Source organism: Anthonomus grandis, chromosome 2, assembly GCF_022605725.1.
Source record: "Anthonomus grandis grandis chromosome 2, icAntGran1.3, whole genome shotgun sequence".
NCBI classification, from domain to species: domain Eukaryota; kingdom Metazoa; phylum Arthropoda; class Insecta; order Coleoptera; family Curculionidae; genus Anthonomus; species Anthonomus grandis.
In genome coordinates, this window is record NC_065547.1 from 28509978 (window position 1) to 28636037 (window position 126060).

General features: G+C 33.5%; 1 protein-coding gene and 1 long non-coding RNA gene across 5 annotated transcripts; one reads left to right on the forward strand and one right to left on the reverse strand.

Moving 5' to 3' along the window:
* Positions 1–19459: 19459 nt before the first annotated feature.
* LOC126750368 (uncharacterized) lies at positions 19460–109830 on the forward strand. 4 transcript variants are annotated; one of them, XM_050459966.1, is made up of 19 exons: positions 19460–19695; positions 32327–32557; positions 42237–42481; positions 48529–48793; positions 48850–48976; positions 51058–51247; positions 51305–51753; positions 52066–52374; positions 57576–57977; positions 58490–58672; positions 64747–65118; positions 69906–70211; positions 72474–72755; positions 80121–80378; positions 83307–83962; positions 91389–91561; positions 91641–91905; positions 95372–95613; positions 100629–109830. In XM_050459966.1, exons 2-19 carry the CDS (start codon positions 32442–32444, stop codon positions 100661–100663), a joined length of 4875 nt encoding a protein of 1624 aa, XP_050315923.1. In that variant the 5' UTR covers positions 19460–19695; positions 32327–32441; the 3' UTR covers positions 100664–109830. The 4 variants fall into 4 exon arrangements, with proteins under 4 accessions (XP_050315923.1, XP_050315924.1, XP_050315922.1 ...); XM_050459967.1 differs by having other exon boundaries at positions 19460–19675; XM_050459965.1 differs by having other exon boundaries at positions 19460–19656.
* On the reverse strand, positions 65243–65801 carry LOC126750373 (uncharacterized). Its single transcript, XR_007665696.1, has 2 exons — positions 65689–65801; positions 65243–65610 (listed from the first exon to the last, which is right to left on the reverse strand). It is a non-coding gene; the product is annotated as an uncharacterized LOC126750373 (long non-coding RNA).
* Positions 109831–126060: the final 16230 nt, after the last annotated feature.

Genomic DNA, 126060 nt, shown 5'->3' on the forward strand with positions numbered 1-126060 from the left:
AGATTTGAGTGATGTAGTTGTTTATTAAAAAAAGCATCTTCCTTTTGCTGTTTTTGTTTTTTATCACTAGAAAGAGTGCTCATCTTTTAGTCTTTTAATTATTTCACCGCTCTTTGGCTTGCTCCTTAAGTGTGCGTCTGTAATTTGATTCCTCTATTGTCATATTAAACACATTGAGGCTACACTGAGAAGATTCTTAAGATCTTTTTATACATCTGAAGCTAATATTTTTCGTAATTATTATATCGACTATAATGCTATCAGTGTTAAAGTCGTTTAAATCAAAAATTGTTAATCTTAGACTTTAAACTACGTTCCTTGTATAATGTGAAGTTTTGAGCTTTGTTAATGATTGTTTGTTCTAATTTAGACTTTTATATTAATTCTAGTATTATATTTTTATTATTCTAGTATTTGTATTTATTTTAGGTATTTGTATTATCTAATATTATTTTTGTAAACTTGCTCTGCGGTATATTGAAATAAATATATAAAATGATGATTCTTTATCATGCGGGAGTTAAGTAGGATTACAAATTTTTCAGAAACTTAGTCATTATTATAAGGGGATAGATTTATTGAGACACTCCTGAAGGAAATAAAGGTGGTACCGTGTTTATTAAGTTCTTCAGGGTAGCACGAATAAAAAACCGAGGCAATGTAAACTTCATTGTGCATCCGAATCTGGCGGATCTAAATTAATAAATAATGCTGGTAATAAAAACACAGAGTATAAATATTACTTCAAAAGTGTTCAACATCGGACATTTCTCAGATCAGATGAGACATCTACTACTCGTCCTCCTACATTGTCAGTCAACGAAAAAATTGTTGTTTTAAATGTGCATGATTGTTCGCAATGCAAACTATGGAAGTGACATCAATATTGGAGGGTCACCCTTTTGCATACTTAATGAATCTTATATTTCTATATAAGATTCGATATTTTTCGTATTTTAAGCAATAACAAAGTTATTTGTCCTTTTTTTAATTTTGTAGGAACATTATAACAAATAAAGATTTTAACTCTCTGTAATAGTTTTTTTTTGTCAAAGAATTCAAGTCACCTCTTTTATGTACTAATATTCAAACCAAATCCGTATAGTTCTTTTTATTTCTTTCAGACATGCCAATTTATTTTCTCTCTTTTTTAGGCAGTTATCGAATTAATATAATTTAAAATTTTTTCCGAGCAGTTTAAGTAAAATATCAGTTCCTATATTATACACTCTTAAATTATTTAAAATAATTAAAGTTCTGGAACAATGAAAAGAATAAAAAAATAGATATGTTTACTAGGAATTTAAAGTTATTTTTAAATTCTTCATAGGGTTTGTATAATTGTTCTGTTTCTATTTCAGGTAGCCGATGTTATTATTTATTTCTTTCAGACAGTTAAGTAATTATCTATTTGTTTAAAGCACATTTTTGTTGAGAAAGTAAACTCTTTATTAACTTTCCATGGAGTTCTAGCATATTTCAGGCAGAAGCTTTTCTTTATAAATTACAGCTTCAATAGCCGATTTCAGTTACATATACCAAAAATCGAACAAGCCAAAAATACATTTACAAATTTACTACTGTAGTCCATTCAAAACAAAGAGGCCAGACGTAGACAAACAACGCCTACGCTCTCTCAGCTGCAGGCATTGAAATTTTACGCCCCGTCGACTGTTTAGGAGCGATGCAGGTGTGTTTACGTCGGCCTCTTGGTTGTTATTAGACCATAGGCTGATATTTTTGGAAAAAATAAAAAACGAAAATTATTTTCGGGAGTCAATAACCGAATAAAATCCGACCAGAAAATTCGAACCAAAATATAATTATTAATGCTCCCTGACATATTCCCTAAATGCTCTCTTGCAAATGCTTTTTAAACACATCCTGAGAACATTCCTTGATTATTGTGTTCAATTAAATCTAGATTTTCCAGGAATATTCCATAAGAATACTCATCCAAGAGAATATTATTTCATTACGGGAAAATCTTAAAGAAAAAACCTATTTGACACGCTCAGTAATAACCACCTACATATAAAGCGGACCCTCCATGTACAGTTCAAATATAAAAACCGATATCGTGAATAATTCACGAGTAGCATTAGTCGAAAAGAAACCGCTTTAGGAGTCGGTGTTTATTGGAAAAACCGTAAAAAAGTGAATTTAGTGGATATTTATCGACAATCTTGTTTTTTTTATATTGAAAACCGCGCAGCCAGGTGAGTTCTCAAATTTATCATTTAGTACGTATAATAGTTGATTAGATAAAAAAGCTTATACAGGGTGGTTAAATACACGAGGGTAAAAAATCCCCTAAGAGCTTCCGTCTTTCAAAGGAGCTTCGACCCTCTATGATTTGATATGAATATTTTTTTTCTTTGTATTGTCAGAAAGGAAATATTATATTTTAATATTATATAGGTATGCTGTGTAATTACGTAACTCGATACAGAGAATTTGTCAATTTTCGTTTAGGGAGTGGCCAAAAGGGTAAAAATATATAATAATATAAATATTTCCTAACGTTTTAATTTATTGCGGATTCTTTCATTTGCCCTTCGCTGTTAAAAAATGCCGACTCTAAGTAATAGATATGCTTAACTTAAGACGACGTTTTATTTAGACTTAAATTCATGCTCTTCCATATTGATGTAAAAAAAAATAGGGATCGATTCTGTGACTCCTGATTTATGTCCAAAAATGGAAAAATATCCGTTAATAAATAAAAAATGTATTTGTCTCTTGCACTTTAGTTGATAAAGTTGCCGTTAACTAAAAAGGTTTTTGAGGTACAAAAAACGTTCTCATATGAAATTATTGGGAAAGAACTGCTATTTATTGGTCCAACGCTCTTTCAAGAAAATTTTAATTATTTCATGGATATATTTTAGGATTAGGATAAGGAAAATTAAGAAAAAATATAGCTACCTAACTACTCCAGTCCTTTATTAAGTATTAATTATTTTTACCATTAAATTAACTTTTACTTATACCAATATTAAAAAAGTGTGAGAATATTTTAGGTGGCTTCCAGATGGTGTCTGTTTCTATTAGACAGTAAATGTAATTATTCATTCATGGCAGGAAGGTAATATAGCAAGTTAATATAGTAAGGTTTTTTTTATGTCTTTTAAAAGTTATATATGATACATTAACAGTTAATATATTATAAATTTTCCAGTCAGTGGGAGTTTTTATTTAGTCCTGGAAGAAGATATTTTTGAGAAAGTGCAGTTATTATTTTGCAAAACGTAAATTGCGTCTGTTCATTTGTGCTTAAAATCTTAGCTTAATAAATTGCTCTAAGTAATAAGAATTCTTAACTCAAGACCTCGTTTTTAAATTAATTTTTAGGAGCTGTTCCATACTGATTTGAAAATATTTTGTGGCTCCTGATTTAAAAATCTTTAAGTGGCAATATGTGTTTTGAACATTCAAATATTGCTGGATCTTGGTTGATGAATTTGCCTTCAAGTCAGAAAGTTTTTGAGGTACTAAAACCGTTCTCATATGAAACTGATGGCACGAATATTCCTATTATTTTATGACAAATAGTCCCAAGAAAAGGAGAATGAGGGGAAAAAAGCCAAACCGAAATAGCCCTAATTACTCAAGTACGTCCTTTACTCAGAATCATGTTTTTACCCTCGAATCCATATTGAGAAACTTCTCTATTTTTTAAGAAACTACAAGTTTTTTTCTTAGCAGGCGGACAAAATCATTTTTGAATTATTCCCTTTTCTGACGAATTGTCATTTGTTCTTTCTTGCAGAAAATGGATACATTTTTAATTTTTTTCTTCTGTTTCTTACAAACAGTTGTGGTCATTTTTTGTAAATTTGTTGAGAAAAAAAATTTTTTACCAGGCAGTTACTAATGTTTTTTAATCCGTGAGTTTTAACTCGCTCAAACGAAATATAGTCATTTTCTAATCCTTTCGGGCAGTTCATATAAATGTTAATTTTTCTTAGATAGTTATAACATCCGTGAATGTCAGGTCAAATGAATTATCAATTCCTAGATTAACTTAAAAAAGAAGAGAAATTGAGAAATGTCTTCTCTTGGCCTCAGAGCTTTTTTAGAATATTATACTGTTCCTAACAATCATGACAATATTCTCAAAAATCCTCCCAACCAAAACAGCCCTAACTGTTACCAAAGAATAACATTCCCTTAAGAGTGGGCCCTAGCTCCCTTGAAAAGGATTGCTAAAATTACACGAAATAAATCTTTTTCGAAATTAAAACATCGAAATAAAAACATTTTCAAAAAATCTTCGATAAACTGCATCATTTATGTATATGCAAATATGCATAAAAACTGTTTATCTGCGGTTACATAAGCGCGGCATATTTATTTTTTTAACTATTATTAGATTTTTACGCGATAATATTTCAGTCACGTAGGCATATGTAATAATAATCGATTTTTATTTGTTTTTCAGCATGTCCGAAGCCGGTGGAAAACTACCCAGACCTCCCCAATTAAGGAGACTCCTATATAGCTCGATTAAAAAGAATTTTATCGTGCTGGGAATTTCTCTTTCTTTGGTTGCCTCTTATATGAAATTCGTGCACAACGACGGCAAAAAAGCACTTTACGCTGAATTTTATAAGTAAGAAAGCAATTCGCTTAAATTTACCCACGTAAATGTGTGTTTTTTTTAGAAACTACGATATCAACAAGGAGTTTGAAATCATGAGGAAGAAAGGACTGTTTGACTCTTGCCCCAGCGATTAGAACCTTTCAAGGCTGCTTGAAGAGTGTGTTTATTGTGTATTGATGTCGTTGTAGTATTATATTTGTAATGTACTGATAAAATATTGTTTATCTGATGTATGATTATTTTCTGAATTGTCGGTATACAGGGTCTCCCAAAACATTAATTGGCGTTAATAAATTTAAGATTTTATTAACACCAATAGCATTTACAAAACTTCTTCTATGTATGTAATCCAATTCTCATTTGTTTTTGAATTATAGGGTCATTAAATGTTTTAAATTGTTTACCGCTCCTTATCACAAATGCTGTAGGTACCGATTGTTTAGTCCCTTTTGTTTTCTGTTGGTATTGATATGTATTAGTGTATTGGAGGCGTTTATTTTCGAGTTTGTAATATTTAAGTATAAAATGTCATATATATTTATTTAACTTCAGAATATGCAAATATGGTTTTTGTTTACGACTTTTGTAATGGGAATGCTACAGCTGCTTCACGAATACAGTCGACGATTTCCAAGGTGTGGTTGTGGATCAGCGCGATGGAACTTCCACACATTTTGCTTGTCAGGTCAAGCAATATTTGGATGAAGAGTGTCCAGGACTATAAATTGGTGGCCCTATTAGTTGGCCCCTAAGATATTCAGACTATTCCAGACCTCACACTACTGGACTATTTGTGGGGCTGGTTTAAAAATGACGTATACAAAGTCGACACTCGAGAGGCTCTAATTCGACGCAATAGACATGGGGCAGTGTTTGTCAAAGAAAGAAACAAATCACTTCGAAAAGTAACTAGGGTCCTTCGCAGACGAAGTAGAATATGTTTAGACGTTAATTATAGTTAAAAATATCGCAATAATTAAAACCATGCTTGTTGTATTGTCAATTCTTGTAAAACTGGGCCTGCGTGGGATTATCCAGCCAAGAGGTACCCAGAAATTGCGTTTTGGCTTTCTTTCCAATTGGTGTGGGTTTTCAGGTTAACAAGTTCAATTGCTCGAGGTTCGGATTCGACCTCATAGTTACCTCATGGCGACACTAGCCATGTGGTGTGAAAGATTACTTTGGTGCACTTTATGAAAGACTCTCCAACATCTTGAAGATCTTATGCCGGGTCCTAAGCCAAGTCTTAAGTGAGATCTTAGCGAAGTATTAAGTTTTAAGGGCCATCCCAAAACCATCCCGAGCCATCTCATGTGCTGTTCCCATTTTCCATCATAAATTAGAGCTTTATCAGGATTTATTGCTCCTTCATGACGTTATTGATCGCACCTTAGTCAGCTGCTGTCCTTGAATCTGCACAATGGGTTACCAGGTCAAGGAAGATAAAAGGAACGTGTAAGCAATGTCATGATTTCTGATTTGTTATTTTGATTTTAGGGCTAGTCATATTGGCTAATTTATATCATTTGATGGCTCCTTTATTTATTAATTATTGTCGAGTTTCTAACGTTCTTTCTTGGTAATTTACATATCTACCTAATTAATAATTTATTCAATACCTTTATTAATCTCACTATCCTGATTTTCATACAGTACTATAATTATGTAAGCAACCGCACTGAAAGATATGTTTATTTTTTATTTGATTTAGTACATGTCGTACAGTGTAATGTGTGGTAGGTGACTGACTTTAGCCAAAGGGTAGTTGCATACTAGCAAGATATTGATTTTTTCATGTTTTAGAACTTTGGTGCATTAAGTTTTGATTTCAGTGGTTTTACTTTTAACAATCTGTCTTATGATTTTTACAATAATGATTTATTTAATTGAAAGTTTAAACAATGAACATTGACCAGAAATAGCATATTTTGATAATATAATGTTAATAATTAAAGCTTATGTTGTGTTTTACTATGTGTTATATTTCTTAACATCCTTTTTGTTTATGTGAAAACTAATTTGTTTAAGGTTCTTACAACTGCACTTTAAATAAACACATTAAACTGGATGACGCTCACAATTCAAAAGGTAAGCATCTCTAAAATAAGTCATGCCAACTCACCACCAATTAATGTTCTCCAGACTGATAAGCTGCCATTAGCATATGTGCCACTTTATTAAAGACTTTCAATATCAGTCAATTTTAACAAATAAAAAAACAGAAATCTAAATAAAAGGTGGTTACAAAATACCAAAGCGTTCCTTCCCACTCACCTCATTGTATAACTTTAATTAGAAATAAAATAACATTTGATACAGAGCAAGATGGCGGACTTAAATTTCTTATCTTTGTGTAAATATTGCATAAAACCGTGCAGTAAAGCTATTATATAAAATCAATCCACAAGTTAAAGAGAAAGCAGACACGCAGATTAAATAATAGAGTTAAAGGAAATGTAAAACAAACGCCGAGTTTGGTATAGCAATATAAAATTCAGTATAAAACTTGTTTCAATCTATTAATTAAATCATAGAAGATTTCAATATAATTATTTTTATTACAGGATTTAACAAATTACACATTCTAGAAATTGGAGCATTAATTCCGTAGTTAGCTACGCGAAAATTAACATTAAAATGTAATTTATTTCTTGAGTTAACGAGCGATACCTGAAAACCAATAACTGCAAGCAGATCAAGGACAATCAACATATTAATGATCTTATAAGAAGTCTTAATATCTATATATCGCTTTATGCTCTTTAAAGATGATAAGTTTAAAAGTGATTTAATATCAAAACAATTTATATCATCATAGTCATAGGGAATATTCAACTTAAGACTAAATCTTCTCAAAGATTTTAGTGGACGCGTTCTTGCTGGTCAAATTCCCAAATCTTTACCAATACACTGACGTTCAAGCTGAAAACCATGCAATTGGTAATTGAAAGTAAATGGATTCTTCGTGACTCTAAACATTCTTATACCATTTGCAAAAATCAGAAATATGTAGCTAGATTCAATATCATTGAAGAAACAATCAAAAAGGAATTCAGAGAGATGTCCACCCTGACCAACAGCTAATGTAATCACATCTTCTAAAGACGCAAAATTTTAAGTTAAGATGCTTGTGTTCGACACCAGGAAAGTCACCAAACCACCCCCAAATTAAATTACCTCTTTCGGTGATCCAACAGATCATCAGAAATTCCTATCGCCGAAGGTTCATGTTACACCAATCAATACATACAGTGCGGCTCCTAATTGTCTCCTGACTAAAATTTGAAATTTGGCACACATCATTAGCAACCTAAATACTTTTTTTTTGGTCACTTGGCCATTGGCTATTTTAAAAAATAAAGTTAAATACAAAGGGCGGTCATGCGATACATCATTTGAAAGCTCCCACTAAATGCTTTATTCCTAGAATTTCAAGAAGTCATTACTTCTACCCATAGCCAAATGGCAGCCTTTAAAAATCTTATTTTTCGCATTTTTTATTTAATTTCTTTACTACACCTGCTCAGGTGTAACTTGTTCGTAGGTGTGTTGTTGTTTGTAGAGTTTCTATCTTTTGTCAAAATAAATGTCACATTATTATCATAAAAGTTACTATTCCACACAATAAAAACTTATTTGGTTTACCAATACCTTTAAAAGCGAATAATACCGAAAGAAGAGAATATGTTTGCTATTTCGTTCAGTCCCCTTGCTAAAAAAATTGAAATTATTTTCATTTACGGTGGAAGTCGTAATGTACAGGGTGGCCAACTAAGAATGCGAGGTACTGTATCTCGGAATGTACTCATCGCCGAGGCATGTTCTAAAAAATGACCGCTAGGACGTAATTGCGATCTTAAATCTAAAAAAGTAAAGTTTTTGTGAATTTCGGTATATCAACATAACAAAAAAATACTTCATCTTTAAACTAGAGGACATTCTGAAACTTTTTTGTTCGACAGTTTTTGCTGTATCTCTGAAATAAAGTGGTGGGGAGAGAGGTATTCAAAGGTTTCCGTAAAAAACACCCTGTATCTTAGAAATTGCTTAGTCGACTTTAACACCAATATGTTCTTTAAAAAGAGCCATTCTTGGGCTTTAAATGTTTCAGTGTTCGAAGTTTTTTAGATTCGCATGTCGCCACGAAGTTTGTTAGATTGGCATGTCGTCCCCAGAGGGCCTTTTTGAACATTCCGACAGATTTCCTCAAAAAAATTAAATACATTGGAATAATTTTATGAATTGTTGCTAAATGATGCCCAAATAGGCTCGCGAAAACCGCATCTCGATATCTTATTCCTAACCTAAGATTTAGGCCAAAAAAATTTTATATGAATGTTTAAATCCATTTTTCGCGAAAAGAGGTTTGTAATGCTTCTGTAGATGATCCAAATTGTTGACTATTATGCTCTATATATTTTTAAAGTCATAGGTAAACAGAACTGCATCTTCAATTTCGGCTCTGGGTATATTCCTAATTACATTGCGAATCCGGTTTTTCATACCTTTTCTGGTCAGCTTGGCTCTGAATCGCGATGTTCTTTATTCGACCCCATAAGTAAAAATCAAGACAAGTTAAATCTGGTGATTGAGGAGGCCATGGAAAGAGACTTCCATCAACTCACTGCTCTTTTAAATAATTGCGATGTATGCTCATCAGACATAAACCTGTAAGTCTTTATTCACCCATGGCGCTTCTAAGCCACGTTTTTACTCTTCGCAGCGTACTGAAGGACCGTTCTACAGTCGCCGCGGTGCATGGGATAGTGCTTAAAATAATCAATGCCTTTCTGACAGCAGGGTAAAAAATGTTGGCTTCATTGAACAGATCAACTACTTCTATGTCCCTTAATTGATCATCTGATAAAGCCTTCTTCACCCATAAATTATGCTAAAGGTTTAGTTCTCCGGTGATATCCAGGTTGTAAAATTCTTGGAATGATTCTGCGTTCTTATGTAAGTCTGTAATGATGGTTTTGGTCTTGGTCATATACAAGGCATGTAGCTTACTTAAAGCAAACGCCGAAGTATTTTCTTGGGAGAATCGAATATTCAATGATGAAATGAGTGAATCAATGTACCTATGGTATTATCAGGGAACGCCGCCAATATTCGTTATCATTGTCTGATGGTGGATTACTTCGGTGTTTGCTTGTGAGCAAGACGTGGAACCGAAATTTCTATGTTCAAATCTATTGCAACAGCTTGCGCTTTTTAAAGCATTTCATTACTGATTCTACCAGGAAACTCGCGGTCATTTCTGAGAATATCCTTGATATTTTTGATGTGTTCCCCCACCGAGATCATGTCGATCGATTTAGCTGGCAGTGCGCTAACTACTGGTTCTAAAACTTCTGAATATTTGGCTATTGTTTGTAGAGCAATAATAAATAAATTAATTATATAATATAAATATATTATTAAATTAATATAATATAAATTAATCATAAATACATTTTTCGGACGATCTCGTCTCACACAATCGTGATAGGTTTGGAGCGTAGTTTCGACGTGTAGTCGATTCTTTAAAAAACGTTATATGTACGTCTAACCTCGCCACATAAATTTATCAATTCATTTTGTATTTTTGGTGATGTGTAAACTGCATTGCGACGGCACTTTTCCAGGTGACTCTTTAATTTGTCGTCCTCTAAATTGATTGTCAACGTCTATAAATCTAATAAGATACCCTTATCTGTTTGTTTTTCCCTAAGAGGCATATCATGTGTACCGCAAAATACTATACAAGAAATAAGTGATGACAATATTTGTCTATTTTCATCGATTGCTTTTTGGTGTCCACTTTGCAGTTGGATGTCTACAGGAATATTTTCAAGAAAATATTTCGCAGCATTTGTCGCTGTTAGATGAATGTTGGTGGCATGCTTTTGACAGACTTCATGCATATTTTTGAACTTTATATATGGCCTGGCTATAAATGATCTCAAAATTCCTCTCCTAGTGCTGCTGGGTGGAGGGAACAAATACAATACTTCAATCAGTCCTATTGTGTCCCATATGTTTAGTCCCACAGGTTCAATTCTGTAGCTTCAAGGAAGTCCAGGATTGTTCCCAGTGGTAGATTTCTTATATCCTCTGGTGCGGGTTTCTCTTCCCCCAGGAATGTTGCCCTGGTTTGATTAAATGCTTCACAGAAGCACAGTATGTGAAGAGTTGTTTCGTCCTCCTCATTGCATCCCCTACATAGCGAGGTAACTGATTTCCCTAGCGTATGCAGGTGTTTCCTGCTGGGTGCATGGCCTGTAAGTAGCCCTGCGACCTTTCGCAGTTGTTGTCTGGAGAGGCCCAGTATGTTCTCACCCTTCTTGAAGGGTGGGCTGCCTATAAGTTGTTTGGATTGTTCCATCTTTGGCAGCTGCTCCCAGTAGAATTTATTCTGGTTTGTTAGCCAGTTGCCGATTTCCCTCTTCCAGGTCTTATCGCTGACATAACATGTTGGCTCAGGGCCTACCAGGCTGTTGCTGGCTCCCTGGGTTGCAAGTTGGATAGCTCTTCTTGCAGCCTTATTGTTGCCCATATTCTCTGCTAGGATTATCTCTGGCCTATTTTGCGCTTCGGCGAGGTTCCTGAGATCCTCCCAGCAGCTTTGCACAGTCCTTGACTTAGTCTCGAACTGTTGTAGTGCAAGTGTCGCAGCCTGGTCTCCTGTGAAAATTGCGAAGGTTTTGCCTCTTGGCAGCCCTTCTCTCATCAGTTGGACACAGGTTTGAATTCCTAATATGCTTGCCTGTAAATTTGTTGTTTCGAGGCCCAGGTTTAGCATAAGTTGTCTGCCCTGTTGTTCGTCCTCCACCATGCCCACAGCTACCCCGATCTTGGATCGTTTGGTTGCCGTGTGCCATACTGAGTAACCTCTTTGTCTGAGCCTGTTCGCTTCTGCGTCCAGTGGTCCCCTTTTTTCTTTGATGATAAAAGGTTTGTCTAGGTATGTGACCTTGGTTCTGTCTGTTCTTAGGGCCAGGCGCCCAAGGTCCTGTATCTTGTCAAATAGGGCATTGTGCCCATCTTTCGATAGGATTGTTGCGCCATTTGACAGCAGTCTTTTCGCCCCCGTTATAGCTTCAGCCCGTACCACTAAGTGTAGCGGGCTTAGTCCTTTCAGGTTCTCTAGGGCAGCAGTCGGCGTTGTTGACATCGCTCCTGTTATGCCCAGACATGCTATTCGTTGTGTTTTGTTGAGTATCTGTATTACAGTCCTATTTTCTGCCGCATGCCACCATATAGGTGCTGCGTATGTAATGATGGGTCTAACCATTGTCGTGTACATCCAATGTACCATTTTTGGTGACAGTCCCCATGATCTACCGAACATTCTCTTGCAGTACATAAGAGTTTTCGTGGCTTTATTTGTAGCTTGGATTACATGTTTCTTGAAGCTGAGTTTTTTATCCAGGGTTATACCTAGATATTTGACCTCGTCTTCAAGTCGCAGATTTTCTCCATAAAATTTTATGTTTCTAATGGGCTCTAGTTTCCTTCTTTTGGTAAAGGAAACCAGAGTAGTTTTTGTGGGGAAATACAATACTTACAAAGAGCACCTTTTAGTCGCTTGGAATATACCATGCATATAGCCATATCATATAGCCATGGTGCATATCGATCCATCCAAGCATGATTACATTTTCTTTTCAAATGGCCTGCATCACTTTGAAAATCGTAATTTGTGGGTGGGATCCAAGGATTTTGTAACAACTCGCTCTTCTTTTCCGCCGATAACTGGGTAGCCAATCCAACATAACGACTCAGATAATTTTCATGATAGCCATCGTCCACAATAATTTCATGATCGACGTTGATGTCATAAGTTTGTTAGGACGTCGATGAAGAAGAATAGTCGGCAACAGATATATTTAGAAGTTCTGCTGGAGAATGTGACGCTTGTCCAATGTTAGCATGCAATGATCTTGGCATTACATGAGTAGTTTTATCATGGTTGTCATTTTCATCGCTTCCGCTTCCACTGCTACTTTCCCGACCTTTTTTTCTTTTTTCGCGTGTTGTCCCTAAAAAATGGATACATAAAATTACTCTTACGGTGTTTAGGCATAGGATGAAAATACGTAAAATAAAGATGAAGATACTTATACATCACATTTAAATATCAATTACTTCGGACTTCCTATCAGTAAAAATAAAATTGCGATATTCAAAACTCGTTAACTTTGTGGTTTGAACAAAGAAATCAAATAATCATATTAGGTTTTGACTCACCTCTTTCAAAGAATTTCCTGATATCCATTTAACAGAGTAATATTTCCAGTCTTCAATTGTTCCGCAGTAAACGTAAATTAAATTCGCTCCGATTAAACTCTGAACTGAATTGAATTGTATTCGTTGTCTCGTTGAACTGAATTGCCTTGCTCTGCCTACTTTGAAACTCACATTTATTAAACTAGATTAAAATATACATTTTCATATCTACTTGACTAATTGTAACTTATTCTATATAACAATAGGTCTTAACAGCTAGGCGGACTAAAACTAATACTAATAAAATGTACAAAAACACAATACTAATAGTAAGTGGCTGCCGCATCTTGGGGGTCCTGGACTGGCGGACCTGGTGTGGGGATGGTTTGCAGACCTGGACGGAGGTGGAGGAATGGTCGGAGCAGGATATCAATCCTGTCGCAGCGTGTCGCCGGTGAGGTGGTACGGAGCGTTGGAAGGGGGACGTGCGCAACACTACCATCCTGCGAGAACTCCAAGCTCAACTCTTGGTAGATCATCTGGCGAAGTTGAAGGACAAGTACCTCACCACTGCTCTGGAGCACCGCAACCCCCTGATCCGGATCTTTCACTCCACCCAATCCCCCTTCCAACGCTCCGTACCACCTCGCCGGCGACACGCTGCGACAGGATTGATATCCTGCTCCGACCATCCCTCCACCTCCGTCCAGGTCTGCAAACCTGTTAAGACCTATTGTTATATAGAATATGTTACAATTAGTCAAGTAGATATGAAAATGTATATTTTAATCTAGTTTAATGAATGTGAGTTTCAAAGTAGGCAGAGCAAGGCAATTCAGTTCAACGAGACAACGAATACAATTCAATTCAGTTCGGAGTTTAATACGAGCGAATTTAATTTACGTTTACTGCGGAACAATTGGAGACTGGAAATATTACTCTGTCAAATGGATATCAGGAAATTCTTTGAAAGAGGTAAGTCAAAACCTAATATGATTATTTGATTTCTTTATTTCTTTATTTTGATTTTTTTTTTTTAAACCACAAAGTTAACGAATTTTGAATATCGCAATTTTATTTTTACTGATAGGAAGTCCGAAGTAAATGATATTTGAATGTGATGTTATTATAAGTATCTTCATCTTTTTTTGCCGTATTTTCATCCTATGCCTAAACACCGTAAGAGTAATTTTATGTATCCATTTTTTAGGGACAACACGCGAAAAAAGAAAAAAAAGGTCGGGAAAGTAGCAGTGGAAGCGGAAGCGGAAGCGATGAAAATGACAACCATGATAAAACTACTCATGTAATGCCAAGATCATTGCATGCTAACATTGGACAAGCGTCACATTCTCCAGCAGAACTTCTAAATATATCTGTTGCCGCGAGTAAGGGTTTTGTTTTGGGTCAACACCACCTCGAGTTTACGTTTTAAGTCCGAGATCTGCCCATTGAGAGAAGGGTTTTCTGAGATCAACTTTTTTATTTTATAGTCGTATAGTTCTGCTCTCTCGATAATCTGAGAGTTTTTAAGTTTAATCTCGTACATCTCGTTTGCATTACTCTCAATTTGCAAATCTTTTTCCCGAATTTTCTCCTCAAGTTTACGTACTCTTTCCTCACTTTGCCCAATTTCCGCGCTCTGGGGTGGCGCTTTGCCAGCTCCCAGGTCGGGGTTTGGAGTGGTTTTGGGTGTTTTGGATAGTCTGGGATCAGTACGGGATTTAGTTTGGGGTTTTAGGAACTTAGAGGAGTCGTCCGAAGTCTTACCCCGCTCTCTCTCTTGTCTGCTTGTTGTTCTCTTATGGTCTTCACTTTTGGTTGATCTATTCGTTGAGTACCCATCCGATATGTCAATTTTTTGCTTGTCCTCCGTTTTTTTCCGGCGATGGTTGTGCCCCCACTGACGATGGGGGGCGAGTCGACGTTTTTCTCCGTCGTTTTTGCTTTGGAGTCTTCTCTGCTTGATAAGTAAATTGGGTGTATCACGCTGTTTGGTGCAACTGCCAGCAACTGCTAACTGCTCAACTGCCAACTGGCGGCACTGTACGAACACACAAAAGTCATGACTTTTTATATAAGCCATATTTTAGCGAGTAAGCGTCTTTACTCAGTTGCCTTACAATGTCTTAAGCGTTAAGTCATCATATGAACCGATTCCAAGCGATCTATCGGTTTTAACCGCGGTTAAGCCCTTGATTCACCTTAAACAGTCCCTTTATAACATAATCAATCGTGTCCGCTTGGACGTGTTTGGTTGAAATAACTTCGTAATTTGTCAGCTGTTACTATCATTATTTTGTTAATTTTTAAGTAGCCCAGACGCCAGTAATATTATATGTAATTAGTTCTTAAACATAAATATTAAAAAAGAACACTTATTAGCCATAATAAATTTTGTGTCATTTTAAAAAGGAAATAATTTGTTGTTTGTTTTTATTTTTTCCCGCACTTATTTCAATATCTTTGACATTTGACGTTTAGAAAACAGCTCCGGATGTGGGTAATTACTGTTCCAAATTGATGACGTATAAAGGGCTAATTGGTGACGTCACGTATCTCAAGCGGTTATAACTATAACCGCTTGGACGTGTTTGGTTAATACCATTTAGGAACGGTAATCACCGATAGACTGCTTGGAATCGGTTATTGTTGCGCTCGAATGACATCATGTCTAACAGCTGTCAGAGGGTATGTACCGTTTTCAACTGTCAGTACAGTATTGTACTGTGCTGATTTTACTGTAAGTTGTCGTTCCGATTTTATACAGCGTGCTGTTTTGCTCCAAAAAAGGAACAGTTTTCAGCACTGTTTTCACAACCACGACATAACCTATAAAACCTAACCTTTAAAACTTTCGAACAAACATATTTCCTTTCCTGTGAGAAAGTAAAATACACATGTACTTTTGTGCCTTTTACTTTCTGCAGTGCAGCATGTGCACAATTACGATTTTTCTAAAAAATTTAAAGGGCTAAAGAGCGCAAATTTGTGGTCTTAGGAAAAATTGTGTATACCTACATTACTCATGAAAAAAGTAAATTTCATACACTCGTGTGAATTTCAAAAACATCAACACTTGAGTGAAAAATATCACTTTCTTCACTAGTAATGTAATATACTATATTATCTTTTGAATTTGTACCTAGGTACCTGAAATGCATCCTAAATTCCTCTTCGGAATATAGGTTTATCACGTTTTCCAAATAATTTGGAACGCGAATATGGGCCTGTTTTTAAGCCTGTAATTGGGCAATATAAAAGTCTTCTTGGTCCAGTTCGTCTTCCTCGTCATCAGTTAATAATAAAACGGAAACGGTGTTTGCCACTATCATGGCTGCTACATTATTGGGATTCATAGCCATAGCTTTTATTTTGAACAATTTAGCTTTGTTTTGGTTCCGATTTTGGGATAATTCTAGAACTGCGCAGAACTCGTTGCGCCGTAAAGTAAAATCCGGAATCGCCCCCGTTTCAATTCTGCATGGTATGGAACCCGAACGCTTGACGCGCTGACAGTAAACAGCTGATTCTGATTATTTATTTACTAAACACAACTTGTTTCGAAATTTTGAATATTGCTTATTGCTTTGGTTTTGGACCTTTATATTTTTTTAAACATTAGGACTGGAATAAAAATGTCAACAGATTAAAAAAAATCAATAGATAATTCTTAGGTTAAGTGAAATCTATCTACAAGAAAAACAATAAACATTAACAAAGCATAAAAAATACCTTATTTACTTCTTCTTCTTCTTCTTCTTCTTCTTCTTCTTCTTCTTCTTCTTCTTCTTCTTCTTCTTCTTCTTCTTCTTCTTCTTCTCAAATTTGGTGAAGTCGAGTAAAATTGTAAGGATATATTTTTTGCGCATGTGCGAACTGCCTGATTCTGAATTGATCCCTACTCTCGAGCAGGGATTTTTGGACGATTCTAGGACAATTCTGAACCGGTCCAAAAAAAAAACCAAAACACCAAACTTTCAATTCGGAATCAATTCTAATTTAACCAAAACGCATAAAACAATCTGCGCATGTGCAAAACAATTCTAGGACGATTCTAATAGGAACCAAAACAAAGCTTTTATGTTTTGAACTTGGAAAATAATTCTCACAACGTAAACAAGAAGATTCAAGAAATCAACAGCTTTGTTTTGGTTCCTGTTAGAATCGTCCTAGAATTGTTTTGCACATGCGCAGATTGTTTTATGCGTTTTGGTTAAATTAGAATTGACTCCGAATTGAAAGTTTGGTGTTTTGGTTTTTTTTGGACCGGTTCAGAATTGTCCTAGAATCGTCCAAAAATCCCTGCTCGAGAGTAGGGATCAATTCAGAATTAGGCAGTTCGCACATGCGCAAAAAATATATCCTTACAATTTTACTCGACTTCACCAAATTTGAGAAGAAGAAGTAAATAAGTTATTTTTTATGCTTTGTTAATGTGTATTGTTTTTCTTGTAGATAGATTTCACTTAACCTACGAACTATCTATTAATTTTTTTAAAATCTATTGACATTTTTATTCCAGTCCTAATGTTTAAAAAAGTTTTAAAAAGGTCCAAAACCAAAGCAATAAGCAATATTCAAAATTTCAAAACAAGTTGTGTTTAGTAAATAAACAATCAGAATCAGCTGTTTACTGTCAGTGCGTCAAGCGTTCGGGTTCCATACCATACAGAATTGAAACGGGAGCGATTCCGGATTTTACTTTATGGCGCAACGAGTTCTGCGCAGTTCTAGAATCATCCCAAAATCGGAACCAAAACAAAGCTAACATCAATAACACTTCTGACAGTTTTGACATTCCCCCACTATTTTACTGTACCTACAGTAGCTTTTATCCCCAGTCAATCCAGTAAAGATTAATGACGTCACTGACGCATTTATGACGTCATTCAGTACTGAATCAGTAAACTGAAATAAATATCGCAACGACGTCCAGTAAATTCAGTACTGACAGTTGATAACGGTACATACCGACAGTCTAAATATTAGTAAATATTACCTATACCTTTCATCGGTATTGCATTCGCTTTGGAGACTGACCTAAACCATGAAAACACCCATTTGTCTAAGTTTTCAAAACGTTTTGAGTCTAAATACTAAACTATTTAACTAAATCTGATCTCATACATTTTAAGGATCAGATCAAGAGGAAATACAATAAACAAAAAAGTTACTGGCTTAAACATAACCTCACTCATATTTTTTTTCACACAGAAATAAACCCAAACTAATCAAAAATCAATTTAAAAAAATATCCGCTCAACCGCACCTTTACGTTCTTCACTCTATTTTTTGCAAATCTATTCGGTCTTTTGATAATTTATTATTTTCTGCATTTTTATTTGGTTTGGATGTCTTAATTGTTAGCACGCTAACAAACGCTTAAAGCGCCTTATACGGTGACGTCATGACTTGATCGCTCGAATGAGATGTCTTAAAGCCGCTTAAAACCGCTTACTCGCTAAAATATGGCTATACACTAATGACGACCGTCATTAGTGTCATTGCCTCTCCTGTCGTTAATGTCAATGTCAGTACTGTAACCTCAGGGGACTACACAGGAAAGGAAAATACTCGAAGCATTTTCAAGAAAGTAAATCAATTTTCTGGATTCCCCAAGTAAGTTTTACCTGATTTCAAATATAAAAATGTACAGTAGCATTTATAAGTAAGTTAAAACTTTTAAACTGCTATGAAAAACCGACCGAAATATCAGATCCCTGTGTCATTAAAAATATAATCATTATCCGTTACGTAATTGCCTCAAATTTTCCCTATATCTATACCCTATACATTATACACACAGCCTCAAAAAGTAATTTGAAATTAATCCGCAGCTAATATGTCTGGAAAAGTAAGCACATTAGTCAAACCACAATTGCGGGGTCTCCTTGCCAGGCAGATCAAATTGAACTTGACTTCTGCTGTTGTCTTATGCACAGTAGTCGCCATCGGTATTAAAGTTGCTGTTAATGACAATAGGAAGGCTTTATATGCTGAGTTTTACAAGTAAGTTTTTTATTTATGCAAAAGTTATTCAAGCACTGAGCATTATTTCTTTTTCCAGAAACTATGACATCAACAAGGAGTTTGAGAAAATGAGGGCAAAGGGTTTGTTTGACTCTTGCTAGAAAATAAGGAGCCTTTAAGCAATTCCAGTATCGACTTTGCGTAGGAGTTACTTTTAAGTTAGAAATCTCTTGTAATCTGTGTCGAATATGTTTCGAATCTTTGAAAAGATTTGTTCTAATAAATTTATTTAAACTGTAGTACATTTGGAGTATTTATTTAATCTCAGAGAATGGCAGGTAAGACTTGCTTTCAGCAGTTTCTTTTTATTGAGGAGGAAACATTTTACTATGTTGTCACATAGTAAATGATCAGCAGGTAAACTACGCTTTTCTCCCCTTAATTGACTTAATTTATAACCACTTCAATGTATCTTGCGCCCGCTCATGTTTTCTTTTGCATTTTCAAGTATTTTTCTGCCTTATTGAGTAATAAGATTTTAATGGAAGAATAACATGACAACATGGAAGCAATCAGCTGTTTAGGGTTGTTTCGTTTTCTTATGTTGGTCACGTGGCTCGGATGCCACTTTCTCTGTCAAATACGTCAAAACTTTTCGTAATGGCCGTCCGCGACGCGCACCCTAGTCCGCGCAAGTTCTATGGCGTCGAGTTGTTATTGTTGAGAGCGTTTAATTATTTTTAACAATATTATGTGTGTTTTTACGGACTTTTTACACGAAATTCTAGTAATTAGTGAGTGTTAAGTTTAGTTAATACAGTGCCCCAAAGGATTTTATGCACGGTAGAGCGGTTACAGTGTGAAAAGTATGTCACTAAAAATGGGGTATATAATGTTTCTTTGCCGTAAGCAAATTGATTTGTCTGCGATATTTTAATTAATATGTGTAACGGGAGACGTGGAACCGCCACAAAATGATAGTTTATTAAAAAATATGTTGTTTAAATGCACGTTTCGGCGGTCTGCGCCTCCCTAAATAACGAAAATTCGGTCTCGAACACATGGAATAACACTCCCCCGTCAGGTTTACAAAATGGCTGCGATCAGATCCAGCTTTTTATTTCACAATAATCGGTTCGAATTTTATCGGTTTTCGTTGTAAAAACAGAGGGACGCGGCCCGATTCCGCGGTTTGCGGCTGATTTTCGGATTTTTACCGTCCCGCCAACAGAGAAAATTCCCATTTACGGAAAATGCATTGCTCCAAATGGGAGACCCATTGCTGCTGGTGTAGTGGCGGAAGTGCCGAAAATCCTCGTTTTGTTTGGTTCGAAATGCATTTTAAAAGGCTCCACATTCGTTGTTTTGTTACGGAACTCTTTGTTGGGGTAGTTTCAGTTAATTTACAATAAAATTTTTGCAAATTTATATCTTGTAAACCTTAAGGGAGACCTTGAATACCATGCAATTAATAGGCACCTAATTATCAACATTGCTTGAGGGCAGAAGAAATGATTTTTAATATCAGATCCACTATGTGGAAGTACTGTAAGTGTGACTTTGGCTTATTTTTTTTCTTTTTTAAGGGCTCAATTACCCTCTGAAAAAATTGCAAATGTATTAAATTGTATTGAAACATGTCATAACCTTAATAAGTTTTAGAATTGATTTTTGAATGTTTCCTTCTTGCAAAAACACTTTTTAGAAAACTCACCTAATATTATAAGAAATAAAACACAAAATGTGTGTAATTTTATTGCAAACAATATATAACAACAAATAATATAAAACTTAAGCTGAATGAAATATGTATTCAGATCAAAAGTATTTCTGGCTTTATATCTGTAAGATATAAGAATGAAGCTGGAATACCAGAATGCTAAAAATGATACAAATTTGTTTCCACAATATAGTTGTTTTGTTTTATCAAATAAAATAAGTAAATAGAAAAATCCGACCTTTATTAAACATTAAAAAAAATATCAAATCAAAAGTAATTTATTTGGCATAAAGAGTCAATACATTCCTCGAAACAAAATAAAGATAATATTTTAAATTACATCTTCTCTGGGCAAAGAGGTCTGTCCCATGATTTTCAACAACCAATACTCTTTAGCTACTGACAAAAGAAGCCAAGAGTGGGACAAACCCGTCAACTTAAAATTAATTAATAAGGAAACTAAAAAAAAAAACCACAAAAAAAAATCATCAAACTAAATAAATTATTACAGAATATGGCAAAGTCTAGCAAATTTTGCTATTCAAATCAAATCAAATACGCTTTATTTTCACAGAACATAGAAATAATAATATAGAATATAGAGTAAACAAACAGACATTAAAAGAAACAAATAGGAACACATAAAAAATAAATTGGTCAATAAAATTAAAATATCAGAATTTATAAAACGTTTAAATATCACATAACAAAGCATAATAAAAACATTTAAAATAGTAGTCATTACAATTGGTCAATATCTGTGTAGTAATTATTCATCCTGCAATACTGTAAAACCCACCTTAAATAATTTTTTTTTTTCACCAAATATGAACCTCCTATAGTAAATCAATAAAGTCAAATTCAAAATTTAAATATGGTTCAAGAAGTATTCTTGTATAGTGTAGTAGCCTTTTACAACTAACATCTTTGTTAGCTCTCTTATAAATAACTTAAATATAAGAAACTGTCTTATGAAGAGGCCATGGAAGATGGTTAAATATTTTTTTACTTTCATAAAAATTGATTTTTTGGTTAAAGAAGATGTAGGGATTGGTAAATTTATATTATATGTGGACCAAATATTATTTACATTTTCCGATTGGAGTCTTCAGTATAAATAAAGAAGGAAGAGTCAAGATTTTCTGGATAATAAACTGAGCTTTGCAAGATTCATGATACTTAAGAAGACATAAATGTTTTAGAGCACTCTTTTGCAGCACGATAAGTAGTTAAATAAATTTGCAAATGCATGTTCCTAAAAACAAATCCCAAAGCATAAGTGTGATTGTACCAATGATCTTACTTCTAACTGTTCTTATGGCAAAACATCAAGATGCTAACTTAGAATGGAGCTGCGCAATGTGATCTTCGAACTTTAATCTACTGTCAATAAGTATACCTAAGAATTTATTAAAATTATTAATAGTAACAATTTATGAACCCAAAGAAACATCTAAAATACATTTAAAATTTCTATCAAAATTAAATATTATTAAATCTATTTCAATCAAGTTAAATCAAATATTTATCAATATATTACACAGTTTGTGTTTGTACAAGTCAAAATGTAAGTCTAATGACTAGAAATAAATATAAAAAGAAGTATAAAACAGCAGAAATTTAAATCATTACACACCAAAATCTAAGCACAATTCATATAAAATATAACAAACAGAACAAGTAAAGAAAATAAACTTTCATACAGAATCATCAGATCAAACCCCGAAATCTAAAACATAAAAATAAACACCTGGATAAAGCTGCATCAATGATAATCCATACTCAAACACTTAAAAGAATAATTTACCACAACAAGAACATTATTTAGAATCATCAGTCAAACAAAATTAACATAGTTTCCAAGTAGGTATTCCTCAAAAGAATAAAAGGCACCATTTACCAGATATAATTTAATCTCCTTAAAAAATATCTTGGCTTTAAGATGTGTTATATGGACTGGAATAACATTAAAGAACTGGACACACTAGTAGTAGTCAGAACCTTGTCTGGTGGTAGAGAGTCTGTGATAATGTTTCTACTATGTCTGGTGTTGTAATGGTGTATATCTGAATAAGTTCTAACCTGTTATTAACAATGTTACTAACTAAACATTGATAGATGTAGATGCAAGGAAATGTACTGACATACTATTGTGTCAGGATGAGGTATTTCTTGGTAAAGCCATTTTTGCATATTGTCAATCTCTGTTTACAAACTTTAATCCATCCTTGTCTTGGTTGACAAGTAAGGTCAGTTAAATATTAATTAAAGGACAGGAATGAAGTGATAAATTTTTGACCTGTTAGTATTTTCAACAATTATGTCTAAGGTTTTTGAAATTATCTTGGTTGATCAATTTATGATCAAGAGGCATATAGCATAATATTTAAATATAAATTTGTTTTTAAGGAAGAAATCAACTGTAACTAACTTAATAACCCTTCACCAATATTTACACAATGCTTTTAATAAAAGTTCATGTAAATGTGACAAATATTTTAATTAAATTGCTTATCTCATATTTAAATAACACACATCAATATGTTGAAGTCAAGGGTTCTAATGTTTTTACTACCACCACTGGGCTTCCTCAAGGTTCCAATTTGGGACCTGTGCTGATTTTAGGATTTTCATAATTTACAAAGAAATTTAGAAATAATTGTAGGCTAGTGTGATTTAAATCATTTTAGTTTTAATGAAGAAAATGTTACACAATTTTGAATTTTTATTTATAATAATGCAATTTAGCTTAATGTTCTAAAAAACCCATAAAAGAGCACTTGTCATAGATGTGCTATTTTTGTTTCTATTTAGACATAATATCTGAATATCATAATATTCATATAACATGCAGTTTGATTCTTCACTGTGTTGAACTTTTTTATCTGAATTTTTTTCCAGATTGAATCATGAAAATAGAAGGTATAATTATCAACTTTACTTCAGGGTAGAAGACATATTGATGATTTTTAATGTCAGATGAACTAGGTGGAATAGTTTCAAATGTGTCTGATCTATTTAAGTCTTTTTTAGAGTTTTTTAACTTAGGTAGAGTGCAACAAAAATTTCTGGACATAATATAAAAGTGAATTTACAGGCTTTTCTTTATTTAAAACAAGCAACTTGTTGAACCATCTAGCTGCAATTCTTTGGGTATTTTCTGGCATTTTTCCAAGCAAGAATACATTGGGAGAAATTAGCATTTATTCTGTGTGATGTATTCATATATATCCTGATGTCTAAGAGAATTTGTTGTTATTAATTATGTTGTCTGACATAAGGAAGATTTTCTAGTATGTAAATAATGAAGGAAAAGTTAAGTATATCCAGCTTTAGCACTCAAGAGTCCTCCCTAGCACATACAAACGCAAATCAGTAAACCTTCCACTACACATGCACATCATAGGCCAAAATATTATAAAATATCCAAAAGTAAGCTGTCATGAGGGTGGCATCATAAACAAATCCACACAACTTTTGTAAAACCAACATACCACTTCAAGCCTCCTGCATACATTTTCCATAAGCAACTCACATTACAGTCTTATCTAAGAGATTACCAAGAAATTTGGCAGAAAAAACGATGTATGTGGTGATGTTCTTGCACTCACTATAGTATTCCTGAATGTAAATGCAATTTCATCAGCACAAAATTCACTATTTGGTTTTCAAAGGAGAGATCATTAACAAAAATCAAGAAGAGAACTGGTCCTAGTACAGAGGTCTGAGGAACATGCACTCTGATACTTTCTGGTCCCAGAGATTGTTCATTGACTTTAACCCTTGCGAGTGATCCTGTAGGTAATCTAAAAGGAACATTTTCTGTCCTTCCTGCTTTGTGAAAAACTCTATGAAAACAAATTAATATATGTAACTAATCATCTTGAGACTTTGTTAAAATCAATGTTTGATTTGTCGGAGTATACTCTCAGAATAGTTGCTGCTGGTTTTTTGGAAAAAAAAATTTTTTTACTGATATCTCTTTATCATCTTAAGTGCCACAGAAATTTCTTATTGATATTTGAGTAATGGAAAACACCTGTAGTAATAATATTTCAGTTTTCAGATAATTAAGCTCAACTTGAATGAGTTGGTAGGGTGGTGTCATTATAATGAAATAAAGCTTAATGCTTCTAAATGTAATCACATGATATATCAGTCAAGTTAAGAAATCAAACTTAGATTATTGAGTATTATGATAGTGCATAGATAAACATTATTTTTTTATTGATATTGAGCAATAGTTGTATTACAATTAGATAATGAAGTTTTGCTCATATACAGTGGACTTACTGAAATGTGCTTTAATACTTTGCTGGAGTGTTGCCAATCCATATTACATCAACCACCTTAAGGGGTGAAGTTGACAGGGTTCAAATGAAGCATCTATGTCCATTTTAACTTTTCCTTGATATAAATTTTAAAAGTACTCCCATAAAATTTATCTTTTTTATAAATCACATAATTACCTACCTGAAATACCTACTCATTTGAAAGATGCCAATGAAATGAGTGACGCTTTTGCAGATGTATACTGGTTGGCCACACTGATAGATAATTGAAGAGTGGTCAAGCTAAGTGATCTAAGTGCCAAAATTAAAAATTGCCAGAAATCAAAGAAAACTTGACAAATAAGGAAAACAAATGTAATTTTTTTATGGACAGTTGGCTTTATTAACAAACACAGAGATAAACTAAAACAAATGTTCTGTGGTAAGATATCAAAGAAACTTCGTAAAGCAAAATAAGTAAAGAAATAACAGAAATGATCTAAGTCCACAAAAATAACAAATTATTAAAAATCTAAAATAGTGATAAAAAATGCCCTATTGTCCTGATCAATGTACTTTAGCATTGCGCGAAGGTCTTTTTTCTTACTTTCCTTTAAGTCACTGAAATTTTTCTTGTACAATACTATGCTGGGCTCTTCTTTTGTCACACGTAACCAGGACGCTTGTGTAATGCCTAGTTTAGTTGTATTTATAAGTTTTGATGATAGTTTATCAAAATCAAAAAAAGTACATTCACCCATATCTAAGAGTCTGTATGGCCTGGAAGGTCTAGCAGCCGCAATTGCCGTTTTGACATCGTTTACTGTCTGAAGCTTAGAACGTTTTGCTTGTTTCTCGATAAGGGTAAAATCTCTATCTGAAGACGAAAAACTATGGCCGGAAACTAAAAATTTATGGTCGACGGTGTCAAAATGTCCATTGGCTACTAATAAAATGTATAAGAAAATGAACATTCAGTTTTTTAATTGCCCTGCGCAGTTGTCACGCCATATACATAGTTTTCGCTTATAAGTTGAAAGCTGACCTGTGTTCAAGGCTTGTAGAAGACATGAAACCATTTGGTTGCCACCTCGGCCCGACAGTCCTTCATGCCAGATGCACATTATCCCATCTGATGTATCTTGCACATGTATTCCAAAATTGTAGCATGACAACTGGCGGCTATAATACATACTACTATGCGTTAATTTTGGTAGGGAAAAAACTTTCTGTAGATCCATGGTAATGGTACAAGTATCGCTACCTGGAAGAGTACTACTCGCACTGTCTTCTTGAATGACCTTAAGAGCTTTATCTGTTTTTCTATGATGCAACTTCAGCTCGTTTTTAGCTTTTCTTGATACATTAAAGTCTATGTCCTTGCTTCTTAAAAAAAATAAATCACAAGTCTTGCACGTATCCACTCTAGGTCTTCTAAAAGAAAGATTTGGAACATCCTTTATAAAAACTCTTCTATAGAATTTGTATGTTATAGTGCAACCAGGATGTTTTATTTTAAAAGCATTGAATAGCTTATAGACATTAAGGTCAGGACTGAGATATTCTTTTTCACTTTTTGAACGGCTGTAGTCGTCCCTCGGAAAGCTGTTGATGTGGTCTTTTACCATCAGTCTATCATGAAGAGTGTACTTGAATTTTTTACAACCTCCTCTTTATCCTTGAGGGTTGTATGCCCCTCCTTTTTACGCCTAACAAGCGTGGTAATCTTTTGCGGACTGATAGCAAATATTTCCGAAAACGTTTTTTTACGTACCCTTTTTACGTTACCTTGCCCATTTGGAACAGCAAAAGCTATGGTACATTGTCGTCTGCTTTCTGCTGAATCATCGTAGGTACCATAGCGGCGTAGTTGGACTGGTAAAACTTGCAATAATCCCATGAGATAGCTGCCTTGCTCATTGAGTTTAAGGCCATGGTATAGATCGAAAAGCTTAACTTTCATATTAATCACATCAGTCACATTCCTACAGCTAAATTTACATTTACAGGTGAACTGAAATTAAAAAAATCTCAGGGTAATGTAACTATCGGCTGCAAAGATTTGACTATCGGGCCGCGCCGCGAGCGGTCTAAAATTTCAAGCGAAATATCGTTAAAAATCTCGTATAATAAAAATAAAACATCATTTTTGGGAACGGCTTTTCCATGTTTTTGCCAGCTTTGATTTTTGTGTAACATAAGATTTTCCACTCAATTTTCATCACTCTGTTTTTTTCTTCTTGATTTCGTATTTGTATTATCGCCAAACTCAATAGAGTTCATTGTAATTACTTTAACATATAAATACACAGACAATAACAATCGAATCTAACGACAAACCAACCAAGAATATCGACCTGCATACCGGCACTTAGCAAAGAATCCAGCCAGATCAATTAGCAAAGAATATGATACCGGACATAGAGGTGGCCCCATCTTTGGACTTCGTTTGCAAGCCCTAGGGTGAAATTGGCACTTAAATCTCATAGTAGGATATTGGCGGTGGCACATAGAATATATTGAGAGAAAAAAAACGAAAATTTATATTTTGGCACTTAGATCATTTAGCTCAACCACTCTTCAATTTGCTACTGAATTTCTATCGGGATGCAAGGCTGGAAAAGCTTAATAATGCTGAAATTGTTTTTAAGACATCTCAGAATATGATATATACATGCCATTTAAAAGAATAAAATCAAAAGGTATGGGTATTGACCAAATAAGTTATAATCTTGTTCTTTTTAACATTGAGCTTATTGCTCCATTTCTGACAAAGGTATTTAATTTATCTCTACACAAAGGGGAACTTCCACAAATATGAAAAACTTCTATTATCAAGCCCCTACCAAAGCAAAATAGAATTGAAAATCTTTCAGAGCTAAGACCAATTTCTCTTTTACCCATCTTTGCCAAAATGTTTGAATTAATAGTGTTGGATATGTTGCTTGAATTTGTAAATATGCATGAAATTATACCCTTAGTACAGTCTGGTTTTTCGGAAAAATCATGGAACAGCCACAGCCCTGACAAAAGTAGCTTCCGAGATATCAACCAATATGGACTCCTCTTGTGTTTCTTGCCTGGTACTGTTGATTTCAGTCAAGGCCTTTGACCTTATAAATCTTGAGATGCTGTTGGCTAAAATGAGCTTCTTTGGTTTTTCAGTGAGTGTTTGCAAATGGTTCCAAAGTTATCTTCAACTGAGGATACAGATTGTTGAACTGGATGGAGCAAGATCTGAACCTGTTGTCACTGGTTATGGAGTGCCCCAGAGTAGTATCCTCGGACCTTTATTATTTAGCTTCTACACTAGCAATCTTCCAGAGCAGATTTGGTTTTGTTCTGTAAATCTTTATGCAGATGACACACAGCTGCTATCCGGATTTCCTTCTCATAATGCATGTCAATGTATGCAGCAAATTAATGAGGACTCAAAGTCAATATTTAAATGGTCAAGACAGCATGGGATGATTTTGAATGCTAACAAGAGCACATACTTACTGATAGGTTCTAATACTTGTGCATAGAACTGAAGGTTTTAAAAACTCATTTGCCTATCAGGGTGGTGTATTTTTATTAAACTCTGAAGTATACAACTTAATAAGATCATGCTCACTTTTCACTTTCGAGAAGAAGTACAACACTTTTCTGTCTGTTAGATTCACATATACCTTTATTGTAATGTTAAGTAATTTTAAGAAACAAGTTTAGTATAAAGTAGTATCATATTGAAACTGCCCACTAATACTGAATTTTTCAGGTAGCATGGAAGAACACATTATGTGAATGTTACCTTTTATGTAATAATTTATTGTTTATTTATTTATTTATTGTTTATTCAATGATTGATGTTCAAGTCAGCTTGAAATGATTTCATGCACCTGCATAATTTACTCAAAACTAACAAATTTTTGGTATTTGATATCTTTAGGTTAGAAAAATATTTTATTATTTAATTAGATGTAACTTAACCTAACCATTCCTTTTTTTATAACTTGTAAATTCTAAATTAATTTATAAAAAGTCTTTACCCACTGTACAATAATTGAGTTAATTTAATATTTAAAAAAAGTTAAATATTCTTAAACTAATATTCATATTAAGTTTTTTTTTAATAAGTTCTTCTTGTAATTGTTCCTTCAAAATTAATAGATAAATTAAGTAAACTACTTGGTTATCAGGAGAAAACACATAAAAAACCTGAAAGGTATCTATAATCAGTATGAAGGTATACATCAATTTTGATGATTTAGTGTTGATTTAAATAAATTGCATAAAAAGGGTATGCTTTATTCAAATAAACCTTAAATTGGAATTGCAAATATAGCAATGTATAAACAACATACCCACCCAAAATAAAATTTATTCTTCAAACTTAACACTAACAACCAATTTTAAATTATTAAATTCAAAGCTTTTCTGAGCAAATGAAACAACATTGATAAATTAAATTAATCACAGTATAGTTTTTTTATTTAGAGAAAAAAATTACTTTACTATTTTTTATTACTTTATGAAGCATTATTTGTTTTTATTTAGGTTAACCTTACTTTTTTATAAACTCAAATTCAAACTCAAAAATGCTTTATTGTCAATATAAACATAGAAGTTGTAGACAAAGCCAATAGATTGTACATTAAAGGAATAAAAACGAGAAACTAATTTAAAATAAAATAAAATTATATATACAGTTATATATAATAATAATAATAATTATATATAATACAGGCATGTACAGTTAGTAGATATAAGATCTGTGTATAAGGATTTCATTATTTCTTATATATTTTTGTCATCTGAAAAAAAACATCATCATTTGAGGGGTAATCAGTTCTTCCAATTGTTATTTTGAAAATGAAATTGCACACTCTAGGAAATGTCAGAACAACACAATGGGTTTTATTTAATGTAATGACACTTTAATTCCTGATTTAAAAAAGCCTTAGGAGCTAAGTAATAAAAGTTGAAACACACTCTTCTGGTCCTTTATAGCAATTTTAAAATCAGAATGTTTTCATTCTCTCTTATCGGATAGAGAATAGGTGTGATTGGGATTCTCCTAATCAATTTTTAACATAACTCTCCTTGTCTAATGACCTATTGGATATTTGAAAAAAAATGGGTTTTCTAATGAATCTAGTAGAGACAGTCCATATGTGACTCGTTTTGCTGAATAACTGGTTATAGTGCCCTTACCTGTCTGCAATTATCTCCCAAATCAATGGAACCCTTTTAAGTCAGTAATTGCTCAAGAAGAAATATAGTACATATCCACCTCAACAGTTACCCAGAAGAAATAAGTAATTGCCTCTTTGCAATATACGTTGACTTTGAATTACTGACATAATAAAAAGAATTGTGGAGTCAAGAATATTTATTAAATTTCCCTTAAAGGTTGGAATTTAAATAAGACAGGGCTTTTGATGCCCAAATTTTATATGGGGTTCTTCATTCTTGTAAAATATTCTACTTATCTATGAGCAATAATCTGTCAAAACAATCTAATACTGAAGAAATGATTAATAAACTTTGTAGAAATGATTAATAAGAGTTGTAGTGTTTAAAAAACTTAGGGATGTAATAACAGGGAAAACAGCGTCATCCGTCCCCATGTGTTCTCGAAAGCCAAATTGATTTGAAATCAGTACATTGTTCCTATTTAAAAAACCAATGACTCTAACCTTGACGAGTTTTCCTATAAATTTAGCCAATGTCGGAAGAAGAGAAATTGGAGTTTGAAGAACCTGAAGCATCCCCACCTTTGTGTAAACAGTATGATTATAGCCTTTTTTAGGAAGTCTGGAAAATGTCCTCTAGAAAACGATTTATTTATAACAGTTCTTGAAATATGCAAAGATACATGCAGTCCTACCCCGCGGACTTTGTTATATTCTTTTGTTATTTAGTTCATACCTAGATCATAGAGAACAAATAGTTTGTGTGACATATTCTGGCTCACCAATGTTTTCCCACTCCCAAGTTATTGGAAGAGGCTCAATCTTGGGACCTGTGCTCTTCCTATTATAAGTCAATGGTTTGCCTGAGCTGTTCTCTTCTGATATGGTTTGTCAATTTTCGGACGGCACATCAGTTATAGTTTTGAGGAAGACAATGGTAGCTCTTTCACGGGGCTGCTCAACTGCAGTAGAGCACATGAGGACCTGGTGTCTGGACAGTAAGTTCTGTTTGAACTCTAGTAAAATAGGGTTGATTAATTTTTCGAAGACCACTGTTGAAGCTCTACCTGTGTGATTTGGAGGGCAGTCAATCCCTGTAGCCGATAGTATTAAATTCTTAGGAATACACATTGACCCCAATTTAAATTGGGAGAAACATATTATAAACCTTTATTCCAGATTATCTAGTTTGTGCAGATTAATTAGAAAATTAAGGGATGTAGTATTTAAGGTATCTCTTCACCTATTTGATTTCAGACAGGTACAGTTGATCTTACAATATGGTATCTGTTTCTAAGGATCAGCAAGAGGAGCTCTAGATATATTTAGAATGCAAAAACGTATCAGTCGTTGTTTATTGGCTCTGACCTACAGAACTTCCTGTAGACCTTACTTCAGCAGACTAAAAATACTCACCACTCCCTCCTTATACTTTTCTTCCTTGGGGTTATTTGTGAAAAAACACAATAATTTGTTTGTTGAGAATAGGGCAATATATGCTGAGGATGTGACTATGATTACACGACTTAGAAACGATCTGCATATTCCATTGGATAATTCAGCCTACTATGAAAGGGGTTCTCATTATATGGCCATTAGGGCTTATAGAATGGTACCTGCTGATATTAGAAGTGTTGAATCTATAGTCCAGTTTAAAAAAGCTGTTTACCACTGGTTGCAGATTAAATGTTTTTATAATTTTACTTTTAGATAATCATTGTAACTTATGTAAGATGTTTAGAATATTTATTTTAAATTTTGTTATTGGCTACTGCCTCTATGAATTCTAGATAAGAAAAATCAATGTATCCTATGGGAGCTAGATTCTCCTTTGTATGACGTTGCTTTGTCGTCCTGTATACGATTTTGTTGGCAAGTAAAGGATATTATTATTATTATAGAGGAGATGCATTTTAGGATACAGGTTTATAAGGAAAAAAAGTCTTATTTTGATTACAATAAATTCCTAAAATTCGCACCGAATGTTTTAAGTACTAGCAGTTAAGTGTAGTTTATAAGTAGCTTTGTTTATGACCTGCTGAATAATATAGCATTTTTAACTATGTCTTCGTATTTTAACTAGGTCTTTATGGTACTACCAGAGACCCTAGGGAATGACAAGGAGAAAATATTGTCATCCTATGGTAACATGGAAAAAAGCTGCTTGAGAACATTGTTTCTAGGAAGCAAGATATACATTGGATGTAGAGGATTAAGCTAATAAAAAATATCTTATTTATTTCTGTAATAAAGAATAGCAAAAGGCTTGTATAACAAATGCTGTAGTCTGACAGATGCAATCTGGATGGTTTAAATGTTTTTTTCTGATATATCTTCATTAATAAAACATTGAATTTCTTGTTTTTAGGCTAAATAACTTCAAACTCTGGATGGCTCTCCCCACTGTACCTTGTGTGAGCGCGCCCGCTCGAGGCGCCCCCGACTTTCGGCGCGACAAGGCGCCTTACTATTCGCGTAACTAAATGGCCCCCGATAGTGGCCATCACTCGTCCGAGTCAGACGTCTCAACTATAATCACTTGTGAGGGGACTCTTGGACACCCAGAGTTTCCCCGTCAATTTCAGAAAGTCGTTGATAGGTTAGTATCAGGAACTGGTATTGATTTTGATTGAACACATTTACACAGGGTATTACTAAAAATGACAAATTAACATTATGATAACTTGAAATGTCGTGTTGAATCTGTTACATACAGTGAGGACAGATTGCAGGAGCGCAGGTTGGCCAAATTCATTTAAAATTCAGAGATGTGTTCGAAAAAAACGCTCGGACACGGCGATTTTTATTTTTTGTCGCGATTTTTTTGATGATGCATTCATATATGGTAAACCAGAAATAAGCAATGACCATCAACTTCAATTTTTTAAATGGAAACACCTATTTTTTATTCCATTTTTGAATTCTGCATAGAATTTTAAGTATATTTTGTATACTATGTCTTATACCTAACACTAACATTATTAATAAATTTGCAACTGCTTGGGTCATTTGAGCATATTCAGACATGTTTTTTCATAGTTTTTTAACAGGTATATTTGATTGTTGTAACCATTTAATCGCATGGAAACAGTATGTATTACTTTACATAAATGTCAAGTGCAGTTGTAAAGTTTAAAAGTATGGGTTTAACTGAAAAACAAAGAATTGAAATTTTGACAAGACTCGAACACAGACCGAAGTTTGCGATCTGTTAAACAATTAATTATCAATCATAATTAAACAAGTACCCGGAGAGGCTTATTACACGTTCGGTAGTAAGCAAAATAAAAAAAAGTTTAGAGATTTTGGTCGTGTTAGAGACAAATATGACCTGGACCGTCCCACGCTTCCAGAAAACAGACAATTAGATATTTTGCTCAATTTACAAGAAAATCCACATAAATCAACTCCACAAGTTGCTGATCAGTCGGTTAGTAAATCATGTGTTCTAAAATATTTGCATAGGAATAAATGGAATTTAATTCAGGAGCTTATTGAAAATGATCACATCTGCAGAATAGAGTTTTGCGTGAGTTTTTTTTTGAATAAATGTAATGCAAACCCACAATTTTTATATAAATTAATTGTTTTTTTCGACGAGGCAAGTCGTTTTTTAAATGGTTTTGTAAATAGGTAAAATTTTTGTTATTGGGCACCAGAAAATCCACACTGGAGTATGGAAAGTCACAGACAATGTGTCCCTATTTTATTGAGGGCGCACTTACCTCTGAAAAATATTTAGAGTTGCTTCAAAATCAGTACCTAGTTTAATTGCACTTTATCCAAATGGTGAAAACCGATTTATACCGGCAAATTCGATTTGGTTCCAACAGGATGGCGCCGCTTTACTCTATTCGCGAATAGATGGATTGGAAGGGGAAGTTTTCTTGAACGGCCAGCAAGGTCGCCAGATTTAACCCCATTGGATTTTTATCTATGGGGTTGTCTAAAATCTAAAGTTTATTTTGATAAACCTGAAAGTTTTTTTTTTTTTTTTTTAAATACGGATCTGCGTTTCTTATAACTTAGTCTAAAAGCAATTTTTATTCCCTTTAAAATGATGTATCTCATTCATATGTTTTCCAACATTTTGATATTAATAACCATCATCAGAAATTTTTCATTAATGCAGGCAGACCTGATTTTTTTAAAATTGTAAATTAATTACTTATTTATACAGTAAAAATTTTATCTTTTTGGTTGTTATTTATAAACGCTGTAAATAATATAAAAGTTGTAATATTAATAATAATTCCATTTTAGACATAAAATGACTTGGTTTTTTAAATAACATTTAAAAAGTGTACAATTTGCTTACCTGTCATCAATTTATTTAATCAACAATAATTATGAACTAAATTGTTATTAATCTATATGTTCAAGATGACCACCATTATTTTGTAAGCATTGTCGCGCATTGGATACAATTTTCCTTTGAATGTTCCTTAACATATGCGGAAAAATTGCACGCTTCTATTTTTAAACTTAGGTCCTCTAAATTTTGAGGCGTATAGTTTGATAAACCTGGTCCTTAATAAAACCCCATATGTAAAAATCCATTGGTGTTCTATCAGGCGATCTTGCGAGCCAATTTATAGGATCGTTATTACGAATCCAAGGATGTGGTTTAAAATTGTTCAGAAACCTTGTACAACGCCGATTTCGATGTGCAAGTGCACCATCATGTTGAAAATATTCTAGGTTTCTTATCACATCAAGAGGGATATTATTCAAAAGATTAAGTTAAATGTTTACTGAAAAAAATGGTCCATCTAGTTGTGTGTCGAGTATTCCCAGCCAAACATTTATGCCTAACCTCTCTTGGAAATCCCTTTCTCGATTAAAATTTTGATTTCCCTGAGTCCAATGATAGAGGATATTTCTGTTAAACCAACCAAATTAAAAAATTCCAAATAACCATTACGCATAACCATTATTTCAAAATCGACTCTCGTCGCTCCACAAAATGTTTTTTAATAAGTTAGGGTCACGCCTTAGATTACCTAAAACCCAATATTTTTTTGGCGGAAATTTTTGAAATTCCAGTCTTTTTTTGCGTTTTCTTTGTGGGTTCTTAAAAGAAAAGTATATTGGCGCAAATTGCTTTCTAGCCTGGCAAATAGTCTAAAACTTGGGATTCGTCTTTCTGGATACAGATTTGTGTATATTTGAAGTACATCATTTACATTGTGAAATGCTCTTGCATAACAAAACTATACATCTAGCCGTTCTTTCTTTGAAAACTTCATTTTGACACAAAAATAAACCAAAGGAAATAAATCAAGAAAGTAACTTAACAAGTAAGAAAAGAGAGTAACTAACTATTTTCAAGGGAGCACAGCATCGCAAAGGGATGTGATTTCAGAGGAACATGTACCTCCAAGATTAACAATCTGGGTTCTACCTCTGATGAATCCCAAAATCCACTGAAGAAGAGGCCCCACAATACCTAAAGCCCTAAGCTTCTGCAAGAGTACCCCATGGTTAACCCTATCAAAAGCCTTGGAAAAATCTGTATATAGAGAGTCAACCTGAAGTCCCTTCTCCAAGCAGTGGTAGAGGTAGTTGACATACAGCACCAAATTAGCATCAGTAGATCTGCCTTTTATAAATCCAAATTGCTCAGGATTAAATAAAGATTTAAAACTCCAGGCAATCCTATCACTGACCAGGCAGTCAAGCAGCTTTGGCAACTCAGATTGGTTACACACAGCCCGATAATTGGAAATTTCATTACTACTACCAGATTTAAAATTGGGTTTTAGAAAACTTCTCTTCCAGAGAGTGGGATAAGTACCAGTACCTAGAGATTTGTTAAAAATGAACAGTATTGGTTGCTCTTAATTACTTAAGTTTCTCTTAATTACGTAAGTAGGCTTTTCTCTTAAGTATAGAAACATTCATGCTGTAACTATCACACCTTTCTGAGTTTTTTAACCCCATTATGGCATCACGAACTTGAATTTCTGAACTTGAGAAAAAAGAAAATAAAAACTGTGTGTTTATATTTTGTAAATGGGAAGAAAATTTTTTTTTAGCTGGTAGTAATTTTTATATAATGTTGTGTGCTCTTATCTAAAAAAAAATGTGTTGAAATCAGTAAGGCTTAAATTTCATAAGGATTCATTCCTGATTTCCCCCATGTGGCAGTTCACTATATCCCACATGGCTTTAGGTTTATTAGATTTGGATTGTATATATTTATTATTGGCCTGTTTTTGGCCTCTTCTATTTAATTTCGACATGGAAACCTATATTTATGGAAAGTATCTCTATTTTTATCTGTTGGATGTTGCATATAAAATGATCCAATAAATATATAGATACACAATCCGTTCTGTCCGTTTTTGGTTTATAAGCAATAAAACTCACAATAGGCATAGGGTTTATTATTGCTGTTAAATTTATTAATATGTAATATTTCTATGAAGTAAATTTCACAAGATCTAAGTGTACCTCTTAATAGTCATTTTAATTTTATAGGTCTAAAATAGACTTAAAATGTTATGCTTCTTTCAGGGGATATTCTAAAGATTCTCTGTAGTCTTACAATGAAACATTTAGGGCTTCATTATTTACATCTTTCTGTACATCCTTGATTTCACTGTGTAACATAAACCCTATAAATGTTGATGATTCTTCTGTTGTTTCTCTTACTAACTCTTCCTTGTAGGCAAGTTGTACCAGAATCCTTCCAGAATTGTCAACCCAACTTCACATCTCTTAAATCTGATATTATCACATTTAATGACAGCATTTTGTAGTCTTCGATCCAACATCCAAGGGAAATAACCAGTTCCGTCAAGTTCTGTATAGTCCTTTTTGTCATGTTGCCAACTAGAGTTATCTCTTAAATCTGATTTTGTCACTTTCATTGCCAATATTTATTGTCTTTAGGGTAAATATTCAAGGATTCTAGAATATTCAAATTTTTTATCAGTTTTTTTTGTGTAGTAGCTTCAAAATAATTAACATTCTCCAGGTTCAGTGTCACTATAAACTGTCCTTAAATATTCAGTTGATATCAATCAGGCAGTTGGTGGGTAATACCTACCCTGCCCTAAAAGACATTGGAATTGGAATAACACATTGATTGTTAAGTAATGAATAAGTATTAAAGTGACCAAGACATCTAAATATAAATGAATTAAATTATTAATTGTATATTAATTATGTATAAAGAAATCCCCATTGAACAGGATATGTTAAATGATATTGCATGTTTTTGTATATCTAGCTGTTTATCTTTCTAGGTACAGTGTAACTATATTTAATATTTTTGACTGATGTGGATTAATTGGAAGTAAACATGATAAATACATCATATATGTATGATTAATTCAATAGTGGAAATGTTTAAAAGGCAATAGTTTTAATAGGTAAATAAATCAATAAGAATTAGTTAATATCTCAGCCTTGAGCCTTATATGTGGCTTCACTGGCATTGACCTTCTGGAGCACTGCTGGGTGAACAACTTGACCTTTAAAAGAGTTCATAAGTCTTATATTTTACATAATATTTTATGTTTCTTGTCTTACCTAGGAGAACCATAAAATACCTAATTTTTTTATTTGTTCTGTTTTTTATAAATTAACAGCAAAAGCGATAAACCTATTAATCTTTACAGCCGTTATGTCAGTTTATTAAATCTTTTTAATAGAATACAAAATTTGATTTAATTGAGGTCCAGATGAGTTTTCTCCAATTTATAATTGGGGAAATCTCTGCTATTTTACTAAAGAGTTTTATTTTGTCATTGTCTTATGTGGTATGTTTCTGGAAGACTGAGACAGGCAGGAAAAGTTAAAGAAATAAAAATTGGCTTGCAATAAACAACAAACCATGCTCAAAAGTTCTCTGTTCACATGAGCCTGAGTGAATCTGTGATGGCAGATCTGATGTGTAAATAATATAAAGAAATGGACGAAGAATGGAACCCCATGTTCGTCAAAAAGCGATTGACAATCTGATCTGATGCATTTCATCCATCTCCACAACTTGGTTACTAAACATGAGATCTGTCAAAAACTACTTACAGACCCGAGCAGAGAACCCACAATAAGCAGCTTAGCAAACAGTATCTCATGATTTGTCTAGCAGTACAAGACAGGAAATAAGTGAGCCATCCCTGTTCTTCGAGATGTCTTTGGTAACCTTGCTAAGTGCTGTTGATGTACTATGGAAAGGTCTGAAACTGGACCGAATTGTAGGTAATATGTGTCTAGATGCAACAAAGTCATTAATCATGTCCAATACCAACAGCTCTGCCTTAGGAAACAGTCTAACCACTGCAATTTTCCATATGACTAAAAAAAAACATTAAATATTTATTCATTATTTTCCCAATTTAGTTGTAAGCAAAGGGTTCAAAACCTTTTTTTGAAGGCATATTACTTTTTATTACAGATTTTGAAGATTCTTTTTTACTGTTAGTGGCGTTTTGAAGATTTTCACTTAACAGCTGTAATATTACTGTCTAGTGCTTTTTTCTATTATTTTATTCTTTTTTTTGACTAATGCTACTACTCTTTGTATAATGTCGAGTCTAATTAGCATTTTGTTGCTAAACTGCACTTTAGTATTGTTTTTAACTTTTAAAGGCTCATTTTATTTGTTTGGACTGGATTTAAGTTTTAGTATTAGCTTTTTTCATGACAATTTTTTTTGTTATATAACAACAAAGCATATTCTGACTAAACTACTAAAATTGATAATAAATCTGTTATTGAAAACTACAGACTAGTTTAAGACATATCTACTTTAACAAAAAAAAAAATCAAAAACATATATTTTTTTTAAATATAATTGTTTTAGAATGGTTTTAATCATGTCACTGTTTCTTTAGTCACTTTTCATCAAACAGGACTGTAAAAACTGTTCTAAATGAGTATCATTGAAATTATAATGAATAAATTTTGAAAACAAGGGAGCAGCTGATGAACTATAACTATTACCCCATATCCCTTGTGCCCATTCTATCCGATATCAAATGGAGACTGATCTTGATTCATGTGCTTCTTTTTATGATTACCTGAAAGCTTTGATTTTGTCTCACAACACATATTAATTAAGAAACTAGGATACCACAATATTAACTCTAAGAGTACCATCTTGATACAATCTTAACTATTCAACAGAACTCAGTATGTTGCATTTTGTTCCTCAGAGATCCACTTCTCTTTTTGTGCCCATTCTATCCGATATCAAATGGAGACTGATCTTGATTCATGTGCTTCTTTTTATGATTACCTGAAAGCTTTGATTTTGTCTCAACACATATTAATTAAGAAACTAGGATACCACAATATTAACTCTAAGAGTACCATCTTGATACAATCTTAACTATTCAACAGAACTCAGTATGTTGCATTTTGTTCCTCAGAGATCCACTTCTCTTTTTAAGTATTAATGATCTGTGCAATTTTAAACCTGATACTATTCAGTTATTACAAGATTTCCAAGACACAAAACAGGAACTTTACTTTCAGATATGATGAGTACCCACTTAGATGTGACTTACAAGTAAAGTTTGTTGGGATATACTTGGACCTGGTCAGTTGAGCTGGAAAACTAATCTAAAATTTGTCTTTAAAATTTGTCTCTAAATTTGTTCACCTACTTTTGCTTATAACTGCATATCACTTATGCCATGCAGGCAAAATTTTTCAACTACAAAAGAGTTATGTATGTGTTGGGCTGGGGTATTGCTGTTGCCAGAACCTTAGGAATTTGTGGGTGCTCACATTTTTGGTGTCTATAATATGTATATTTCATTGCCTACAAGAAATTAAATCAACATTTTCATATTACACTGCTCTCCATGAACACCATACCTGACAATGTAGAATATAAGACTTGATTTCTACAGCTTGGCACAAACTAGGAGTGGTACTAATTATTTCATTATGTTAGATGTTGTAAAATCCTCCAGCAGATAAAATTAAATGTAATTAGATTTTTAAACAAGGAAATTCTTAGGGATCTGTGACTGCTGTGTTCATAAAATTTTGTTTATCAATAACTAATATCTAAAGATACATTTAAAAATGCCCTCCTGATTGGCCATTAATGTTCAAAATATTCAAGGATTGAACGAGAGAGGAACGAAATTGAACGAGTGGTGGTGGTGTCTTTATAGCAGTCAAAAATAACTTTAATCTAGGGGCTCTTAACAGTTTTGAGAGTGGTGCAGAGGATGTGTGGGTTCTCTTCACTATTAGTAAATTTAAACTTTATTTGTCTGGTGTTTAGTTACCGCGTAACGAGAATATTAACTATACTTATTTCTTAACGAAACGAAGCTCAAGTCTACAAAAAGATAATGACTGCCTAGTGATGATTTGGGGAGATTCAACTATTCAATTGTAAATTGGCTAACAGCTAATTTGAACCATTTAATCTTTTTCTGAAGCTGACCTTATGCAATTCAATAATGTGGTTAAAGCAAATTCTAAGTTGATGGATTTGGTGTTTTGTAACAAATTTGTTTAATGTATTTGAATGTTTCTCTTCTCACTTAAAAGAAAGTGGCTAAATAAAGCAATATTGAAACTTTAAATTTCTTTAATCATAAACTAGACAATGCATTAATACTGATTACCATTCATATATATCTAATCTAATATATAATCCACATAATAATAAAAAATGTTGGTCTCAAAACGAGGATTCAATGGTAGAAATCCAGGTGAGATGTGTGGGAAAATCAAAAGACAAATGATTTCGTGTTCGGCTGTACTTTCTTGATTAATCGGTCTTTTTTTACTGAAAATGCTATAATTCCAATACATATAAGTGAACTGAAAAATAATATTAAAAATTATAGACCTATTAGCAAACAGTGCACTTTGATAAAACTGTTATTCTCTCCACATATTTTCAATTTTAAAAATATTTGGCTGGAGCAGTGTGGTTCAGAAAAGAAATCTTTATTTTAATTTAATTTCTAAATTTAATTGAATGTTCGCAAATTATATATTAGTCTTTTTGACTAATTTCAGCAGGTATATTTAATTTAGCATAGCATTTAATTAGCAAGGCGTTGGACCTATTTTTCATACTATCATGATTGACTCATATGATTTAAGTCTTATTTACAAATCTATGCTTATTGCCCTACTGGGCTTTTGTTCTGAAGGATTGTTATCCTCTCCTGTATTCACTCAGGGTTCCCAACTTAATAATTTACATCAATAATATCAAAATCTTATTTGAGTCTTATTTTTCCTTTGCTGTGCTGATGATCTAAAAATATTTCTCAGAATCAGCTCTGTGCTGAATCATGAGTCTTATCAAGCTGTGGACTCCCTAATCTAGTTTGGTGATGAGAATCAACTTTGACAAATGTTCTGTACTATAATTTTGCTGTAAATATCAAATTACAGTATGCTGACTTTTATAATCATAAGACCATGATAACTCTCTATTATTTTTGTGTTTAGTAGACTCAAGCTTGACTCAATCATTTGGCTTCATAGATATGCGAATATTATCGATGGTTTAAAAAGATAGCCTCGTTTTTTGAGATTTATTTATTAGATTACTTACTTTCTCATTGAGAATCATAATAACTCTGATGCTCATTCACATTTTAAAATCCGAGAATTGGAAAGAGACGCACTATTTCGGATATTCAAGTTTGTAGATAGTCTCTCTAACTCTCCGGCTCTTCTCAGTAAGGTTTATTTTAGTGTACTGTTTCACTAACTTTCACTAAACAAAGAGTTGCTTCTATATTCCTTGTTGCAGAACTAATTATCATCAGAATGCTTCCTTAGTAAGGATTGTTTTTTTGGCAAAGATTTTAGTTACTAAAAATAATCTTAAATGGAAGTTGCTAGAATTGTTTGAGGTTGTGTGTTGTTTTGTAGATTATATAATAGTTTAAAGTTGTAAAATCAGGATACTATTTTTTGATTTTGTCATTCTGTTTGTATCCTAAAAACTGAAATAAATGTTCAGAATATTTCAGAAACATGTGTAAAATGTAAATACTATTCCTTTCTACATAAGTCTCTTAAAATGGAATAAGAGATAAAAGATTTTGCATACTTGTACTTATTCAATTTAATTTTATTGTTATTTGTGTAAACACAGGTTGTGTATTAATACCAAAAAAAAAACAACAAAATTTAATATACTAGATACTGTTAACTGTCCCGGATATAACAGTAAGTTGTCTGTAACTTGATTTGATGACAATTTTAAATTATGTTACTGTAACTGATATAACCATGAAGAAACTATTTATTTAAGATTAATAAATAATTCTTTATAGGTTGAATGGTTTGTTGGGCGTCCCGGTGAAAGTCCGCAAGCTGGAGCCGTGGAACTCGGTGCGCGTGACGCTGTCGGTGCCGCGCGAGGCGGCGTCGCGTCTCAGACAGCTCGCGCAGCAGGGGGCGCCACAATTGCGCGCCCTAGGCATACTCAGCGTTCAGTTGGACGGTGAGGGCGCCATCTCTCTCAGGCTACAGGGACCTAATGGCGAACCTCAAGAGGTCATACTTAGGACCACCCAAGGTAACTATTATCAGTGCTAAATTAGGTTAAAAAAAAACTACTAGGTTATTTTATACTGGGTGGTGCATCGCAAAGCTAGCCAAAGAAAAACCCATATATATAATGATTTTTTCAAAATATTGGCTGACCTGTATGTTTTACAGAAAAACTGTATCAGACTAAAGGTGAGATAAGCCACCATACCAAATTTCATTATTTTTATTAAGTAATTTTTTATACAGGGTGCCCGGAAAAAGGAGGCCAATCCGTCGGCCACATATAGAGTGGACCAAAATAATGCAACTTTTGTTATGCCATTTTTTAATTGGGCGCTCGGTATTCAATATACAGGGCGTCAAAATGAGAATGAATTCACGGATTCGCTATACCTTGCAGAGGGTCGCAACCTGCGGTATATTGCATGTGTTAAAAATACCAGAACTTTTTTGTACCCCTTTATGATAAAGTTCTAGTAAAAAATTCTAATTATCAATTCTTTTCTTGTAAAAAAAGTATTCTTAGTAAATGCCAGCCTAAGAATCCTTATCTTAATTTTAAAATCTAGATACAAGTTAACAAAATAAACGTAAATTATTTTTTCTAAATTAATGCTAAATTACTTATTATAAAAAAAAATCATAAAATAATAACCCTAAATTATTTGTTCTATGTGACCTCTATCTATTTGTATACACATACGAGCCCTCTTTATTAAAGAAAATCTAAGGCTCTGAAAAATGTTTGGTTTAAACCTGAAATACTCTCCAGCTGCAATGATTCTTTCCCTTAAATGGTCCTCGTTTAAAATCAGAACCATATACACAAAGTCTTTCATACATCCCCAGACTAAAAAATCCAAAGGTGTAAGGTCGGGCGAACGGGATGGCCACATAAATAGTTTCTAACATTTATAGCAAAATGAGCCGGAGCACCGTCAAGTTGAAACCAAAGATTTTGTCTTAAATTTAGAGGCAAATCATCGAGCAAATCGGGCAGTATTTCTTGTAGAAACAACAGAAATGAATCACCAGTCAAATTACTTGGTAAAATGACAGGTCCTAAAAGAAAGTTATCCACAACACCTGTCCACACATTAACTTTAAAATTTACTTGATGATGTGTCTTAACTATGGCCCTAGGATTCTCTTCAGCCCATATGTGTGCGTTATGGCTACTTGTCATGCCGTTTCTCGTGAACGTGGCTTCGTCAGTAAACAGAATCGCCCTTATAAAATCCACATTTTCATTATTAATTTCACATAACCATCTACACAAAGCAAGTCTTGCCTCAGGATCGTTGGGTAAAAGACCCTGTAATTTTTGAAGCTGAAATGGGTAAAGTTGTTGACTCCTTAAAATATTATGTGTCTCGGTTTGCCCAATATTTCTCACTCGTTCAGGCAAAACCCTAGTACTAATGTTTGGTGATTAATCGACAATTCTGCCGTCTTTCGCTGAAACTTCCAGTCTCCCTTAGGCGGTTAATCAAAATTAAAAAATATTTTCTTTTGGGATGAAATCGGTTTGGGAATGTCTGAGCATAGCGTCTAGCGGCTAAACTAGCATTGGACTAACATTTTCCTAGTTGAGAATTGAGAGGTATTACTGTTTACAATAATATTTAAAACTTACCAAACTTCCGCCATTTCGGAAAAGGGTACATTTCTTGGTCTATGAGCCATTATGGTTTTATAAGTTGTAAGAAAACACACAAATAATATGTAATTAAAAAATGTAGATTTATTTTAGGAGTAATTGAGAAGCTTGTTAAGAGCGTCAGAAGCGTTTAAATTTGTCACTTTGATAGTACGTAAAAAGTTACTGGTACCGAGGTCAGCCAATTTGTTTAGAAAGAAATATCTAGATTTTAAAATTAAGATATCTAATAAACGGATTCTCAGGCCGACATTTACTAAGAATACTTTTTTTACAAGAGAAGACTGGATAATTAGAATTTTTTACTAGAACTTTATCATACAGGGGCACAAAAAAGTTTTGGTATTTTTAACACATGCAATATATCGCAGGTTGAGTTCTCTGCAAGGTATAGTGAATCCGTGAATTCATTCTCATTAATTATCATTTTGACGCCCTGTATATTGAATACCGAGCGCCCAATTAAAAAATGGCATAATGAAAGTCGCATTATTTTGGTCCACCCTATATGTGGCCGTCGGATTGGCCTTTTTTTTCCGGACACCCTGTATAAATGCAACTACTTACAAACAACAAACAAGAAAAAGTATTAAAAATAAATACAAAATATTTTTTAAACTAACACTTTTAATGTGACAGGAAAAAGTCATTTGATGAAAGGTCCGTAGACCTCGCTGGCCAATTAATAACGTAATTTAGCCTAATTACGCGCCTATTATATACGTGTTATATACATCAATAATTTTATGACCAAAAATACAGCCCAAACATTTACCTTTTGAGGGTACTGAGCGCTTGTAACAACATAACTGTGTTCGTTTTCTTTACTCCAGTAACGAAAGTTTTAAACATTTGGCTCATTATTTAAGATAAAGCTGAATTTATCCGTGAAACAAACCTTTCATAAAAAATCCCTGTGGTTATTCGCCCTTTCGATAACTTTAAAATAGAAATCTGCTCTTCGGATTTTATAGCCTTTCCTTAGTTCTTGATGTTTTTGATATTTAAAAAAATGGTATTTGTATTTTTTTTGTGTGCACAATATTGTACTATGATCTTTTCCTACAACTTCTCCAAGCATTCTGCTGCTCTCCAAGAATTCCCTTATTTTCTTCAACATGAAGTAATATTTCAAAATCTGAATTATTTTCTGCAGCTTCGCCATCATTATTGTTTTGCTCTGAGCATTTGCATTTATTAATTACTGTAATCTTAGTCTCAAAGTTATTAACAATATTCTGCACTGAAGTTTTTTTTGGAAAATGCTTTTTGAAAACTATTCCCCATGTAGTACCACTTAATCATAGTTATTTTCTCTAAGTGTAAGAATTCATACTGACCACTAAATAAATAGATGACAAGACATAACATTTTGATAATTTGACTGGTAGTTTCATATTTTAGTTTTTAGGTTTTTTTCAAATAAATTTTAAATCTCTTGCACCTTTAAAAAAGTCAAAGCAGTTTTTCAGTAAAATGTACGAGGGAACCAATATTTGAAAGTACCATAATTTATGTGGCATTGCCTATGGCCAACTTAGTCATCACCAGTATATATGTTGCTTAAGAGGGCGAAGTGGCTGGATACTCTAAGGATCTTTCTAAGTTCATTAAGCATAAACCATCCCTTACTGAATATACATGTCTAATCATATATGGATCATATCTTTACAAATCTTAAAATATTTACTGTATTCAATCCTCATACGTCGGATCGCGCTGCTCAAGGCATATTTAAATTAGGCAATTATGAAAATGATAGTTATATTCAATAATACAAACTTTTATTTAAATTTAGATAATCAATGGGAACATTTTATGAATATTATTCACCCAAATTTTCTACATTGTTTTGCCTTAAAACCTTATATTAATAGATAAATTTAAAAAAATATATATTATTTTTCAGGTTTTTAAACATAGCCATAGTATTAGAGCATAGAGTATAAAGCTCTGTGCAGAGCAAAAAAATCCAATGATGCTTTGATAAAAAATCTGAAAAGAATAATTAGCAAAAAAATTAGGCTAATGGCAACAAGATTAAAGCATCTTGGCTGGTTGTGACAGATATTAGGGTTAGCTTCAAAAAACAGAACAATTTCGGTTTGCATGGATAAATATCCACAGATACTATAATGAAATATGATGTATTCATGTCAAATGTAGCTGCTATAAATATATGTTTCTTCATATACTTTTGCATCAGACAAGTATATACTTAATATAACAACAAACTTAAAAAATATTAGGTCTGGCTATGTTGAAATACTAACCAACGGTTTTTTACTTCTGAGTATCTCTGTCAAAAATGATAGTTTTGTTCAGAGCATAAATGAGAAATTAATAGAATTTGCAAGGATATTGTACAGAGTTTTACAGAATAAGATGCTGACCCTTAAGGATGTTAAGTTGCAATCCTTAGAATCAAATTTAGAAGACTCTGTATGACATTTTTAGGAAGTATTTAATATTAAAGTACTGCTAGATTTCTAGAATTAGAGTTATTAAAGTACATATGTTTATGTTTTTACATATGTTTATAAACTAAATATTTTTTTTTACTAATAATTTTATTTTATAATTTTATAAAAATTATTTTTACTAATTTTTTTTGCGGTAATCGCATGACGGACGAAAAAAAAGTCACGAAATCAAATTTGCACTAAAATGAATGGGGATTATACAAATAGTTTTTATTTTACGGAAAGGTAGTAGCATACATAATATTTTTTTAAAATATTTATTCTATATATATTCTTCGTTCCGGTACGGACGCTACTGGTAAAATCCTACCTCAAAAAATGCTGTTGGTACACAGAGAGTGTGTGCTAAATTTGAAAAACATCTAGGAAGTTAATAAAGTTATGATAAAAAAAAAACTATTTTTTTCTTAAGCTTTTAACACCCAGTAGGTCAAAAGGTAAGGGGTTTAGGACATAGCTTTATTTGAACTTTTCTTCTTAAAATCACCTAAGGATTAACAGTCTTAAGGATCAGCATCTTATTCTGTAACACACTGTATAAGCAACTTTAGTTAATAGCAAATTTATAATATCGTAATTAAAATATCATCCGAACCAAAGAATTCTTGTTTTTAATAGACATAATTGTTTTTTTTTTAAATTTCTTCTCTCTCAACAGTAGTAACGTAGGCGCTTTCAGGTACAGAAGTATTACTAAGCTAATCAATGGGATCTCTACAAACCATGTAAATGCCTTTAACTATTAATACTGAGAAGTGATAACAGTTAATTTTACTAGCACTTAAAGAAGAAGGTATGGGTGGCTCAGAATTGGAGCCCTTGAAATCACTAAGAATGCTTCAAATCTTTCTCTGCTTATTGGGGGATGACTCCATGCAATTATTATAAAAAAAAGTATTTAGTAACTTATATTGCGATAAATGAGCGATATCAGTTAAAGTAATCTATAAAAAAGATAATACTGCTGCACGATATTTATTATAATATAGTCCTAACGTTTCTTGAAGAGATTTTCAATCGTTGGTGATCCTTGACCCCTAGTTCTTTTAGAGAAAAGTTGTTAAGCATTTTACAATAAATCTTTTCTGACCTAGTTTAATTTTGTTAACTTTTAAGGATTAAGTTGGCTAAGGGGTCAATTAAAATCCAAGCACTTCAAAACTTTTTTTCCTTTTAATGCCAACGTTTCAGCCCATATTCTTAGGCCTTCTTCAGGGCGAATAGAAAAATCAAAGCTTTTCATTAGATTGTAAACAGTGCAACATAACTGTATGTTTTTGAGGATATCAATCTGCTGGTGTGTATGTAACAACAATAATGATTTTCATCATGACATCTTAACCCTTAAAAGTTAAAATAATTTGAATATTCAGTGAGAAAAGTTTCAAAAAATGGTAATAAAATCAATGTTAAAAAATAGATCTATTCTGTTTTATATGAGTAAAAGCAATACAAATGTTTGACTTTTTAAGTAGGAAGTGTTCATACAAGAAGTATAGATTTATTTTACATAATACAAATAAAAACTAATTTGTATATATCACTGGTAAGATTGTCAATGACCTTTAGCAAATTTTTTAGTTTACTTGACACATGTGTTTATAAGAAAAGTGTTGCAGCTTAATAGTTGATAATGAGTCTTCTTTTTATAACAGTATAATTTTTAAAATTTTCCTATAATGGAATAATAGTTAGCACTTACCAGCTTAGATAAATATTGGTCATTGTTGCTTTTTTGTTTATTTATTATTAGCTATAACATGCTGGCACAAATGTTGATGCAATAAATAATAACAGTAATGGTCATTTTCCATTAAAACAAAAGTAAATATATAAAATAGCTAACCTACACCTCGGTCTCTTAAGCATGTACTCTACTATTATTGAAAGTTTAATCCAGAAATTTCACTGATTGTTAATCGTTTTCAGATGGATCAAGTACAAACACGAGCACGCCCTTCAATTTGGGGTCATTGTTGCCGACCGCGAGCGGTACGGCGAGCGAGGTCGGCACCTCGGGCAGCTCGCAAGTGCAATTTAAGTCGCCGAACGTGGTTTGCCCCCCGGACACGGTCCTTCCACGGGTGGGGACCGCGATGGGGCCACCCCAAACCGCCACCAATACTCTTAACGTTAATAAGCCGCCGTATGCGGGACCGTTCCCTTTTGCCAGCATGAATCAGGCCATCCATAGGTAAGACTTCTACTGACTTTTTAATTAAATATATGATGGACTTGTTTTTATTTTAGCCAAAGTAATGCGAATCCCAGCGGGTCGTCGGGCGGTGCGTCTAGGAGCACCAATATGGAGCCACCGTCGTTTTTACCGCCCCCTTATCCTGGGATGAGGCAGGGGGGTACTTCCTCTGTGGCCCAGGTGAGATTACTATTGTTATTACATCAGATTAAGAATATCTAGGTGGTCAAGTTTGTCACACTCCATAACTTCCTTTGCGAGATTGAGAAATTGTTGTCCGACAATATAATAAAACTGGATGTTAACATTGAACAATATTAAAACTGCCAATAGGAGTACCATCTTCAAAATATAGTAATGAACTTTGAGAGAGCAGTATGCCTCTTCAGCAATTTTGTGTTTTTTTAAGCTGTAAACTGATTTACATTCTTTGACGTTGTGATAATCTAAAGAAATTCTGGTCTCATAAGTACTGACATCGCCACATTTTTGTATATTCGGGTTGTTCGATTTGGGATTATTTTGCCGGCCGAAAGTAACCGGTGTCTGCTCAAGTACGGTTTTATTTGCTGGGTGACTGCACTACTTTTGAAACAAAAGGTGTTATTTTCAATTGCCATTGCTGTTTATACTCCTTCTGAAAGCGTTTAAATAATAGATTGTCGTTAATTCAGACACGAAGTAAAAGAAGATTTATTTTTTGTGAAAAAACCATTTTAAATGTTTGAGAAATGTTTCTGCCTCAGTGAGTTAGGCATTTCAAATTCAACCGTTTCTAAAATTTGGGAGTAGATTTAGTTCTTAGAATAAAACTTATTTTATTTCAGAAGGGAAGCCTATGTTCCGGGTTATTTAGACAATCTTTAGGGATTTTCTTTACTTCTCTTTTGAATGATCAGATATGAAAACAGTATGAAGTGTTACATGTATGTTAACCAATTTCAAAAAAACACCACAATTCAAGAGTCGAAGAATCAAAACAAAACAGTTCTCCATTATGGAAAAAGACCTACTAAAAACCCGATTATTCCTGCATTTCTCCTTGACGTAGATTTGGAATTACTACACTTTCTGCAAGATGGCTGTCCTGCTCATAATGCGGTTAGAGTAAAAAGAACTTGATAAAAAATCTTTTTTATCAAGTGCTTACCTACATATACTGTTTAGCTGAAGACAATTTTAAAAACAAACAGAATTGAAGTTCTACACCCTATACGAAATTTCCTACGAAAGATCAGGCTCATTACTTGAACCCAAGTAAATCCTTTGTCATGTTCTTTGGTAGACCTATTGATGTAAAACATCTGATTGAAGATTGGAGATTCTTCCTTTGAAAACATAATGCAATAATTTGGGGCTTATTTTAGATAACGAATTAGGGTTTGAAAAACACATTTATACGTGCATTCAAAAATCTATAGGAAATCTATGTGCCTTATATAATTCAATTTTCTAAATCAAAAAATTTATGTGATTTAATGGTTCTTTCTGTTTTTAATCATTGTGATGTTCTTTCTATTCCTTGATTAACTGCAGAGTATTGTTAGAAAGTAGAACGAGTTAAAAAATATTATCTATGATTTATACATGGCATTGGCCGTAGGAAACCAGCAAGTCATAAACTGGAAGCTACCGGTTGCTAATTATGACACAGACGTTTTATTCATAAATATATATTGTATAATAAAGTTAAAGTCTCCTTAATATTTGTTTCATAAAAATCTTATTTAGGGCAAATCTTAATACCGTTAATTTGCGATTCAATGGGATCGTCTACCTAGACATCAATCCGCAAAATTCGAGATATCTTTTACATATGACCTGGCTAAAGTCTCATCCTTGCCCCAATATTCTTATTTTAATAGATAAATCCGCCAATAATCAAATATTGTCCTCACATAAGAAATGGGAATAGGTCGATAGTTTTCAATAAAACTGGAATCACCCTTCTTAAATACAGGGCATACTCTTGCAGTCTTCCACATTTCAGGAAATGTGCCAGTATGGATTATTAGATTGAATATATGACTTAGTGGTAATGATAGTACCTGCACATAGTCTTTAACAACAAAGCTAGGGAGCCCGTCGGGATCTGCTGTGATTTTATTTTTAAGGGATCTATCAGCACTAATAAGATATTTATGATAAGAATTTTATGATAGATTATAGAGAAAAAAATAATTTGTTTTTTCAAATTTGTTAGTTTTAGCATTTTTATCATTATTAAATTGAGAGATCGTTAATTAAATTAATGTTTATAGGCTAACCACCCAGCAGTGACAATATCAAGCCCACTATTGGTGAATTTGTTACAAAACGACTTACAAGGCAGCACCACCACGACGGTCGCCAATTCGACGACGGCTAATAAAGTGCCTGAGTTGCCTCCCCCGGCCACAACGGCGGTGGTTAGGCAGATGCGTCCTCCACCACCTCCTGCCGGAGTAAAAAGTAATAGATCCTCTCTCTCTGACTACACGGAAAATTTTAAACTATTTAATTTTCCAGATCAACTAACTCCGGTTTCTCCTGGCACGCCCCCGCTGATGCATCAACAGCAGCCGCCAATCAAACAGGTCGCGTCCGCGATCCTATCCAATCACGCGGTGTCGAGCAACAATAACCTTAATATTAGTAGTAATAGTAGTACTATGTCACAAAGCGCCTTATCAACACACACCTCGATCGCCTCCATGATGAGCGGAGGCGGCACCGTCTCCGCTAGTAATAATAATAATAATAATAAGAACGCGAGCAGTTCGGTAGTGACGAGCACACAGATGGCGATCAATAGTATCGCGAATTCGTTGGCGAACGCGGCGAACAATATCGCGAATAGTACGAGCGCGAACGCGTATAAGGGGCCTTATCAACAGCAACAATCTGCGTCGGTGCAGCAACAGCCGCAAACGGTCGTGCACCATTATCAGAGGACACCGCAGGGCAGTATCATTGCGGTAAGTTGAGAATAGTAATAACAACATTTTTTTTGTATTATACGGTATTTCATGTGAGGGCGTTAATTGACATGATAAATTCAAAGAGGAACATGTACATGTTGTTTTTAAGATGATGAAACGTTTCTCGAAAATGAAAACCTAAAAACCGTAATCATATACATTTTTCCTCTTCTTTCGAATTTGACAGATTTGGCCTAAAATTGCATTATGCAGAAAAGCTTTAAAATATATCATTAAGACAAATAAAACAAAGGAAGCTTTTATGGCCTATATGTAACATGTAAAATTTTTATGTTCATAATTTTTTAGGTTAACAAACCGCCTCCAGTACCAAACCAATCCATAGTGCAAAGCAACACCATTCCTATACACCATCAACAGCAACAACCGCAGCTACGCCCCTCGTTGTCCCAGGCGTTGCTCAGACAGCAAATATTGTCCAACGTGGCGCCGCAGAAATCTGCGCCGATTTTCGTACAAAATAACGTGCAATTGGTTCAGAATCAATCCAGGGGAAACATGATCTCCTCCCATAGGATTATTCAACATAATGTGCCGAATCAGGGACTTGGCGGTGGCGTTGTAGGGCTGAATCAGTGCGAAACGGTCGGGACTCAGGTAAGCATTTTATATAATAGACAATACATATACATATTGTAAAATTTGGTGTGTATCTCAACAGAATACATTTAATATCCGCTTATTTTAACTAAATTTTAATACTTTTGAGGGGAGTGATTATGCCTCAATCGGACAAGCTTGTATAGTAAGCAAGCTTTTGAATACTTTATTTTCGCTGTATAGATAGGCAGTTGATTATTGCCTCTCTCTATGACGTACATTATTTAAAACAGTTTTTGATGTTCAATTTCAATTTAGTTGAATTCAAAGTTAACAAACAAAACGTTTCTGATAAAGTCGACAATTGTAATAAATTAATGCAATCTTATGAGTTAAGAGGGCGGTCTACCTGCGTAAAACGGGGTTAGCTCCTGTACCAAGACAAAAAAAGTTAGAAAACTCAAATTTTGTGTAGGGATTGTTTATTGGATTATCTAGGCGGGATGCTATTTAAAATTTTGAAAATCAAAAAAAACAATGTTGAAAATTTTTATTTTTTATTAAAACAATGTAAAATTGACCATCCCCTGTTCCTTAAATCTAATAAAACATAACACACGAAATATATATGTTGTAAACACTTTTGGTTTCTTTTAAAACCTAACCCAAAAAATAATAATAATTTTGGCTAAAAATTGGGTCTCCATAGGATATTTAGGCAGATCTGGCAACACCGTTCTTGTTTCTTAGGACGCGCAATATTTGCCGGTCAGCTTTCATTGGTCGAAACGGTTTCGATAAACGGGTAGTGCTAAGTAGCCTTGATTTTATTCTAAGTGATATTCGCAATTATTATTTTCCTTTATTTTATTAGTGCATTGTGTTTTGTACTTTCGTGATTGTGTACTTTCATCGTTCTTTAAAAATTTTCGTTATGGGTCGTAATAAACGAAACGGTTTGGATAAAAAACATTTAGGTTTAGCTACTTTTCGTAAAAGTAAAAAACATATTTCAAAAAACGCCAGGTATAGTTTAGGTGAAGTGACTTAGTCAAGCTCCAAAATTGAGTATGTACAAAATACATCAACATACTACATATACGCATTAAAATAAACTGCAAAATATATTACGATATTTAGTGATCGATTCCCGTATATATTTATGGTCGATTTGAGTCTTTCCAGCCCAGCCTCCGGCGCCCCGTTCAACAATCAATATTTGTCAGATAAAGATAGGCAAGTTCGGCGCGGATAACGTGAAACAGACGAAGATACGAGATTCTCTCGATGATGCTGGGATTGAATTGTGGACGGGCGGGAAATAGGAAACACAGTCGCGCGCTCAAAAATAGGAAATGCAATTATTTTATACGTTTCATTATTTTTATTTTACAGTTTTCTTCAAATAAACAAATATAAGCAAAATATTAACTTTTATTGTGTTCCATTATTTATAAACGTAATTTTTTATTAGATATTATATATTATACGACGTGTTACAAATTCCTGGCTCACTATTGCGATCTCGGTAAATATTTAGTTTAGGTTCGTGTCGGTTTCGGTAAAATTTTAGAGTTACGAAGATGGTTAAATTTAGGGCAAAGTTTCGCATTTTTGAGCCTAAAAATGTGCCATTTGAAAATTTGTTTAAAAAATATTTAAATTTATATTTCTTGTTGGGGCGCTATTGGACCACCCCTTTTGTACGTGGAAATAATGTTGCGAAGAATCAACCATTTCTTAAGATGCCTGCCATAATATATAGGTCTGTATATGGTAGTGTGTTAAAATTAGCATGGTAAAGACTTGGCTCACCCTAAAATCGGTTTCGCCTTTATATTATACTGTAGTTCCTGTTGTTATTCTATTTGTTATATACTGTTGATGTTTTGTTTTATTTACTTTCGTCTCAACTTTTGAACAATAAAAATGACATTTTTGCGGCCTTTTGATACTAGTAGTGATAATGAATCGAATAGTTGTGGTAAATAGGTATTTTTAGGCATTTCATAATCTTATAGTTTATGATCGTTTTACCGATCAAATTTTAAGAGAGCATCAATTTCTTAACACGTGTCATTTTTGACCTGAATATATTTTAAACCTGAATTATAATTTTTAAACATAATGTACGTTAAAAAATATCATTAATATTTGCTTAATAAAAAAAAGTACTGTTTTTTAAGATAAAAATTCAAGGTTAAATTAAATTTTTGACATTAAAATTAACGAGTCACTTGTTTTGGGTATTATGTCACTTATATTAAATATCAATTTAGAAAATACTATCTCATACGCTCAAATATTGAAAAGAAGAAGAAAATAGACTTATTCACATATTTAAAATATATTTGAACTTAAATTTTTAACAAAACCTGTCGTTATATTTACTTTAATGTAAGTTCAATAAGTCTTAAATACAATAATTTAAATAGATATAATAGATACCGCGAATGAATCCAATTATAATTTATGCCAATGACGAATCCAGTTCTGGAGAGATGGATAGTGATGCTAAATAGATAAGCATTTTTGGACGTAAAAAAATGTGGGTGCAAAATTATGAATACATAGTTAACTTCACTTATATTTGATTTCGATAAGCCCAAAAATTTCATTTTCAATTTCATTTCAATGAAAATTCATTGTTCAGCGGAAATTTTTGAGCTTATCGAAACAAATATCAGCGGAGGCAAGTATAACAATATTCTATTGCAGCACGGCCACGACATTATTTTATACCTATGTAACAACAAACCACCCACCTTTTTGACAATTTTTTTAATAATTAAAAAAAAACTGTGTAAAAAATATGTTTCAATAAATCTAACCACGACTTTTGCGTGACTACTTGATAAATGTTTTTGTTGGTTGTAAAATAACTTTTAACTACATTTTTACTATATATATTAAGCCAGAGAAACAAAAATTATATGCACGCCAATGCCCTATAAAAAAAACGCCGCGTGCTAAACGTTTTTAGTTTTTATACTTGTCCAAGTAACTTCACCTAAACTATAAATATAATGCTTTTTTTTGTAATTAACAAGGTGTCCCAATTTATGGGTCAACATTGGAGAATTCGGGAATCGTCGAACTAATACATAACTGGTGAAATATGGACAAAAGTTGGGGTTTTAAAACAAAATACAAAGCAATCTTCTATAAGTTTGAATAAAACGCCAAGGTAGCAGTCTCAATATTTAATTAAAATTTTATAGTAGGTAAATGTTAAAATTATGGTTTACATTTACCTACAACAAAACCCGTTTCGCTCTTTTACGAGCATCTTTTTGTATCAATGTCAGTTTCTTTTCTTTAATTTTCCATATTATTAATTTGTATATGGTCTAGAGATGCTCGTAATAATAGCGAAATATGTAACCGATTTTATTTATTATACAATTTTAAAGTTATTTGAGACCGGTGACTTGGAGTTTTATACAGTTTTCGTGTTATTGATAGAGGGCGTTCGTCGCGTTAGTTTTTACTTTTTTAGAACATAATCGCACTTTTAGGTTTTCATAATATGTGAATAACTTAAATTTACAAGATTTTTAGCAATGCAATCCTAAATAAAATAAAATTAATACCTAAGATTATTTTTAAAAAAATATTACGACTTTTGTTAATTCTTATATCTGCCATATTTTAAAAAGAAGATCCTCATTATTTTTTAACATATTTACAGATTTTACAATTACCCGCAATGGAATTAATAACCGACACAATGAACATCGGTAGTCAGATGAAAATCCTCATGCCACGTTTGAACAAAACGGCCCAATCTTACAAATAAACTTCAGAACCGATTATTTCTGAAACGGTCGAGAATCGGATTAAAACATATGAGTTAATTTATCTTATTTTGACCTTCTGAACATGTTCCCAAAATATTTCCTTTTCCCCCCGAAACACCCTGTATGTACATATGTAAAACTTTATAACATAAAAAGTAGTTAATAAACCTAACAAGAAGTAAGACCAGTTGACTTGTGTCCCTGGTAATCGAGATTCGATATATCAGGGAGAAGGGAACGGTGGAGTGGGTAATTATGGCAGCCAGTGTTGCTACTTTCAGCGAAAGCTGCACGGGCCACGAAACTACTGTCGCGCTTCGAAACCGATTTTGTCACGTGGTGGACCGCACTCTTAATGCGCCTAGATTACTAACAATTTGTCTGCAATGAGTGAAAAAAAAATCTGAAAATTTCAATTTGAAAAATAACACAAAAAATCTATGAGTATATACCGGCTGTCTCGAATTGCAGTATCCAATGTGTAGCGCATCAATAGCGCATTCTACATTCAGAATAAGCATTAATCTTCTTTATAAACACATATCGAGAAAAGCTTCATTTTTGAAATATAGGTTGATAAAGTTTTAAGAAACAAACTACTCTTTATTAACAGAGTTTGTAAGTAATGGTACAAAAACTAGAATAACGATTAATGCGGTCCCGAAAGTTTACAATAATTGTTGAAAATTAGATCCTACTACTTTGATACATTTTCAGCATTAGCGCTTAACTAAGTCAGTCGCGTGGCGTAGGAAAATCCTATGGGCTCGGTCTATCCTTAGAATCGGTTCTTCTCTAGTAATCCCACACAAAGAAGTGGACAGGGATGAGGTTACGGGAATGTGGTGGCCTGATGCTATTTCCTAATCTAACAACTCGCAATTTACCAGCGCAAAATGTTGCCCAAATTTTTAATTGCGATTGTTCAGTAATAATAGAGATAATGATATAGGTATTTGCAATATTTTAGAATTGTTATAGCGGCCTTGGCGTAAAGTAATTAAACTTTTTGGACACACTGTCTACTAATTTCTACATAAATTGTTAAAAATGTTCAAAATGATTTTCAAGTATATTTAGTAAAATATTAAATAATAAATGGACTACATTTTAAACATTTGTTAATTATATATTATTTTGAGGAACACGCTATATAACTTCTTTTTAAAAAGACTAATCGATGGGTCCGAGGAATTTATTCCACGTTACAGACTTATACTGTATGTGTGAGTATAGCTGAAAATTTCTTTTTTTGAAATGTTTGTAAAGTTGACAACAGAGAATCGGTAAATATTTCCGTAAATAAAAAAAACCATCCCAAGTTCACCATCATTCCCCACAACTCAAAGTTGTTGAATGATTTTAGCCGTTTAATGGTCGAAACTTTTTACATTCAGCAAGCACATTTTGCCATAGAATATCAATTTCCCCAAATATTCTAATATTTAAATTTTTTAGGTGGCTCAACCGCAACCAGTGCCAATCGTGAAAAAACCTCTGCCCTCACCGCCCCCGTACAACGTGGCGATCTCCCGTACTAATTGGGACCTAAACACGACCAATTTGTTGGATTTAGCGCCGTCCCTGACCGACCTGAAACCGGACGAACTGGACGATCTTCTGCCCACTCTTGATCCGGATCTGGAGTTGGCGGAACTCGAGTTGCTCGGATCAGCTCTTGGCGCCAGTTCGGATTTGGGCGAGGAGGGCGGCAATAGTAACGGGGCCGCCAGCGTGGTGACTTCGGTAGAGGAAAACAGTATGGAGGGGGACGGGCGGAAATTTCTGATAAACCCATTAACGGGAGAGTTGGAGCTGCAGAGCGGCGGTGAGGAGGAAACCGATACTGAGGATGTTAAAGTAAGTATATTTCAAAGACAAATTCTTAGTCTTGCATAGATTTACATATTACTTAAGGTGACAAGACAAAGTGGATTATAGTATATTCTTGATTTAATTTTTGGGCTGAAACATTTAAGGTATCGTTAAAGAACTCTACCTGTCTGTGGAATAAGGAAAAAGAATATAATTTCGTGATCTGCTGAAAAGGTTGAGCTTTGTTGATAATTTAAGCAATATGGTTTATTGCGGATTTAATAATCGTCCAATTCAAAGCTGATGACCAATATTTACTCCCAACACTCTCAGACCATTTAGAACCGACTTAAAAATGGAACACGCGTAACTAAATTTTCATCAGTCGGTGTGAAAAGATGGAAGTAAGTTTTTTAAGTCAAATTGGGTGGACACCATTGGGCCCTGGAGCCTTATTTATGTCAATGAGTAATAGTTAGTAGTATTTATTGGAGTTTACACTGACACTTTTTTAACTTCCTTTTATGATTAATGCTAAATATTTTTTAATTGGTTAGGATGTTTTTACCGGTCTGGCCTCGCCATTGGGCTTATCAGACGATGATACGAACTCGACCACCAGACCGGACACCACGACGGATCAGAGCGACAGCGAGACCAGATCGAGCACAGAAGGAAAACATCCGAGGGTGAAAAACTCGAAAGCGAGACGAGAAGGGCGTGATTCGCCGGCGCAAAAGGTCAGTTTTTGTAATTATATTTGTAAAGTTAAACTTTATAAAAACTCTGACAGTTAAACTTTACCTTGAAGAGCCTTTAAAGTGTGTTTTTTACGCACAGTTTTTTTTTTTTTTTTTTGACAAAAAGTTCTGTCCGGAAAAATCCGAAAAACTTAAAAACTCGAATTTGAATGAAAGCTTGTTGGAAAACTGTAATTTCTTTCTACATAATTGTAACACCTCTTACATGTTATTCTCGTCTTTATAAATCCAATGAGATCAACCGCATATCAAAAACCGTACTTCTCACAGTTTTCAAGATTAGTATTTTTGGGGAAAATTTTGAAAAATTAAAATGTTCAGAGTGCTGTTATTTCTGTTCCTAAGTGCTACTCCTACCCCTGCGATTTATAGGGTGACTGTTGCTTCTAGTGTAATTAGTTTGATTTTGGAACATTGCACAGATAATTTATTGTGAAAAAAATATTAGAGACATTAATGGGGTTCAAAATGAAAGCACTGAAGGCTATGAATTCAGTTCCAAAAAATATATCAGTGAAAAACTATATCTTGAAACTGAAGTACAAAGGCGACAAAATAGAAAATTATCACAGTGTAGTATTAGTCGATCAAATGAGATATTGTGCAATAAGATTTTTAGATTGAAATCAGCACTCCAGAGTTAGATTGAATGCATTATCTCTGCCCTTGACACACCCAAAGCCTCTGGATTTGATAACATTGATCCTAAAACAGTAAAAGCATGTTTACATTAGGTAAAAGATGTATTATGAAAATAGAGTCTACAAAATGAGAGAATATGTCGGTGATGTCAGGTCTCGCGTATTGCGTTAAAATACTAGATAATAGGGATTTGAAATATCTTTAAATAAATTAATACTTTTTTTTGCTTTTTTCATGCTTATGTGGATATAAGCGTTCGCTTTACATACATAATTCACTAATCATTATTTATTAATATATTCTTTAAGAAATAGTTTTTAAAAATTTGTTGAAATCTTGTAATAAAAATGTTTAAAATAAAATAAATTTTTAAAATGTGTTTTAAAACATTTTTTTTCTTTATTCAGCTATTGAAGATATTAAACAAATGCAATATTTGTTTATGTTAAAAATATAACGCCAAATAAGGGTATATACATTTTACTGCTCTTAAAATTCTTATCAAAAAGATTATGATCTTTTATATTATATTGGCTCTGTCTGCCCAATCCACCAATGCTACTTAGCTGGTTCTTATTATGAGTTTATTGATATTTTAACCAGGCCCCCATACCCAGCGAAGGACCAGTAATTCATCCGTGTAACAAAAAGAATAAACACTTTCTGGAGTAATACCTCTGCATTTATTAACTAAATAGTTCTTGAAGAATTACACAATCTGAATTACGAAAATTAAAGTAATAATGCCAAAAAAGGGGGAAAACAGGAGAAGAAATTTACTTAGTTGCGCAATATTAAAATGCGATTATTTGGGAGCAAGAAGGGTGGCGCGGACCGAACGTGTTACCGGTGGAACGTGTGTCGCTCGACTCTTTATTTCTAATATTATTTTACCGAATTCGGCATTCGTAAACGATTATTCAGTTCCTGGAATATATAAAACTTAATAATTTTTTAGATTATCAGTTGGCCTTTATTTTTTACTTAATATTGAAAGTTAAAGAAAAGTTGTTTAAATCCCAACATATATTTTTCTTCAAATTTGTCAATATGCTCACAAATGCTTCTCCCCTCATTGACAGATACTTCTGCAAATTTTTCACTCGTCAAAGCTTCTACTGTGATAAATAAGGTGGACAGTTATAACTATTAAAACGACTTAACTGACTTTAGCTATGGAAGTTGCAAAAATCTCACTATTGTTTAATAGGGATAATAGTTTCTTTTACAATATTAGTTCCTTTCCAAGCCTTTTACTTTTTTTTATAAAAGTATATAATATTGTATTTAGCAAGTAATGGTGATATAAAATCATTCTTATAATGTAAAAAAGACCCTAAATAAAAAGACAGTAAATATCTCTAACTTAAGCTGTAAAAAAATATATTTTAATTTGAAATAAAACCAGTTAATGGCATGCATTTAGAAAAATTATGTAATCTAAATTTTTGAGTAATAGTCTATTTCTTTTTTGTAAGATGTGTACAAAAGACAAACCTACGCAATAATTTTATTAGTTTCAAAGCCCGATAAACGCCGTCTGACTATATCCCCAACACCTTTAATTTTAATTCCTTATAAATCCATGTAAAAGAAGAATAGTTACCGATAGTGTAGGATATTCTCACCTTTCCACTCTTGTTAAAAATACTCTTTAAGTGCCTTCCATTTTTTGGTAATCTGGAGTTTTTGGTAAATCTACCGCTTCAATGAATGGATTTTTAATAACTAACAGTCTTTAAATCATAATAAACGTCCTGTTCCAACGAGTTGCGACTTCCTGTTTGGCTTTCAAAAGTGGTAAGCTGATTTGTTCTTGAACGCTTTTTATTTAAGTAACCAACGATAGCTCTAAATTTTGTTATAAGAGTGCCCAATTTTTTTTTACAAGAATATAGCTTCAGTAATTCTTAAGTATAGCGTATGAGCGAAACAAGGATAATGATACTTAATCGTTTAGTGCTTTTTTAATATTAGCGTCATTATCAGAATCCATAAAAGTGTCCAAGGTCCAGATGTCCGTTGTTAAAGCAACATGTTTAACCTGAGCTAAAATTATTGTTAATGATGAACAGTGGCGGCTCGCGAGGTCTGAAAGTGGTGGTGCGCCAAGGAGTAGTAGCATAAATTTTGCTGAAAAACGCCCAGAAAAAAGTATTTATGGCTGCTCAAAAAATATATATTTTTTTTTAATTAAAAAAAATCCTTAAGAGAGGGCGTTAAAAAAGTTTTATTACAGCAGAAATTGCTTATTTTCTTTAATTTGCCTCAAATGATTTGTAAGCAGAAACTACCTACTTAATTTTACTTTTAATATCAGATATTAGCCTAAAAATATAAAAATCAGACAAAATTTACAATAGATGGAAAATATGTATATTAAATTACCTTTATTAAATCAAAGTTTATATTGCCATGCCATTGCAAAGATTAGCTATCATTCAAAAAGTTTCATTTTTAGGTTTCCAGTTCATATTAGATAAAATACTACAGGTATACTCTTTTTTATACATAATATATTCAATATACATATTTACAAAAGATTTACATATTTTTAATCTTTAAAGGCAAAGTCCATGCGCCTATTTTTAAGTTTAATAAATATTTCCATAACTTTTTCATCGAAGTTTGGAATGTCATGTACAAACTCCCGATTAATTGACACCATTGCTAGGGCATTAAGCCTGTCGTTAGTCATCGAATTGCGGAGAAACGTTTTAAGTCTTTTAAGAGTGGAAAAGCACCGTTCAGATTGCACACTAACATGCACGACAGGCTTTCCATTTGAGAAAAATCACTTCTCGAATATATGACTTCTAATTCTGTTTTTAGTTTTTCTTTTGAGAGCATTGGATATAAAACGGTAACATTTTTAAAAAGTTCAATAGGAAAATTATTGTTAAATGCCATGTATGAAGTGTTCATGAGAAGGAAATTAGCTTCTAAATATCCCCTGTATAAAAGTCTGTCTTTAATTTAGGTAACTACGAGTATAATATCACATACCTCTTTAGCGATGACACTTTTTCTATCACTATCATCCAGTCTTCTACGTTTACCAGTATAATAAGGGCCAGCTGGTGGGCATAGCAATGTACAAAATATGCAAATGTATATTTTTCTCGAATTTTTGCTTGAACATCTCCGTGTGATCCGCTCATAACATTAGCCCCATCATACGCTTGCGCTATTAATTTATTTTCTTTATCTTTTATAATTGGATCTATTTCCTCGTGAATTATGTTTGCCAAGCCACTAGCCGTTTTATCATGAACCCTTACAAATGTCCAAAAATGCTCACGTACAGTATGCCCCTTCATGTACCGCAATATTATTGCCATTTGGCAGTGATTGCTTATGTCTGTCGTCTCGTCACATTGAATTGACAAAAAATCTGCACTATCGATTTCTTTCCGAATTTCCGATTTACACACTGTCAACATACAATCCAAAATGTCATTTTGAATTATTTTTGATGTTCTTTTAAAACGTTGTCCAATTCAGCACTGTAATTTATCAGTTCTTTAAAAATACCACGGTTTGAGGAATCTTCTTTTTCGTTATGACCCCTAAGGGCCAATTCAAAAGCGCCACAGAATTTAACACAACTTCTAAGTCTACTTAAAATATGCCTGTTCTTCCTCACCATCTTCTTAACTGCTGAGCAATATTAGCCTTTCCAAGTAATACTAGTTCTGTACAGCACTGCAAGTGAAGTTTCGACAATTCGTGTTTTTTAATTTTTTCTTGTAAGTGGTTTAAGTCTGTAAACCCTGCTCGGCTCCAGCTCTTATCCATACGCGGATTATAAAATATTACGCACGGGAAACAAAAATAGGGCATTCTTGATATTGCATCCACATATTCATTTATTTTTGGCATAGGTACTTGCGTGAAAATGCCTCACAAAAGACCGACCTTCTTTCTTTTTTGAACAGGTTTGACTTAATTTTAAATCCGGAGTTGGCCTTCCTAACCGTTTAACTTGAATTTTAGTATTTAAATCGAATGACGAAAAGGTTTTTTCAATTAGATTTTGAACAGAATTTAAGTCCAATTGTTTTTCACTGGCACATCTAGAACTAGAAGCCATTTTTAACATTTTACAACACAAAAATAATGGTTTCCTTGGTATTAAAAAAAACAGTTTTCTGAATAATTAATAATAGCAACTAATATCAAAAACCACAAATTAACGCTCTCACTACTTATTAAAAACAAACCGAAAACTGATTACACGTCAAACGCAATCGACTACAAAACAAAACTAAAACAATGCATAAGTGTGTATTAAAATAGCGCACGGAGCCGTACTTACATCGGGCGATTTCCCGAGTCCTTCCGATCGACCTCGCTTGCCAAAATTACATTAAGCTGGAGCGCCGAATGAACGCGCTCCTGCTCCGATGCGATAGGATCCGTGGCAATGGACGTCGCCGTCGCGTCGTCTTTTTCCACATATGATGGTGAATAATGTTCAGTCAGGCCGTGCTCTCTATTTTAGTGTTTAGTATTGGTATAGAAATCGAATGATACCAATACTAAACTGAGACGGAGGATTTATTTACTGTTTGATCTTTCGATGTTTGTACATCATCTGATTCGGGCATTGAAATTTCTAGCGATAATGTTTGGTATATTCTTAATAACTGTTGTTTTAAATTGAGGGTTCCACCTAAACATTTTAAAATTTCTTGCATATGTTACAAACGGCTTGTTTTGCATCGAGTTTGTTAGAATAATTCCAAACTACTGACTTTTTTTTTAATGCCGTATCTCATCGTAAACATAATTCAGTGCTTAAAATAATACTGACTACTGGCAATTTATCAATAAAAACAAAAATAATTATCTGTCACCAAGTGATCAGCCGATAAAGGTGTTATATGCCTTGCGATGTTGCAAATACACGTTCCACAACTACTATGAGTGATTTATAATTCGATTATCGAAATATGTGATTTTTTCCATGACTTGTTTTTATGTGTATTCTATATTCTGTCTCTTTATCATTTTAAATTAATTAAAGCAAATAATAATAATTATTATTATGACTCGGGACTATTTGCATGCAAAGGAAATACCATAATATCTACGACAAGGATAGCAGCAAACTAATTTTTAGAGATGCATCAATTGTACCATGTTTGACTTATTTTACACAATAGTGTAACCGTAACAATGCATTGTAAAGATCAACTTCATAAACCTCGCAGAGTGCTGGTTACTACTCATTTTACTTCTGTAAAATTATTACCTTTACACACGGTAGTAGGAAAGGGTTTTTATTATCTTGACCTATAAGGATTTTTTGAAAACTTCATTCTTGTGACCTAACTGTTAGTTTACCCACTTTAAATCTAGAAAATCAAAATTAATTTCTATTGTAAACCAGTATTCCTTAATTACAGCCGACCGAAAAGATCAAGCTTCGCCTGAAACTGGAGAAAAACGAACCAATCAACACAGCTTACAAGGTGGACGTGAGTTTTATTCACGCGCAACAACCGAAAAAAGCGACCACTTCGATCATGCCGCCGTCGGGAGCGTCTCCTGTGGGCGGAGCCGAAGAGTTGCGAGTGCCGCCCCTTCATATTTCCCTCCGGGGTCGTAACTCGGCCGTGATTAAAAACAAGACCAAGCTGAATCCGGACGGCACTCCCGTGGTGAAAAAGGCGCGGAAAATGCAAGGCAAGGGCAAGAAGGAGGGTGGCGCGAGCGACGAGGAAAGTGGCGAGGAACATAAGAAAATCAAGAAGTTCAAGAGCAATCATGAGCACAAGGTAAGTTTGATAATAGTCTTGGCGATTAATGTCGGCTCTATACAACTTTCTTTAATGCAAAATCATAAGTTTTAGTTCTCATCTCATGTGTTAACTTCGTAACTTATAAAAGTTTACACAGTGCTCCTAAATACGCTGGTTTATTCCGTTTATTTATACAAAGTGCCTAAGATAAGGAGGGCAGATAAAAAGTTGGTTAAATGGGAAAAATTTAGCAGCTTTGGGTCCTCAATAACATGCCGCTTTCAAATCTAACAAATTCCGAGTTGACACTTTCTCATAGCCACTGTTTTCCCTGTTTAAGATGCCGTTATTAAACTTTAGGTCCGACATTTCGTCTTTGGTCCACTATATAACTTTTTTTTTCAAATACGGACCTGGTTTTTCTATATCAAATATTAAAAATGCCTTTTAATTCCTAATTTAACGGTGTATCACAAGTTCAATCATGTTTTTGACTTTTTCTAAGCATTCTTATTAATGGTTTTGAATCTGAAAAGTAAAATTAGTGCAAAAACGATCAACAACCGTACAAATTGCTTACTCACTAGGCCGATTATTATTACTTACCGAGATATTTTTTCAAAGTAAATTTCCACCATTTAGAAGCGTTGTCCTGGCTTTAAACGATCAAGATGAATTGCGAAACTTTACTGAAAAGAAATGTCAACACCGTTTCACATTGACAACTGCCAAACCATCGATTATTATACAGGGTGTCCAATTTGCCATGTGCGACTATTGCTATTTCCAAAAATATAGGAGATACGAGGGCGGTTAAATTAGAAAAAAGTTGCTAATTTTGATACTTATTCTAAATCCTTTTAGAGTGTTGCAAACCGTTTATTAGTTCGTGAATTAAAAGATGATTTATAAAAAACGCCAAATTTTATTTTAATTATTATTTCCAAAACTATTGATTTTAGAAACTTACTTTTAATTACAAAGTTTTATCATTTTTTGTGCTCTACAAAACTTCATCTTTAATTTTTTTATGACGTTTGGTATCTTGGCAACGGCTATCAATTTCTTTTTTTAAATACGGACCTGCATTTTTTATTCCCTTTAAAATGATGTATTTCACTCATACGCTTTCCAGCGTTTCGATTATTAATAACCATCATCAGGCATTTTTCCTTAATGCAGGCCTGATTTTTTTTTAAATTGTAAATTAATTACTTATTAATACAGTAAAAAGCTTATCTTTTTGGTTGTTATTTAAAAATATTTATAAACGCTAAAATAATATAAAAGTGATAATAGTAACAATAATTCCATTTTAGACACAAAATGACTTGGTTTTTTAACCTTTAAAGAGTGTACAATTTTTTTAGCTGTCATCAATTTATTTATTCAATATTTTGTAAACATTTGCACGCATTGGTTTCAATTTTTATTTGAATTTTGTTAAATGAAATGAAATTTTATTGCACGTTTCTCTTATTTTTAAACCTAGGTCCTCTAAATTTTAAGGCGTAGTTTGATAAACCTGGTTGTTAATAAAACCCCATATGGACAACTCCATGGGTGTTATATCAGGCGATCTTTCGAGCAAATATTAACATAAATAAAAACTGCCGCGAAACCTTGATGACTTCTGTCAAAAATATTATTTTTGTTTGGTAACCATGACAACGCAGACTTCAACTATTGACACAGCCAACTAAATTGAACGGATAATATCAATAAGTATCATAATTTAAAACTAAATTTTTTAACATTTAGATTAGGGTTTAACACAAATAACTACTAGTTCAATAAGCTTAAGCTTTTAATTAATTAAATTTTAAATCATGAGGAAAAGAATAAACATTTATGAATGAATGAATAAGTATTTAATGAGATACATCATTTTAAAGGGAATAAAAAATTCTTTTAAAACAAGTTATAAAAAATGCAGGTCCGTATTAAAAAAAAAAAGAAGTTGATAGTAGTAAGTTTCTAAAATCAATAGTTTTGGAAATAATAATTAAAATAAAAATTGGCGTTTTTTATAAATCGCCCTGTAATTTACGAACTAATAAAAATTTTCCAACGCTGTGAAAAGATTTAGAATAAGCATCAAAATTGGCAACTTTTCTAATTTAACTGCCCTCGTATCTCCTAAAGTTTCGGAAATAGCAATAGTCACGCATAACAAATAGGTTACCCTGTATATTACTATATATGTTATTCTAGTTTTTTTTTTTAAATATATCGGGTTTTTTATTTGTCGGTGAAGAAATTCTTTATGAACACCGGTAGTTCTTAAACCCCGGGTAGTATGAGACCCGTGACCGGTGACCCACTAAATCTTCCGCGCTGGATGGCACCAGTTGGTTCCCTGCACTACGGTCTGCTCTGTTGCAGTTCTATTGTGTCCCATAGATTTACTCCCAGATGTTCAGCTCTGTTGCTTCTAAGAAGTCCAGTATTTTGCCCAGTGGTGAAGTTCTTATCCTCTCTGGTGAGGTTTAGCTTCGTCGATCTGGTCCGAAGCAAAGAATGTGAAGGGTGGTTTCTTCCTCTTCCCTACCACTTCCCTAACACGCGGTGTATTTATAATCCCGAGTCTGTGTAGGTGTTTTCTGTAGGGCACGTGGCCTGTGGGCAGCCCTGCTACATTTACCAGTTGTTACCTGTAGTGGCCCAGTAGGTTCTTCCCCTTCCTGAAAGGCGGGCTGCCCAAAATTTGTTAGGAAATTCACAGCTTTGGCAGTTTATCGCAGTGGTTTTTATGCCTCAGTAATTTTATCGCTGACACAGCATGTTGGTTTTAGGCCTATGAGTCTGTTGCTCGCTCTCTTCATTGCAAGTTGGATTGCCCTTCTTGCAGCACCATTGTTCCCCATATTCTGTTATAGGATTATCTTATGGCGGTTTTGATCTTTGGCAGTTTTGTACAGTCTTTGACCTATACAGTGACCGCCTAAAGTTCCGCATAAATTCGATAAAAATTAGAGACATGATTTTTTGAGAAAACGCTCGGATCCGTCGATTTTTATTTTAAGTTGCGCATTATTTCACATAAATTTTTTAATACAGGGTGGAACAAAAAAAAAGATATGACGTCATCGGTCATTTTTTTTTTAATGGAATGCTGTATTTTTTATTGCATTTATGAAATATAGGCGAAATTCCAAGCAAGTTTCGCCAAATTCAATTCAACAAAAGTTTAATGCCAAATACCCAAACCATCCTATTTCTCAGTCAACCTTTAGTAGAATAGAGCACAAATTCATAACTTCAGGTCATGTTAGGGATTTGCCAAGATCAGGTCTTCCAAAAATTTCTGAAGAAACAAAATTAAACGTTCTGCTCTCCATCGAAGAAAATCCAAACAATGCAACTTCACAAATTTCAGTTGATAATAATATAGCCGGAACGTCAGTAAGACGCGTCTTAAAAGCAAATGAATACCACCCATATAAAATTAGACTAATACACGAATTAATTGAGGACGATCCTGATCGAAGAAACCAATTTTGCGAGCAAATGATGAACAGTTGCAATAATAACCGTCAGTTTGTATTACGAGTTTTGTTTTCGGATGAAGCAACCTTTTGTTTAAACGGTGTCGTAAATCGGCAAAATTATCGGTAATGGTCAGTGTCAAAACCACACTGGGCAACTGAGGCTCATACACAGTACCGTAAATCTATTAATGTTTGGGCTGGTATAGTGGAAAATAAAGTAATAGGGCCATACTTTTTCGAAGAAAACCTAACAGGACAACGCTACTTGAATTTTCTTCAAGAAGATCTTATCCCTGCTTTGGCTTCCCTATACCCAGACGAACAAGACCCTGCTGTCCCGACAGATAATTTGTGGTTTCAGCAAGACAGCGCACCGCCACATTTCTTTATATATAAATCTTTATATATATTCGTATATATATATATATATATATATATATATATATACCTCCATTTTATCTTAATTTGTAAATAGACTTACTTACTTGCTTTCTTGTCGGTTAAATGTAAATATTTCTGAAACAGTTGAGTTTTGAGATAAGGTGTGTTATACGAAACTTGGAATTTCGCCTATATTTCATAAATGAAATAAAAAATATAGCATTCCATTTAAAAAAATGACCGATGACGTCATATCTTTTTCTTTGTTCCACCCTGTTTCTCATCATTCCAAATTTATGTGAAATAATGCGCAACTTAAAATAAAAATCGACAGATCCGAGCGTCTCAAAAAATCATGTCTCTAATTTTTATCGAATTTATGCGGAACTTTAGGCGGTCACTGTATAATATGTCGGGTTATAGTAAATAAGGGTAAATACTGTTATATTACGTTAAAAAAATCTTAAATGTTAATCCCCAGAAACGGTATTTTTTACCCCTTAAATGTTGAACGTATCTAAATTAGTTTCTTCTTTTATCAGAAGTTAATTCTAATTTCTTTAATTTCGTTGGGTTACTCAAATGACTTGCAGAGTAGCTAAGGTTAATAGTTGATAAATCATTTTGAATAAACAACTGCAGCAACGATGCTGTTTTTTACCTTCCCTTGCATTCTGTGCCGCGCACGCTGTCATTCCTCGTGATCTTGCTAGTGCCATTGCTGATATTTCTTTGCTAACATTACTCGGATCTAGAAACGCCAACAAGATTTACAATACCCTTGATGATTGTGAATTACTTCATTGAACTAATCACCCTTAGACCTTCTAGTTGCGATTATTTGATATAGAACTTGCATATTTTGTTTTGAGTTGACCGCAGTACAGGTCTAATCCAATACCTACAAATAATATTAAATCTCATAAGCCAACAATTTATATGTTTATTTAGGATCTTTTGGCCACGCTGTCCGACCATCCGGGATCGCCGACGAACGCGAAATACTCGTTGCATAATCACTACAAGGACAAGCAGAAAGAGCGCAGAGGGTCCGACTCTGAGCTGGTGCGCGCCAACAATAAAAAACATGACGCGAACGGTGCTCTCTTGGGGGAAGACAAGAGGCGGCGTCTCAGCCAATCGGAGGGAGACAAACGGCTGGAGGATGACGTGGGAACCGTGACAGTTCCTTCGGTTCTCGGTTCTACCAATGTCGGAACCGTTGCGGTGTTGCCGCAGAAACTCAGAAAGGATAAGGTAAGAAGAGATTAACCAATTAATCAATACATTTTACACACATTTACTTTAATGACAATGCTTTATTGTCATTAAAGTAAATGTGTGTAAAAAAGGAAAATACTTATACACAAACACATTTGAAGATTAGTCAACATGCTATGGTCCGTGTCATGGCATCCGTCCATAAAAGTTCAGATTTCTTGTACTGGTAAAATTAACAGTATCTCTATTCTTTAGAAATATTCCTTTAAGACTCTGAACCAAAAACATTCCAAGCCAATGGAGTGTCAAGCGTATTAAACACAAACTCCCAAAATATACAATTCTATTCAATGTAACTAACCAAAATGAGTGACACAAGTAAATGATAAAATGGAAAAAATCTTGACCAAAGTCTATCTGACATAACTTCAGTTATTTCATAATAACCTTTCATGGGTAAGAGCTCTTTAACATCTTCTCTAAAAAGTATTCAGCTATCTATAACTTTCAATCAATAGCAATTTTCAAGTCGTATATTCACAGATTGACTAATACACCACTTTCACCATCAGTTCTTTATTCATTTAATTCGTCAACTTTATTGATTATAAGATTTAAAAAGTTAAAAGAAGAAATTCTGTGTCTATTTAACACAAAAGACAGTTATAAAATATATTTGTATTCCATTTTTAAATAATATTTTCACTAAAAATATTCCCAAGCAATTAAAGATCATGTCCCTAGTATAAAGTTCTCTCACAAGATAAATAATAATTTATTCAATTCTAAAGACAAAGTTAATAAATTATAAAAAACTGGTGTATACAAGTTAAACTGTGGTGAACGTAAAACTTCGTATGTTGGGAGAACTTAGATTATTAAATATTAGATTGATGAACGCCTAAAAAATCCTAATAAGTCCCCGTTTTGGACACCATATAAAATTCCCTAAACACAAATTTGATCCCGACAAAGATTAAAAAATTTTAGTCAATGTCAAGAGTAAAAATTGTATGCGTTTGACTTTCTTAGAAATCAATAAAGAGATTTCCCTTCATGACAGGCGCTACTATACACAAGCTAAGAAGAACTAAGAAGTGTTGTCCTTCGGCACAGGAAATTAAATAAACTTCACACTTTAATCATAAAATTTAGAAAAAGGATTAAGATATTACGGGGTTAAGAATTTAAGGGTGTTACAAAATGCTGTGCAAATATTTTAACAGCCTATTGTTGGAGTTAAAATAAGACTTTTTTTTTCCTATAAAAATGTGTCCTAAAACGCACCCCCTCAGAGCTACAGCCCGCGCAAACTGCTTCAAGATAATTAATTAATAATGCTTCCTTTTCGCTTATCAGCGATTTTCTCGAGAACGCTTAATTATATCGAAAAAATGCAAGTGACGGAAATTTTAGATTTTTTCATGGCTAACTAGATGGTGTTGCTAGATTTTTAATTTTTTTATAGGAAATATAGGATAGGGACCATCAGAAGGATAAGGTCCCTTGAGTCATCCCGTTAAATTGGATTTACGTCATTTTTGGGACGGAAAATGAAAGGAGCACCCAAAAAACGGGGACATGCAAAGTTTCAGACGATTTGACGAATAACTGTAGTTATGGTTCCAAAGAATCGATTTTCTTCAAGCAATTTGCGCGGGGTGTAGCTCTGAGGGGAAGCATTTTAGGATACATGTTTATAGGGAAAAAAATCTTATTTTGACTCCATCAATACGCTCTTAAAATATTTGCACCGAATTTTGTAATACCCTGTATAGTCTTTTAACTGATAGTTTTTGTTTTCTATGTTTGAACTTTTAAATTACAATATTAATTTGGTTAATTTTAAATTACAATATAAATTTGGTTAATTTTAAATTGTGACATATGCTTGTTTAAATAGTGTGAAACGTTTTGACCCATTTAGGGATAGAGTTTTTTATTAAATTTTGACCCGTAAATTTGATAAATTTAGTGAAGTTCTGAAGTTACGTCCTTTACACCTTTTTGGTAGCACTGATTATGTCTATTTATTAGTCGAAAGCGCTTTGTTGATGAAAAATATATGCAGTTGTACAAATGTCTTTTTGCATTTTATTAGATCTACGTGTACAGTCACTCTTGCAAATTTGTTTTATACAGAGTTTTATACACAGTTAGAAAAAGTATCAAGGAATAACCCTGTATATGTTGAACATAAAACAAACCGTTTATTTTATATTATAACTAAAATAGCTTTAAAAGGTTTTCCTACCAAGTCCTGTTCGATCAAAACCCTTTAAACCTTGTATATTATAGATCAAACTAAAGGAAACCTTCAAAATCAAGGACAATACGCGAAAACTGTTTGCCACCTCGCCCAAGTCCAGTTTACCGCCGTCGCCGCCGGATAAAAAAACGCAACAGCAAATGGTCGCCTTGCCGACCGCCATCGATGTCGATATGGAGGCGAAGTTTAAGCAGAGCTTAATGGAGGTTGTGATTGGGGAGAAGGGAATTCCGCGACCGCCCCACCGGACCGTCGAGATCGTCGGACATGTGCAAAGCGAGGGTGCTCGAATCGGTAGTGTCGGGGAAAAGGTAAGAACTATTCACTTTTATGTGTATTTTAAATCATTTTTAATTATATATTTAAAATTGCTTAATCTGTTCATATCTGAAAAACGATTAAGGTTGGATTCCCAACTAGCATTTTTGGCAACAGCTACGTAATCGCGACTATAAAGAATACTTTAAAGTTGTGGTTACTAGTCGCGGGAACCGTTTAGGCACCGTTCTCTTACCACTTTTTTACGAAAATTGGGAATGATTTTGCTGTAGCAAATACGTAATTCTATCGTCCCGGGAACTTCTTTTTAACGTCCCATAGTGGTTTTCGGGATGTCATTAAGTAGTAATTGTGCAGTGCTAGTTACTGAGACAATATTATGCAAACATTTTGATTCTCTTTCTTTGTCAACACAAATAATGTCAACACAAATATGTCCGTCTTTATTCTAAGTGATGGCGTTGTATCGGGGTTAATCTACTTCATATTGTATTTAATATAGCTGATATTATCGCTTACCGGAGTGGAAAAATGTAAAGCAAATTTTACTGTTAAACATAGGCAATATAGGACGAAAATAAAGAACGCCTCATTAAAATAATGACTTTTAACAAAAAAATATACCAAGTCTAAATATTTAAATTTAATTTTTTAAAGAAGGTAGATAATTTTTTTCACTCCTCTTTACTCCTATAAGAAGTTTATAATTTAATAAAAATTGCATAAAATGTAAAAGTATTCCGATTTTAGCAAATTTATAAAATCGTGCAATACCTTTTCACAAAATGGAGTCAAATAATTAAAAAAAATATGGCGAATTGTTGTTAGAGTTACCAAGAAGTTTCTTTTGTTACTTCAAAGTAAAAATGACTTAGAAACAAGTAAATTATTTCAAAAAAATGCTACTATAAAGTATATTTTACTGCATAGTAGAAATAATTACTTAAAGGTAATTTGCTTTAATAGCCAAGGTGGTAAATATTACTTTAAAGAAGAAATAAGGGTAACTATTTCGGCCTTGTTACTGATAATATTACTTCAAAGTGTATTACTGCGTGGTAATATTTTGATGTTCCTATGTAGTCGCAAGAACTTGAAATTTAACTTCGTCATCGCGCTTACTTAAAAGTTCCCATTTAATCGTCCCACCGACCAATATTTTCTACTTTATAGTAACGACGTTGTAAAGGTAATTAGGTCAGGTCGCTAAGCGGTATCAGCTACCATCAGAGTTACCTATATAGTCAAGTATTAAGTTAATATTACGTATTCCTTACTACTATTTTTTACTTGGCAGTTATTTAAACTTATAAGATATTTTTTGGGTACCAGTTACCGATTTATTACTTAAATAAAGTAATATAGTCAAACAATGTTGTAGCCGTAACTAAAATTGCTAAATTGACGAAAAACAAAGAAAAACACAAATTCACGGTCTCACAACATGTAATTAAACGGGCTACACGTGTTTCGCTCTAGTTAGAGCATCATCAGGCCTAAAATAAAAATAATACTTGAACAAAACTAAAAACTTACATAAAACAATAAAAAACCTTTAGAAGCCATCATTTTGGATTTAAAATTGCTAGTTGGGTTACTAAATCGGAATGTAGTCGATCAACTTTTAAGAATTACTGGTTTTTACACTCTCATAAATTTATAATTTAAGTGGTGGTCCTTGAAAGGGCAAACGCAAATTCGTATCATTCAACTCGTACCTTTAGCTTTTACCTTAAGGGTAAAAACACACGTTTTGCGCATAAAATATTGCCCACCGGAATCCACGTGATTTATGAAGTAGTTTGTCTTAAAATTCCTTGGTGCCCCATTTTGGTTGTAACTTTGGATAGCTATTTTTATACTTTTATTTCATTTTATATTCATTGGCGAGCTTAAGGGTGAAAACACACGAGGCTGTTTGCAAGCGGTTTGCGCCGCGACGGCGGCCGGTAGACCGCCGCTCGACTTAAAACACACGCGACGGCTTCCGCAACTACGAACGGCACGAAAAATTACAAGATCAGTTTGATGTTGCCAAGCTTTGCGTATAGTTCACAGTTTTTTATTTATCGTGAGCAAAATGGACTCCGACAGTGAAGATGATTTTTTATTTTTGTTGGCGGCATCTAGCTGAAGACATAATTAAAGCCTGTTGTGTTCTTCATAATTTTGTAAGAGTCAGAGATGGAAACCGTAGCGATGACATTGAAGCAGGAACAACGCATGACGATTTGACAGTTGATTCATTTAGCAGAGGGAATCCAAGAGCATTAAATGGCCGAGATAAATTTGCAAATTATTTTGTTAATATTTATCCACTAGAGTGGAATCAATATAAACTATATGTATATTATATCATTATTATTAAAATAAACGTACCTACTTATAGCATATAATATGTACATACTTATAATTTTTTTTTCCTCAACAGAAGCAGCTGCGCTTAGAAATTCTGTAGTAACTTCTTCCCATGGCTGTTTTTTTTTTATTCTGTTTGAATAATTATCATCACGCATATCCCAAATCGCTGGCCTCAATTGAACCTCAGTAATTAATTTTTCTATGTTGAATTCCCTGGTTTCCATAATAAATGAACAATTTTCAACACTGCACAAAAAAAAAACGCACCAAAAAGCCCTACGTGTGGTTTGCAACACAGAAGATAAGTAAATGATATGCCGCGGTAGTGCCGCTAAAGCAATAAAAACCAAGCGGCGTGCCGGCGGCCCATGGTATCGAGCAGGGTACGCGCGACGGACGCCGCGTTTTATGGGATTAGACGGCGCCGTCTGTTTCAAAGCTCACAAGTCCTATAAACGAGGCGTCGAGCTCGACCACGGCGCGACAACCGTCGCGGCGCAAACCGCTTGCAAACAGCCTCGTGTGTTTTTACCCTTAGGGTGAATTACCCTTAGGGTGAAAACACACGAGGCTGTTTGCAAGCGGTTTGCGCCGCGACGGCGGCCGGTGGACCGCCGCTCGACTTAAAACACACGCGACGGCTTTCGCAACTACGAACGGCACGAAAAATTACAAGATCAGTTTGATGTTGCCAAGCTTTGCGTACAGTTCACAGTTTTTTATTTATCGTGAGCAAAATGGACTACGACAGTGAAGATGATTTTTTGTTTTTGTTGACGGCATCGGCACTGGCATTACGCAAAAAACCAAAAAAAAATAGAACGAAAGGTAAGCTATGGATACATCCCATAGTTATGGAAAGAAACAAGAAGGGATATTTCAATACCATCTATAAGGAGATTTGTGAAGATCCGGAAAATTTTTTAAATTTCACCAGAATGTCAAAGGAATCATATCAGGAGTTACTTTTATTGATCCAAGAGCCATGTACAAAAGCTAATACTACTATGAGAGAAAGCATATCAGTGGAAGAAAGGCTTTTGATAACTTTAAGGTAGGTGATGAATTTATACTTATTTCTACAATTTTTGTCTTTATTAAATTATTGGTTGTACCCCGTTTGCCTGCCTAATGAGGATTTAGTTACCTACTCTACATCTACTTGAAATAGTATTAACTCAATGGAAGTCTTAAAAAAACGCCTAAAAATTAACTAGATATAGAAATAATATATTTAAACACAAACAAAAAAAAAATAAATTAAACATATATGCCTATAAACTCATATGCTCTGAACCATCAAGAGAATATGGTGAGAATTGGGATACGGGTGGCGCAACTCGTTGTAGCCCAGAAGGCCCTGGCTGATTCGGAAGGTGTGGTGTTAAAGTTGGTTGATGTTGTTGTGGTAGTGAATTCTGTGGAGGCAATGAATGTGTATACCATGATGGTGGTTCGGAGAATGTAGTAGCATGATGTTGGTGTGGAGGTGGACAAACATGCCTATTTAATAAAGCCATTCTGACCAACAACTTGTTATCAACTGGATTTAAAAAAAAAAATGGCAACAATGACGACAAAAAATGCTTGTCATCATCCACACTTTCTTTTTCTTTCGTCAGTTTTCCTTTTTGAACATCGGTGTGTGTTTGAAGAGCTTCACACAAAACTGTTTCTACCGAATCATTTTTTTTCTTCTTAATGCGCCCTTCATCATGATGCTGTTGCTGCTGCCTTTTTCGGGATTCACGCCTGGTTGTATTTGGTTGATCTGGTGACTCTATCGATGCATCTCCATCTGTAGCTTCCTGAGGCGTGGCTGCAGTCTCATCGTCTGTGGCTGCCAATTCATGTGTTGCATCAAGCGAACTCTCTGTTGCTCTTCTTTGGACCACATCCGACAAAAATGAGAGCTGTTGGGCAAACGTATATGGGGTTTTTCATTTCCGGCCTTGCCCGGATTTGCCTTTACTTTCGGAAAGGTGTTTGGAATATCTGTCCCTGACATTTTTCCATTTTTTTTTGTAGCATAGGACCTAAAAAATTAACGAAATTTTATGTTTTTTCAGGTACCTAGCAACTGGTTGTTCATTTGTGGATTTGCACTATGCATTTAGAATTGGAAAATCTACAGCAAGTTTGATTGTTCAAGAAGTTTGTAAAGCACTATGGGCGCATGTTAGGCAAATGGCTTTTCCAGTTTTAAATGCCGAAAAGTGGATGGAAATCGCTGAGGGATTCAAGAAACATTCCAATTTTCCGAACTGCATAGGTGCGATTGATGGCAAACAAATTAGACTGATACGGCCATCTAATAGTGGTTCTATGTTTTATAATTATAAAAATTATTTTTCGATGGTACTATTTGCAATGTGTGATAGTAATTATTTATTTATATACATTGATGTGGGCTCGTACGGAAAATCTAGTGACTCTGGAATTTTTAAAAATTCTACACTTTTTGAAAAAATGGTTACCGGAACACTACATATTCCTGCAGCGGCACCGATCGAAGGAGATGCTACTACAGATTATCCTTTTGTTATAGTAGGTGATGAAGCATTTCCTCTATTAGAAAATTTGCTGAGGCCTTATGGTGGATCAAACTTATCTTACAACAAAAAAAATTTTAATTATAGATTATCCAGAGCTCGACGGTACATTGAATGTGCTTTTGGTATATTGGCTAATAAATGGCGCATTTTTCATAGACCCATTAATGTACAGATCGATCTAGCTGAAGACATAATTAAAGCCTGTTGTGTTCTTCATAATTTTGTAAGAGTCAGAGATGGAAACCGTAGCGATAACATTGAAGCAGGAACAACGTATGACAATTTGACAGTTGATTCATTTAGCAGAGGGAATCCAAGGGCATTAAATGGCCGAGATAAATTTGCAAATTATTTTGTTAATATTTATCCACTAGAATGGCAAAACGAATCAATATAAACTATATGTATATTATATATGTATATTATATCATTATTATTAAAATAAACGTACCCACTTATAGCATATAATATGTACATACTTATAATTTTTTTTTCCTCAACAGAAGCAGCTGCGCTTAGAAATTCTGTAGTAACTTCTTCCCATGCCTGTTTTTTTTGTTCTGTTTGAATAATTATCATCACGCATATCCCAAATCGCTGGACTCAACTGAACCTCAGTAATTAATTTTTCTATGTTGAATTCCCTGGTTTCCATAATAAATGAACAATTTTCAACACTGCACAAAAAAAAACGCACCAAAAAACCCTACGTGTGGTTTGAAACACATAAGATAAGTAAATGATATGCCGCGGTAGTACCGCTAAAGCAATAAAAACCAAGCGGCGTGCCGGCGGCCCATGGTATCGCGCAGGGTACGCGCGTCGGACGCCGCGTTTTATGGAATTAGGCGGCGCCGTCTGTTTCAAAGCTCACAAGTCCCATAAACGAGACGTCGAGCTCGACCACGGCGCGACAACCGTCGCGGCGCAAACCGCTTGCAAACAGCCTCGTGTGTTTTTACCCTAAAACAATAACCAAAGGCTTCGTCTTTCTCTTTTCCAAACGGAGGACTATATTTTTTTACTTCTATACATTTGTATATTAAAATTATTTTTTCTCTTTGAAACGATGTATAACATTTCATTGTGGCAAATTAGCAAATTTGGTTCAAAATTATTAGTTGACCATAAAAATGCTGTCAAAGCTTGTATCCGATATTTTTAGCGCTCACTCCCACGATTTATACAGTTAAAAACTTGTTCTATTCGATTTTGTTGATTTGATTCATTCAGTGCTCATGATTTGCGGATTAATAATTATTTATCAGAATTATTGGAATATAATATTCAATATTCTACATCATCAAAAATAGTTTAGTAATTTGTCAAAATATTGTAAAAATATTCTGTAGTACGGCGTAATTAGGTCGCACTTGACCTTTCTCGGTCTTTTTCACATTGGGTCTGAGATGCTTCCTCTTCCTCTCAGACCCAAAGTTTTTCCGCAGTGTTAGGGTGTAAAAAAAGGGGTACATTTTAGGACTCACGTAAAGCCTTTTGTTAACTTAAATTTCAATAAGCCTCATCAGAATGTATTATTATTTCCAGCTGAAAATATGAATGTTTTTAATTGATTTTCTTTCAATTTTAGTCGTTTAGTTTTTTTTTTTGGATCGTGCTTTGCCTTTTGCTTGACGGTTTTTCAAAACTGGGTCTATAAAATCTAGAATGTTGATGGATTTCTGGAACTTCTACTAACTGTTCTTCTTCTTTACTATATGGATCACTTTACTTTCTTTCGAGAGTTTCCACAACTTGAATGGTGTCAGATACATTGTGGCAGCACATCCGCTGATTGTTTTTAGTGATCACCGACCACATAGTGACATCAAGAAAGGAAATAAGGCTTGTTCATTCTGTTTAAATATATTTTATATTTGTTACTTTTTTGAAATTTACATTATTATTTTTTTTTATACCTTTAATAAGTTTACTTAAACCTTAAAATATAATAAATAATAATTATATAATAATAACGACATGACGAGTGCATAACAACAACAATAAAACCACAAAAGATCAAAAAAAAATCGAAAGGGCAATAAAGATGCCCATGCGCCTTTGTAATTGTTGTAGAGCGCCTCCGCAGTCGGCGTGATGATAGTGGTAACCTTGGTTAGCCAATCAGATTAAGAATATCCCGGCGTCAAATACACAATTTTATTTTACTATGTTGTCACATTGTTCAAATCGAAGGGGAAAACGAATTACGGAATAGATATAAAATGTAACGAATAATTTCCTATGTAGGAGTTGATTTGACAACTTTGCTTAAAAATTTTCCGACAATTCTATGTAGATTTCACCAAATTTTAATCTTGTTTGTTTTGTGACGCTGCCATTGTTATTTTTTAGATTTTGAAAGCAATCAAATACTTTTCATTTGAAAAAAAATCGTGTTTGAAAATCCCTGATTGGAAACACCTTTTTTTTACGTAGCCATTGATTATTTGGTTGATATTTTTTCAAATGTTTCATTAGGTTCCAAAGAGTCCAGTAGATTCTTCGCAGATCCCGCAAAAAGAAAAATCTCCGGAGCCGGACAAGTGCAATGTACCAGATAAGTCGTCGTCAACGGGACTAGATCAGGACCGGGACAAACAATTAAATGCGGGACGGTCTCCGAATTCGGGCAGCAGCGGAGGCCAAGGAGAGGACAGCGGGATCGAGAGCATGGACGCGCTGAGCGAGAAAAGTCCCAATCAGGTGAGAAATGGGGCGTGGAAACCGAATTTTATTGTGAGTTTATTTGTTGTCGGCCCTTGCGCACAGGCGAGTTCGGAAAAATATAATCTTAATATATTTATTTATCAAGTTAATCACATAATTATTAATAAGAAATACAATATAGGTAGCTTATCTAAATTCCTTTTAGGTAATATACTGTACTATAAAATATAGTATTAAAAGATATATATGTATACTAATTTTACGACAATCAAAACAAAGGTCGATGAACAGATATTAAAATAAAATGGCGAGGAGAAAAAATTAAATTAATAATTTTGATACTTTTAGATAATACCTTTATTGAAGAAATGAAAGTTAATAATTATAGAATAAGAAAAGAAATACATTATTTTTTTAGACAGATTTGAGAAACCCACAGGTTATATATGTTGTTATAGGATACCCTTCCTAAACTCATAAATATCTATCAGCTGACCTGAATCACCACAACAAATAACAACAATAAAAAAAAACTTATCCCTCCAAAATACAATTAAGTTAAGTTAAAGTTAAGTTACAGTTAAAGTAAAAAAAAAATAAAAAAATATAACATTTTTATTTCACTACATGCTAATTCATAGAATTTAAACAGCTGCACCCAACAGTTATACATTTTATTGTTATTATTGGCCAATTTCATTAGAAAGTTTTTTGCAGCTTATATTTAAATTTATGAAGACTAATTTTCTTAACTTTCTTCCGATATGTAAAGATTAATCGAGTTGTAGTTGAAAATTATACAGTGCGGGACAGTACATTCTTTATTTTTTGCTTATATTGACATTATGTACATTATTCCTTGGACAGAATTTAGTTTTTTGAGATGAAGAGGCATGAGGTTGTTAGGAGTCTGTGCACAAAAGTTGTTTTAAGTGTAGAGTTCTACGCCGTTACATATCTAACCATTTGCACTCAAATATTTTGCATGATTTTGTTATTATTCAATTTTTTACTTCGTCTGCACCATCCGTTTTGCATCCTTTGTATTTTATTTTTTTCGGTGCTGCAGAGGCAAGGTTCATAATTATATAAAATCGAATTGTCCAAAACGTGAAAGTACTAGTTTCCCGTAATTGATTTTTGATTTATAGGAGTTTTAGGGAGCCAAATGCTTTTCTAGTGCAGTTTTTAATGTATTCATTAAAACGCAGATTCTCATTTATCAGAAGGCTTAAATTTTTGCGCTCGTTGCAAATGATATGACAGTTTTGTAAAATAAGAAAAAGATTTTGTTTTACCTATTCATTTCTTTTTATAGAATCAATACAAAGTACTTTGGTTTTATCAGAATTTAATTCTAAATTGTGTTGTAAAGACATAGGATATAGATACTTAAGGGTTTCCAAATCCTTGTTAACATTACTTTGGGCTTGTTATATTTCTGATAGATGAAATCAGTGGTAGAGTTGTTTGTCATCCACATATGCTTAAATATTGCAGGTTTCTGTAGATATTATTTTTTCAATAGTGTAAATAATAAAGAGGAGAGGGGCAAAATACAAGCTTGAGGAATTCCATACAGAATATTTACACTTGATGATTCTTCATTATATTATATTTTTCAAAAATTATTTCACGAGTTCAGTATAATCTTCAACCGCAGTATTTCAATTTTGGGAGGAGAGAGTTATCAAGTGTATCAAATGCTTTGTCCAATAATATAGGTACACTTACTAACCCATCGTCATAGGCTTTCATTACATCATCCAAAACTGCAGTTAGTAATGTTGCGGTGCTGTAATCTTTACGATGATCTATACGTCGGAGAAATCCTCTAGACTGTTTTCTATTAGGAAGAAGCAAACCTATTGCAATTTTCCATAAATCTGAAACGATACTATATTCAATGTAGCTATTTAGCCATTTGGGTCAAAATCTTGCAGGCAAAAACCTTTATAAATAAAAAAGCGCATATAAATAATAAAATTTCATCAGTTTATTCATTTAGGCAACCGCATTTAATGAAGGCAACAAACTGATAAATATTATACGCTGTAATTAGTGTTGGTGTGATAAAAAGTTTTACTGACGTAATGACTATTAACAATGAAACCGTACATTTCCGAGATGACATGTTTACCTGAAAGTTTTACTATGCAGGGTGTTCCAAAATTCGGTGCAAATATTTTAAGAGCGTATTGTTGGAGTCAAAATAGGACTTTTTTTTCCTATAAACATATGTCCTAAAATGCTCTCCCTCAGAGCTACATCTCGCGCAAATTGGTTGAAGAAAATCGATTATTTGGAACCGTGACTACAGTGATGCGTCAAATCTCCTGAAAATTTACAAATCTTCGTTCTTTGGGTGCTCTTTTCATTTTCCGTCACAAAACTTAAAATTTAAATTTGTCTTTTGCATTTTTTTTGATACAACTAACCGTTTTCATTAGCATTATGAAACTTAATTAAACTATCAAATAGGAAAAAAGAAGTTGGCCGTGACTGCTTTCATTTTTGTAAAATCAAATTAATTGTATTGAAAGAATGTAAGAAAAGATAATTTTAGATTTTTTTATGGCTAACTAGATGTTGTTCTAGATTTTCCAATTTCTTAACGGAGACATAAGATATGGGTCACCATAATGGTAAGCCACCCAGATTCGTTCCCTAAAATTGTGTTTACACCATTCTTGGGACGGAAAATATCAGGAGCACTCAACAAAAAACGGAGATTAGCAAATGTTCAAAAGATTTAATGCATAAATGTAGTATGCATGCTTAATGTTACAAATAATAAATTTTCTTCAAGCAATTTGCTTGCGCGGGCTGTAACTCTAAGGGAGTGCATTTAAGGACGCATGATACACCAGGTTTAACCATTTATGTTTTCTTAAATTTTAGATCGCGCCTTTTACTTTAAAAACCAATTAAAACTCGCCTGAGCGCCCCCTAATTTGGTCGGTGTTTGTTCCTAAACAATACATCATCTGATTACAGGCGAGTCAGAGTCCGCACGCGGACATTCTACCAAACGTGGGGGTAGTGGTACCCCAAATCCCCTCCAAGACCCAAGTGCCTGACATGCTGGACATCGAGGCCCAGCTTGCCAAAATGGAGGGTCTCGAGCCCCACCATGAGGAGGTTTTGGAGGAGGAGGAGAGCGATGTGGTCAAAAACAACTCGTCCAACGCGGAAATCAAACCAAACAGGACCACGGAGGACGTGAACGAGAACGAGTGCGTTCACCGGAGCGATTCAAAACCCTGTTGTGAGCTCACGTGCACTCTGCAAGGCGGCTTAGATTCGGAGATTTATAAGGATTCGTCGGGAATAGTCGAAGAGATTAAAACGGTAAAAAACGAGGATGAAGAACAGGCACAGCCACCGCCTGCTTCTCCCGCCCTCTACTCCTATTCTTCCAATTCGGTCGATAAAGGAGGAGGAGGTGGAGCGGGAGGCGATTCGAGGGGCGGCAGCGAAAGTCCCATGGTTACCACCGAGGATGACGATAGTAACATGGGTAATTCGCAGCATCATCAGACCGCCCACGCCAATAATAAGAGCAAGAGTTTGTTAGAGCAGCTTTTAATAGAGATCCCAGAGCCTCACCATGGGAATGCTGTGGCACCCAGCTCGCATAGTCCGGCCACAAGGTAAGGGCGATACATTTTACGTTGTTAGTTTATTACAATTATTTAGGTGTATATTATTTTGGTTATTATATACCTTTATAATAAATATAAATTTGTTAAAACCGTGATGGCGGTATTATTATTGTTATCAGACGTGCTGTTTCGTGGGTCAAGTGCTAAAGAAAACTGTTTGCTTTTCTTAACGCGTAGAATTAAATTTAATTCATCTTCACGGCTCTACAATAGATAGAAAGAGAGGTTGTTAAAAATCATTCAATGAAACATATATCAGTAAATCAAATAAAAAGTATTTTATTTCCCTGAGAAGGAAAAATTATATTATACTAAAAATATATTATTGTATAGTGAAAAAGATAATAAAAAATTATACTTAACATGAAGTGAGCCAAACAAGGATTCAATTTCCACTATTATAAAGAATTGATACACCAAACTATCATAAAGATAAATTGGTGGGAAATGCTGCCGTCCTTAGTTAAAACATCCTAACTCGCAAATCGATAAAGCTGAGAAAATTAAGATTTTATGAAAACTAATATGCAGTCCTCATGTTTTAAAGCAATTCCCTGGTTCTTTTTATATGCTTAGAAATTTGCTTTTTACATTTGTAGGTAAAGTTTAATAAGGGACTAGATTCAATATTTAGTGAAATTTTCGAAAAAAAAGTTAGATAGGACTTTTTAACTTAGTAAAGTAATTATAATTTAAAATATATATATATATATATATATATATATATATATATAAATATATAATATATATAATATATAAATATATAAATATATATATATATATATATATATATATATATATATATATATATATATATATATATATATATATATATATATATATATATATATATATATATATATTTGGACTGATTTTTATTAAAGACACAGGAGTTACATTTCAAATTAACATTATAACTAAATTACTAACTAATAAAACATTAGAACATTAAAAACAGTATTAAAGTAAATTATAAATGGAAAAAGTGCTTTACTCTTACTGGAAATTTACATTTTCTTTATTGTCAGTATCATTATTTTGGGAAACGGCTAATTTCTCCAGAATATAATTCGGTTAGCCGGAATAATAGGACGTAGGTTAGAAATCAAATTTTGTTTTCTTTTTAATTTTACACCTCGACATTGTGTTCGGCAAGAAGGTTTTGGTTCTTCCGAAAAGGCATTTTTGTAGTACAACACATTTTATCTTCTTTTAAAGTGCAAATGTACCATATTCTTCAAGTAAGGTTTGAGAACATTTTTTTGAAGCTTAAACTTGGATGAACAATCTTTCCATTTAAAAAAGTTGTTTTGTATGTTCATCTCTTTTACATGGACCTTATATGAGTTTGCCATTTCTACAGAGTACAGACGATTTAAAATCATTAAAATCGATCACCTTACCGTACCTTTTTAATAATTGTTCTACTTGGTGATGGAACGAGTCCGCGGACATAAAAGTGTGGCCAGATGAAAGTATTTTATTTCCAAATTCTGCAGTTCAGTTTCGATAGAGTTTACAATGTAAACAAAAAGAAAATAAAGCCCAATTTTTGTTTTGGTTGCACAGTCGTCAAGCCAGATCCTAACATAAGTCTCTGTTATATATAAAAAAAGTAAAAAAAAGGTGAAATTAAATCTTCCTTATTTCGACCCGCAACCCCTTTGCTTAGCACTTTTCGAATATGCCCCTACTGGCATATTCGAAAGCATTTCATAGAGTTTGAAACCTGGACTATAAATCCAGCCATATTTTCATTTAGGCTCTTTTTTTACGACTCTTAGAATTTTTTTCTTGACTTTTGTTGGCTTTAAACAACCCTTCCTGTATACCGATTTTTTCCAAAAACCATACAGTTCTCAAGCCTCTATTGAACTTTTAGTCCTGGAAATTTCAAGCGGTTTGAAGGTTTCGAATTTGAGTTATTGCGTTCCAAAGAATTTGACATTATGCCTCCTGTTTTGAACAACTTTTAGATTCTTGTCTTCCAGAGACACCTGAAATCCCTAAATATAAAAAAAGAACTTAAGAGTCAAAAATCTAGGGTAAGAGTAGCCATTGACAGGCTAACCTTATATTATTCTTCTGAATGCACAATATCTACTTCTGAATGCACAAGGTGTGTCTCTCTCGTCTCATCAATGAATATTCTACAAACGGAAAGCTACTTTGGACATTTAAACTTAGAAAAAGATAGATAGGACATTTTAATTTGGGATTATCGTCTTTTCTGCACATGAACAATATATTTAGGTGAATTTAAGGCATAAAAAATGTACTTAGGACTTTCTAATTTAGCCAAGGAGTCAGATACCATTTGATAGGTCAATAAAATGTAATAAGCCAAAAAAAGAGAATTTTGTAGTTAGGACGTTTTAATTAAGGAGGGCAGAATGGCTCTCTAACCTTAAGACCTACAAAACTTAGAACGATTTACAAAAGATGATATTTCAGCTTATTCCCACTCGAGAACAAGGCGGTATTCACTTGTGCCTAAAAGATAATACTGTAGATTGAGTAGAGGTCTGCGTTGATGGGGAAAGACGCAGGAGACGGCGCATATTATACAAAAATTCAATTTGATATGGTGCTATTTAGATGAGTGTGTAGAAAATCAATTAAATAATTGAATCGCTTATTTGAGAAACCCCATAAATCGACCATTTAACATTTTTGGAATTCAAAATCAATCTTTCTGATATAGTTAGGCACATAATTTGCTTTATAAACAATACACATCCATGCACTTACCAGTGCATTAACAGGCATATTGTCTTTACTTTTAAAACCCGATATGTCCAGGATTTTTCGAGCTTCCCGAAACAAACTGCCAGCTATAAATTTATCGTAATTTAGTAATAAACCAGGCCAAGTTTTTAAGTTGAAACACATCCAAATAAACGTAAAAAAGGTGTTAAAATTATTATATTGGCAGTGTGAAAGAATTAAGATGACACTATCACTAAAGTCTTGGTGTCCCAGTCATTATAAATAAAATTGCTTAAGTACAAATCCTGTGAAAATTGAAAAAGTATTTAACGTTTTAAAAGTTTTCTTGTGTATGTAGATTTCTTACAAGATGTGAAAGGAACAGTTATAACATATAACTACATAGATAGATTAAAAATTATTCGTTTCTAATTGGCATCTAACATCCTAGGCCCCGGTGAACTTTGTACCTAACCAAGCCCTAACCAGTCTGTCTAATGTCAAAATATCTATTAAGAATTTGGTGGCTGACTAAAGATAGTGAGTTGGTACCAGAAGAACTATAATTTTGTTTTTATATGTTTATTAGAAGTTTGTACTGTTTTATGAAGATAATTTAACTTAATTTTTAGAGAAAGTCGACTGTGCATTTTTTAAAGTCAACTTTTTGTTAACTTCACTATTAGATTTTTCCGCAGTTTTTTAATTACTAACCGAGTTTAATTACCTCATTCCAATATATATTATATCCTAAACGTTGAAAAATTTTCAACTGGAAAAAGGTGTGTGTGGACCTTTTTTTTCTCAGAACTATGTTTATGGGATTTATTTATATTATATTTAGAATGTATAGTTTTATTAGCAACATAAAGTGAAAATAAAATGGGGTCCATGATAGAGTTCTTAAGGACACCTTTGATAACTGATGAATAAACCAATATCTTATTTAAGTCGTGATTACGTAAAAAAAAAGCAGTGAGATCGATGTAAGAAGACAGGAATCAAATAGCTGAACACAAACGAGAAAAAAAGATAAAGTAATGTAATTTCGGAAGAAGTATATTATGATCTAGAATATCAGATTCGAAATTATCACTTACATCCAGAAGCACCAAGCATGTAACACTATGATTTTTCCTGAGTTAATCTAATGTCGTCAACCAATTTACAATACACACGTAATGGGAACGAGACTGGCAACTAGGGATAACGGAGAATTTAGCTAAAAGTGACCCCATTGGTTCAGAGATAGGTTTTTCTAAAATTTTGGATATTACTTAAAAGGTTATAAGTTATAGGCTATATATTATTAAAATACTATATATTACTTACTTGGCTATATATTACTAAATACTGTATATTACTTAAAAGATTATAAGTTATAGGCTGTAGATCTTTATATATTTTTGTATTTCATTGACTTAGACGTGGTAGTAGTATGATAATCGCTTTTTTCCAAATATCAGAAAAAAATATTTTCATGAACACACCTGTTTATTATACTTAAACGTTCATTTTTACAGAAAGGCAAACACAATTTTAAATCCCTGATCCACACCACTTGACTAGTTTTTAATTGAATTTTTTGTGGCGATACAAATTAAGTTCATGTAGTAGACTAAAAGTCAAGGGTGTATTTACATTCTCACTTCGATTATGCTTTATACCAGAAAGCTTTCATTAAAGGTTGTATCAGCAGCTGTATTGCAATGGGCATAATATTTATTTTTAATTATTATTACATCAACCAGTTCTGGTAGAATTTTAAAGTTAGGCTTATAAACCAGATTTAGTCGCTTTGCGTTAATCCAAAAATCCTTACAGAGAATTGATTAAAGTATGTATTTTTTTTCTCTAGCAATAGCTTACAAGCCGATAAAATCTCAAACGAGTAATTAATATAATTAATTAAATGTCATCGGTGATCCGTAGAACAATTACTTTCTCTTTAATCTTTTTTTTTTCTAAAAGGTGCATATTTATAAAATATTACTATTATAACAAAGTTACTTTTTGAGTATTGAATATTTTCCCACGGTAACCGAATAGCTTTGCTTTGGAATGGGTCAAATAAAGTGTTTGAGTAGGTTCGAAATTCAATATACAGTATTGTGCATAAATATAGCAACAAGCGATGTTTTAAAAAATATTATTTGCTCCTTTATTTATTCCATATTATTTTTTTACTTTTAAGTACACGCCTCTCTATTATTTATAAATATACCGAGATATCATAAGAATGCCAATGCAGAGTAAGGAACTTCATGTTTTTTTATTTAGACAATGCATAAATATAGCAACATTCTTGTTTCGCATTTATTTTATCAGTTAAATATCGATTTACCTGCTGTAAAGTTGTTATTTTTGAATCTCGGAAATAACTTAAAATGGGTCGCTCAAAAACCGTCTCTGGTGATGTAAGAAAAATTATTGTGAAGCATTACGAAAATGGTGTTAGGCAGAGTGACATTGCAAGAAGCTTACGGCTTCACAGGTCAATCGTATCCAGAGTTTGCAAAAAAATTCGCCTTACTGGAACAGCTGCACCGGCGCCCATTCCTGGTAGACCCAGAAAAACAAATTTGAGGATGGATAGGCAGCTGTTACGAATTTCCAAAGAAAATCCTTTTTTGTCTTCTTCCCAAATTTTGGCAAAACTAAAAGAAGGTGGAGGAGTAAACCTCAGTTCCAGTACCGTAAGGAGAAGATTTCTTGATGCCAACTTACCTGCTCGTCGCCCCGCCAAAAAACCGTTACTCTCAAAGAAGAACGTCAAGGCTCGTTTTCACTCTGCCCAATCTCGTGTCCACTGGTCTGTAGCTGATTGGAAGAAAGTCGTATTTAGTGATGAATCTAAATATAATTTATTTAGGACTGATGGAGCGATGTACGTCAGACGCCCCAGTGAACAAAGATTAAACAAAAAGTACATTTGCCCCACAGTTGAACATGGAGGGGGAAATATTCTTGTATGGGGATGTTTCGCGGCTCGTGGCATGGGACCCATAGTAAGAATAGTGGGCAAAATGGATCGTTTCATGTACGAAGGCATTCTGCAAACACATTTAGTGCCATATATGGATGAAGTCATGCCAGTAACAGCCATATTTCAGCATGACAACGATCCAAAACATGCCTCTCAATTTTGTTAAGAGGTGGCTATCCGATGAAAAAATAAATGTAATGGTCTGGCCATCTCAATCGCCAGACCTAAACCCTATAGAGAATTTATGGCATTACATTGACACCAAAATCAGGCACCTAACATGCTCTAATACAAATATTCTCTTTGAAATAGTGGAAAAGGCTTGGAAAGAAGTGAACAATGACTATATTATGAAATTAATTGAGTCCATGCCAAGACGATGTGCAGATGTTAAAGGAGATGATAAAGGAGATGGGGTACTACACGAAATATTGAACTGATTTTAATTTAGTTGGGTTATATTTTTTTTAGAATCAAAACTATTTTTTGTTGCTATATTTTTGAATAATAAATTTGCATAAAACAATTTGGTGTTTTATTTATTATGATACAAAAAATATGATATAATGAAAATATAAATAGGCTCTACCTATTCTTGTAAATAATATATAAACCTTACTTATAAAATAGATACTAAAAGATATATAACAGGAAAGTTTAATGTTGCTATCTTTTTGCACAATACTGTATTTTTCGTTGATTGTCAAGGCTGGATTAAACTATAGATAAGAGAATGATTTGTTAAAAGCTCTGAAGGCAAAATATTATTACGAGATATTATTGAATCAATTGTACTTTGAATATTATTGTTGATGTTTCTCTGAGACTCATTGAGTGAGATGTTTCGATGTATTTTCAGAGCTTAAATTTAGAATTACATGGGTATGAAATGTTAATTTTAAGATCACCGGTGGGAATAACATAAAATGGAACAGTAACGCACGTGTCTTCAGAGGACGAGCGATTTAATCGTAAAAAAAAAGAAAATTCTGTCTCTTATAAAAACATTTTATACCTTCTCCTGTGCCAGTTATTCTATACTTCCTTACCATGATAGCAATTAATATAGAATGAATTAGTAAATAATCTTGAAGAAAAATGGAGAAAATAAGGAATATTGGAGAAAAAAATGTTGGAATGGGAAAAACTAATTAAAACCTTAACGAAAGTTGTAATTTTTGAAAAACCAAAGTTTTGATGATATCGTGTAAAAAACTGCTTATTATAAAATATTAAACGAAATAACTTCAGTTTCGACTGTAGGTTTAAAACCTGAAGGTTTTACGGTATGCAAGGAATAAAAGTGTCTAGGCAGTTTTATTTCTGTGCCTTATCAAGATCTAAATATTTTTCGGTCACAGTCCAATCTACAAATTTTAACCTCCGGTGTATGCCCAGGCATTAAGTCGTAACTATTGCGAATTGGATGGGAGAATTTCTCGACAATCTCAAGAACAAATGATACCTAAACTAGGTGAACAAAAATATGAACTTAAACTAGTTGAACAAAAATATGAACAGCAACGGTATTAGCCGAGGCTTTGACACAATATTAATGTTAACGATTTATTTCCTTAACTGGTAGCAACCTCTTAACATGTTTGTATCTAAAAGAACTTGCATTCTCTCGTTCAAAAATTATCTTGCAAATCACCCTTTATTTTGACTTTCAAGAAGATTTTATTACAGTTTTTTTGTTAATTCTATTTTTTTCTTTAGATCGTCAGTACGGACGCGAGCCCACACCAAACTAAACAGTCCGGAGCTGAGCTCGCCGGTACCCAAAAACGCAAAAACCGCTCCAGCGACCACCACAGCCAAGAGAAAAAGAAACGAGAGCGACAGCTCGAACCATAGCCTGGAGGACCGCAAGAGGCCACGAAAAGGCTCAGGTAAAATATAAAACGCCTCGATATAAATCGTTTTTGGTTCATATTTAATCCTACGAATTATTAATCATAATTATTTTAGAAGCGTCGGATTTAGCAAAGAGGGCGAACAACGCAGTACCACAAGGGACAGCGGCAACGACCGGACCGAAACAGAAAAACGCAAAGACCGCCGGGAATAACGCGCAAAATGATGAAAGTTCGGACAGTGACGAGCCCCTGATCGAGAAGGTGCGGAAGACGGTCCCCAAGGGTAACGCTAATAAGGGACCCAAGGGAGCGACACAGGCGGCTGCTCCTCCTGCAACCCCCGCTAGTCAGATTAATAATAAAAGTAATACAAGGAGGTAAGTCATTGTCATTCCGGCGTTAACTTTTTATATAGTATATAATGAAAGCAATCAAGTAATGAAGCACCACATTAACCTACAAAGTCCATGACGGGCTTTAATGCAGGGTGTCCACTTTGTACTTTTGTACTTTTTGAACCTCAAATATTATATAGCACTGTATATACACGGAAAAAACGGGAAAGTGCGTTTTATAAAATCCTATTTTTTCTTTATTCTAAAAAATACAAATAATGGCATTTTCAGGGGTAAGAAATGAAAAAGAAAGAAGTTAAGTAAGTAAAAAATAATCTAGGCTCACTATGTTAAATGAGACCAAATGAAGTTTTATTTTTTTCATTGAATTTTTGGATTGTTAATTTCTCCTTTAGAAATTCTTTTCAACCATGTACACTTGCCCACAAAACTAACGGGACAACGAAAATTTGATGCAAATTTAATGCTTAATAACTTTTTCAGTATTGCATCGATTTTGATCATTTTTATCCGAGTTTTAGGCGGTTTTATTGTCGTAATTTTTTTTATATCGGAGCTACAAAAATTTCCAACTGATTTGCTGTTATACAGGGGTTAATAAAAAGTTGAATTTTACTCTAAACTTTTAAACACCCTCTGGAAAAAATTTACAAACTAATAGTAATTTATAAACTTTTTTTATTTGTAATAAAACCCATCTTTTCTTAACAACTTGTTTTTTGATTCATTCTGAATCTGTATTCTTAAAGAAAATGCTTAAAGGAAACAATGCAATAATGCTTTATTAGCAACAATTTTTTTTTAAATATGGATAACGGTGGTATTAAGATTTATTGATTTTTTTTCTAAAATGGTGTTTTCCTACGAGTTTGAATAACTCATTCTTTTGGGCCTAGTTTAAATTAAAGAAGCCAAAATAAGCTTCTAATGCAGCCAAAGTTTGAAACTCGCCGTAGTTCTGCCTTCATTCCAACATTTTCAACATTTGCCAACATTCTTCCCAACATTTTCGTACAATAAAAATTTTCTATAAATAAAATGTTCTATAACTAAAGCTTATAAGCCTATAAAGCTAAGGCTTATAAAGCTTATTAACCACATGTTCTTCTAAGCACTCTCTAATGTATCTGTCAGCATTAATACCGCCTTAAAGTGTAAAAATGTCTGCACGGGCTTCCAATGAAATATCACTTCACACCATCACCCCTCCGCCACCAAATTGCACTCTAAAAGAGATACAACATTGGGAGTACTTTCTCCGGTCCTTCTCCATAATCTTTGACGTCCGTCAGGTGAGTATCACGTAAAACGAGACTCATCTGTAAAAAGAACATTTCGCCATTCGTCTATGTCCCAATCCGCATCTGTAGCAGGTACACGAGATGTTAATTTTTCTGATCCGCTAATTTTCTTCAACCAAGGTACCGTGAACATCTGCCAGTCTTCTTACCAAAGCTGGAGCAGAGGCTGTTCGCTCTTGAAGACGAAAAAATCGATCCTCAACTGCGTTTGTGACCCTTCGTTTTCCCTGTCTAGGTCTAGTTGAATAAGAATTAGTATGTCTGAACTTTTGTATCGCATCGGATACCGTACTGCGTGGATGGCCAAGCCTTCTGTAATATACCTAATCGGACGACCATCATCTCGAGAGCAATGGCTTGTGCCACTTCTTCTGAGCTCATCGTTCTTAAACGTACGCAATAGCTCCGAAACACGTTTTCAAAAATGACTTAAAAAACGCTTCAAAAAAACTCAAAAATGTACAGCGAAATTAAATCTGCAGTTTGTTCATAATAATCTTTTTGACATGCCACAATGCCATGGAAACTTCTAGATATTTCTTTTGTCATAACAGCCAGCTTTGCAATACTTTTAAAAACAAATTCTTGCTACTAAAGCATTATTGCATTGCTTTTTCTTTAAGAATACAGATATTGGAATGAATCAAAAAACAAGTTGCTAAGAGAAGATGGGGCTTAAAAATTCAGCAAAAAGAATCATTATTCGGCTGTGACTGTTTTCCCCAGGGAAATCCAATTTCACTCTAAAAGTTTAGAATAAAATTCGGCTTTTTATTAACCCCTGTATAATAAGAAAATCAGTTGGAAACTTTTGTTGCCACTTCCGCGTCATCCTTCACCCAGTCAACACGTGGTCGTTCATTTTCCTTTCCTATCCTTCAGATTCCTTTCCTAAACCCTTTCATATAAAGTTTTCTATAACGTTCATTTAAGTATTAAATTTTGTGAAAGTTATCGATTCGGGAAACGGTACATACCCGACGGTTTTCCCGAAACTGGCAGATTGCCTAGTAGCAGAGCCAATAACCTAGCAAGCAACTTTTGCAGCTTCGATATGAAAAAATTCTGACAATAAAACGGCTAAAACTCGGCAGAAAATGATCAAAATCGATGCAATACTGAAAAAGTTATTACGGATTGAATTTGAACCAAATTTTCCTTGTCCGGTTAATTTTGCGGCCCAGTGTATAACATGTTTTTATTCGGTAAAGATAAATAATTAAAATTAAGATTTCATGTGACCTCTGATATACCTCCTCATACTAATGTGTGTTGTTGATTTTAATTACCTGTCATTGTCAAGTGTGTGTAATTAATTGAGTATTCAAATGAATAGCTTTTAAAATTATGTAAATACGATGTGTTGGAGTGTATTATTCTGTCTTCGAAATGAACGGGTAGTATTTAAATAAATATCTAGGAATGCGACAATCTGGTAGAGCTATGTAAGTTAAACCTGTAGATTACCGAATTTATACTAAGGTAAAGAAAAATTAACTTCCAAACGAAAATAAAGAATAATTAGGTAATTCAAAGCGTGGCTGAGACACATCATACGTCTTTATTTTAAATTGTAGCCACAGCAAATGTTGCGCGATATAACGACGCTAAGTATTTTAAAGGGTTATAAATATCAATATCGTGAATGGCCTTGCCAAAGACTCATTGGCGATGCGATTAAAGAATGGTATTTTATTTTACTTCTCATTTTTGACAGTGCATAATTCCCTGTCAAAAATGAATTTCTGTCTCAGGATCATGGATACAATGCATCTCTGTTTTAAAAAAGAAGGGTTTGTCAATATATGTTTATAAAGAAAATGAAGGAAGTTTTATTCTGAACGCAGAATACGCTGTGCAATTCCGGACACCCTCTATAAAAGCTTTATAGTAGCTTTTAATATTTCAAAACCAAATTTTTCGTATAAGACTTTTTAACAATTTTAAAAGTTCCAATGTTCAACGGCAATCTGCTGGGTACAATTTAGACCTTTATTGATAATACTGATAGACCTGAGGACTTGTGTAAACCGATTGACACAGTTGAGCCCCCGAGGAAATTCAGCTCACATCATGTGTACGAACCTACAATTGACATTATTCTTATCCTTCCCCAAAATAAACCCATTAGATATTTTTTTCAAACTAAAAATTTCCAAAGTATAACAACTAAATTTTTCGTCAAGGTCTTTAAGGGCAGGCCACCAAAACCAACAGCAACAAGACAAACAGCACCAACAAGAAAAACCGCAAATCGACGTGAAGCAACTGCCTGCCCAGAATACTCGGAGTAGGGAGAAGGTGGTGCAGAATCAGCAGCAACAGCTTGGGAACAGCCAGGCGGCGCAACAGCAGCATCAGGCGCAGAACGCGCACCACAGCAACGCTGAAGCAGAAGCGGCGCTTAGGAGAAAAACGCGTAGTGCAGGTGAGTTCATTTCTCTAATTTTACTTGTCCCAATGTAGAGATCTGGTGATGAATATCAAATGCCACTGATAGAGCAGAATGAAACATTTTTTAACGAAAATCTTATAACAACCGAAATCTCATATCATTTCAGTTGATCTTGTTTTCATTTATATTTGCATACATTCTATAAAGGAGAGACTGAGTTTTGACTGTAACTTGTTTTCCGTAACTTTATATGTAATGGTGATGATTTTAATTTATAAATGGGTAATGATTTTTTTGACCATCTAAATCAGAAATTCGGACATTATGCAGGGCGAGAATTTAATCATCAGGTACTATTAGACAAATCTAAGAGATTATCAGGAAACCTCTCTCTAGCATTGTAACCCAGAGTGGGCTTCACAATCAGTCTCCAGTTTTCGCGGTATTACCACTGAGTGGTAAATACCCATTTAAGCGCAATACAGAATCGACTGAGACATTGTTTTCTATTGTGAATTTCTTTAAATATATGGTTGAGGAGGGTCTCAAATATTGGTCCACTCCCCCTCGTCCTGTTCCAATCTATCTCGCAGTTTTTTCGTTGTGATATATTTTGTTTTATCTTCCTTGATTCAAAGTCTAATTTCTTCTATAGACTTTTTCAGTTATGTAACTCTCTCATGAGCAAAAGCCAGCACTATACAAGGATCCTGATTCCTTAAGAATAGGGTTCTTATTCTTGCCTTTGGCATAATGCTCTCAAAAACGATGTTAAATAGAAGTGGCGATAACGCATCTCCCTGCTTAAAACCACCGTTGATTGTAAAGAAGATCGACAGTTTTAGTTAAAGTCTTACTGCACTAGTAAATTCGTTTACATAAGCTTTTGTAAGATTAATTAACTTTTTGGTATCTCCTGTTCTGCCATGGCACTCCACAATTCCATTCTTATGAGGCCATCATATGCGTGCTTAAAATTTATAAATAGTTGGTGCAATGTTCTGTTGTATTTACAAACACTTCTTCATCAGCTGCTTAATAATGAATATCTGATCCACTGTCGAACGGTTTTTTCTAAAATCACACTGGCAAACTCCCAATTGATACTCTACACTGCGCTCAATCAAAAGTCGTTTCAATATAAGAAAATCGGTGCATACAAATTTGCTGTATTTTAAGATTAAAACTTAGGTCCCGAAGATGCTAAATGCAACGTTAGCGGAAAAGTGTCTAGAGCAAATTGAAGAGTTTTAGTTAGTGGTAAAACTGTTTTTTTTATTTATTTTTTACATTTTAAAGAATTTTTTTATTTACTTCCCGCCCACGGTATATTTTTCAAAGAAAATGTTCTTTGAAAAATTTATACCAACCCTTGTAAGAGCCTTGATAATGAATCTATCAAAAGAAAGGTAGCGATGGGCTGGTCTTTTTGAAATTTATTGCTATATAATTTTTACAGGTGACTTTTCTCCACAAATGAAAATGACAATCTTTTAGTCAAGAGTTATGCATTTCGATGAGTTCACCTATCATTATCAGACTCTTACACTACATAGCTGTGGTGTTTACGTTCATTTGTAAAGAAAAGTCTTCCCGGTTTTTCTTGTACGTCAAAAAATGCCCCCTGATGCATAAAACACAGCTGCAAATTAAAAAAAAAGATACATTAGTAGTAATTATTAAAAAAAAAACTTTTTTAAAGTTTTTAACACCCTGTAGATCCTAAAGTAAGACATTTAGGACATATATTCATAAAAAAAATCTTTTCTCACATTTTTTGTTCATCAAACTTCGTAATCGTCCTGTAATGTTTGTTGGTAGAATTAAATTAGTATCACATGGTATTACTCCCAATTCTCTTTCTTCCTTAACTACAAAAAAAATAGTTGGTGACGAACTAGGGAGTAAGTGGCAATCCCAGTTGTGAATATCTTTTAATTCGCTGGACAAAGTCGTTTTTCTCCTGGTCTTTAATTGAAATCTTTGGACGTCCTAATTGCGTCACTGATAACCCACAGTCTAAATATCTAGTATCTAAATCTAGCGCCAACATTTCTCTGAGATTCTTCATTTCTGGCCGCCCGGACAGTATCTTCACGTTGGTCTTACGACCACTGTTTTCTTAGATTTTTACAAGTTTTACTTATTGTAGTAAATACGGCCCAACGTAAGGTTATAGGTAGATGTAAGGTATCCCGAACGAAAGGTGTGCATTTGAAACAAAAAAAGGATAATTATGTGAACAAAATATTTTTAGATTATACTCTATTTCAGAAGTGTATAGAGCAATAAAATGGGGAATTCCGTTCTGTTTGGCTACATTTCGTGGTAGTTCATAGGCGCAGGTACTTATAATATTTATGAATTTAATTTTCACGGATTAAATGCCTTTATTTTGAAAGAGATTAAATACTAAATAAATACTTTTAATCCTTTTGTATAGGGACCTATCTTTTAACGCTTTGTAACATGCAAAAATGGGGTCAGGTAATATATACAGACTATAAATACTTTTAAATCATATTTTAAACGTTAGTAGTCACTGCTACGCTGTAGTGTAATCACAATATTATTATCCCAATATTTAAAAAATGGAGGTATTCAGTCCAACGAAAAGATGTACTAAAAATTCTCCACTATCGCTGAGTGAAAAAGTTATTATTTTAAATGTACATGATTGCATAAAACACGATTACCCTAGTTTTACTGTGCAAGAAATTATTGAAAAATGTTCTCGAATGAGTGGAATTGGAAAGTCCACCATTTTCAAATTGTTGCGGGAAAGAAAAGTAGCAGGTCAAGTGGAATCTCCCAAGCAAAAGCCAGGACGACCTACAAAAGTCCTTGATGAAAATGCTAAATGTATAATTCGAAGAAAAGTTCACTCTTTTTATTTTAAAAAGGAAATACCCACCCTAGACAAAATTTTAATGGAGCTTGGCCGAGATGACAGTATTCCGTTGATAAGTAGAAAACTTTTATGGAAAACTTTAAAAAATATGGATTTTGCCTGGGAAAAGCATATAACCGCAAAGCACTTTTACTGGAGAGCGGCGAAATTGTTTGTTGGAGACGACAATACTTGAGAAGTATCAAGCAGTACCACAGGGAGCAAAAGAAAGTTTTTTATCTTGATGAGACGTGGATTAACGAAGGTTATATAGTCCAAAAAATGTGGCAAGACAAAAATATAACCAGTGCTCGCCAAGCTTTCATAGAAGGCCTGTCTACGGGTATTAAAGTACCTTCGGGAAAAGGAAAAAGACTTATAATCACACATATTGGAAGCAAAGAGGGATTTTTAAAAGAAGGTCTGCTAACTTTAGAGTCGACTCGCACAGGAGATTACCATGAAGACATGAACTCTCATGACGTTTTCGAGGACTATTTTGGTGAAATGATAAAATTTCTTCCGGCTAATTCGGTGGTGGTTATGGATAACGCAAGCTATCATTCACGGCGAATAGAGAAGACGCCAACTTCAAGTTGGAGAAAGCAAGAAATTATCGATTGGCTGACTGCAAAAGGTATTGCGTTTGAAGCAAATTTGATAAAAAAAGAACTGCTGGCAATAGCAAACTTACACAAAACTCGTTTCATGAAATACGCCGTGGAAGATATAGCCGAAAAATATAATATAACTGTACTGCGCTTACCGCCATATCATTGCGAACTAAATCCTATAGAACTGATATGGGCGCAGGTAAAAGGATTTGTAGCAAGACAAAACACGACTTTTAAAATGAAAGATGTTAAGCTATTGTTTGATCAAGCCATTCCGGAAGCGACACCAGAGAATTGGCGAAAAGCAGTCCAGCATGTAATTAAGCAAGAGGACAAAATGTGGGATCTTGACAACCTCATCGATCAGACAGTCGATCCTTTAATTATAATGTCAAGAGGTGATGACAGTTCGTCAGATGACGAAGAAGACTACAATCTATTATAATTTAAAATTGTTATACACTGTTCAAAAAGTGCCAGCCAGTGACATTTTCAACTGTTTTACTCTACATATTATGTTCAATAAATTTGTGAAAAAAATATATTATTCCATTTAAACAAAAGTATTTTTCTAAAATAAAATAGCATTTAAGTACATTAATTATAAGGTAAAAAACAAGTCCCAGTTGCACGTCTTTGGCGAACCGTTTTCAATGTTTATCAGTGGGTAACAATGGGCAAAACTCATAAATTGACCCAAAACCGGGTGGCACTACCTGCAATCAACGAAAAGAAAGAATTTTACATTGAAACTAATACCCAACTAAGGTAGTGGCATAAAATATTGGTGGATCACCAGGTACCACTTTTGCATACCTAATGAGGTTTTATTGCTCTACACACTTCTGAAATAGAGTATAGATGGCTAATTAACCTATGGATTGTTTTAGTTTCTTCGCTAAACAATAAATCGAAAGACACGACCTCAAATTCTGTGGAAAAATCACAAGCGCGTAGAAAATCCGTGGTGGGGAAAATACCGTCGGTATATCTGATATATTTCGCTTGTCTTTGTAGTTGGTGGCAGCATTTTCTCTAACTTCTCACAACAGATTTGGGCTAAAAATTTATTTGTTCTATACATTCTTCTCCTAGCTGAAGCACATTTGTCTCTTATTTTACTTGAATCGACCAATATGGGATGCTGTGTCTGTGTGAACCATTAGATCATTTGGTTGTCTGATCTAATTCCTTTACTTTCTGCCTATCCACAGAAGTCTGGCTCTTAAAGCTGATTTTTTATTTCATTTTGCGTTGGACGTCAATAGATGTATAAAGATGAGGTGATAGTTAGATAGTGATAATAGATAGTTAGACGGGGTGAAGTCTATATGTGACTGAGTAAAAAGACTAAGTTATCCAAGGTTACTAAGAATTTATTTGAAAGATTTTTTTTATAGTTTGCTTTCCTATAAAAAACTAAGAGGCATCCCTCATTAAACCATTATGATATTTTGTAATAAGCAGTCGTAATGAGTGAATCTTCGAACATTCCCAAGCTGTAAAGTTAAAGCCGCAATTAATTATGTTATTTCTTGTTTCAGATGTAGAAAGCAAACGCAAAAAAGAGGTAAAGTGACATCACGGTACCGGCTGGCCGTTCGCGGAGGCCGGCCACCACAATCACCGTTACCTCCAACTGCTACCAGCTTACCAGTCGTACCTGCACACTTACATTTCCGCCGAAGGAGAGGTGGAGCAGGAGGACGACCCTGCGTCATCCTCCTCCTCCAGCGAAGAATGCTCCTCTTCCGGGGAGGATCGCCGGAGCAGTTCCTGGGCGACGGATACTGACGATTGAGTGGGTACAAGTTGCGATGGCGAGGATGCCGTTAAAAAAAATTGGCAACTATTACGTACTATATGGGTGGCTTATCGAGAACTCCATCGTGGGTTGTAGGAAACGTATAAAGAGGTATATATTGAAGGTTTGGAGACGTGGCAGGAATATTGGGTGACAAACAACTTGAATATTTTGACAGTTTTAATATGTCTGGCTAAGGCTATGTTATTAATTTTTTAGATTCCATGAGTAACCTAAATGTAGTGTATGTATAATGTGATTGATTTTCTTAAGAAGTAGGCTTTGGACATTTTTGGCAATAATTAAGGGTAATTTTTTTTCTCACTTATGCAACGTTGCCACTCCTATAGTACTCCGTAAAAGTTTAATCTTCAATGCAACAGCATATGAGAAAAAAATAAAATTTTAGCATATAATATCAAGACCTTTTGATTTTAATACAGCTCTAAATTTATTTTGCATAAAATTTAGTAACTTGTCATGTTTTTTACTTATGTGACTTAATATCTCTTACCTATTTGATCCCAGAGACTTTATATTGGGTTGAGATCAGGTCACTATGGCATAATATTAGGTTCCCATTCCATAATATTCACATTATTTTCTTGAAGTTAATTTTTTACCAACTGTGCAGCATGTTTTAGGTCCTTGTCTTGCCAAAGATAATCTTAAGATAACCGAATAAACATGTCGGTCCATTATTTGCTCTATGCGAACAATTGGACCTTGCCCGGATCTAAAAAAACAACCCTGTACCGTAATTTCACCCCCTCCATGTTTATTAACTGGTACCATTAACTGGTACTTTGGCTCAAACCTTTTTCTGACTGGGCATTTTAAAGTTGATTCCTAATTTATCCCATCACTACCAAAAAGCAAAGTTTTACTTTCGTCACTGAATAACACCGTATATCAGTTTTCAGTGCTTCAAGGAGTATTTTCTAGCGAATTTCATACATTTTTATCGATTTGTTGGAGAAATTCAGCGCTTCTTCTACAGGGCGATGTTCTAATATTTCACGCTCTACCAATCTGTGTCTACCGGTTTCAAGAAAAATTCTAAAACTTTTTTACTGGTTTTCTCGCTGTAGCTGTGGAAATACGCTAAATTATGGGATCAGCGTAACGTCGGCGTTCGGCAAAAGTCGTTAAGTCCAACAAGTTAGTTTTGAGATTACCGCGTTTAAAGTATAAATGCTACAGGAATATAAATAAGTCTAATTTTTTAACAGACATCAAGAAAAAGTGGAAAAAGAGATATATCTATTGTAAATTAATATTTGATGGGTGTAATTTTTTCCAGAACAAAAAAAATGTGTTAATGAATTGTCCTTTTTTTTCTCTCTGGTTATGATATAAACATATTAATAATTATTACTGAAATTAAAAAAAAACTTAATTTTGGTTCTTGCAAATTGAGAACATATTAAACATACAAGTGGTATAATCACTTCTAAACACATCATCACCTTCCTTGCTTTTCTAGTTCTATTAGAAATCGCAACCCAGAAACAAGTGCCAAATGTAAATTATGGTGAAGATAATTTTATTCATCGTCCATCTATATTGCAACAAAGATGGTCGCAGAGTGGCTATACTTGTATTTACTTCAGGCATACAGAGCACCGGTCTTTACGTGGCTTAAAAAATGAGTAATTGTATCCTTGACAGAATATGTGTATATTGTAAGAGATGTAACTTCAAACATTTGCCATTACCAATGCCTACTTTGCAAGAAATCGATCGCCGCAGTTCATTGTGTGGCGTCCTATGTAGGATTGTTAGATTTGAATTAACGAAGTTGTTCAAGTTCAGTTGTTTACTTCCGCTATAACCAAGAATGCTTAAAGTGAAAATATTTTAGTCATGTGTCAACGAAAACCCATGCCACCTTGCCAAACTTTCATTATTTTCCTATTTTTAAGTTTTCCTATAATACTTCAATGCAGTTCCCGCTTAACTACCGTAATATGAGGCATCCTTTAATTGCAATTTGACCCTCCTCCGCGCCACCATCCAACCCTATTTTGAGTAAGCCGGGTTTTTGTTGTTGTTCATCGGGGGCGGATCACTTTATAATCGTCGCGCTAAATGATTGAGTTGCATTTCGGTTCATACGACAGCTAAAACTTGACTAATGTGCCTTCATATAATTAAACTACTGACAAAAAGTGTATACTACTTGATGCGTGTTCAAACTAGTAAGACAGCTGTATTTTTATTTTTATTTACAAAATGGAAAAAAATCGTTAAAGTATTCCGCCCCCGAAGGTATGAGGTCGATCGCCTTTGCGAAATCTTCAAAAAAACAAAAAATATACACACGATTGTGATAGACGCGTAAACTGTGAAGGCTCGTTGCTAGTTCGAATAATAACAACATGATAGTCGCGATTTATCGTATTAGACATGTAAGGCTTCGTAACGATTATGTTGTTTTTTTTTTGTTGTTATTTGTTGTGGTTTGTGAATTAAAATCGATAGTAGCGTTAGGCGTTAAGGTCGGTTTCAGGTCCTAAAAATTACTAAATCAGGGTCGAGAAAGCCAGTGATTTTTATTTTTAATACTGATGTTATACATTAATTTTTATTTAATTAATTCTTAACTCTACGAGTTACAGAGACATGTGTAGGAAGTAAAAACATACATAAGATCGTTTCAAATTATTATTAATTTTTTGTTCATAGATTTTGTTAATTTAACTACTCAAGCTTTAACCCTTTCAGTATATATTCTCCCGTCCAAAGGACAAACCATTTGGGTTCGATTTGGAGCAAACCATATTTGTTTGTTTTGAACTTTATTACTTTATTTTTGTCATATTTAGTGTCAAAAATGTCCATATTTTGGATTTTAGGCCGTGACTTTTTTTTAAGGACAAAAATACGAAATTATTTTTATGAGAAACGTGATATTTACGCAAATACAGATAAATGCTTATTACTTTTATTTGGAATGAAACTTTACAAAACAATTGCTACCTTTAATAATGCATAAATGTATATTACATTTTGAACAATACTGCTGTGCCCTACGTCACAACCACGCATCTACAGGAAAGTTATTTTTAAATAAAATGAAAAAAAAAGGGTTAATATGTCATGTTTTCTGAACTAAAAAAATTCTTAAGGAAATTTTTGGACAAATAAGCAAATATGTGCTTTTTATATTAAGTATTTCTTCAATTGAATGAAATTGATCAACTTTTTATTTGGGGTAATGAAATTAAAGTAAAAAAGACCAATTACTAAAAAAGGCATTATTTCAGTATCATTTCATAATTACAAATTATAATATTGTTTATTACTCTATTGAGTTTCAGTATTTCAAATAAGAGAGTACAACTTGTTATTTTAACAAAAAAAATATAAACCTTTTTCTTGGTAAAAAAAATAATGATTAAGAAAGATGGCAAAATTATAAAATGATAAATTTATCGAAAATAGATCAAATCGTAGATTTTGCAAAAAGCAAAAACGCATTTTTGGAGTTTTAACTTAAATTTTTTAAGATATGTACCTTTTTTTTGTTACACCTCTTGGTTCTATTTGAAAAGCTGGTAAATGATGGTAATTTTGTAAGAAACCTAGCTCGTGCAACTCCTTTGAATTATATTATTATTATTGTCTTTTAAAGCCATATTCAAAAGCTGGAGTTCTAACAATAGCTTTTTCTAGAAATGATTTGGGTAATACATATCATCTAAATATGGACGGGAATTCGTTTTTTAACCTTTGGTTGTGATGAAAAATCCGGCCACAAATAAAAATGTTGTCAGTGGTAGATAAAGTTGGTTACATTTATTTATTAAGTTATGCAAGCCATGCCATTAACATGCCATCTGTTAAATAAGAAAAAGGAATAAAAACAACTTATGTTTTCTTTGGACCCACCCGACACAGCTTGATGCCAAACTACAACAAATGGTGATGATTGAAAATTTCTTCATATGCAATGAACTTTAGGAAAATATAGGCTTTTTAAACATTTTAATCCTGCGTCCTATAATTATTTTTTATTATTCAGCTTAGCCTCGTAAAGTAAGAATTATCTGTCTCTGATTTTTAGAAGTCTTGTTGATATAATTCCCTTGATCGTTTTGCCTGATGAATATGGATATTCTACTCATCACAATATTCGTAGTCCGGTTTAAGAAATTTAGAATTGTGTTGTAGATTGTGAAGTTTAAATTCTTCGCACAGTTCACATTCCTCGTGACCAAGCTGTGTAAAAAAAACTATTTTTCTTTAGTATTTGTAGGTCTAAAAAATCTTAAGAGTTTGTAATTCTAAAAGTGTATAGTGTACACATTTTTATAAAGCTCTTTTTTATTTTTCTTTATACAAATATATACTATTCTTTGGACTCACCTCTCAGCTCTTATCAATTCTTTAATTCCATTTCTATCTTTATTTACTTTTAGTATTGATAATTTTTTTAAAACGTTAGTTTTATAAATATTGATTAACACAAGATTAATTTATACAGAATATTGCCGTACAATATTAGCTCATCATATTTCAACATATTTATTAAGGCAGATACATTTTTAAATTAAAGTAAGGCAATAGTAATACACTCTGAATACACATTCATTTGACTTTGAATACACCTACCGTCAGTTTGTGGTTGATTTTAACATTTTCTCTAGTTATGTTGTAGTTGTTTGATTCGTCATATGTTGGTAGTACTATAATAGCAAAAACCATGCCTGACATTCGTCATTTACTAGATTTTACTGCTTTTTAAGTTTTCTGTACTTCCAGGTTCTCCTTTCCTTGTGAAAGACATTTTCTTGCCAATGCGACAATAAGCTTAGATCTCTCCGAAATATTCATTTCTAAACATTAAAAAAACACATGTAAACACAAATTAAAAAACACAATATTACATCATACTTATATTATCACATTTTTGACGATTAAAATGTACGAAGATCATTCAGTAAAATATCTCTAAAACCCTCAAAGAAAAAACAAATTTTACTAATATAAAATCACGATAAACTAACGCATGTGCGTATCTAAATAAATATGCTTCGACTCCGGCGAGTTTTGTTGTTGTCTAGTTAAAACTTTTTAAAAAATCTTTGTTGTGCTATCTATATATAAACTAATCTTTGTTGGTTCTTGTTGTGCTAATTCATTTTTGCTGATAACTCAGTTTAAGAAAAAATGTAGATACGCGGTTCTGACTTAAGACGTCAGTATGACAGTCGGGTATACATGCGGCATATTAGTGAAGTATTTTAAATTACATTCGTCTTCTAACGTGATAAGTATGTATTATTTAAATGCCAAATTCTCAGTTGAAAGATGAAAAGTCAGAAAAATATTTCATGAAATCAAATCTTTTAATACTCCAATTATCTGGCAGAAATGTTAAAATGGCTCAATAGCGATATTAAATTAAACATCTTTTATATATCCAAAGGTATATATGTACTTGCTTAATATCTAAAATAGTTTTTCTTTTGGTGAAACCTACTTTGCTTGCTACAAGTCCACATCAAATATCCAAGGTCTCCAGTATGATTATTGTTAACTTCAATAAAATTAGCAGTGAAAAACTGCAAAGTCTACAACCCTAAATCTAATCTAACTCTGCATCTGATGTAACATGTTTAAGAAATTCAAATGATAATAACAAATTTAATATGAGGGTTGAGAGAGTAATACTTGTAAAAGATAATCAAAACATTGTTATACAGATATTTCAGAATAAATCGATTTCTTAGCAAGTAAGAATGGCTATGAACATTTACAAAAATTGAATAATTAAAAACTCTTTCTAAGCAATTTATTATATGTTTTTATTATTGCCGCTCTAAACTAATTTAATGTGCTTTTCAAGCTTTTATGAAATCCAAAGATTTATTAAAAAAGAAACTAGTATACTACCTAGAATATTTTAGTTTTATTTAAATTATGGTCTCAATGCACAGAATAGACATACAGTATAATCTCTCATAAGAGGACACTTGCGGCTTTCCTCTATTTGTCCTCTTAAAAGAATGAAAAAACTACAAAATTTTAATATATATGTACAAACATAAATATTTATTAGAATAAGTATCAGCGAATACACATAAGACATATATCAATGTGTTTATTTACAAATTCTTAAATAATTCACGCATATTTCGATTTTTTTGCTTTAGTAATTAGACGGGGTTGAAAACGGTATTCTACATTTTTAAAATGTTAAAATGCAATGTAGTCTTGTTTTTTTTTAAATCGTTATTTACTTTGTGTAGTTATTGTGTGGGTGCTTTGAACTACATGAAGCTTGACATCGTCTTCTTTCTCTTCTATCAGAGGTGCATGTTCAGGCATATTACCAATCGCGTCGTAAATGTTTGAATTTATTTCTTCTGTTGTTGCAACATAACTCTTAATTTTTTTGTGCCACGTTTATTTTTCTGCACCACTTTTTTATTTGAACTATTGTAGATAAAAAAATCTAATGTAGCATGAATAATGTACAATCAACTTTATTTTCTTGAAACCTGCTTTTTTAAAAATTACAATTTTGTATTGTTGCCTGCAAAACTTTATATTAAACAGTTTTGTTGTAGTAAAATGTCTTCAAAACATTAATGGACTTTGTTAATTCTTAATCGGATTTACTTCATCCATTTTTCATAAAAGATTCTTTAAAATTAAACCTGGGTAATAGAATTTGTAACTTGATATGATACCCTGGTCTAAAGTTTCACACATTGAGGTGGTAATGGGAGATAAAAAGATATCTTATGTTTTGTAGCTTTACTTCACGAGGATGGGATGCTGGTTTATCCAAAAATAATAATGTCCGTTTGCCGAATTATTTTTCGATCAAATCTCCGCATATACACTTGAAAGTTATTGCATGTCTCTTACGACATTTCCCCAGCCAACCATTGCATTGTTGGCAACTTTTCATTTTTCTCCTATTTCTTGAGCCTTCGCTAGTGTCTGATATCGGAATATTTTGGTTACGGTAATGGAAAAATCAATTGAAATACACTTTGACAATTTGAAGTCCATCCGGTCTGAAAAACTCTTTTTACTTTTTATTATACTTTTAATTACTTGACTCCCGCTGCAGGAGATTTTTTTTTATTCTTAACGATTTTCGCGGCATCAGTTTTTTCGATATTAAATTTTTCGGCGAGCTTTCGAACTGATGAATGTTCATTTTCAGCCTGCCTAAATAAAATCTCCATTTTTTCATGGAAACTAAGAAGTTTTTTTTACAAGGCAAAAAATGGTAATTTCCTCATTAGCTCGTAGTGCAATATATATCACTAATATGCCAATAGACTTATTAGAGTGTGCGGTATTGGATTGTTACATGGAAAAAAAGGCTACACTTTGGTTCCGAAAAAGTCGTCGGATAAAGGTGTCCGCAAGGAGAGGTAATAGAATTGAAAAATTGTTTGTTCAATATTTTCTGCAAATTTTTAACAAACCGATAAGTGTAAGATCTCTATGAGACATTTATATTTTTGTTTAAAAATCTGTTGCACGAACCACAGGGGATAAGTAGGACACCACAGCAAACATAAATAATTAAGGTCTTTTTTAGCAGTTTATAACTTTTTTTTAAACTTTGCTAAAACTATTAGTGCCACTCTGAACTAATTTCAATCGTAGTAAGAAAAAAATTATGTATAATATTTAAATTATGGTCTCAATAAACCTATTTGTAAGAACTCTTGAGACGGTTAAATTTTCTTTAACTTGCAAGAACAAAAATTCTATTTATTACTTCATTAAAATTATATTTTGCAAACTTTTAACATTTTTTTGTGTAGTTTAATTTTATTTATACATTAAGGGTTAAATAATTCACAAAAAATCTTATGGCCTGTAACCGACTGAACAAAACAAAATTTGTTTCGGATATTGCACATATAAAAAATATTTTTAAGGTACTTTCGTGTGTCGCAATCGTTTGGTGGTTCCCTTCGAATATTCAAGAGTGTTTTTCTGTTTCATTGTTGTATTTTTATAATGAATTAAATGCTAAGAGAAATAAGGAAACTGGTGCGTGTAAATAGTCGGACAGAAAAACGTACTTTTTCTCTCTCTCATTTACTGCGAGAGGCGGGGATAGTCTGTGTTCGATAGAATCTGTGATTAAGCTGTTTTTCTACTTTTTATAATAATCATTAAATTATAATATTAACGCGTGGGTCGCGTCTCGGCTAGCAACAAGAAATAGCCTTCTTCACCCAAAACACAGTGTATATAGATAGGCAAATCTGTACATAGTATACATAAATCGATTAAAGTTAGAGCGTATTTGCATAGTGAACAGAGGTGTATATTAACTAAAATATTATTGTACATGTGGTATTTTACATACGGAGCTATACTTTGCATAATAATATATTATACATTATATTTTAAGTCTCTTTTTTTCGTTTCACGTTCGAACCGGTGGTTGTGCGTAAGCGAGAGCCGGATCACAGACCAGATTTATAAACTTTGTTTTATTTTTGTTTTTCTTTTTTAATTAAAAATGTGCAATATGTTTTTGGTTTAATTTTGCAGGTTTATTTTAACGATAAATCTGGTCTTATAAGGTACAAAAGTTATTTAATAGAAAAGAAGCGCGACGGGCTCTAAAAGAGCCTTGATAAGTAAGGGAGCTTTAGTTAATTGTAACTTAGATTGTATATTTGCTACGTTTTTAAGTAAATTATTATTTTAGTTGTTAGATCCTTACTTGACGCGGTTTCTTTCTTCGACTTCAACACCCACCGCTAACGAAAAAATAATAATTTTGATATGATCGCAGAAGTAAACTCTGTTTGCGGTCGGTTTTGGAGCTTTTTCTTTGTTCTGGCTTACGTTACGTATGACGCGGTTCGGCTTGTAATGTTCTTAATTGTAGATTGTGGAAAGGTTGATTATAAAATATACATTGTTAAATAGAAATACCTTGACATTTATTGACAGGAGTTTTATTTCAAGAATACCCTTTTTTGATACTCCAGCTTTTACTATAAACTTTATTGTATACAGTTATCATTAGAATAATACTTTCTGAATAGCAGCACAGATATAACGTACGAGTATAGTAACAAGTATTTTTGACAGCCGAAAAGGCATTAACTTGACTAAACTCTGATTAAAAGAATCTATTAACAGTGATTTGTTGTCACGAATTACAGAGAGGATGCCATAATAGCCGTTGAATTTTTTTCATGGTGAAATAATGATACAGGTTGGAGAATAAAGTACTTCCTGCGCAGCTGCGTTGATTAAAGGGCCAGTAGGCCTTTCTGTCTTCTTGATTATGCGCGGCGTACGGGGATGGGGGACAGATAGCTCGAGGACAAGGACTTAGTTTGTTTGACAAATGTATTGTGTCGCCTTAGGCTGTACAAAGGGCCTTACCACAAAAGGCCGAGGGTAGTATAGGGTGTAACTTTGACCATTGGATTTCAGCTGAGGGGCGTTATCAACAATAAAAATACCTAAATTAAGAAATAGTTTTAAATCCAACTCTTCGGATAATATGCCCCGAGTTTCCCCGGAACCTAGCTATCCGAGCCAACTCTTCCCTCAGGTAAGGAGACCGACTGGGTAACTGCAGGTAATTTATCGGTTCCCCCAAAGGCCAGAGTTATCCCCTTACAAGGGTATTCCACCCTTAGGCGGAGACCAGCGGTTTATGGTCGAACCGGTTCCTACCTGAGGGTAGAGGATCAGCACGAAGTGGTTATCGAATAATTTGATGATCTCCCTAGATTTCAAGCTTGTATTTATACCTAAAAATTATGTCAATGAAATGAATGAAATACGCACAATTGCTAAGGTTACATTTTGTGCTTCGCAAATTCGGTTGTGAAATTGATTAGTAATTATTAATTGTTTAGAAATTATAACAGTGGAAATTATTTGTTTTATACTGAGTGTACTTAATTTGGTTGACAATACCAAAGGTTACAAATATTAGACGTTTAATTTTAGAAAATTGTCATTTATTTGTGTGTTTATGAAAAAAAGGGCATATTAGATATTTTTGAAATAGTGAAAAAATAACAATTTTTTAGTCTGTATCAGGGTGTTCCATGTAAAAAAAAGTTTGGTTTATAACTCAAAAATAGTAAATATGTAACAAAAATTATTTTTATAGTGAATTATCTTTGGCTACACAATAAGTTAACCTTATAAGTTAAAAACTGTTTTACGACTGCCCAAAACTCTATTTTAGTTTTTTCGGGGGAAAATTACAACTAAACAACTTACAAATGGTCTTATATACTGAAAACGAAACTAATAGAGCGAAATTCCAATGAAGCATGGCTATGCAAAGTTTAAATACTAACTAAACTATACAATGACTATAAGGGATTAGAACCTTATCACTATTAATTTGTAATGTGTATCGATTTTTGCAGATTGCTAAAATTTCGTGTGCATCTAATTTTCTATTGTCATTAACTGGTTTCCGTAATTTTAAGTTCTGTATCCCTACAAAGTGGCCATTATTTAAAACATGTTCAGCCAAACTTGACGTTTCAACTCTTCCATATGATCTTCTTTGTTCTATATACACTGTCTCCTATTTTAGATGAGATTGCAGGGTGTATCTCTGTCATTTTTAGGATATGCGGTTTTCGCGACCCTGTATGACTTTTTTCTAAAATTTTTAAAGCCACAAACCGAAATATGGAAATTTCCAATAATTTTTTTTTCTGGAATACAGAGCGAAAACAAAAATGCTAGAAAAAAAAAAGAAAACTGCTTATAATAGATATTTTTATATAAAACTCAATGGCGTATTTAAAAAAAAAAAAATTTAGAGCACTGTTTTTTAGCTGAGTTGATTGGGCACAAACTTGGTATTTGTAAATGGAACATCCTGAATATTTCAACGTCAAATTTTTGTAATTTTTTTTAATACATTGATGTATTATAACCTAATCTTTAATAAATTTAACTTTTTTAAAAAATGTTTGGCAAAATAAAAAACTACGTCTTCAAACCATTTAATAAATTCAGCAGCCTTAGCAGTTGTTTTTTAATTAAATTTTTTGAGTATTCAAGTTCAATGTTTTAAAAACATGTTAAAAGATTTTCTTTAAAAGCAAAGATTGTTTGCACCAATTTGGGAATTAGTGATTCAATGCGTTTATGACGATCTTAGTATTGATCGTCACAAACTTTTTTTAAAGCTGCTGTTATCTTAGGAGAGTTTAAAAAAAACTGGGAATGCTAATTAAATTATTTTAAAAAAAGTACACTTTACATCCTAGATACTGTCTGTTCCAACAATTTGCAAAATTAATTGTTAGAGTTGCCTCGGAATAGTCCCAGAGTCCTCCCTCACGAGCCGCCACTACAGTGGTCTAATATTACAGAGAAATATTTTGTTTTATATTTATATAATATAAATATATATATATTTATATTATGTGCTAAAAGACCCAATAATTTGCTTTGTATCATATTTCCAAGTAATTGAGGTATTCGTACCGTTGTCTATGCTCCGAAATTAGAGCATCAAACTTGGCTATGGTCTAAATTAATTGAAGGAAATTATTATTAGTGTTTCCATACAGCTTCGAGCTGGCACCACGCAGAGCTAGATTTTGTTTGACTAAGTACTTTAAATTGTCTGTTGCAATTAGCCTTGCCGCCATCTTCGAATTTATTAGTTTACTATTTACTGATGTGAATCTATAGCTCTATCTTTTTCTAAAGCAGTTTTAAATTCTATACACAAAGCTTTTACGACATTGTATAGGTAAACTTGTTTCACGAATTATTAGGTGTCTGAACAAGTGTTACCGGTCATTATAAATTCAGTTGTTGCTAAAGGAACACCATTGTGTTAAGAAAATAATTTACAATAATAAAATACTGCTTTGTTTTAAATATAGAACCCAGTTGCGTGCAACAAAGTGGCCATTGGGAAGTACACGTACATAAAAAAAATAAAAATTCTTTCACACTTTAAAAAAAAATATTTTGAAATTGAATATTTCAAATTTTTTAATCGAGCCACATTCTGAGATCTTCAAAATTTTCAAATTGCTGGGCTTCAAGATTTTCAATTTGGGGAGTTCGGCTATGAAGATTAATTGATATTATGGAGTTCATTAACTATTGAATATTCATTATATTGATTGTTCTATTCCTGTTTCTGTTCCTTGAACCATAATCTGCAACGACACTATAGCTTAGAGTAAATTTTTTAACTCGCTCTTTTTTTCTTTCTTTTGCCTTTTATATTGAAAACTCGACATCATTTTTTCTTTCTTTTCATTCGACATGCATAATATTATGAAAATTATTTGATTTGTGTTGGGATTATTATCTAAAATATATATTAACTAAAATATTGATTTTTACAATTTTTATTTAAAAATCATAAAATAACTTGACCCATACTTTTGAAACTACCTTAAGAAAACTTACCTTTAAAATGTCTAATTAAGAAACAAAATAATAAGAATAACTTAAATTTAAATTATATTTAATTTCAGACTAATTTAATTTTAAAGCTATTTTATCTTCAGTCCGAATAAACCAGTGTTGCCAACTACGAAATTTCAGAATTATAAAAAGTTAACCTCAAAATTCTTCAGATTTCACCAAATATTAGGCCAGTGGAGGGAGGTTATTTAGCAACTTTTAAACCAATCATAAGCTCGCATTGATCCACTAAACTTCCCTGCAATACATCATTCAGTAAATTTATTTAAAATTGTTTTAAACCTACAGGACTAACGAGAAGACCAAAGTAATATTAAAACAATTGGAAAGTTAACAACCAAACCATAATATAATGATAATCTTCTCTGGATGACGTAAAAGTTCCGTCTCCCCCACTTGCTACCAGGCACCTTTATTTATAATATATCTAGTTCAAAATAATCAGCTCTGTGTAAGTACTCTAAAATTGGATTTCGACAGATGTCTATATTTTGAATGTCGATTTAAACTTACATAAAAGTGACAAGGACGACACCTATACAAGTAGAATTCCACAATCCACAGAATGCCATTACGGTTTTAAAGGGAAGGATTTTTTGTTTTGTTCTTGAATTGAGTAGATCTATCAGATCAATTTTCCGCTATAAACTCAATGGAAAATAACCCTTTGCTGCAAAACCCTACAGACTTTTCGCGGACGCTAGAACTCTTTAACAGTCATTGGATTTTGGATTGTCTAATTAAATCCAAGTTTGATTTGAATAAACTGACAACCATAAATTGATACAAAATAGATTAATTCAAATATTTATTAAAAGAATCAATTGTTTACAAGGCAACATAACATACAGGCGTAATCCTTGGTTGATAATTGATCGTTCTATCTTTGTTTAGAAGGAAAATTGAAGATGCAAATACTTAATTTCACTAGATGGTCTCCAAATTAAATTGAAAATACATCAGCTAAGAGATACTACTCAAATTCATCTTAGAATTCTCTTTAAGACTGAATTTTTGTAAAAAATATACCGAGTTGCAGCCACAAAACAGAAAAGAATAGTATAGGTTGCAACGCTGAGAGTTTTATAAAATCTTAGAGAGTACTACTCGGCCCTTTTGTGCTTAAAACAGTTTATCCTAGCCCAATCCAATTCAACATAAACCAACCCAACCTCCATAAATAGTCAACTCTAACTTAACCCAAAACATCCAATTTAATTTAATCGGATGAATATGTTGTGAAACGTCGGCTAATTTAAATAGCCAAAGTCAAAAAGTAGCATTATTTGTAACTAATAAAATAATGTTGTATACAAAGCCTTAAATCTTAATTTCTAATTTGGTCAATATACAAAGCATGTTCATTATTCTTTTACTTTTAAGTTTCATATAAAACAGTAGTGGGTACTGCTTAATTTAAAACAACGTAGGATATCTAAAGATTTAATCAAATAACACAAAAAACATTTGAACAAATCTACAAAAAAAGCATCATACCATGCATTCAAACCTGTTAACTAATTGAGAGAGTCGTTAGAATATTCTCGCAAGGAATAATATGATTGTGTTAATAATAGTTTCTTTAAAGTTTTTAAAAATTTCCTCACACACTAGTGTTCTCTTGATGAGAGGGGAAGATGATTAAATAGTATTTTTCCGTTATAAATTATGGACTTTTTCACTCGCTCAGCCCTCGGTATAGTTAAAGATATAGCAAAAAACTCTGTCTTGTGTTATATGACTGAGTAAAATATAGTTTCTCTTTAATCTTTCTGGGAACAGAGCACACAGTCTTCAGAATTAAAATGCAGTACAATGTTAGTACAGAGTGATTAAGGAACAGTGGTCTACACGACTGTCGAATTTCAACACATCGCACGCAATGCCCGGTTTTTGTAATAAGAATACTGAGTGAAACAAGTATTCTGAACAAGACGTCCAGAATGGAATCCCCTAACGAAGATGGGATTCCTAATATGCCATAAGGGCTATTGCTAGTCCTAGGTTGAATGATATAATATTAGCAACCAGAAAACAGTTTTCTGTTCAACTGAATTATGTGGCGTAAAATTTTAAGGAATCCCAGGAACTTTGCAATGCATGAATGGAACAATGTTTTATTGTTCAAAGATATGCCACCTAAGAATAACCACTTAAAGTTCAGAATATTAGTTTTGGAAATATTGAGTACGAGACTATTGGAATTACACCATACCTCCAGACACTGTATGTCGCGAACACTTGCACACCTTTGAGGATCCCTGTAATGCCAAACTTTTGCTATATCATCTGCAAAAACCGTGAAGTGTCCACTAATATTCAATCGAGTTAATGTACGTTAGAAATAGCAGGGGACCCAAGACTGATCCAGAAGAAATATTAAAGAAAATTATTTATTAATTAAACAAAACCATCTGCTAACGATCTGATAGGTAAGAGCAAAACCTCTTCAGGGCGACTTCTCGGAAGCCACAAATTTCGAGCTTACGTAACATGGTCGAATGCTGCACACAATCGAAAGCTTTCGACATATCATAGAATGCCCAAGCTGCAATGCCACCTGTGTTGTTAGACCTTAGAAATCCAAACTGATGCAGCTCAAGCAGTTTATGCTTGTTGAGAAATGAAACTTCCCTTACCTTATCCAGCTTCTATATACAATATTTCTTAGCACAATGCTATAGCATTACTTCCCGTGCTTGCAATTTTCAATTTATCTTGCAATTTTTATTCAGATCACCTTTCTTGTGAATTGGAACAACGTTAGCCCTCTTAAGACAAAGAGCAATTCGGCCATGCAAGCCAAGACTTATTCACTACAGGAGCTAAACAAACTAGGGCCGGTGTAGGTAGTTTTAATGACACTTAATGGCAACCTGTCCCATCCGGACCAGGTTCTATTCTTTATCTCTTTAAATATGGATTTAATTTTCCCAGCATGAGTGAGTAAAAAGAAAAAAAGTTTCTGGTACATTGATATGAGTTAGAAAATGCTCAGGTCGCACGGTATGTGGGAAGTTCTTTAAGAGGTTAGATGCGGTGGAGCAATAGTAAGCATTTAGATGATTAGCTTTTTAGAAACTAGGTATAGTAATGTGGTTGTCCTTATCCTGCAGAAAATTGACAATCCTCCATTTTTGTTTTAGTTTATTAGAAGCATTTTCAATTTTCCCCAAGTAATAAAGAGATTTGGCGCCTATCAGAGTAGATCTGTAAGTTTTCCTTGTAATTCATATATGTACTATGTACACCCAGTATTACTTTAATTTTACTTTAAAAACTTTGTTCATTATGCAACAAAGTTCATAATTAAATTAAGTTGTATGTTTATAAACTGTGAAATTTGAATTTATATATTTTATTTAATGCTTTACCTAACTTGTATAAATATTAATTTTTATTGTATATCTTGTGTATTGTTTTGCTGTAATCTCTTTTCACAATACATTTTTTGTATATTTTTTGTCTAATATCTGAAACTCAGACCTATGTATCTAATAGGAAATTTATGGGTCTTTCAGAAATTATAGTACGCAAATGGAAAAAGTAATAAATGAAGGACTTCGTTTAATACGGGGAATAAAAGTCCTTTTTATATTTTTAAATTACCCCAGTACTATGACGTCACAAACTGATGGCGATTTCTACTATGCTGCACGGTTTCTATTCGAATGGGGTCAGGGCGACAACTACTCGTATGCAGAGTCTATCTCTAGACTATATTTGTGTTCTTCTGTGTCTGTGTACAGAGTTGCAAATATCTAAACTTGAAAATACTTAAAAATATGAAATATCTAAACTTGACACAAACTATCGAGAGTGCGTCTCTGCCGAAATTAGACTGGCCATCACACTTCGCTTTCTAGCGACAGGAGATTCCTATGCCAGTCTTATGTACCTCTTCAGAGTTTCGAAGCAGCTCATTTCTAGAATAATTCCTGAAGTATGTGCCGCCATCATGAAAGCATTAGCGAGCTATGTAAGGGTAAGTAAATAACCATATAATACATTTGACCTTTATTGAGAAAACTAGTTACTTAGCTAAACATGAGTAGGTATGGTCTGTACGCTGAGTACAACCGCACTTGACGTATGTCAAAAATCAATGGCTGGGTTCATCAGAATAAAGCGCTCACTGAGCGCTCGAAACTTAACCTAGCAACATGCTTATAGCTTAGATACCAGGTAAAAAGTTTCTAGCGCTCAGTGAACGCTTTTTTCTGATGAACCCGGCCAACGTTTTATTTCGTTGAAATAACATTTTTGACATACGTCCAGTGCGGTTTGACTCAGCGTATAGATCATACCTATCTATGCGATAATATAAATGGTATTTTATTTTTATGAGTAATTAGTATTTGTCTGTGATTGAGACGGATTGAAGTTTGCTAAATAGTTTCGCTTCGATGCGTTATTTAATTCGCTTTGATTTCTTTCGATGCGCTAGTGTTAGCATTTTTATGGATATGGAGCTTTAGAGGGTTTTCTGAGGTCGGCAGAACATTAGTGAGTGTAGTTAAGTTTGGTTGTGGTTGCTGAGAGCCAACGAAAGATGCGCCGGCACTTGTATTTTCATGGGTGAAGCATGATCGGAATAATGAGAACTTGAACCAGCAGGTGAAGGAGCAGGAGTAGTGCATGTGCTAGCAGAAGTAACGCTTCCAGAAGATGACCAGAGGTGTTCTTAGGCACCACATCGTCGTAACGTCCCATATCAGCATTAAAGAGGATATTACCAAACATGTGTTGTACCATGGCCTGTGTTCTTTGACTGTAAGTACGTAGCTTTGATGCGATATGCTCCCCATAAATATCACAAGAATCCCGGTCTTGAGCTGACCGCATAATATCGACTACTGCAGAAATACGAGGATCCTCGTTTGGGACGTTTGAATTTTCCTTATTCCGTTTCGCTCGTTTTGCTTTTTGCAATTGTGAATTTGGTAATTCATTTGTAGACGTTGCAAAAATAGATGGTAATGGTTCCTGTTCTAAGGCTCTTTTTGAATAAAGTTCTGGTTCTGTTCCTCCACTAATTGGTTTACTGTTTTCATTATATACTTCTTTGGCAACTACTTCATTATCAGCAATAACCTGAAAAAAAAATGCAAAAATAAAAAATGTTTAATAACAAAAATAATTAAAATATGCATGTTCTAAATTAACGTTGAGGTGAAACAAATATTTTAAATTGACGCAAACAAACACATACAAATAAAAAACAATTATTTCTTTGCAGATGCCAGAAACCGAAGCGGAATGGTTGCAGACATGTGAAGAATTTGAAACGTTATGGAATTTTCCACAATGCATTGGCTCGATTGATGGGAAGCATGTAGTTTTACAGTGCCCTAAAAAAACCGGAAGATACTTTTTTAATTATAAGTCGTTTTTCAGCATCTTTCTCTTTGCCCTAGTTGATGCTAATTATAATTTTCTATTTGTTGATGTTGGTGTTCAAGGAAGAATCTCAGACGGAGGAATTTTTAAAAACACGGAGTTGTATGAACGTCTTCAAAATAATGCTTTAAATTTGCCATTACCAAAATCGCCTGGTCGCGAGAAAGCTATTCCCTACGTAATTTTAGGAGACGAAGCGTTTGCCCTGGCTGATAATTTAATGAAACCTTATTCAGGAATTTATGAAAAAGGTTCAATACAAAGAATTTTCAATTACAGGTTGAGTCGAGCACGCCGAGTAGTGGAAAATGCTTTTGGTATCCTAGCATCTGTCTTTAGAGTTTTAACAAAACCAATGCTTCTAGAGCCACATAAAGCAGAATTAGTTGTGATGACTTGTATATATTTGCACAACTTCTTACGCAAAAGTAACTCTTCAGCAAATATTTATTGTCCACAAGGAGCCCTGGATAGTGAAGTAGAAATGAAAGTTAGTCCTGGTGCTTGGAGAGATGATACTGAAATGTTGTCCCTGACTAATATTAAAAAAGTTCCTCGAAAGTCTGCAAAAAGAATTTGCAGCATATTTTTCCAGCAATGGAGCTATTCCATGGCAAAATGAACATGCTTAGCTAAACGTACAGTGTTAGTGTTTTTGTAAAGAATGAGTTTAGCTTGTAAAATTAAAGTAAAATAAAAAATATTTCTATCTTCTATTTGGGAATGAGTCATCTTTTTTGTACTGCTGACAGATTTCCTGCATTTATTCTTTTCCATAAGAAATCCAAATGCCTCATATGCAAACCAGTAGCTTGTGTGTACCTCCTCCCGCCCTGCAAATTTTCAGTTTTATTGTTGGCCATCCTTATTAATAGTAAGCCTGGATCCACATGGGTACGTGATCACGGATCCGTTGCGATCACGTGACTGATATCAACCAATGGCAATTAACCATAACAAACCCTTATTGGTCGAGAGCAGTCACGTGGTTGCAACGGATCCGTGATCACGTACCCATGTAGTTCCAGGCTAACGGTTAAAAACACAAAAAACTGCACTCTAAAGCGATAATGCTGGAAGCTCCTCCAACTTTGATGGCAAAAAATATTAAACAAGAAAAACAGGTTCACTAAATATACAGACCTTTTCCTATTCCCAAACTTTAAGTTTCTTTGTTTCTTTCTCTTCTAAATGAAATTGTCAACGAGCCTATTTTAGCCTTGACAATATCGATGGTTGCATTCATATTTTCGGCTATATCGGCCCAGGCGTTATGTTTCTTAATTTTATTATAATAAAAACCATGTCTGGCATTCCATAGTTCCGGTTTTTATCTATATAAATTTATTAAGTAAATACACTGCTCGTGGTCCTATTCCGTAGTAATATTCATCGTAAATAAACAAATTAAATAAAAAAATAATGATTATTGTTCGAGTTATTGATCAATCACTTCAACCACAACTTTTATAAACACTAAATACAAGTAAACAAACACTAATTGGTTATATCTATTCTATTTATCTACAAACGTAGAATATCGCGTCTCCACTGAAATCAAGCAGAAATCCACAAACAAGTCAAATCCTTAAAGTTACCGACTTTTCGCGGAACAGTGACAAACGCCTGCAAATGTGAGTGACCGACGTATCCACCGGATAAACATCGTGTTTTTAAATGATTGCAAATGTTTCTAAACGTTCCGTTTGTCAGGTGGATACGTGGCTTAAAGCCAGCAGTATCAGCATTATTAAAATTTGTGGAGAGAACTGATCAGAAGAAATTCTATAGTTCATAGTCTTAATAAAATTTACATTGCATATTGCTCTCCATGTTTTTCTTGTAATGGAAACTGAAGGAAATTAAAAAAATCTTCTATTATTATGTTTCTTAGAACCATTTAAAATATACATACTCTTACGTGATGGAAATTGTCAGGAAAATTTTAAATCAATTTTTAATTGTTGAATACAAAATGAGAGGCCAGACATTTTGTAATATGTATTTATAATAATCAAGTTAAAAATTAAGTACTTGAAAAGTGAAACTTCTTCATTGAAATTCACTGAATTTCATTTTATTAAAGACTAAAGATTGACAATACAGAAACTTAATAGTAATAAATAAAATCAGATTTTCTTACTAGAAACCTGGAATTGTTTGCTGCAAATCAATTAAAACATTACTTCCAATATTGAAAGAGAACTTTTTAGAAGAAAAGTAATGAATCCTTAAAACAAATAGCAAAATCAACCCACGCTTGCATTCATTCAAATAAAAAACAAACTTAAATGCATACAGTAATTAAAAGTATAATAAGTATAGAAAGTTTAATATTCATTTCTCAATTCTCTATGCTCAAATGGTATGACAATGACAAATGATGTTCTATCAGTCAATGTCAACAACTGTCTGTCAGCTCCCTGTCGATTTTGCCAAGCAAGATGGCCGACATACGATTCCGATTTTCACCATACAAGCTTCATACAGGCTTAATACTCTCTCTCTCTCTGTCTCTTTCTTAGTTTCTACCGGTCAAAGTTGTAATTCTGTGCGAGTTTGCATTGAGTGCGGCTTAGTGCAGCCAGTCGAAAATGCCATGAATTTCGTTTCCGGTTAGTACTACTTCTCGACATTCAGAGGGCGCAACATTCAATCGACGGTTCCGTCTTCAGTATTCTATTGGTTCTTATGGGAGTTTCCTATCTAAGAAGTGTTAATCTATGAAATATGACATTATGGAATGAATATGGAATACAGCATAACATAAATTCAATCACATGGATGAAACTTGTATGGTGAAAATCGGAATCGTATATCGGCCACAGAACACAAATATATAGCTCTAGCTATAGCCCCCAATCGTCAGACCAAAACACTAAAACCGATTCCAAACGGTCTATCGGTAATTACCGTTCCTAAATGGTATTAACCAAACACGTCCAAGCGGTTATAGTTATAACCGCTTGAGATACGTGACGTCACCAATTAGCCCTTTATACGTCATCAAATTGGAACAGTAATTACCCACGTCCAGAGCTGTTTTCTAAACGTCAAATGTCAAAGATATTGAAATAAGTGCGGGAAAAATTAAAAACAAACAACAAATTATTTCCTTTTTAAAAATGACACAAAATTTATTATGGCTAATAAGTGCTCTTTTTTGATATTTATGTTTAAGAACTAATTACATATAATATTACTGGCGTCTGGAGTATTATTTAAAAACAAACAAAATGATGATAGTGACAACTCACAAATTACGAAGTTACTTCAACCAAACACGTCCAAGCGGGCACGATTGGTTATGTTATAAAGGGACTGTTCAAGGTGAACCAAGGGCTTAACCGCGGTTTAAACCGATAGATCGCTTGGAATCGGTTTAAGTATCAAAGCACTTAGGTTGTACCAGGTGATTCATTAAGGGTGACACGAGGTAGCATATTTCAGAATCTGTATAATCCAATAAAAAAAATTATTCACATATTTGTTTTATTGGATTAATAAAACTGCAGCCAGAACCGAAAGTAAATCGAGAAAACCCATAATAAAAACATACAGTGCTTCTATCTGTCGGAGAATGAATGAAACAAAACAGCTTCTGTAATGTGCGTTCATCTTTCGATCAAGCGGACAACTTAAAACAACTCCATTCCATTATTTTTCATTTTTAAAGAAGGATGTTCTGTGGACTGTTAAAACTGAATTCCAAAATTTACAATAATTTACATTAAAAGCAAATGTCATTGTCTAAAAATTGAGGCCGAAAGAACACACGACCAATGAACTGACTGGTTTCATTAAAAAAAAATGCAATTGATCCTTTAGTTTTAGTAAGTATTCTGTGGCTAAAACCGAACTCCAAGGTTGTGGTTACTTTACTCGGGGCTCTGGCATTATTTACAAGCAAAATAATGACAGCGACAGCTGACAAGTTAGTAGTTACGAACACATGGATGAAACTTGTGAAAATCGGAATCGTATATCGGCCATCTTGCTTGGCAAAATTGACAGGGAGCTGATAGACAGTTGTTGACATTGACTGATAGAACATCATTTGTCATTGTCATACCATTTGAGTTTGTTTTTCATTTCAATGAATGCAAGCGTGGGTTGAGTTTGCTATATATTTGTGTTCTGTGGTTACGAAGTTACTTCAACCAAATACTCCCAAGCGGACACGATTGGTTATGTTATAAAGGGACTGTTCAAGATCAACTAAGCGCTAAACCGAGGTTAAAACCCATATATGTATAAATTAAAATAGGTATTTATACATATATGTTAAAACCGATAGATCGCTTGGCATCGGTTTAATGGCCTGTTTTCACGCTCATGCAATTTGCACCAATTGACTTGTGCATGCCCAATTTGCGCAAGTAAACTGTTGCATGAAAACCAAAATCGTTCACTTGCACAAGCCAAAAAGCTTGACTTGAGTGAATCTAGCGCGATCAGATATTTTGCATGTGGTTGGCGCAAATGCATGAGACATTAATATAAACGACACTCCAACTTTTTAAGCACAGTTTTCGATCGCGCGCATGCACTTGGACGCCGTTTTCTTATTTTGACAGGTTTCCGCCGGGTTTAAATTTTCGGTATTGTTTTTGCTCTGTGTTTTCGCTGGGGTTTTCGGATATTTTGGGTAAATTTATGATGTCAACTAAAGAGAGAGAGTTTATGGGGGAGTTTATTGAGCTTTATAAATCGTTTCCATGTATTTGGAAAGTAAAATCAAAAGAATACAGTGATAGAAATGCAAAATCACAGGCATATGAAATTCTTGTTGAAAAAATGCAAACGGTTGATAGAAAGGCAACCAGGGATACGGTAGTTAAGAAAATGAATTCAATGAGAACCACGTATAGAAAAGAACTAAAAAAGGTTCTTGAATCTGAGAGGTCCGGTGCCGGAACAGAAGAAATATATATTCCACATTTATGGTATTACGAGTTATTGAGCTTCCTACAGGACCAGGAAACTCCAAGAGGCACTTTATCAAATATGGACGAAGAAAATGAAACTCAGGTAAAAACACATTCGTTTATTAACTTTTTTAACCGTTTTTTTTAAGAACATTTACAATTTATTGTTAGTTATAGTATACTCGTATAAGTAAATAGGGCTGCCGTATTTACCTATATAATATGTACTTATACCTAGTTAATTTGCGTTATTATTTTGATTATATATCATTTTATGTTACCACGATACACTACCATAACTACTATTAAAATAGTTTTTAAAACTTGTCCCCACATCTTTTGCTTCGGCACTGTGATGGTGACTGTGACTGCCCGCGAGATTTAATAAATTCTCAGGTTGTGTCCGCAGTCCAGGGCTAGTGGTACCAGTTGAAATATCTTCAAAGTCAAATACGTCATTAGGTGTATATGAGTTAGCCGAATTTCTCCTTAAAAAATTGCCAGAACAACTTTGTCGATATTATCCAGTTTCAAATTAATGGATGTATGGAATATTCTGAAACGGTTAGCCAAAATTCCAAAGGTGTTTTCTAGAATGCGTCTAGCTCTAGATAAATAGTAGCTGAATATTCTTTTTTCATTGTTAAGCTCTCATTGATTCTATGGCTTCAAAAAGACGGGTCTCATTGCAAAAGCTTCGTCTCCCACAAAAACATAATTTAAAGGAGGTTGACCTGGTACAACTACTTCTAAAGCCGGTAAATTTAGTTTATTCCCGATTAAACCTTTAATAAATTTAGTATTTTCAATGACTCCTCCGTCAGATACTCTGCCGTTTGTTCCTATATCGCAGTATATGAATTCATAGTTAGCATTTGCAATGCCCATCAAAACAATACTAAAAGTTTTTTATAATTAAAGTAATATGAGCCACTTCCAGGGGGCGCTGTAATTTGTACGTGCTTTCTGTCTACAGCACCTAAACATTGTGGAAATTTCCATTTCTCTTGAAAGTCCAACGCAATATTCTTCCATTCGGCTGTAGTTTTAGGAAACTACAAAAAAGAGCATAATATTATTTATAATGTTGCGTGCTTCTAACTATAGCGTAATAAAACAAGTTACAAGCTAGTATAATAATTATTATAATATACATATACTTAGGTAATCTGTACTTTTTTTGGTTTTAGGTTTCTAAAATACATGAAACTAATGAAACTCAACAGGACTTTATTGATGATCATCTATCCGAACCACACACGCCCATGCCAGTATCTGAATATTCTGAACCAAGTACACCTCGTCCAGCATCACAAGGGTCATCATCAAGAGCAGCAAAAAGGCGCAACCAAAAATATGATGACGTTTTGGATACCATTCAGAAACGTTTTGCAGTGCCTTCAAATATTGATGATAAGTTCAATCATATTGGATTGGCATGGACATTAAAATTAAAAGAACTTTCTCATGAGCAACGCATTCACGCTGAGAAATTAATTAATGATGTTTTTTATGAGGCTCAGTTAGGAACTCTAAATTGCCACTGTGCCATAAATACACAACTGCAACAATAATCACAGGTGTCAAGACAATATTTTCACCAAATGCAACCTGCATCATCATATCAGCCACCTTTACCAGTGACATGGCATCATCAGCAACAAATTCCACAGCCAGTGTCTCATCAGAATCAAACGCCTTATCAACTAGATTATCATCAAAATCAAATTTCTCCACACCCACAAACAGGATCTAATTGTCAGCAACCTAAAGGTCCAAGAAATTCTGAATTACCTCCTCCTGAACAAGACGAAGACAGTGAATCGCAAACTGCTGCACAATTTTTATCGAATTTTACTAATTCTAGCGTACAGTAGATATAATAATAATATGTTAATAATAAGTTTTACATACCTTTAAATATTCTTATACTGTGTAAATGGCATCGCACGTCTCAGGAATTATCTTGCTGAGGGCGGATTTAGAAATACACGTAGAAAACTTGAGATCCTCATAGGTTCTACCAGTTGCCAAAAACCTTAAAGTCGCCGTTAATTTTTCATGTGGCGTGATAGAACTTTTCATAACAGTATCAGTTTTTTTGTATTATCGTTGTACCTAAATGTAATAAATTTCGATAAGTCGTCTCGTCCATGCGCAGGTAATTACGAAAATCGTCTGGCTGATTAACTAATTCTCGAATTAAATTAATATGAGAGTAAGTTGCTCTCTTTTCAATCCAAGATTTATTTGGTCTCCGCTTTTTTGGCTCTCTCAACTTCTTGATTATTAAAACGGCAGCTACTGCAAGTACTTCGTCTTCCCGATTCAAAGCTTTATTTTTATGTTTCTATGCTCACAAACTCACACCCTAATCACTGGTCACTACACATCAGAATACAACTG

What these genes read in the sequence shown, in the direction of transcription:
- LOC126750368 (XM_050459966.1), top strand. Translation starts at nt 32,442, where the DNA reads ATGGCCCCCGATAGTGGCCATCACTCGTCCGAGTCAGACGTCTCAACT. An exon ending in TTTCAGAAAGTCGTTGATAG is followed by an intron (nt 32,558 to 42,236) that starts GTTAGTATCAGG and finishes AATTCTTTATAG; the next exon opens with GTTGAATGGTTTGTTGGGCG. An exon ending in CGTGGAAACCGAATTTTATT is followed by an intron (nt 80,379 to 83,306) that starts GTGAGTTTATTT and finishes ATCTGATTACAG; the next exon opens with GCGAGTCAGAGTCCGCACGC.